Genomic DNA, 129,920 nt, shown 5'->3' with positions numbered 1-129,920 from the left:
GTTATTTTGTGAAAAGAATTGATCAATTTTGCTCGTTGTTATTGTTGTTTAAGTGAAGCTTAAATGGATATTATACTCGTTTTTTTTGAAAAGCATTACTCAATTTGCTCGTTGCCAACATGATGTGTTGTTGTTGAGGAGATCTTGCTCACATAGGATACAATCTAATGTATTCATAATAGTTTGAGGTGATCTTCATCTTAGTTATATATAAAGCGAGATAATCTCAAATATACAACCCAAGATGATACTAATATATATAAATATTTAAATTCCATAAAAATCCATTTATTTAGTAAAAAGTTAATTATTTTCCTATTAAATATCTGAATTTAAGTTTTACTAATTCAAAAAAATTCATACATGAACCAAAACTTAAAAAAAAAATCTATTTCTAATATTTACATCCCTTTTCTTTGTTAATTTTTTAATACTTGTTACTTATTATAACAACAGTTAATGATAACAGCTATTTTATTTTCTGTAATTTTTAAAATTACTTAGATATGTTTTCTTAGTATTATAGCTTTAATTGGCACAAAACTGGTAATAATAGTTTTCTTATAGTGATAGTTTTTATTTTTTTTAATAAATCTATCATTTAATTTTCAACAATATGAATTGCATACATTAGCTTTTTTATTTTAATTTCTTCCTTTTATGAACTATGTAACAACTACATTATCCCAATTTAAGTAGAGTTTGCCAACAACAAAATAAATTTATTATATAAGGCTAGATATTGATGTTTAATTTATTATCAGAAAAACATGACACTAACGTTTTTTTAGTGAAAAAGAGATTCAATAATATTTCACTCGAATAATGATACCATGACACACTTTATATTCATTTAGTAAAATTATTATAAAAATATAAAGTTTTATATTTTTTTAAGAAAGAAGAGAGTAGAAAATAAGGAGTAATGCCAAATGAATGTAAAACATTTAAGTGTGTCAAAGAATATTTTTCATTCCAAATTTATTAGAATCAATTACACAATAAATATTAAACAAAAAACAACCACATGTATGTATTTAGAGTATTACACGAAAAAAAAATATTTTTGATAAAAACTCTTTCATAAAATTAAGAAATATATACAAAATACAATAAATATATATATATATATATATATATATATATATATATATATATATATGACATTTAATAGTTTTAAACTTCTAAATAAAAATTACATACATGATAAATCACAAGCAATTGAGACAAACATACAAAAGATAAAAGACTTTGTATAATAGAAACTAATTCTAACTATGTTGTTGCATCTTTCTCATCATGCATTAGATTAACAGAAACATCTTTATTTGCTTACATCATTAAGGTGATCATTGTGAAATAAGAAAGACAAATAGACAAATAAACAGAAAGGAAAGAATAAGCTATGGTAACAAAAGAACTTTCATAAATAAACATAAAAATAAACATCATATAACACTCATTCATAAAACAATTCTATCACATGTAATGACTCATTCTAGACTCAAATATATGATAAAACATTGATGTGAAATCTCTGGAGTTGTACACTTGTGGTGGCTTCTATTGCTTTGTAGTCATTACCAATGAGTTTACCCTACCACACACAAAGTTAGTCTGTTAATGTCTTTGGCCAAGGTAAATCTTTTAGACCAGAACTTCCTACGCCTCTCACCACACATCTCATTCTACTCTACCTAAGTTTCAATAATTATTAGAGCGACACGGTAACCTTCAATGTCTCGACTACTACATCAATGCTTACAACACTGAATTGACACCATAAAATATTTCCATAAGATCCATGAAATTACGTTAAACACATATACCATGTACATAAACAAATAATAAACTCATCATCATCCCAATATCATGCATGAATATACATCATACATACTCACAATCATGTTATCCATCCATGAAACATCACAATCTATAATATCCATTCACAGAAACCATGGTAAATCACTTTAAAGGAATCAAAGAATCATAAAATCACAAAAACCATGGTAAATCACATAAAATCACACACAAGATTAATCTATTGTCGTCTTTGGCCAAGGTAAAACTCTTATATTAAGACCTTATGCACCTCTCACAACATATCTCATTCTACTCTAATTAAGTTTGAATGGTTATTAGAGCGACATAATAACCTCCAATGTCTTTACTACTACATCAATGCTATCATGACTAAAACACCACTATAAAATCTCTCATGAGATTCATGAAATTATGCCAAATATATATACGATGCACATAACAAATAACAAACTCATTATCATCATCACAATATCATGAATGAATAAACATCATACATACTCATAATCATGTTATCAATCCATGAAACGTCATAATCCATAATATCCATACATAGAAACCATGGTAAATCACTTTAAAGGAATCAAAGAATCATAAAATCAAATAAACATAGCATAATACCTCTCGCTAAAGAGAGCTCTTAGTGCCAGTTCTGGTGCTCAGCACAAAAGCTTGTGCAAAATGTCTCTCTCAACGAGACTAACCTGCCGCTCAGCGAGACCAACTTACTCTTACACAAAAACTTATCGGATGAAGTATAATTAAGATTTCGTCTCAATGATCACTTAAACACATGTTTTAAAATAATGAAGCTTGTTCATAACAAAACTATTTATATTAAAATCTCTTAATATTAAAATAATCGAGTCTCGTTAATTTTAAATCATTATCACTTCTAAATTTTCTAGGTGCTTACAATACACACACAAACATCATGCACAAAACGAATAACAAACTCATCATCATCACAATATCATGAATGAGTAAACACCATACATAATCATAATCATGTTATCAATCCACGAAACATCACAATCCATAATATCCATACAGAGAAACCATGAAAAATCACTTTAAAGGAATCAAAGAATCATAAAATCACATAAACATAACATAATACCTCACGCAAAAGAGAGCTTTTAGTGCCAGTTTTGGCCCTCGTAGAAAAGCTTGTGCAAAATGTCTCTCTCAACAAGACCAACCTACTCTTACGCAAAAACTTATCAGATGGAGTATAATTAAGATCTCGCCTCAATGATCACTCTCATACATATGTTTTAAAATAATGAAACTTGTTAATAACAAAACTATTTATATTAAAATATTTTAATATTAAAATAATCGAGTCTCACTAATTTTAAATAATTATCACTTCTAAACATTTTAAGTATTTACAAAATATATATATATATATATATATATATATATATATATATATATATATATATATATATATATATATATATATATATATATATATTTATAACCTTGCAATTAAAATAGTGACAAAGAGTCAATTTAATTTCATTTATTTCACTGTTAATTAAGTTAAAAAAATAAAGTTTTGAATAAGACTTAATTGAAGTTGAAAAGAAAAAAACTTATCGTAACTTCTAAATAAATAGAATTTAAGGTGTATTTTATTTTTATCAATCATGTTAAGCATTCAATTGAAACTCGAAGTTAATTTAAATGATCTAATTCGAATTCAAAATATAAAATTTCACTTATAGATCCTACTTACTAAAATTGTTGATTTGTTTTTATCATACTTAGAATATAATTTAATTATTTTATATCCAGTAAAAAAGTAGCTTTATTTAATTTCTTACAAAATTATCATGGTTCAATACTTACTATAGTACAATGTTAGAATTACATTCTATCAACCTTTCAAACCCATTTTTCTTTAGTACAGCTACTTTATGGCAAAGTTAAAACACCTCTTCAGTTGCTTCCCAAACGATGATGAAGTAAAATGCAAGCTTTCAACGTCATTTTTTTATACACTTTAATTTAATTTAAAGTAAAATAACATTACTTGATGAAAGAACCAACTTGAAATACTTTTTTTTTTTTAAATTACGAAGTCTTTATTCAACCATTCTTTTAGTTAAATAAAACTACAATTTCAAACTACAAAAGTTCACATTCAATGCCTAGTTATTAATTATAACTCTCTTTTATATAGTATTTTCTTAAAAGAATATAATATAATGATTTTTGTTTAGTATATTCATGTGTTTAGGACAGTTTAAATATGTTTTCCAACACTTTTTAAGTATAAAACTGTTAAAATTGACAATTTTTCAGATACAATTACTGATTTTTATAATGTTATCTTTATAAACTTTAAGTCAAAATATTAACACAGTTGAAAATGAAAGTGAGATTTTGAAGATGAACTATCATTTCTTTAGTCTTTCTTATTTTTCTTAGGTCTTGGCTTATGAATTAAAATAAAAAACAATTTAAATATACATTTTTTTTTTTCAATTTAACAATATCAAGTGTTTTTACTATATTACAAATGTATTATTATTGACCACGTTACCATAATATTATGCAAAAATATATATAGAGTAATAAAATTCGAAACTTTAATGAGTAATTTTTCTTAATAAAATTAAAATTCTATACTTCATTTGAAATTTTTTACATCAATTTCACTTAAGCTCAGATAAAATTTTGTTCTCATCCATTATTTAATATATTTTATAATATTAATGAATATTTAATCATCACCCACATAACCATTATTTAATTAATTTAGATTGGATTGTTTTTTTTATCAAAATTTTCCTTAAACTCATGAGAGTTTGTTTGGTAAGAATAAAACATATATCTCTTGAATAAACTTTATGGGACATGATTCTTACATGTTCATAGTCTTACTCCTATTTTCACTGAGCATGCAAAGAGATTAGCTTTACTTAATCATAAATCTTCATTAATAATGCTATAGGAATAATTTAATTTTTTGCAAATAATTAATTTAAACTTTAATGATTTTTTACATACTTGTCTTATATATGAATGTTATTTAATACTAAAACATTCATATTATATTCCTTTCATATTCCATTATTCTGAACTAGAGTTTTAAGTGTGAAATAAGAATTATAAAAGAAGGAAAGTTTCAAATCTAATTAAGACTTTGAGACAGACTATAAACCATCATTCCTGCAATAATTTGGAGTTTATTTATCTTGAAATATTGAATGGAGAAGATAAAGTAGACTTGGAGTATTAGGTGCAGTATATTGAAATTGATTACTCTCTTAATGTTTTTATTTATGTAAATATGATACATATTATAAATTTGTTTTCTTAAAATCTGAAAAAAAAATGATGATGATCATCTACTTAGAATAATTTATTTTATTATATATACACGTGTGTTCTTCTGTGCATCATGTTTAATTTAAGGATAATGATATTTTAACAACTCTTTTTTAATAATTTTTTTACAACAGGACACGTGTCACTATTTTATTGATTTGTTTGAATTTATTCTAAAAAAATATTTGAAACGAATGAATCATAAATTATCACGTATGTGTTGTCAAAAAAGAGTTGTTAAAAAAACTTTTTCCTTAATTTTAAGTTGTGAACTTACATAGTGATATAAAGTTTTTTTTTTATTATTATATATTTGTACGTTTTGTTTAAAATTTAGAATTTAAAGTTAAAGGTTTAATTACATTTTTTATGTACATGTTTAGACTATGTTTTTGTAATTCACATAATTAAACCTAAGGTTATGTTTGTGATAAATGTGAAAATTAGAATATTTTAACAATTAATATATATATATATATATATATATATATATATAATCAATTAATGTAATAATTTATTATAATATTAATCAAATTTTATTTAAAAAAGTTTACTAAAAATGTTTAAGATAATTATTTTGGATGCAGCAATTTTTATTTACCTAAGACTGTATAAATGAATAGTTAAAAGAAAAAAGTTAATGAACAAAACTATAAGCTACAATAAAGTTTTATACTAATGAAAATAAATTATTTTTTAATTTATTTTACTAAATATAAGCTAAAGTCCAAACATCTAGTTTGTTTTATGAATAATTTTTAATATAATCAGAATCAAAATTTACAATTTTTTTTTTCCAAAAAACAAAGTTTTGGTATTTTCTTTTTTATATGCATTGACTTTAAACTCCATTTTTTTTTCTTTTTTCATTTAACCTTGCACATGATGTAACAGCTTATTTATGTATTTAGTCTAAGTACTTTCCTTTCATGATCACAGCTTGTGGTAGCTATACACAGTTTCAATTAGTAAGATGTGTTTTATTTCCTTAATTTGCATCTAAATTGTCCATATATTGGTTGCATAAGTTGTGTAAAAACACAGCAAAAACTTCAATGGTTTAATTTAAGATCCATTGTCGTATTAGCTAGCCAAATCCTAGTTTTCGATTTTCACAAAATGTCCTCTTTCGTGGAAAACAATAGCCACCAACTCCATCACACCAACCAAATCTTTCATGGTTTATCTTCCAAACCCAATCAACAGAAAAGGGTTTTCGATTTCGATTTAAATGAACCTCAAATCGATGCAATGGCTTCTCCTCCTCTTATGGACAACAATTTCGTTCCAATCTCTCAGGTATTATATATATAAAATGTGTTTTGATTCAAAAAAGTATCTTTTTTTTTTCTCATTTCATGATAAAAATGTTTTCTTTATGCTGTATGCTACTAGTAATTTAACTGGATAATTGTATCTACCTTTCAATAATTAGTATTTTAACAAAATTTTATATTTTTTATGAAGATCTTAACTGGATAGATAAGATCGAATTATAGAAATATAGTACATATATAAGAGCAAACTTCTTATTGAACTAGTTTTATATTTGAGTTACATCATAAATTAAAAGTTTATCGAATGAATGTACGTAATCTAATAGTGAGTATTACGATAAATTCAAATCTCGACTAATCTTACTCAACCAATTTAGTGAGATCAAATTAAACTTAAATTTCACTATTTTAATAATTTATTAAAGTCATTTAAAGTTTATTATAGTCAATATTTGATTGGATCTCTCTCCATTATCAAATTTAAACGAGAGGGTGTGTTAGAGATTAATTATATATAAATTAAAAATAAAATTAAATCATGCTATATAAGTAGTGAAATTGAATCGACCATTTTGCTAAGTGATTAGATCAAAATTTTTGAAAAAAAAAGAAGTGATCTTTGTCTTGTAGGCTTATAAATTTAATCATTTATACATAATTATGACATTAATTTACTTGAAGATACCATCAACGTGCAAACTCGTTTGTGTGGGTTGTTTTAATTTAACATTATCTTAAATTAATTCCTAGATGTATAGTTGCACTAAATATTCATATGCATTTGTTATTCACATCAAAGGTTGTCTTTCGTATAAAATATTTGTAATTTTAAACCCAACAAAGAATATTAGTTTATGAAAATATTACAATTATAATTTTATTTCTTATAAAAATACTAATAATTTTTGTCTTTATATTTAATTTTTTTTCTAATTAATTTTGCTGAATAAATTTTATTATAATTATAAAAATAAGGAATAAATCTTAAATATCGTTTTATATTTTTAATATTAGATACATGAATTAGATTTATTTTTGTAATACATTTAACTTATTATATTTAACCAAACTTGTTTATAGGTAATTTTGAATATATAAATTTTAATTGTTAATTTAAATAATATCATAATGTTCTAATATGCAAAATTATGTTTCTGAAACTTATGCCTTGTTTACTTAAGTGGATTTGGGAGAGAATAATTGATAGGATTTGAAGGTAATTTTTGTTGTTGTTTATTTGAATAGATTTGGAGGTAAGTGAGAGTAGATTTTGAAGTAAAATTTGTGAGAATCGGTGTAAGATTTAATTTATGTGATAGATTAAAAAAATTTACTTTCAAATTCACTATGGCTTACCTCTAAATTTATTCAAATAAACAAAAAAAAAAATTATCATCAAATCTTCTCAAATTCTCTCCATTACTCTCCTCCAAATCCACTCAAGTAAAGAAGGTCTTAAAGTAGATATTGTATCGAATGTCCTTATGAGTAACCATGATAGATTAGGAGTAATTATAGTAACTAATCTATTTTGTAATTCATCGAAAATATACACGAATTTGTCATATATGAAATGTTCAGGTTTCTGCTGATAATGTCCATGTGGCAACGGAAGGGTGCCAAACTCTTGCTACAACATCGGATTTGTTACCTCCTATGCAAGTTATCGAACAAGTGCATTCATCCAATTCCAATCATGACATAACAGTGAAGTTTCCATTTGATCTTAATGCTGAATTTGATGAGGAGGATTCAATTTCTCGCACTGAGGAAGCACGTCACAAAGTTGTTGAAACCATTCCAACTTTACCTTGTACTCATTCGGAGCTCACACCACAAGATGTTCCTCCGACAGACATGGACAATGAAGATAGAGCAAGTGTTGTCGAGGGAGGAACAGCTACCTCTGAAACAAGGTTTTTCTCTATCAAAAGTATCATTGGCATCACACTGATATATATCAACTATTTATGTATTGGTATTGTATGATATGCAGGAAAAGAAAGAAATCTACAGAGGAAGAATATGTGAAAGTGCAAGCGAGGTCATTTCGTGGGAAAACATTGACTGTAAATGTCGAAAGCCGAAGAAGGACCATAGTGGATGATGGTTACCGTTGGCGAAAATATGGCCAAAAAACTATAAAGGGAAATTTGTTCCCTCGGTATGTGTTCCTTCTTTACATTATGGAAAACTCTTTTGCCCTAGCTAGTATACATATTCATTCATTCATGCAATTGAAGATAAACTTTTCCTGGGAAATTTCTAGGGCCTACTACAAATGCACAAGTTCTGGGTGTTCTGTAAGGAAGCACGTGGAACGAGATTCGCGCAACAGAAAGAACGTAATCACTACTTACGAGGGAAAACACAATCATGAACAACCATCTCCTAAGAACCCTAATGAGAAACATTATGCAGAAGAAGAAGAAGAAGAAGAAGACGATGAAGATGAAGAAGATGACACAGAAGAACTTGCTACTGCTGCATCCAATGCTCTATGGAATTTTAGATTATCAGAGAGTATGAATTTTCTCAACACTCCACACCCTGCACAACATCGACTTCACACTCTTCAACTCTTTCGTAATGATACAAACCCTGGATTTGCCTACGCTGGGTCTGTTTGGCCTTTTGGAAGTTTCAACATGAATATTACGTCTTCTTCTTACACCACTCAAATGCATTATGCTTCTTTCTTGAACAGTACCAACACCATGCCTTACCGTTTCTATGGACTTGATCTTAACCGTTTTGCTGCCCCCCAAACTGAGTTTCCAATGCCACCACCCTTTAACATTCCTTCTTCTTCTCAAGTCTTTTCTATTGGCTCCAGTTCAGTCTTTCCTTTAAGGGGTGCAATATATCGCAGACTGTAACTCCTAATGCTTGAACAAGAGCAGAAGAACGATATTCTGTGTGGGGGAATATGCACATGCTTCTCTGCATCTTCAAATCATCGTGATCCGTTTATCCACATTTTATATGCATGCAGAACAGATATTATCTTTCCTAGTTAATTATGTTTGTTTTCACAAAATTTGTTGTTAGCTATTGAATTGTTTTTCTGTCGGTTTTCTTTTCGTGTTTTAAGATATTGGTTTTATGATTTGAATCAAACTATGGTATGAAGAAGAAAGCTTGTACAAAAGCGCCAGCTAGACTTCGCGTTGAAATGCAAATTTCGTTTATATATTGGTGGCATCGTTTTTATATATTTTGGTTTTTGCATGAAGAATCTTATATATATATATATATATATATATATATATATAGGTTTCCTAATTTACCGTAAGGAAATTTTTTATACATTTCAGTTAAGTGTACCAAATTTTTTAGGTTACAATGTCTCTCTTAAAAAAGAAAATCAACTTTAAATTCAACCGTATTTTAATAATTTTAAAATTTAATTTAAAATAAAAAAAAAATTAAAGGTAGTTATTAAAAATTCGGATTGGTCTATGGAGTTATTAGCTTTTATTTTATTTTTAATTTTAAAAAACAACTACCTTTTATTTTATTTTTTATTTTAAAAAACAACTACCTTTTAAAAAATATAATGGTTTAGGGTTTATAGAACTCTGGGTTTATAGAATCCTTCTGGGGTTTATAGATCCTGTCTCGGTTTATAGAACCCGTCTGGGTTTATAAAACCCGTCTTGGTTTATAAAACCCGTCTGGGTTAAAAAACAACTACCTTTTATTTTATTTTTTATTTTAAAAAACAACTACATTTAAAAAAATATATAATAAAAGCTAATAACTTCTCTCGTACATGTGGACCAATCAGGATTTTTAATAACTACCTTTTATTTTTTTAATTTTAAATTAAATTTTAAAATTATTAAAATACTCTTGGATTTAAGGTTGGTTTTTTTTTTGACATGGATATTTTTGTAACCTAAAAATTGGTACACTTTGTTAAAATGTACCAATTGAAAAACCCCTACGTAAATTAGCAAACCCATATATATATATATATATATATATATATATATATATATATATATATATATATATATATATATATATATATATATTACATTTTTTTTATGGGAGTTGCATGCATATACTCTCTTTTATTTACATTCTTTCAATCATTTTCTTGGAACTTTATGCAAGGCGATTCTCTATTCTAATATTAGTACGCTTTTAAAAAGTTATAAAATCAATTAAATTTAAATTCTACTTCTTTCGAATGAGTTCCAGTTATGGTGATGACAATTGTACCATTCAATTTCAATGATAACATTTATTTTTTGCATGTAGTTTCATGATCGATTTTTGTTTAGATTACTGGAAATTTATATAGCAGGGTTATTTTTCTCAACTGAGATTCTTTCAAACATCAAATTCAATTTAGAATAAGAGGAAACAAATATAACTCGATAATAAAGAACCAATTGGGAGTGGACATATACAAGGCCTAATAATTAATGATTGTTTAATATATATTATTAATTAATTACCTTTTATCTCACAATAGTATAATAAACTGATTTCATAAATTAAAATTTTATCTTTTATTTTCATCACCATGCATGTTATCAATTTTAAAAATTCACCGAATTCCTTAACTATCATATATAAAAAATTATTAATCACTTTTAATAAAATCGTCATTTCCAACTAATTTATTTCATTTTGAATTTGAGACTTTACTTAGATTATATTAACTCGATCTGAATTATAATACAATTAATGAATCAAAATCAAACATGAGATTTTGTTTGATAAGATTAACTTAATTACACTTTTTTTCCTCTAATATAATAAGTCGATTATTTGTTTCTCATAATTTTGATTGTTCATTTTTATTCGTGCATTTAAAAAATGAACACTTTTTTTTATAGTTTTAATTTTGGTGAACGTATTTAAAGAAATTACATTTATATTTATGACATTTACTTAGCATTCAATTGTTAACCTATACGATCACATATTAAATTTGCATGGGTATATACAATATATTTATTATTTAGCTTTTACAAGTTAAATAATTTAATACAAAATATTTAATCATTTAATAAATAACATTAAACAATTTAATATTAAATAAGTTATTAAATACATCAAAAATAAAGTATAATAATATAAATTCACTATCCAACTAGAAATAAATTAGCTAATTGGATCGTGGCATCACCGGAAATGTTAAAAATGGATGGTATGTTAATGGTGAGACTAAAATCATCAAATAAACAAATATCTATTGTTTATATGATAATTTTATAGATGATTTTAGTAGTTTATTGTTTATATGATAGACTTATTATAAACATACTGTACACAAATAAACTCTATAAGTGTGTATAGGAATGGGATATAGACTTTGTTTTTATTTTCTTCATTCATATCAACCATCTATAAAATGTTTGCAAAACTTCAATCTTGAGCTGCATAGACTCTCTTGAATCTGACTTCATAATTTTATTTTTTTTGGTTACAAATTAAATAAATAAGACAGCTCCTTATCAAAATAATAGCTTTAGAAAAAAAAAAGAGAAGAATTTAAAAATAGAAAATAAATTTAATATACATTTTTTTAAATATTTAAAAATAAATAACTAAAAAAATAATTATAAAAAAGTTGGATGTACACTAATTTTGAACTGTTAAGTATTATTAAAACATATCATTCAATTTTGAGAAATAATAAATGAATTATTAACTATTCATAAAATTTAATAAATAAACTCGATTCATTTTTTTTTTTTTTAATTTTATAATAGTTATATTAAACAAAACTATTGTAAATGAATCAAATTGCGCCACCTTCCGATTAAGCTACTTGATTATCATACAGTCCACTTTGCCCTGTACAATAAAATTGTGTTGCTGTAATACTAATCACATAGTCCATTGGTGATAAAATTTTGTAACAATAATTAATTTTTTGCATGAAAATAAAATTTTATACATCAGTTAGTTTCATAATTAAATTAAATTAAAATATACAATGAAAAATCCTTTCATTTTCTAAATTGATTTTGTAAAATTAAATAATTTTTTAATTGTGTCCTTCTTACACATTGGGACAGCTTAAACACATGTGTAAACTAAACATTTTCCTTTCATGATGGTATGTGTAAAATGTGTAAAATATTAGCTAATTATTAGTTTTGTATTTCCTTAATTCATGTTTCAAATTGTTCATATATTCATTATAGCATTTTTATTTGTATAGAATATATTCAAATCAAAATCTGCTTCATTGGTATCTACCTAGGTTTCAATTTTCACCATGTCCTCTTCCATTGAAAACAAGCACCAGCACATCAATGAAACCACAGCAACCAATTCTGCAGAAAGGAGCTTTCATGGTTTCTCTGCTAAGGAGAAAATGAATTTGGATTTTGATTTGAATGAACCTATGATTAATATCAATTTGGTTCCAATTTCTCAGGTATATATCATCATCTCTCAATCTATTTTTGTTCATTAGAAAAACTATGCCCTTTTCAATACTTCCATCTTTTGTTTATTGATTTTTGTTAAAATGATTTTGGAGTAAAATAATTAGTTTGGAATATTCTAAAAAGTAAATTAGTATAATTTGTTTATTTGACACAAAAATTAGTATTATTTGTTTATTTGACACAAAATCAAATCTAAATCTACAATTCATTTTTCACTATGCCATCCAACATGTAATCTTTGTCTAAATTATGTTTGTTTTTTTGTTAGTTAAAAGAGAAGTAAAATAAATACAAAAGACACTTGAAATAATCTAACTCTAGAATATCCATTAATTCATTAAAAAATCTTAAATCTATAGTTTTTATAATTAATTTTACGTGCATAGATCTACAACATGGTAGTTATTACATGTTTCATGATAACTTGTAAATAATTCTTCCATTTCTATAATGTTGTAGCACACAATCATATTGATAACATATATTTAAAACTAGAAAGCATATCTCAATAGTTTTCTTTAGATTCCTTAGCGTGTGTCTTATAATTTGATTTGTCTATTTTGTTATCTAAATTACATTTAAATCACAAGTTCTGATTAGGAGAGTGAAGGTCAAATTATTTCAATTTAATTAGTATTATCAGATTCAATTTTTAAATCAGTAGTTAAAAAAGTAATTTTGTTCATAATGATTCTACTGATTCTACACTAAAAAAATAAGATTATCTCATTGGAGGAATATCATTAGTTTATTGTTTGTAAATATATTGTCCACCTCATCTTTATTTACAAAATTCTCTTTAAAAAAATAGCTTGTTCTTTTTTTTTTTATTATAAGGAAATTTTTCAATTATACGTTGCTTCAATTAATTTTTCTTAAAATATTCTTAATTAAATTGATAATTTTTAACCAAGAACAATAAATATTTAAAATTAATTATATAGAATATTCTTTTTCTATTTTCTTTAAGATGGGAAAGGATGAATTAAAACCAATATTTTTTTTACTGGAATTGTATATTAAAATTTGGGATATTTTCAATAGATATCAAATACATTTTTATTTTTACTTTTATCTTTTTTAAACTTGTATTTTTCAGAATAACATACGATATTGAACTTTTAGCTTTAGTACCGACTTGTGCTACCTATTGTTTCACTATGTTATGTGAATACGTGTCATTTATATTTTTTTTATCACGTTTTGTATTACTTTTTATTTTAGTTTTATATATATATATATATATATATATATATATATATATATATATATATATATATATAATAGAACATTAAAGGTTTTTTAACCCGTTTTTATATTAGTTTAAAAAATATTTTATTTTAATCTAACTTTTTATCCACGTCAAATACATTTAGTGATTATTATATAGTGGTAAATACTACTCCATAATATTTAGTGTAACAGCAAATAAGTATGATAAGAAAAATGAAAAATAAATTAAAGTTTAATAATTTGTTAAATGAAATTAAAAAATATGAAGGGGATATAGAGATATGAACTTGAGGTATTTATGTGGTGATTAGGTAGGATTTCTAGAATTCGTTATCCAATTAAATATCTTGGGTTGAATTTCTTCAATTTTTTATGTTAAATCTATTTAATTCAAATTTAATGGGTTGGATTAATCGAGATTAATTGGATTAAAGACTTTAAAGGATTTTTTTATTGTTAAAATTTATATTTTTTAAATATCAACTTAATTCAAAAATAACACGATTTTTACAAAAATTCCTCTTTCCACTTTCTCCCCCTTACTTACAAGTTACAGTTACTTTTAAAAGATTAATTAAATAAAAAAATGTTTTAGTGAGTAAAAAAAAAAAACAGATAATATTTATCTAACCTGTATTTATTATTTTTCTCATAATTCATATGAAATGAATCCAAATTGTCAATTCACCGTATGATAGATAAATATTTTCCCACTCTAAAAATTTAATTAAATTCAACTATTTATTTATTTATTTATTTCGTTTTGTCATATGACTTATAAAATTTATATTTACTTTTTTTTATTAAAATGGCTGTGGAACTTATCATATATAACATGAGTTTATCAGGTTTGTAATGATAATTGTCATGTGGTTGGTCCTCCTAAGAAAGCTGTTGAAGAAGTGCATTCGTCGAATTCGAATGATGTGAAAATGGTGGAGTTTCCCTTTGATCTTAATGCAAAATTTGATGAAGATGATCAAATTTCTTGCTCCAAGGAAGTTGGTGGCTGGAGTGAAACAATTCAACCTTTACCTTCCTCTTATTTGGAGGTCACTCCACAGCATCTTCTTCCAACAGACAACGATAACGAGGACAGATCCAGTGTTGTCGGGGGAGCATCAAACACTTCTCAGAACAGGTTTTGCTCTTCCAAACATAGGTTTTGTTAATCTCCATGTCACAGTTTTATTTTAATTTACTCAAAAAAGAAATATTTATATTATTTTTTATCATGTTAAAGGAAGAGAAAGAGATCAATTGAGGAATGTGAGAAAGGGAGAGGGAAGGGTTTTCGTAGAGAAGATGTGGAAGTGAAGATTAAGAGACAAATCCAGAATACAGTAGATGATGGCTATCACTGGAGAAAGTATGGTCAGAAGCCTATTAAGGGAAATTTATTCCCTAGGTATATTGTGCTCTATCTCTCTCTTCATCGTGTTTTTAGTTTTGCCACACCATGCATTAACTCAACAAGTTTCAATGGATGTTTTCTAGGGCTTACTACAAATGCACAACTGTTGGATGTTCAGTAAAGAAGCACGTGGAACGTGATTCGCGTAACCAAAAGAACTTGATTAGTACTTATGAGGGAAGACACAATCACGAACAACCAAACCCTAGCAAACAATATATACATGATGAAGAAGGTGAACAACTTGCTGCTGTTTCTGCAGCCAATGCCCTATTGACTTTTGGATCACCTGGAACTAGGAACTTTTTCAATACCCCAATTGCAGAACCTCCAGTTCACACTCTCCAACTACTTCCTAATCACACAAATCCTGAATTTTTCAATATGTTCATCAGATCCAACCCTTTTGGAAGTTTCAACTATAACATGAATTTTGGGTCTTCCTACACTCCCCCAATGCATTACTCTTCTTTCTTCAATAATGTCATTACCATGCCTTATGGACTTAACCTTGCTCGTTATGTTCCACCTCCATTTAACATACCTTTTTCTTTTCAAGCTTTTTCTCAGGATTGGATGAGTGCTAATGGGTCCAGTTCAGTGTTTCGTTACTGAGAAACAAGTTGAAGAGATCGTAGCTGCCACTAGCTACGTTTCTGAAACGGGAACAGGAGAACATGCTTCTCTTCAGCTTCATCGTGATCCGTTTACCGACCTTGCAAATGCATGCAAAAGTTATTATTATGTTCGTAGCTGTCTTGTTTTTACATTACAGCTCTCAATCCATGAACTTCATTTTGTGTTTCTGGTACTCTTTTTTTCATGTTGTTTTTGGTTATTCGGATTTGAGTTAAACTTGTGTTTCATGAAGTATGGACAAAAGTGCATGCTATAAGACTACATTAAACGAAAATTTGGTTTAAACATACAACGTCATTTTATTTTATGTTTTGGTCTGTATATGAAAACTTAATGATTTAGTTTTTCTATGGTCATTCTTCTCTGTTATCACGAAATTACAATGATTTTATATTGGAGCTCCGTTAATATTTTATGATGTTACCGATGAATTCAGACACTCTTTTATGTTGGATGTCTCCCATAATAAAGAAAGATGGATCATTGAATGGATCGATATATATAATCAGAACATTAGATTTTTTGAATTAATATTTCTTGAAAATTCTAGATTCATGACTAAATATAGAACTAAAGTTGAATTACACATGAAAAAAAATAAAATCAAAGTATGAATGGAATTGATGTCATGTTCAAAATTAGTGATCAATTAACAGAGCTGTACTAGAAAGCTAAACTGATGTCAAGTGGAACTTGAGTGAATTATCATCTCTGTACAGCAACTTGCGTTTCTTTGAAGAATATCCTAGGTATTGGTATATGATGCTGTTAAGACACTTTCTCAGGTTTAAGAGATCAACCGTTTCTATGAAACTTAAATCAGTTGTTCTGGATTTAGCACCAGCAAATTTCTTGTACTCCTCAAACACAGAAGATAAACACCAACTCTGCAGTTTTCTGAAGCATCCAACAACACAGCCAGTTCGATGCTGCAAATATATAAAACAAGGAATATTGATCACATTTTCAAATAGATATATGAAGTTCAAATTTATCAGTTTTTATCCAACATTGAATCTCACTCGTAAATCAATAAATAAAGCAAACAAAACCACAAAGCAAAATTATATATACACACCTTTCCTTGATTACAGTGGACTAGAACTGGGTGATTTCTCACGTCTGAAACCACAGAACAAGAAGCAAGTTAAAATGTATGATAATCACGATTCAAGAGATAATAAATAGTTCAATAAGATTGAGTTATATAAACATACCAATCAAAACTTTGACGGCCTCCAAGATCAAATCCTTAACGGCAGGCACAGAAAGATCCTGCAAAACAAGCATTAGCACAGAAAATAAAATAACTTTGAGGTTGAGTTTGAGTTTATAATGCAATCACGTATCAGATCATATTAATGTTTATGGAATTCAATCAAAATTCTTGCAAAAAAGAAAGTTAATTACCGTTTTGCCTTCAATACCAAAGTGGAAGAACTTGATATTTTGTGATTGAAGAAACTGTAGATTTTGCTGTGGATAGGGTTCAGGGCACAAATATCTGCAGCACATACCAGAATGAAACCCAGTGCATGGGAAAATTAACGAAGGAGGAAAGAAAAGAAACTGCGTTAAACTTACACGACGGAACGAAGATTCAGAGTTTCAAGAAAAGAGAAATTCGAAGATCGAGGGAAACTGCTGCGAAAAATACCCTCTTCCACCATTGAAAAGTTAGTTGGAGCAACCACAACTTCGTCTTCTTCCTCTGTTATCTCCACTTCCTCCATGGTTTTCTTAAACCTAATCACTGATATTATTCTTTCGAGTAATATTTAGTACTAGAAATAGATATAAATACTTATGATCTTGTGATTGTCTTTTTGGACCAAATCAACTTGGAAAGTTTGAATACGATATGCATGGCGGCTTACAAAAAAAATTACCCGAATATTTTTATTTTTTTTATGGGATTCATGGTTCGTTGATATTTACATATTTGTTTACGTACTGATTTATCTATAAATAAAAACTTAACAAATTTTTAGTCTTGGGAGATTCAAGTGGATTCGTTAAAGAAAAAAAAAAATAGGACTAAATTTGACTCGTCTTCACACTCAAAAGATAATTTTATTGTTTTTATCTTTGAAGATAATCCGTTGTTTGTGATGTATATGTAGAAAACAATTATATTAAAATCATGATAAAATTGAATTATCTTATTTGACAGCTTTTTATGATTAAACTAAATAAAAAGAAGAAAAAACAAAAAAAAATATAAAAATTAAAACTAATTAAAAACAGAATTATATTTGTGTGATATAATATTTTAAAGATTATTCAACGAAGAAGATTCCGAAAGATGTGTATGGAACTTCCAAAACATAGTCTTTCTGTTTTCAAGGAAGAGCTATGCAGTCAAATCCATTGCATGGTAAGACCACGTGGGTAAAAACAAACACACGTGCAAAACTGCAAATGGTTTCAAATTTCAAAAGGCGTGAAAACTGAAAGGAAAAAATTCTCATTAACAACTATAACTTTTTTTCACAACGAATATGTGACAGTTTGTGATTGGTCCGTTTCAAATATTTTTTTAGAATAAATTCAAACAGATCAATAAAATGATGACACATATTCTATTGTTAAAAAATTGTTAGAAAAAAATTGTTAAAATATCATTATCCAAAAAACCAAAAATTTACTCAAATAAAACCAAGGTGATGGAAAGAAAAAATAAATTATCTTTTAACAACTTTTTTTTCATAATTTTTTATCATTGATGATTAGTACATTTTAAATATACGAATTAATAAAATAATGATACGTAATTTATTATAAAAAAATTATATATTAATTCAATATCTTAAGCATTTTAGATCATAATTTAGTTAGTTATTATATTGTTTTTAATTTTATCAATGTTTATTATGCTTCTCCATATTTGTGTCATCTTTTTTACTATATTATTCCCTAGGATGCAAAACTTCACTCTTATATAATCGAGTTGCATTAAATTAATGCTGGGTGATAAGCATCGTTGAGTGCATCTATGCTTTAAATTTTAAATTTTAAATTTTAAAACAAGCATCTTTCAAACTAGATATTATGGTAGATTCTTATCACTATATTTTATTTTATTACTTATTATGCTTTATAAGTTGCGCAGCTTATCAATCATATTGACTCGTTGTGGATAATGCTAAACATGGATTACATATTGTTACGAGTTATTCTAAAAGGGAATACTTCGATGAGAAAGGCAGACATTTTCTATGCCAAATTGTTTTGTCTCTATGATTTTCATTACATATAACATCATAATAATGATAAGTTTACTATATCAAATAATGATTAAGGTTGAAATATTTTTTCATTAATGGTTTCGTCACATAAAACATTACGAAGAAATTGTTGTCTCTCACAGACATTTTATCACAAAAATAAAAACCAAATATCAAATAGGATAATGATATTTAGACAACATTTTTTTGACAGTGATTGGTCAAATATTATTCCACAATCAATAATAATAATCATAAACATTATTGTGGAGTAATTTTTGACTAATCACAAATTGACACGTAATCAATGTTCAAATATTATCAAAAAAATGTTGTCTAAATATCATTATCTTATCAAATAATACTTTATATCTTAATAATTTTTACTTAATTATAATTTTCACATCAACTAATAATAAGATCAATTTAAATTATATAAATGAATGTAAAATTCAATTTTATAACAAATCAGAAATCTCATTTCAAAAAATTATAAGTACGGATAAAAAAACAAATTTCATTTAACCGACCAAAATAGATCAAAATTAGATGAGATTGGGCACACTTGATTTTTCGCCCACCCTTACAAGTTGATTGGGAAGTTAAACAGAATATGGCTTACGTTTTAAGTGTTATAAAGAGTACACTTTCCAGACGAAGAGATGTAAGTGTGTTCAATCTCAGATCATCGTACTACAAATATAATATTAATAATCAACATCTTCAAATTAAGGAAGAAACGCTCCGAACAGTTTTATTAAAATATAAAAAAAAAATATGTATTATAGATTATACATATTAACTTCTCTATCTAAAATTAAAATTAATTTTCTTAATACGATTTAAATATAAAAATACATTTTTCTCTTATTATTTTTTTATAGCATACCAAAATAACTTGTTTATTAGACTTAAGGCCTAGTCAAACTTAAAAGTTTAAACAATTTAAAATTTAAGTCAAACGCAAATTTAATAAGTTTTCATATGAGGTGCAATTTTTAAATACAAAACATTATAAAAATATTAAATTTTACAAAGTTTATTAAAAAAAAAGTATATTTTTAGTCATCCTCTTTCTCTTGTAAACAAAAAATTACAAACTAATGATTTTGTCCGTAATGTCACCTAAATGAAATTCATTATTATTGGTTTAGGGAAAAAATAATATTTTTCGAATTAAATTATTTTATTATAGGTTTAAAACAAATATTAAAAAGACATTTTTGTATAAATTTTTCCTTAACTTGTGCTTAAATTAATTTTAATCTATATAAAAAGTTAAATTTATTTTCTTTACGTTTTTTTTATAAGAAAGAATTAAAGATGACGTTACCATTCCGTGTCCCCAACCAAAATGTTATGACTTTTTTCTCATAACGTTGTCAAAATTGTCACATTAACCATAATGACATCATTGCAATCACATATCATCATTATAAATCTACTTAAAGTAGAAATAAAACACATTTTAATATTCTACTTTTATTTTATTATATATGTTCTTGAAAAATATTAATGTTTGTCTTTATTATTAACAATACCACATTTTCTTTTTCATCTTTAATTTATTTTAAAATAATTTGTCGTTTTGTAAATCAGTATTTTAAGTATGAATCATGAAAATATTAATTAATTTTTAATAAATTTATAATTAAAGGACTGAAAGTATTATTATAATAGTGGATGAACTTTTCATTTATAGAAAGAAAGGAGAGGAATAAAAAAGAGTAAAAGCAGGTGATGTCGTTTTGCACAAAAGTTGAAAAGCATGGAAAGGCGGAAAGAAAGAGAGAGTTTGTGGTTTGAGTTGGCGGCACCAATTAATGCGATAGCGAGAAAAAGAAATGCGTGCGAGGGAGTGAGGAGTGAGTGAGGCGTCTTATTTTCTGTGTATAATCACATTTTCTTTTTTTTTTAAATAATAAAAAATAAATAAAGAAAAATTGTTGATTGGTTTAAGTAAAAAAAAAAAAGAAATAAAAAGGAAGGGGAAAAGAGATGGCACGTGTGGGAGAAGAGAGAGAAAGAAGAGATGAGAGTTGTGGTGAGGTTTGTGGAGAGGAGAAGTTTCTCTTTTGAGGAATGGGGTGGAGAAGGTGGGAAATGAGAATTGAAAGGCTTATGAATGGAGAAGAAGAAGCTCAACGTCATCATCCCTAATCCTCAACCTCATGGAATCATTCCACGCCGCAATTCCCCTATCTCTCAAGGACAAGGTTTTTTTTTTTTTTTTTTTTTTTAATTTCTTATCTCTTTTGTCGTTTCGTTTTTTTCAAATTGAATTCGTTGGTTTAAGAAAGTAACATTTCGTGTTCCAATGCTTTGCGTTAGAGTTAGGAGATGTCACGTGTTCAATTCAGATCAATATTTTTTTGTGCTGGATTTAGACTGCTGCGAGAATCAAATTCGATTTCTATTGAAGAGGTGTTTGATTTGTTTTTTTTTATTTTTTTGTGTGAACATTTTAAAAATGATTATTGTAGTTATTTATCGTGATGTAAGCTTTTTCTAACGGTAGTTGCACCGACACTTTTTATTATTTTTGTGATTGTAGGTTTGGTATTTGTAGCCATTGTGTGCATTGATGATGTGGCTTCAGTTTCGCTTACATCATGCTGTTCACGCGTGTATGATGTTGTTTCAGATTCACTGTGGATGATGAATTTGAGGAGTGGCGAAACAATGGATTCTGGAGCTTATCCGGAGCGTCCAGGGGAGCCAGACTGTTCATATTACATCAGAACTGGACTCTGTAGATTTGGTGCAACGTGTCGATTTAATCATCCTCCTAACAGGAAGCTGGTACAAGTTTGAATGCATTTATATCTACAAATTATGTTGTAATTTTATGATATATGTGTTTAAATTAGATGATGATACATGTTTCTAGACGGATTCATTCTCAATCTTTCCTATTGTCAAAATAAAATATTAAAATCTCTCTAGTTGGTCCAAGCTATGCACACTTGAAACTATTTGCTGTTGTCCTCTAACATCTTGTGTCCATCCCATGTTTTTGGTTAGCTTTTTTACTATGCAAAACACGTGCATTTCTATTCGTTGTACTGGATTATGACAGCATTTTAGCAGAGAAAGATGCACATAAACACTGGGGAGATGTTACTCTGTTGTATCTTCCTTTCTTGACGCAGCACTCCTAACTAACTTGGGGTGTGGAAAGGACATTTTTTTTTCTCTCTTTTTTGCTTTTCGCATACATGCTCTTTTTTCACATTAATGGTTTTACTTTACTGAAGCTACATAATGTTGAATCATACTGTGTTGTTGATTATTTTTACTTTTATATCATTTTACTACATGGTGAATATAATTGCTAATACTGATGATCTCCTATCAGGCTATTGCTACTGCAAGGATGATAGGCGAGTTCCCAGAAAGAATAGGACAACCAGAATGTCAGGCACGTATTAGTTTCTCAATGCAAGCATAAGGTGTACGTTGCTTCTTTGTTTGCGTGGTCTGGGAATCGTCTCCTTTTGGGTGGAGTTTAGCAATTTCTCCAAATCATATCAATCTTTGTGGGGTTAATGGTTGGATTTGGATTGACACTTTCATGAGGTTCTTGTGACCGTGGAAGGCTAGCCTAAAACTGTCAGTGAATTTGAAAGTTGTGGAGAAGGGAAGAATCATAAACTTGTGTGTTCATGACTTTGCCTAAATCATGTGGCTATTGTTGTTATCAGATTCAGTTTACTTTGGCTTTTATTTAATTAAAACCAACTTTTATTTAATTAAAAACCAACATATATTTATATTTATATGTGTGTATGTATATTTGTATATCAAAAAACCAATTGAACAATTGAAAAGCTAAGGTGCATTAAATAGAAAATCTTGTTCTTGTCATTCCATATATGTCTGTATGTATATTTCTATATCAAAAAACCAATTGAACAATTGAAAAGCTAAGGTGGATTAAATAGAAAATCTTGTTCTTGTCATTCCGAAGAACTGATTGTTATATATGTATGGCTTGCACGTATGTGTGCCATTCAGCTCTTAATAGCATGTGCTAATTCTTTATTTAAGCACTGATATCGACAGGAGCTCTAGTTACTATATTACTTCATGCTAGACTATGCACGCTTATTTTGATCTGATTTTCTTATTGATTTTGTATTTTTGTTCTTTATGAGTAATAGAGATGTTAAGTGTTAACATCAACCTTGATCTTTGGAGCACTAATGTCTATCTTTATTTAATCATTCACGATCACCATAATGAAGATGTCTTTTTTTTTTTTTTTTTTCTTTTTTCCAGTACTATCTGAAGACAGGAACTTGCAAATTTGGCGCCACATGCAAATTTCATCATCCTAAAGATCAGGCTGGGATTGCTGGAAGAGTTGCCTTAAATACTTTAGGCTATCCGCTCCGACCTGTTAGTTTTTAATATTTATTCATTTATAATCATGATTACAATAGTAGTTGCTCATGAATTTGTAGCTTATTATTGTATCTTCACTCATTTGGTAACCTTGAATTGTCAGACCTGCTTAAATTCAGATATTATGGTTATACTTTCCAAAAATTTGTGTACTTGATGCAGATATTTAATATATGACCTCTGAGCTTTATAGAAATTATACTTTCTGTCTGATTGATATTAGTGTTCATATAACTTACAAAATGTTTTCTTTGTCTCCTGATTCTGCAGAATGATCCTGAATGCACTTATTATTTGAGAACAGGACAATGCAAATTTGGAAACACTTGCAAATTCCACCATCCTCAACCGAGTAATATGATGCTTTCATTACAGGATTCTTCTGTTTACCCTACTGTCCATTCTCCAACTACACCAGGTCAGCAGTCGTATGCAGGAGGAATTACAAATTGGTCAAGGGCACCATACATCCCTAGTCCTCGCTGGCAGGTTCCTTCTAGTTATGCACCCTTAATTCTTCCTCAGGGAGTGGTTTCGGTGCCTGGGTGGAGTGCATATGGTGTAAGCTCACCCATTCTTTCCATAGGAAACAAACAATAACAACATAGTCTTATTGTGTTTTGACTGGTTCTAAGGCATGTCATATGGGTTTATGTTAAATGTACGTAGAAGTCATTTATTTCCATCAATATGATTATTGTTCCCCTGTAAAAATGATGCAGAAACTCTGTTGGTGTGAAATTTCACGGTATTTGTCTCTCAACAGAATTGGCGATATTCCTTTCACTTCTGTAATAATGCAACATGGTGCATATGTGCATAAACGTTTTGTTAGAACCTGCCCTGGCTGATTCAATGTCTTGATAGAATATTTATTTTTCAGGGTCAAGTGGGATCAATCTCTACTTCAGACAGTCATCAGCAAGCAATGAGAAATGGTCAAACATATGGAACTTCTCGCCAAGGTGAGCTAGCAAACGCAGGATCACATGGAGCATATTCTCAATTCCGTTCTGGCACTGTTCCAGTAGGGTTTTATGCATTGCAGAGGGAAAACATATTTCCTGAGAGACCTGGCCAGCCTGAATGCCAATTCTACATGAAGACAGGAGATTGTAAGTTTGGCGCAGTCTGTCGGTTCCACCACCCAAGCGAAAGGCTAATTCCTGCTCCTGACTGTGTCTTGAGTCCCATGGGCCTTCCTTTACGTCCGGTGAGTTGGGTTCTTGCTATGGAATTCTATCTGCCTAGTTGTTTTTCCTAGGTGTAAATTTTGTTATTTCAGATTTTATTCTTCATTATAGTTTTCAGGATTTTGAGTTTGACAACAATTTGATTCAGATTTAGTCTCCAAAAATTTCCTTGGTTATTTGATTATTTTTGCATTACCTCTTGTATTCGGATCCCCTCCTTTTTTTTTTTCCTTATATGACATGACCTTGTTGTTAGGAAGTGGCACTCATAATTCTACTACAGATAGCTTTCTATGCATGGATTTAATCATATTATATAGCAAAATGCTTATCGAATTGCATGTGGCAATACAATAATGTGAACATTGAAAATTGTTGTTTTAAGTTTGAAAATAATTTGAAGCCAGCCTAAGTTGGAATGGTTTGAAGCAGTTACATAGACACCACAGAGGATGTTGAGAAGGGTAATTAGTTTGAGTAGTTCGAAGTATGTATTTGTTATATTATCTTAATCAAACTATGATGACTGACAGCGTTAGGGTTTCTCCCTTTGGCTCTTGATTTATCATATCATTCACAAAATATGGACATGGTGTATATTAACTATTTTTAAGTTGGTGTAAAGTCTGTATAGTATTTTTGTGTATTCTCACATTTTCCTTCATTGAACTGGATAAATGCGTGGAAAGGTTATTTGTTTGTGGTAATTGGAGAAAAAGGGATGACCTGCAAATATTTGTGTCATCATTCTCTTCATTAGTTTGGTCTTGCAGTTTCAATTGTATTAGAGCGAGCTGATACGAGGCAGTGTCCCATTTGTTACAGGGAGAACCTTTGTGTGTCTTCTATTCACGTTATGGCATATGCAAATTTGGCCCAAGTTGCAAGTTTGACCACCCAATGGGAATTTTCACCTATAATATCTCTTCATCGCCTTCAGCTGATGCCCCGAGCAGGCATCTGCTACGATCTTCATCAGGAACTGCTGCGTTAAATTTATCTTCGGAAGGACTTGGTGAATCGAGCTCAGCAACACCCAGACGGCTTTCGTTATCAGAGACAAGACAGATACCATCTGGTGATGATGACATTGATGATGATGGATGATGATGTCTCTTGAAAATGGGTCATTTAGCTTTTACAATTTTTTTAAGGGGAGAGATGACTAATCTGTAAATTAATTTTCCATTGCTGGAGATGTACAGAGGTCATATATGTTTTTGATTCTGTCAATAAAATTAAATGCAGTTGGCAGAGTCATTTATTCTGGTTTCATGTTACCGGGCTCATTGGATAAATTTAAGCAAATGTTGTCACCTTAGGTCCAACCCAATGTGAACAATCCTTCTGTCCTGAATCCATCTTTCTTTCTAATTAACTTTTCACACTATGTAAAAACCTCCTTCTGGAAATCTGTAATGACTAAAGTTTACCTCCTCTGGATATTTATTGGTTGCAGGATTGAAATTGGTTGCAAAAACCTTACTCCCACTGCAGTTGGGTTTATGCTGTCTACTGTGCATGTATGGAATTCTTTTCAATGGCAAGCAAACAGTATCGCCAGAACCTTTCCATTTTTCATATTTTTGTACATTCTTCCCAGAATTTTACTGATCGAATTAAACTATGATTTTGTACATCCAATCCGAGTAAATATCAACTGGAGGAATGTAATTTAAATCTGTAGCTCTGTATTCTCCTTATTATGCATGCTATCTGTGGTGTTTGTCCTTGACAGATTTTGTTTTGCAGAAATTGGAAGGTAGAAAGTCTTGATTATGAATGTTGAGGCAGTGAAAGCTGAACCTTACTGATGTACTTTTGTTCCTCTAGAGAATGCTGGTTTCAGGCCATAAATTTCATGGTCCCATTACAGGTGGGTGGATTTCTGGAGTTGGGTTTGCAGTTCACATGCATCAAATCATAATCTGGAATTTATATCTTTAACGGAAGCTTTAGAGAGTCGCATTTTCGTTAGCTGAAGATAACACGAGTATGGTATTCCTGATCAAATTATTTGCTTGTTCTATAACTAAACTCATGCAGGTGCTGCTGATCCTATTCTTTCTTGTATAGGTTTACATTGTCATGAGAGATGCTAGTTTACTGCGTACCCGCAAAAATAATTATTGGATCGACTTTTGGCAGTTTTCTTATCCCTTAAATAATATAATTTCTACCATTACTGCAGAGTAATCGTGTAGAGTGAGTAGATGAAGGATTTTCTTCATTAATCGGTGAAGCAAACCAAATTTGTTGGGGTTTTGGTTTGCTTAGATTCACACTATATTCCGCTTCATCATTGTTGATATCAGACCTAGCGTGGGGTTGTACACATGCGATGTACGATGTACGATGCAACTGCAGTTAAACGACCAAGCAGGTGCTGACGAAAATATATAATGGAAGTCGAGGTGAAAAGAAAGCATGCTAGGACGAAAATAATTTTTATGACCGACAATCTTCACAGCTCAGTCAAATCAAGTTGAAAAGGGAAAGCACGTCTAAGATTATAGCCACTTCCAAAAAAGAGAGTAATGCAAGACATGATCTTTACTTAAAGTGAAAAAATGTTAATAATAAGAATAACAGTAACACCAAAAGCAATATTTATTTAGTCAATAACAACTCACGATCTTGTAATAATTTATTTTCCAACGTAAGCCCGACGTGATGTGGTTTGTGTCATCAAACATTTTTTAATAAAGATAATGATATTTTGATAATATTTTTTTTAATATTTTAATATTATTTATGTGTTATTTTTTTATGAATTTATTATGTTTTTTATGATTATTATTATTAATTGTGAAATAATTTTAAATAATTCAGATAATAACATATAAATAATGTTAAAATGTAATAAAAAAAATGTTGTGATATATCATTATTCTTTTAATAATGACCTAAACTTTCACAAATTCTAGGTATCATATGGTTCACATCTCGTCAACCTGTAAGAAATCTTAGTATATTTTGAATAAAATATATAAAATTTTTGCCGATATAGAATTTTTTGAAACAAAATAGCTTTGTTATATGTAAATTCGTATAATTGTTCTATGTGAAATGATTGCTAACATTAATGATATGTTAGCAATTGCTTACATTCATTGCGCAAAAAGAAAAATTTACGCCTACATAAAACCAATTGATGGAAGTGTTTCCATAAAATAGAAAGTGCAATGAGAACAACGTTATTTCGAAAGCATTATGCGGATAATTACTTTTATGTATGGATTTTTTGGAGTATTATACAGTGGTGCAAGGTTTGAAGTTGTCCACTGAAAAATTATTTTTTTGACATCAGTTGACAACTTATTTATGAGAATATTTTGATTATTAAAAGAAGTTAACTTTTATATTTATAAAAGAAAATAAAAGATAAAATAATGAATGTAAAAAATTATTTGGCGATATTCTTAATAGAAAAGTGGTAACATTGTGAATAAATCCCATGGGATTATGAACTAGAGAGAGTTGGGGGACAACAGGGGTCAGACAGACACTGTGGTCTCTGCTTTCAAATTAAACACTTGTTGTTGTGTTTACTCTGCAGTGTTTTCCCTGGTCCAACTCGAGTGTGCAAAGCTAGCTCTGTAGTTCATTAAACTCTTGGCTCTCCATCACCACCAACCTAGGAAGCACTTGTCAAGATGACCTCTTCTGTTCACGCTCATGGCCTCATCATCTCTCTCATTTTTCTGTCTATTTTCTTACCCAATGTGAATGTGAGTTTCTCTCCTCTTCCTCTCCCCTAAATCCAAACGAATGTGTCAAAATTTGTAGCTCAATTTTCTTAATCTTCATTATAAGCAGGCAAATGGTGGTGCAGCATCCATGCAGATGATGATGATGAATGAGAGCCGGAGAAAATTGGGAAGTTTCCAGATATGCGCACTATGCACCTGCTGTGGTGGAGCCAAAGGGATCTGCTTGCCCTCTCCATGTTGCTATGCCATCAATTGTAACATTCCCAATAGACCTTTTGGCTTCTGCTCTTTCACCCCTAAAACATGCAATTGCTTTCAATGCCATCTTTAGTTCTTTCTCTTGCAACTTCCCTAAAGTTAATCACAGTTTTTCACCTTCCAATCATGATACTAATTCGGGTATTATATTGGGGTGCCGCATTTGTAATATCTTTTGCTATTTTTTTATTCATAATGGTTCCTGCATCAATGCAATTAGCCTTGGTATGTGTATTATTCTCCCTTTTCTATGTGTTTTATGATACTAATACCAACGCTTCTATAATGTCAATTATTAATAAAGCAAGAATATTGCACTTCTGTATTGGTAAATTTGTGCCTGCGGGCTTTTGTTTGGAGTGTTGCAACTAAATTCTGCAGTGTTTTGGAATCTTTCTGACCTCATTTCGCAACAACCCATGCACTCTTGTAAGGATAATTTAAGGATCCAACTGGAATTGCTTGTGGCTGTTCTAGTATTTTCTGAAGTGTTCTCCGAATAAGTTCTCTTGAAGGTGCTATTGCATTCTATTAATTATTTTTATATTTTTAAACAAGTATTCTCGTTCTCATTAAATATTTTTTTGCTTTTATTTCTTCAATTATAACCTAAGAACACCCGTTGAGATTTGCCTGAACTATATTGATGTTGCTATCTTGCTGCAGAAATCATTTTATACTACTGAAAACTTAGAAAATAGCAAACTTTTTGGTCGTTTTGAGGGGGAGTAAAAGTTCACTGGCCAGTGACCACTACTAATTTGTCTGTTTTTGAAATCTTAAACTGCATCAAGTCTTGTTATTGTTCAGATCCAAAATCTGTGACTGTCTTGTAATATGTTCTGTGAAGGAAAATGTTGAATAAAGCGATGATCCAAGTAGAAACAAAATGAAGATAAAAAGAACGATCATATGGTATAAACTCAACCTCCATCAACTCTTTTCAAATGAACTTGACATGACATCTTACTTTTATCAAATCAAAATTAGCAAAATGTTTACTCAAGAGAAAAACAGGGTGGAGAATCTAAATTACATGTTTCTAACTACCCTCTTATCATTATTTTATTTCCCTTCAAAGCTTATCCAATAAAAGGAGGAAAATTTTCACTAAAGGCACCCAGCTTATTTAAGAAAAAAAAAATATTCCAGGAGTCATGTCCATGTGATCTTATAAGCTTTCTCTGTATGTCTTACTCATGATCCACCCTTGTTGAAGCTACAAGTAGCATTTCTCTTCACATATAATGTTTTTTTCTGTACAAAATTTACATAAAATTTGTTTGCCAATCCAATTCTTACTCTGACTGTGGAAATGGATCCACCCAACATTCATCCTCCTTAACTGCCTTTTCCCAACGTTTCCTAAAAATATCTAATTCCCGGTAAGAAAGCCTCCTCACCTGCAGAATGTTAATGTTAGTGACGACAGAAAAAAGTATGTATCACTCAGATATACTAAATGTTTGGCATAAAATTTTCTCATGCAAGAATCTCAAACATGTAAAGCCAAATGGCAAAGCAATTAGTTTTTGTTATTTAAGGTAACAAGTGACTATATTATGAAAGTTAAGTTTAAAGGTAAGTATTGCCTATTTCATTGGCTTCCATCAAACATCAAAGGGGACCCCCCAAAAAGTTGTTTTTCTTTACCACATCCAGAGGCACAAGTTTTGCAAAAAAAAATCTGATAGGTATCAGTGTATGAATCAAAATCAGACAAAAGCGTGATTTTTGAGGTACATTCAGACAGTACTTGAATTGACAAATCATGACAACATGGTAACTTACGTCTACTCTATGATCCTTTTCCTGTGGTTTAAGCTGCAAAACACAGATAAGCTTCAGTTTCTAAGAAGATAGAATGCGAGACACACATACAAGGTAAGAATTGAGCTAAGAAATTATAGTGATTTAGAAAATTAAAACAAGTATTTCTTCATAATTAAACTCCAATAAAAATGCCATTTTTCTGACCACAGTCTGATCTACTCCTCCGAGGGTGGGACGATTGTAGTGGATAATGTATTCAGCATCCACAACACCAACGCTTTTTGTTCGATCTCCCTACACCCATCAGAGATAAGATCAGATTGAACAAGGCAAAAGTAGAAGGAGAATGAAAAAAGGAAAAAGTTTTAATACAGTTTGTTGAGTTATTCTCTAATTAAAATTTGTGTTTCATCATGCTAATCGCCTTTGATTCTAGTTGCCACTATGAAAACAAAGGTTACCCAAATAAAAAGTTCATTTTTTTTTATTTGAAAATAGTACCAGCCATGTCTATGGTATTCTATATAGAAAAAGGAAATCAAATTTAACCAAACATGGCTTAACTTGCCTGAGCACAGTAGCCAAGTTGCATGTCTAGACCCCATGCATGGATCAAATCATTCTGTAAATCAAACCACAGATTGTGAATAAATTGAAACCAGTATAGAGCAATGCTTATGGTAATGCTCCACAGCATCATTAATAGCACTGAGTGGAGCACCTGAATCATATACCAAACACAACGCCATGCAGCTCTTGAGAAAACAGGAGCCATCATTTCTATCCACCTGGAGAAAATTGCTTCACCTTTTATTTCTTCCACCGTTTAAATAAAGGCAAATCCACCTTAAATTTTGTCTTTACAACATTAAAATCTTACCCTGTACAAGGTGGAGCTGTACTGTTTTTATCGCACCCTTTACCATCATTACCAGCTCTGAAGGTCCTTCTGCAAACACAACGACCAAAAGCATCCATAAAAAAAGCATTTTCTTCAAAGCACACTTATCTAGTAACAACATCACTTCAAGGAAAACACAAGACAGGCTTGTCTTCCCTGAGTTTTTCAACAAAGGTTCATAACCACTGATTGTATGGTTAGTATTTGGTAACTACCTTAACCCAAAAAAACCATAAGCAAAACTAGAAATAGGGGAGATGAGATGAACTTTATAGAAAGTGTATAGAAGTGAACCTGTGCACATTTGACCTCCTCAAACGTGCAGTAATCTGATGATGCACTTCTGAGTTCTTAGGATCCAGTGCTGGCTGTGATATCTCTAACCCTTCAAGTTTGATAATAGAAACATACCTGAAAATAGTTTAAGAAATATGGTATAAATCATGAAACAGAGTAGTTATATTTGGATGAAAGGCCATGATCATCAAACTATATAATTGCAATGAACAAATGCTAAAAGGGAACTCTACATACTTATCTGGGTGGAAGTATTCCACTCCCAGGTCCTCATCCCAAAGGAATATGTAATCATAGTCTTCAACTATGTCAGGGTGTAAGAAACGTTTTGCAAACCACCTAGTGATTGAAAACATGCCCATGATAAAAACACAATCAGAATAACAAATAGTATTCAAAATATGGATCTGGTGGAATGTGAAATCACCCTAGAAACCTACCATTTGCCTTGACCGTTTACTGACACATGAATGACACGACTATTCCACTCAAGATCATTCCATCCATCAACAGTACCATCATAGTGGAAGAGCATCACAGTGAAATTACTTTCTAGAAACTGCAATGTAGTGTAGAAAGAGAGTCACAAACCCATAAACAACAAGAGTACTTGTTATGAACAATATGTACAAAACTCATTAAGGTACCTTTTTGACCATTTTGTCCACAAGGTCTTTCTGCTTTATCCCAACTGCCATCGCAAACAAACTGCTGGATGCATTTATCTTACCCTTAACATACCAGAAGAAAAGAAAAAGGGTTTAGTACCTTTATCTTTTTTGTCTCAACTTTTTCAGATTTTGGCATTTAGCCTTTAATTTAAATTTTGACCAACCAAAGTCACTAAAACTTTAGTTACCACTTTTAGCCTCTGCTATTAGATAAAATGTTAATTGATACACATAATTGGCAGTCTAATAACTTGTCACGTAACAAGACAATCATGGATAGTATTTTTGGTAAGCTGTATTATCTATTCAGATCAGTTGATGACAAGAGAAATTGCACTTAATCCAAAATTACAGATTGATAAAAATTCAAATAAAGTTTCAGAACCCAAAAGCCAAGAAACCCAAAAGAACATAACCAATGAACACAGTGTTGGTGGTGATGATATGAGTTCTCTTTGCCAAACGAGTGTAAACTAAAGAGACTGCATATTCTTCATCAATAAATTATAAGAGAGATATATAGAAACTCACTTCAGCAGGTTCTACAGTGTGATGACCTCTCTTTCTAGGCATGGGAGGATCCCAGAGAGGTCGCAAATCGAAACTGGAAGTGGAGGACACTATGCCTGCAGGTAATGCCTCACTACCCTTAGGCCTGCACTGGTTCTACTAAACAATATAAACAAATATTAAGCACCAAAATTCAGTACCTGAAAAAATTGCACACGATCAAGAAAAGTAAATGCCTGGTGAGAAATCAAACCTTGCATTTATCAACTGTTGCGGTTTGTTGAACGTCTATTTTCCAGCTTGATAGCCTCAGCTGCATGGAGTTTGGAAGAATGTGATGAATCCTACTTAATCAAAGGCAAAGTCGTTAAGAGACAAGGATGATTCATATATACCTGTGTTGAGAAGAGCAAACTCGTGAAAATTATAACAGCACAGATTAAAGAAACTGCTGGGAACATGGCATAAAGACATGATCTTTTACTCTTTGAATCACCACCAGACAAAGCCTGGTCCAACATAAGACAAGGTTAGATAAAAGCAACACAAAATGTTTTTTTCATAAAAATTAAAGACCTTTATGGTACCCTTTTTCACAACTTTTACAAATCATGATTATTTTTTCATCATCAATTTCTTATGTAAGACAAATGAGGCATAACCCTTATAGCCATAGGCCGTGCAAAAAAAAAAAAGAGGAAAGCATCAAAGAAAATAAAACAGAAGAAAAAACATGATTATGGGTGGCCCCATTTTTAGAGAAAGAAAAGGGAAACATGAATCGAAGCAAAAAGTACGATGATAATAGAAGGGAAGAAAGAAATGATACTCGAGAAGGTGACTTCATATTTGGTTTTGAAAAGCAGAGAAGGGTGGTATGGTGTGATGAAAATCAAAAGCAAAGGTCATGGAAAAGTGTTGATTAGACAGAAGCAACATTCAAGATAGAGAGAATGCAAATTAGTGGCGAAGATGGTGATCGTGGTCGTAATCCCAATCACAAATCTCAATTCTAAGACATAGAAAAATTAAATAAAATGGATAAGTTTCTTTCCCTTAATTTTGAGTATATAGTTAGTTTACGTAAGGAGCGGGAACGGAACAACCAATGCCACAAACAAACAAACTGACAAATATCATTGTTAGAACATCAAATTCATCTAATTTCTTATCTTTTCTTTCTTTCTTCTTTATTAGGAAAAATTAAGGTGGTTACAAATAATGCACACTTATTTGTCTTCTTCTTCTTGTTCATTCCGATCCCATTTTAATCTCAATACCATTTTTTTTACAATTCTAATGTACCTTGTAACTATGATCAAATAATACTATTAATTAATTTCATACTGTAACTTTCTTCTTATTTTTTAGGATTGAATATCTTTTTTTCTAAAACTATTTTAAAAAAAATATGTTGGTTCTTAATATAAATTTTATATGTATATTGTGATTATACTTTATGAAGTTCATGTAATTACTCTTTAGAAAACTATATGTAAAAGATTTTGCATGCAATGAAGAGTTTTAGAGTCAACTATTTTCTTAAAGTGAAGGGAAGAAAAGTACGTAATGAAATATAATTTTTAAAAGTAATATGTAGAGGAAAAATATATTTAAATTTTAAAAAAAAAGTTAGTTTATATATGTCTAAGAATGATTTAATAGAAATTGTGTAATTTGATTAGAATATATTTTAAAATTATTCTTACCTGTGTTAAAAAGTGGATTTATATCTAACCGAATACAAAATGAATTTAGAAGATGACTTTTACACTCATTTGAGTATATTACAATTTAGTCTAATTAATTAGAGTTGTGGTGTAATTGAATAACAAAATTTATTATTATTATTATTATTATTATTATTATTATTATTATTAAAGTTAAATATGTTTTTTTTCTTCAAATTATTATAAAAAATATTGTCTTTAAATTGAATTATAAAATATTGAATATTTGTATTTTATGAAAGTTAGTATAAAACATTCTTTTAGAAACTAAATATATTTTTCATAATAATTTAGGAGCGAAAAACATATATAATTATTATTGTTATTTTGTATAAGTTTATTAAACTAATAATATTATTCTCCTGCAATATAAAACTCTTCCTATTGAGATATCATGTGATTGGATTTGAAGCCAATGAAAAAGGTAACAGAGACAACCATGTTGATCATATTGGTGTTTTGTTTGTATTTGGTTATTGAATATTCCTTTTTAGTGAAGTTATCAGCCAAATAAGTCAAATAGAAAAGATTCTAAATTTTTTTTTTCTAACATTTGATAAACATAAAAATTGATTTAAATAATTTGAAAAGAAAGATAAAAATATTGTAAATTCAAATATTCTCACCAACGACTACCAATAAATAAATATATATATATATATATATATATATATATATATATATATAATCTACTCACAAATATAAAGAAACTTCTTTCACTTATATATAAATATAATTTCTTTTGTTGATTTGTGTGATATTCCAAAATATCATATACTCATATAATATAATAGGATTCAGCTATTATAATATGCAAAAACAGTTGAGAGATAGAGATAACAGTATTAAAATATATATACAGTCATCCAAAATATAGAAGAAAATTAAAACGAAATAAAACTTGAGTACAAGTTTCCAAAGTTCTCCAAAATCAAAGCTAACTAAACTTTAAAGAGACCTAAAGAGTGTTTTCCAAAATAACGAACTATTTAAACTAAGAACTAGTAAAAGTTCTAAGTACTAGGAGTTGGGTCTTCTTCAATCTCCAATGCTTGCTCCAAAGGCACCTACTGCTTACATCCAAAGAATTGGATGATCATCGTAAGGGAGAAGGCAAACACATGCAACACATACAATGCAAGGGTGAGCTAGGTCTCAAACAAAGATCATTTCAATTCAATCTAGCATTTCCAAGAACGTCCATACACACATAAACATGTAAGTCATCATAAACTTAAACATTTAGTTCACAAAACTCATTAAAGCAAGCATCATATCATGTTAAGACTCCTAGACACGTCCGCACATTGAATGTATGTAAAGCTGGGACGGGTTGTGCACTTGTGGTGACCTCTACTGCTTTGCAAAGCCATTGCCGAGGGGTTTCATCCGACCACATACAAAGCTAGTTCGTTACCGCGGAATAGACATCCGGTGATAGCGCCTACCCTAGGACCTTCCACTACTCTCACCACACGCATCAATCCTCTCTAAGTAAGAATGAAAGACCGTTAGAGTGTTAGGGATAACCCCCCATATGGAAGCCTCTTACATTCATTCAATACACTAATTGATCTCACCTAGAGATCTTAATTTCATATTCAATCCGACCACTTTAAATCACATGATATTTCTCTTGAATCAATAATGTACCTCATAAACCACTTTGATTCATCAAACATAAAATTTCATAGTCATTCAAGTGCATTCTTACTATATTGTCTCATACCAAACTCATACACCATCATACAACATCAACCATGTCATAAAAACAACTCATACATTACATACTTTCACAAAACTGTCACTTATTAACACAAATTTCTTTATGACTTTTAATTATCAATACTTAAGTAATTCAAACAGCTTGGAGACCCTCACCAATGGCTTCGAAAGGGTCAAAAACTCTCAAAACGACCTAAAGAACATCCAAAACAGACATCTGGAACCCCACAAACTATTAAAAACAAACACAATAGCAGAAAAGGGCGCCCGGGCACCACAATTAAGCTGAAACAACGCGTTGAAGGGCGCCCAGCCCCCTTTTGGGGCGCCTAGGCGTGACATCTGCAGATTTTTCTGCATAATTAAGCAACTCTAACCCCCTTTTACCAACTATAATCATTTTGGTAAGCTTCTACCACCCATAAATCAACTTTCATGCTAAATTAAACTTACCTAAACAATTCTAATCCTTTCTAACATTATTATAAAGTGTATATGCATTGATTTAGGTTCTACAACTTCAATTTTATCAACCTAGAGGTCTAAATTCAATTCTACAACTTGGAGTTTGTTTTTAACCATTTAAACATGCCTACTAAGTCACACATGACCTACCTAAGTTACCTAAACTAACTAGGATCACCAAGAATTCCTAACTCTAAATTTGACCACCACACTTCCTTTCTAACTCTAAAACACTAATTTTTCCCAAATTAGAGACCCAAAACCCGATCTTACCTTTTTGCACCAATTTTGACCAATTTAGTGACTCAAACAAGTCACAATACAGTGGATAAAACTGTCCCAACAGTCCAATAACGTTGCAAACCTCATTTGCTCAAAATCACTACCTCACTTCCTCTAAAATGGCCTAAAATTGACCCTAAAGACACTTGATTTCCTTTCTAACAGCACTACCACAGAATTTTCATGCCAAAACAGTTCCAACATACACAATTCCACCATTCTAAGTCATTCCAAACAGTTTATAGCCATCAATCACCAAATTCACATAACACACACTTCCATACATGCATTTCAAGTTTAACTAGAACCAAGTTCATGCTTCCACAACATACCACTACAAATTTTATCATGCATTCACCCCACACAGTAAAATCAAGAGTGGAACTAGCTCCCCTTACCTCTAGTGTAGACAACCAAGCTCAAGTAGGAACCCTAGACCACTTGCTTGCACTCCCAAAATGTTAGAATCACCTATAAATCATCAATTGATGATGGAAAGCGAATCTTAAAACCAAATAGAAGCTAGATTATGGAAGAAAACGAAATGGGCTGCATGCAACAAGTTCAATCACATGCTTACAACCCTAGGGCAACGAGAAAAGGGGTTTTCTTACCGGTTGGAGAAAACGGAAAATCAATCGGTAGAAACGTAGCTCTTGGAGTCCTGAAGGTCTAGGTAGCTTCAATTCGAGAAACAAATGGTTAGATTTTGAAGTTGGAATAGGGAGAGAGGCAAGGCAAGGAAGAAAAGAGAGAGTGCTTGAAAGAAAAGGGAGAACATTCTTCTGAAGCACAATTTAGATGTAGATTTTTAAGATATTAAGTCTTTTTACTTTACTAATTTTGCCCAACCTATCTTATGCTGCCACATGTACACACTTTTTGGTTATATTTTATAAGGCCTTACGATTTGCAAACTAAATTCCAACTATTTTTAAATTTTCAATAATTTCAATATTTTAAAGTATTTTTGAATTACTGGCAATGCTTTAAATTATTCAAATCTAGAATATAATTTATAATAATCAGATACACTAATTTTATTATTTAACTTATATATCAAAATATTTTTTTTTAATTTATTATTTAAAAAAAATAGCTAATAGGTTGGACTAAACTATATCTCTTTGACTTAAGATATAATTTTTCTCAACCGCTCTATGGTTATGAATTATTCATATTAATATATAACTCAAACTTATTTGACATCTTTAATTTTTATTCATTACCTTGTAAAAAAAAGGGTAAGTTTGGTATTTTGGAAGGTTTGATGTAATATAGAAAATGATATTTTAGAATTGGTAATTTTTTTTTAAATAATAACATTAGGTTAGGTTAGATATTGTGTGTTTATGTTAATTAGGAAACATAGTCTCTATATGTTTATTAGGAAAATATAGTTTCTATTATTTTATTTTTACATATTCATTTGTATTTGAACTTAACCTACATTTTTATTATTATAAATACATTATCGTATGTGTATGAAAAATACATAAGAGAGATTTTTTCTAATCTTCTTCCTATTTCATATGTTATTTTAATATTGAAATACTTTATAATCAATTTTCATTATTTAAAAATATACTATTTTTTAAGGTATATTTTCACTCTTTATTCATCTTTTTCAAGATTTGAAACATTCATTCTTTTGAAGATTTGAAATTGATGGAGTGATGCTCATTAAGAGTTTTTCAAGTTTCAATAAATCAATTTCTTAATTTAAGTAAGTTAATTTTCTATTTTTTTTTTAGTTTATCTTTATGTATATAAGCTTTACATGTATTCTTAGAATCTTTTATGTGAATCTTTACCGATAATGATAAAAAATTATAATAATATAATTTGATCGTTTACAATGTTTCTACAGATAAATATAACATCTTTATGAGTTTAGAGTTGTTGAATTGTCTTAAATTTTTACGTAAGACTATTTATATGTAAAGTGAGAAAAACTAACTTTATTACTTTTACGTAATGCTATAAAAGCAATCTAAACCTCTTACTCTTAGTATCATATTGTAATATCAAAATTTAAGTTAACTTAATTCTGCCAACTAACTTAATATCTTTACTCCTTTCAATCTAATTATATTTTTAGTCGACCTTAATTTAAATTTAAATAGTAGAATTATGGAGATAATAATTGCGTAACATAAAACAATGGCTGCGGGAGAGTCTCCTATTGTCCCCTATCGTCAGACTTGAGTGGTTCAGAAATCAACTTCAACATTCACTTTACTTCTTAATTTATCTGTGGATAAGGTAAAACGAGATTAAGTTATCTTTTATTTTTGTATTATTCACTAATCTCTTTATTTAATTATATCTACCAACTATTATATATGGTCGTCATCGTTAATACATAATTTTCAATATATAAAACGACTTACGTCTGATAGTTTTTCTCCTTTTTTTCTATTTTTAATATATTTAATGCGTTTGTTTTACTTGTTAAAAAAATCACATAATAAGACATCATATACATAAAATATATCTACTCACATTTTCAATATCTCTAATAATATTCATTAATGAGACAATTTTATGAATTGTTTTAATATATATTCCATAATAATTCAACCTAACAATTTTTTTCAATATTATATTTATTTTTATAAATTTAACCATGAAAGACTTGTCAATATTTGAACCTCGTGAATTTCTAATATTGTTCTTAAAATCAAAATTTGCAGGATAAATATTGATTTCATTCAATTTTTAATATTCTTGTCATGTAAATTCAAATGGGGTTTAGGAATTGAAAAATATGTATAACATAAATAAAAAAATGTAAACAGATTAAAAAACAAAAATCAATAAAATGAAATATCAATTTATAGATCCAAACATCTTCTTATTCAGATCCAATTTTAAACAATAATTAAGTTATACAAATCAATTCAAAATATCATTCGCACTAATTTGTATCTAATTATAAAATCAAGATTCAATTAATTCTTAATTTTATTTCTAAAATGATAAAAATCCAAATCAAATGTAAATATAAAATTGGTTTAATAATTGTTAGTCCCTAAGTTTTGTAAATTTGTTCAAAGTAGTTATATTTTTTTTTTTCAGATGTTGTCTCGTATTATATAAAAACAGTCAAGTTTGTCCTTCTCGTGACGTTAAAAATGCTAATCGTGTAATTGTTCCATGATCAAAACTAAATGACCTGTCCAATTATTGCATGACACACTGAGGTGAATTGAGGTGTAAATTTTAAAAATAAAAGCTATACCTTATTCACTTGAGTGGATTTGAGAGAGAGTAATATGGATTTGAGAGGATTTGAATGTAATTTTTTTTTTGTTTATTTGAGTGAATTTAGAGGTAAACGAGATTGGATTTGGAAGTAAAGTTTGAAGTATAGGATTTAATTGATGTGACAGATTAAAAAAATTTACTTTCAAATTCACCCTCACTTATCTCCATATCTATTCAAATAAACAACAACAAAAAATTATTTTCAAATCCTTTCAAATCCTCTCAATTACTCTCCCCAAATCCACTCAAGTGAACAAGGCCTTAACAATGTGGAAAAGTTAAAGTTAAGAGAAATTACAATTAAGTTAGAAATAATCCACCATCAAAGCTTTATTTCAGAAGCAAAACCTAAAGAACCCTAAAATGCAAGATGACATATTCCAAAAACTCCAAAAGTGCAAGATCAGAATACAATTGCAATCCAAAAACATGAAATCAGGAAACAAAACCCCAATTCGAAACATGAAATCAGGAAACAAAACCTCAATTCGAAAACTCTAACCCTCAAATCGCATTAACAATCTGCATAGAATAAATAAGAAACAAGAAATTATCAAATCAGAACCCTCAACCCCAAAAGAAAACCCAAAAATCTCCAAATCATAAGATCACGAAGAACTTTAACCATTCTGCCACCAACCTACAGAGAAAACAAAACAGAAACACAATCCAAGAAAGGAAACCTAACGTCGCGAGATCAGAATCCCAAAAATAGAACCCCAATTCGGAGTCCTAATATGAACAGAACTAGAACAATAAGAAGAAAAGAAGAAAGATTCCTTGCAATGTCAACCCAAAAACAAAGGAGAGGAAGGAAGAGGGTGTCTCCTTGTACGATGAGGAACCCACAAGTTTGTTCGAGAAAAAGGAAGTCAAGAGTTTCAAAAACTCTGATTAAGGTTAAGGGTAATTGACCTTAGCATGTCACATAATTAATAACTAAATAAGTTATTCCGTTTTAGTTAGGGAACAATTAGGCGTTTGACCAATTTGAAAAACTTTTACAAAATATGAAACAGCTGTTAACATTGGAAAAAATCACCTTGAACAAGCCTACCATACCTAGAGACTAAAATATATATTAAACCTATAAAACTATATAAGAGAAAAACAAACTTTGAGTGACAAATGACTAATGCAAACTTAATTAAGATTTTTTGATATTAATTTGATGAATTAGTCTTTAAGAATTAATTTTCGATGAAGTACATAAAACAAAATTAAGTGAAAAAGAAAAAGAGTCCAAACGAAATTTGAAATAAAAGAAAGAAAATACGAAGAAGAACAACAATTTTTAGAACTAAAAAACCACACAAATGTTTTTGTTTGCTTCTACAATGCATTTAAACTATAAATAAAGTCTTAAATTTCAAGTAAATATTTGTTTAAATGTGAGTTCTGACTAGGTCCATGAACTTAATTATGAAAAATATAAACTAAAACTAGAAAAATTGGATTTTTTTGAGTTTTTTTTTCCAAAACTTTGATAAATATATCACTTAAAAAATCATATAGAAATAACATTAAACTCCAAATCTAATAAATCATGTGTCCATTTGAAGTCTTGATAATATAGAATTTAATGCACCCATAATTAGACAAAAATAATATTTACATAATTTTTTTTATAGAAAGTTAGTTCATCAAAGCAATGAATAAAATACAAAATTAAATCAAATTGACACATTAAACTCAATGTATTACTATTAAAAAAAAAATGAGTGAATGAGTTAAAAACTAAAAATACAATATATAAAAAATATTTTCTATATATAGTAAAACGATAAATGTATGCATAAAATATGCCATTATCCTTTTAATAGTTCATCTAAAATTACATCAACTTGTAGTAAAAATATTGGTCTACCATGAAATTTTGATAAAATATTTCTCAATCACATACATAAGAAGTATCCGTTCTCTTCTAAAGTATTTATCAAGGTAAAATTTTAATTTTTATCAACTAAAAGAACATATTGTATATGAGCGGTCCACTGATATTATTTTTATTTTGTTTATTTCTATTTTTAATGGTATATTTATAATTATTTTTTAGATAATTAAAAATTTTATTAATAAACTAAGAAATATAAATTATTTGTGAAAATATTATGTAAATAAGTGAAAATCACTGTTTTAGCCATATAATAAATCTTTTATTTCAGGACACAACTTAATATGTTTTGGAAACAGACTGCAACGATCCTCAATAGGTGGTAACTCAGATAAAAGTAGTTGATTAAATTTTTTGGAGTTTTTATTTTATTTTTTTAAGGAGAGTAATAATTGTGTAACAGTTAATAAATTGAAAATTACACAATAGTTAGGATGATATAGTATCTTGGAAGTGTGTAGATAAAAAAATTTGCTAATGTAAAATTTTGAGACAATTTGTTGAATATCCCTTATTTTGTAGCAGTTGATGATAAATAATGTATCATTACGATACCTATAGATACATTTTTATCTATTAAATTTTACAGGTAATTTAAATTGTATATCCATCTCAATTAAATGAAATTTTATCTTTTTGGGAGACTTGTAAGTTTTTCTAGTTAAGTTACTTATTTGTATTTATAGGAGTTATAAAAATATTTAACAGTTATGTTAGAATGGAGAATAAAGGAAGTGGTCCATTCAACTTCTTTTATTAACAATCTAGAATTATAAAATTAGTTTGAAAAAAAAAATATATGTCAGAAGCTGTGGATTTAATTTTTTCATTAATAAATACTAATAATTAAAATTATCATTAAAAAATAAAAACTTATCTGTATTTATAATTGAACAAAATTTTTCTCTTAAAATCTATAATAAAAAAAATTATTGTTTACATATATTAATCTATTTTAGATGGTAGGGATTATCAAAGATTAAAAATAATGTAGGGACTAAAAATATTAAAATAATATGCTTTGAAATAAAATGGTATACGTAGATATTAATATGGATAGTCTTTTTTTTTAAGTATAACAACTAAAACATAATACCAAGTGGTCAAACTCAATTTCATTATACAAAGGACTCAATTTCATTATATAAGGACGAATAATAGGTTCTTTTAATTAAGCTAGTGTTTTTTTTTTCAAATTTACTAAAATGGATAATTTTTCAAAAACTTATAGATGTGTATAAAACCTACATTTGCGTGATTTTATTGTGAAAAAGTTCACAATAATAAAACTTTATTGTAAAACATTTTTAAATTTAAGTTATGTTAATGAAACACGATTTTAGTATAATGTATTTTAAAATTAAATCGTATATTTTTATGAATTTAAAAGAAAAATTACACTACTTTAATAAAAAACTAAAATTATAATTAGGTTAAATATATCTCTTAGTCCTCATATTTGTTTCTCATTTTCAATTAGGTCCTCATGTTTTTTTTGTCCCAATTGCATCCTAATATTTGTAATTTGAGACAATTAAGTCCTCTCCATTTTTTTTGTCCCAATTGCATCCTAATATTTGTAATTTGAGACAATTAAGCCCTCTCCGTTTTTTTTGTCCCAATTGCATTGTAAATTTGAGACAATTAAGCCCTCTCAATTGGCCTACAAGGTTAGTTCCGGTTAACGAAGATGACTTAATTGTCTCAAATTTAAATATTAGGATGCAATTGGAACAAAAAAAACATGAGGACCTAATTGAGGATAGAAAACAAATATGAGGACTAAAACATATATTTAACCTTATAATTAAATCAAAGATTTGTGTAATTTAATATTATGTTATGCACATAACTTTATATATATATATATATATATATATATATATATATATATATATATATATATATATATATATATATATGTATGTATGTATGTTTTCTCCAATTTGTATGATCGAAGAAGAATAGTTGTTCTTACGATCCACTTAGATGTAAAAACGTTGATTTTTTTTTTTTTGAGATATCAATTATCAATTCTAAAGATTATTCAATCTTAAAAATGGGGCAGTTAAAAAGATAATAGAAATTATAAAATTCAAGTACGATTATATGATAAATGTACTTATACATTCTACTCTAGAATAGCATGAAGAAATTTAAAAGAAAATTGTATAATTTTTAATAGCAACACACATTTATAATTCTACTATAAAATGATATGTTCGTCAATGTTTTGAAAGAAAATCTTATAGAGTTTCTTCTTTCTAAATACTAAAAGACTTTTTGTAAATTATTTTAAACTACATTTTTTTTTCATCATTATGCATTCATTCATATATTTCGATATCATTTCAATTTTTAGTGTAAATTTAAATACACTTAATATATTAAAAACATTTATTTATAATTATTTTGTTATATTTAAAAAAGTGTAATTGAATAATGTGATGGCGTGGGTGTTGTATAAACCCTTGGCAGTGTGGAGAATGGAAGAAAAGAAAGGAAAGGACTGAAATTACAGTGTGGAAGCAAAGCCCTTAACCCAGAAGGGGCATCAAAGGGAGAGAGAGTAAGCAACCCAGGAACCTTTCTCTCTTTTCTGTCGTTTTATTGCGAAAACCATTCATTCATAGGGTCGTTTCGTTTATCTATGTGGAATATTTGTGGTTCACTGAGAGAACATTAGGAATGAGATTTGTTTATCTCTGTGGCGATAAGCGAAACTGAAATTAACCTTATTCTTTTCAAGATTCTTACACCTGAATTTCAGTTATTGTTCCGTTTATATTTCGCAGGTTGCTTCTAACAACTCCAGAATCATGTCTTGGTGCACCATTGAGTCCGATCCCGGTATGCAAAATTCATGGCTTTTTGACTAGGGTTCACCGTTCATGCAGTATTTTGTTTGATATAGATGTTGATTAGTACATTGTTTTAGAGTTGATTCTGCTTCTTTTTTTCCCCAGGCGTGTTTACAGAGCTTATTCAGCAAATGCAAGTGAAAGGTGTACAGGTATTTTTGTTGAACTTGTTGACTTTTTCGTTATATTTAGCTTGGTCTTGGTGTGGGATGTTGGTTTTTGTATCTTGTTTGGGAGATTTTGCTTCCTAGGGAAGTGGTTGGGAATTGGGTTTTGAAGGGGACAACAATTGTTTTTATTTTTGATAAATTAATAAATATTCTCAAGTTTACTTATTAGTTTTTTAAAATAACATGATAGATTAATTTGTTTATTTTTATGAACTTTGCATAACTGTTACTTTGGAATTAATAAATTACCCTCCCCTGCTTATTTCAAGGCGCAATGTTGCATTCCTGGGAATGTTATTCCCTCGAACATGTTTGGTTGGCATTTAGTATCGACATTACAGAGATATTTAATTGGCAATTTTTTCTATTTGTTAGTACTGTTATTCAGTTTTTTGTTTTTATTTTTTTATTTTTTCTTTTGCGAAGTCTTTGTGTTGCATTCTACTGTATACTAGCATCTATAATAATGTGAATAACCTGTTGAAGAGAAGAGAGGGAGAATACAAACAGGGCAAGCTAAAAGTACCCTCCAAACCTTGTAAAATGATACAGCAGGAAGATGAACAAAATAAAGAAAGCATCAAAGGAAAAGGTTGCTAAGTTATTTGTGGATTGTGGCTAACTCCCTTGAAGCAATCATGAATCTATAAGCACAACGGCAGTTAGAATTGATAAACACAACCTATCCTGTAATAATTTTAGCAGTAAAGAGACTTTCTTAAAGATGCAAGCATTTGATCCAACCAAACTCACCTGTAGACTTCACATACTGTCTGGAAAATGTCAGCCTCCTTGTTTTCTCAAAATTTGTAATGAAGTAATGAACCATCAGAAGCACCTCCAAACCCCTCCAAAGTAAAAGGACAGTCTGCATAAACAGAAATCTTAAAAGTTCATCTCATGGTAGATGAGCATAGATAATGAAAAGGGCTGCAGGTCAATCTAATAGGAATAAAATGTGAGAGTTAAAGAATTTATAGGTGAGGAGGTGAAATGCATCTATCTAAAATTAGATTTCTCTTGGGTTTTCTTTTCGAACAAGTATGACCTATAGGAAAAATGAAAAATTATGCTGTGGAAGTGGGCGGGGAAAACGGACTTTCTTTCTACGTCTACATGTCCTTCGAGAAAGCTTTTACCTTGTCAAAAAGGATTTATATTCCTGGGCATTAGTTAAAATCACATTGTTGATTGCCATTTCTTGCCAAATTCAGGGCATGGCTGTTTGGAATTATTCCGAGTCTGTTAATATCAGACTGAAAACTACTAGAAAATTATCAATTTGAATTTTTCAATTCGATGACCATGGAGTTTGTTAAATTTTGTGATCCAAAATAAATCTGATTAAAGTTGGAATATTTTTTGTGCATGCTATCCTCAATCACATATGTCTTGGCAGGTTGAGGAACTGTATTCTTTGGACATCGACTCTCTCAACAGTCTAAGGTTGGTGTGGTATTTCAGCTAGTCTTGAACTTCCATATGTTGTGATGATTAATTTGTGAATGTTTGAATTCTATCTGTCTGGGGATTTTATCCTCGATTTCAGGCCTGTTTATGGGTTGATTTTTCTTTTCAAATGGCGTCCAGGAGAAAAGGATGACCGAGTTGTAATCAAAGATCCCAACCCTAACTTGTTTTTTGCTAGCCAGGTTATTGTTACTATTTTAATAATTGAAATATAAAATCATAATTGTTCTCTGCGTGATTTTACTGATCTCGTGGTTGATTTGTAGGTAATAAATAATGCTTGTGCAACCCAAGCGATCTTGTCCATTCTTATGAATTCACCAGATATTGACATTGGTCCGGAGCTGACAAAATTGAAAGAATTTACCAAGAACTTTCCTCCTGAACTAAAAGGTTTGGCTATCAATAACAGTGAAGCCATACGAACAGCCCATAATAGCTTTGCTAGGCCAGAACCATTTGTTCCTGACGAGCAAAAGGTTGCAACTAAAGATGATGATGTTTACCATTTCATAAGCTATCTACCTGTTGATGGGGTGTTATACGAGCTGGATGGATTGAAGGAGGGCCCTATCAGCCTAGGTCAGTGCTCTGGTGGGCAAGGTGACTTGGAATGGCTGAAGATGGTGCAGCCTATGATACAGGAGCGCATAGAAAGGTATTCCCAAAATGAGATAAGATTTAATCTCCTGGCAGTCATCAAGAACAGGAAAGAGATGTACACTGCTGAGCTGAAGGAGCTTCAGAAAAGGAGGGAGCGCATTTTGCAGCAGCTGGCAGCATCAAAGTCGGATAGACTGGTAGACAATAGCAATTTTGAGGCACTGAACAATTCCCTCTCTGAAGTAAATGCTGGGATTGAAGCTGCTACTGAGAAGATCTTGATGGAGGAAGAGAAATTCAAAAAATGGAAAACAGAAAATATTCGTAGGAAACACAACTACATACCCTTTTTGTTTAACTTTCTAAAGATTCTTGCTGAGAAGAAGCAGCTGAAGCCCCTCATTGAGAAGGCCAAACAGAAAACAAGCAGCCCGTGAAGAATGTTTAATACAAACCTTTTATGTGGATTTCCCCGATATGAGTATGCCCATATGTATCACGTTGCACTTAATTTTTTTAACATTTTCTTAAGTACTGATGCACAAACTTCTTCTGATCCATGGATATAACTCTCCCTCTTTGGTAAAGATTCATTAGTTCTATTTACTAGAGGTTCTGGGTTAAATAATATACTGTTAGGGGATGAATTTAATCTTCAAAGCTAGTCTTTACCACCCTCCTCATATACTCGCTCGTATTTTCTCTCCGCAGTTGAAGTGCCATGAATGTTCCGAAATGTTTAAAGAAACCATCTCACTGATCTCATTTGATATAGTAATAATAGTGCACATTTTGTTTGACATTCAGAGGAATGTACAACATGAATGTTCACCGTGAAAAATTGATCCGTAAAATACTAGTTTTTCAATTTCCAGACTACTGATTCTCTTTGCATAATAATGGACCAAACATGTTAAGTTTTTGGTTTACTTTTGTCCAATTGGGCAAACCCGATTATAAATTTGATATTGTGGTAATATTACGATCATTGGGTGGCATTTGGAATGATCGTTATGTCTTTCTATTTACCATATGATTTAAATTAAACTTCTTTCATGATCACAAATAAAATATCCTAAAATTACGAAACATATTTATCTAGCGCACTCCGTAAATAGTGCGAGCCAAATTATTTTTATTTTCATAAAATAAATTACACAAGGTAAAATTAAAAATTAGACATGCTCAATCAAATGATTACATGGAAAAGAAGAAAAAGGTTATGGAGAGAGAAATAACCCGATTAAATAATTTATCTAGTAAAAAAAAAGAAAAAAATATAAACAACGAAAGTTGACATATGTTTGTTTATGGGAAGATAAGAAATTAGAAAGCACGTTAAAGCGAAGGTGGCATGGGCATTTGCATTTCCCTCCTCGACGATGCTAGTTGCTTCAATTTCTCCTCCTCGTTTTGCATTACGTTGAAGAAGAGTGCTATATGTTTCTGATCCTGAAACGGTACGGTAGCAATAGTTATAGCTATTATAGGTAGTAGCATGCGTGGTTGATCAGTGATCAGATCAGAATTGTGATCGTGGATCGAAGCAATGTTCAAATTCTTGAAAGAGGTGGTGGCTGGATCTGGCACCGGCCTCAAAGATCTTCCATACAATATCGGTGAACCTTACGCTTCTGCTTGGGGCTCGTGGCTTCACTTTCGCGGCACCTCCAAGGTAACTCAATGTCACCTATTTTTCTTATTCCTGAACGAGTAACTTCTAAGTCCATTTATACGTGCATAATGTTTATGCCAATGTTAGCTTCAATTTGGAGCTATACCTAACTAATTTGGCGTGAATTTGGTTTTGGTTTTGGTTTCAGGATGATGGTTCTCCAGTGTCAATATTTTCTCTGTCTGGGAGCAATGCTCAGGATGGACATTTAGCTGCGGGTCGTAATGGTGTTAAGCGTCTACGCACTGTAAGCTTTGTTGTATTGTGTTGCTTCGGGGTTTCGAATTTTGGATGATTTTCTCTTTTTGATGGTGCACCGTTTCAGGTTAGGCATCCGAATATTTTATCTTTTCTTCACAGCACTGAGGTTGAAACTGTTGATGCTGGTTCTCCCAAGGTTACAATTTATATGGTGACCGAGCCTGTGATGCCGCTGTCAGACAAGATTAAGGAGCTAGGTCTTGAAGGTACCCAAAGGTATCAATGCAGTTTCTGCTTCATGATGTGCTTCAGTTGCTAAGCATTGATTGGCAACTTTCATTGCACATGATTTCGAGTGTAACATTAAATTGAAATAGTGCAGGATGAAAGCTTTGAATTTGAATTTGATTCTGATTTTGTTATTTTGTATCAATTGGTTTTTGAATTGAGTAAATAGTATCCATTTATTATATTTTACTCCTTATCGTGGTTGTAGGGATGAATATTATGCTTGGGGCCTGCATCAAATAGCAAAGGCTGTGAGCTTCTTAAATAACGATTGTAAACTCGTGAGTGTTCATGAGCTAATGTAAATATGGTTTTTATGCTCTCTGGTTACTGTTTTGTTTTTTTCTTGACAAGCTTTGCGTGTTGCAGGTTCATGCTTATGTTTGCTTGGCAAGTGTTGTTGTCACACAAACTTTGGACTGGAAACTCCATGCTTTTGATGTTCTGTCCGAGTTTGATGGGAATAACGAAGCTTCCTCTGGGCAAATGCTGGTAATTTAGTGTTTGGAAGTAATAATACCTTCTTTTCTTGTCAACTTTAGAATAGGTTTCTTGGTATGTGGTTGAAAAAGGTCACAATGGCCTTACACTTTAGCAAACCCTAGTGTGACATCAAAACAAGCTATAGCCATTTGTTCTCTCTTGAAAGGAGTTTTTTTTCTTTCCAAGGGGGGATGGGAAGGACCTTGCTATAATTTGTGAAACCTTTTATCATCTAAAAAACCACTCAAGCAGCGAAGAAACTGTTATGAAGAGAACGATAACAGAGGTAGAAGAGGGAATTCATAATGGCACGGAAAGAAACCTGGATGGCCTTGGACAGAGGGCAACAAATTTAGAGCAGAGAGGAAAGAGAATTAGTGCACGTCCCAAGAAAACCAACGTGCACCTCAAAGAATACGTTTGCAATATATAACCTTTCGATGATGGTGAGTAAAGGGTTGTTGGTGGACAAATCTTCTTCCCTTAGAATTCCTTCTGTTTTCTTCTCAGAGGTTCTCTTGTTTATCTTTTGTCTTTGTATTAATGTTGCGTGACAATCAAGCCATTCTTCATATAAGTTCTAATCCTCTCTTTCATGAGAGGACTAAACACATTAAGATTGACTCTCATTTTATTTGAAAGAAGATTATATCTGGAAATATTAAAACTGAATTTGTTAACTCAAATAATTAGTTAACAAATATTTTTACTAAGTCTTTATAGGAATTGAAAATTGAATATATTTGTAAAAGCTTGGTACATACAATTTATATGTACAAGCTTGAGTGGAGTGTTAGATATATTGCATTTTATGTTAATTAGGGAAACATAGTTCCAATGTTACTTATGTTATTTTTACATTTTCATTTGTATTAGGGCTTAGCCCACATTCTCATTATTATAAATATATTATCTTATGTATATTTTCTATATAAGAGAGATTAATCCTATACTTAGTTTTACCATATTCAACAATTACCAATATCTGGAGCAGATTTAGTAGGGGCAGCTAGGCTTGCTACACTAGGACCACACATATATTTGATTACGGTGCTCTCACTATCAAGTTTTATATGGATGGTCAATTCATTACCTTGCACTGTGAAACGCGTACCTTGTCCTGCACAATTTCATCAATTAAGAAGAATGCAGCAAAGCTGAGCTATGGAGTCGTTTACATTACAGCTGCAACAACCGGTTTGTCCTGCAGATCAGTGGTTGGATACTCCTACTACTGTTGAACTTGAAATAGCTTTATTGCTGCAAACTTACAAGGATGTTTTTGCTACACCTTCAGGTTTAACACCCCCGTAAAACTCCACACCAACCCCCCCCCCCAAACCCACACACCATATAGGTACCCTCACAGCCAGAAACAACAAATTAAAATTATGGCATCTAACATGTTGAAAGAAGGGATCATAGCACCTAGTACAAGTCCTTTTTCCTCTCCCATCATCCTAGTCAAAAAGAAGTTGCACTTGGAGATTTTGTACTGATTACATCCTAGTAAAAAAGAAGACTGCACTTGGAATTTTGGACTGATTACAGGGCTCTAAAGGCCATTACCATCAAAGACAACTTTCCTATTCCAATTGTTGATGAGCTTATCGATGAATTGTTTGGAACTAAATTCTTTTCAAAGTTGGATTTAAAGGTCAGGATATCACCAAATCCTTCTTAAAACAAAAGATCGGTACAAAACTGCTTTCAAAACACATCAAAATCATTATGAGTGGCTTGTGATGCCTTTTGGCCCAATGTATCTACCACTCTCCAAAGCTTGATGAACCAGGTGTTTCAAGGTCTTTTTAGGAAGTTTGTCCTGGTGTTTTTTGATTATATTTTGGTCTATAGTTCTTCATGGACAGCTCACATGCATCATCTTGACGTAATTATGCAAATTCTTAAGAAAAACCAATTATTTGCCAAGCTATCCAAATGCTCTTTCAGGTTACAACAAGTGGATTATTTGGGCTACATGGTATCAGGTAGTGGAGTTTCTATGGATCAAGCGAAAGTGCAAGTAGTATTATAATGGTCAATTCCAATTAATCTGAAACAATTATGGGGTTTTCTTGGTCTCACAGGTTACTATAGAAGATCCATCAAGAGGTATGTTTCCATAGCTTCACCCTTGACAAATGTTTTAAAGCAGGATAATTTTAATTGGGATCAAACTGCTGCAGAGGCTTTCTTAATATTGAAGGAATCTGTTACTCAAGCACTTGTATTGGCCTTACGTGATTTTTCTAGGCCTTTCATTCTTGAGACAGATGCTTTGGGTACGGGTACAGGGGCTGTGTTAAGCCAAAATCATCATCCCATTGCTTTTTTTTTTTTTTTTTCAAAAGATAACACCAAGACTACAAAGACAATCTACATATGGTAGAATATTTTGTGCTAATGTTGAGTCTATTGCCAAATTTAGACATTATTTATTGGATTATAACTTCATTATTAAAACCGACCTGAAAAGCTTGAACAACTTAACTGATCACACAATACTAACTCCTAAGCGACAAGCTTGGCTCCACAAGATTTTGGGGTATGATTTTACAATTGAATACAAATCTGGAAAGGAAAATGTTGCTGCTGATTCCTTATCCTGATCCTTTTTAATGGCTTGGTCTCAACCCAAATTGGAGATCTTATCTACCCTTAAGGATGTTATTCACCAAAATCAGAATCTTAAGAATACAATTGAGTTGTGCCTGAACAACCAAAGTCCTCATCCTAATTATACAGTGCAGGATGGGTTGCTATATTGGAAACGAAGACTTGTTATTCCACATAAACATGAATTGGTGAATCAAATTTTGCATTAATTCCATAGTTCTTTATTGGGAGGGCATGCTGGATTTACAAGAACTCTAGCCAGGATTACTGCTCAATTTTACTGGCAGGGAATGCACAATGATATCAGGGAGTTTGTGAAAAAATGTTTAAATTGTCAACAGGCTAAAGCTATGACTTCTTCACCTGCTGGGTTACTGTAACCTCTGCCTATTTCAAATCAAATATGGGAAGATTTGTCCATGGACTTCATTAGAGGTCTTCCTCCTTCACAAGGAAACATAGTCATTTTGGTGGTAGTAGATCGTTTGTCAAAATCTGCTCATTTTTCTCCTTTAAAGGCTACTATACCAGTAAGATGGTTGCTGAACTTTTCATGAAATCAGTGATTAAATTACCTGAGTTCCCAAAAACTATTGTATGAGATTGTGACAAAGCCTTTACTAGCGATTTTTGGCAACAATTGTTCAAGTTAAGTGGTACAAAACTTAACATGAGCACCACCTACTATCCCTAAACAGATGGCCAATCAAAAAGCTCTGAATAAATGTCTTGAAATGTATCTAATATGTTTCACCTGTGATGCTCCCAGGGACTGGGTTAAACTACTTCCTTGGGTGGAGTATTGGTACAATACTGCTTTTCATACAAGCATTGGCATAATGCCTTTTAAGGCAGTCTGTGGTCGATATCCTCCCTATTTAACTATGGACATTCCTGATGCAAAAGACCCTACTGTCCAAGAACTGTTGGTTGAGAGAGATCAGATTCTTCTTAAACTGAAAGCTAATCTCCATAAGGCTCAGGAACATATGAAGAAGTACGTGGATAAAAAGAGATCAAATCTTGAATTCAAGGTTGGTGACATCGTTTCGGTTAAATTACAGCCATTAAGACAAAATTCAGTTGCTTTGAGAAAGAATCAAAAGTTGGGATTAAGATACTTTGGCCCTTTCCCAGTCATTGATCACATAGGTCAAGTGGCTTATAAATTATTATTAACCACTACTATTACCATCGATCTAGTATTTCATGTTTCACAACTCAAACAATGTAAAGCCGACCATAATCAACCTCACACACCACTACCTATCACTCTTTCAGATTCTTCAGGGACAAAAGCAAGTTCAGCAACATCTAGTTCAGTGGGAAGGAATGGATGGATCACAAGCAACGTGAGAAGATAACGAAGCACTACATAAAGCTTTTCCAGATTTCAACCTTGAGAACAAGGTTGATTTCAAAAAAGAAGGAATTGTTATGAAGAGATAGTTAATAAGGGTAGAAGAGGGAATTCATTGTTGCACGGAAAGAAACATGGATGGCCTTGGACAGAGGGCAACGAATTTAGAACAGAGAGGAAAGAGAATTAGTGCACGTCCCAAGAAAACCAATGTGTGCCTCAAAGAATACATTTGCAATATATAACCTTGGATGATAGTGAGTAAAAGGTCGTTGGTGGAAGAATCTTCTTCCCCTGGAATTCCTTCTGTTTTCTTCTGAGAGGTTCTCTTGTTTATCTTTTGTCTCTGTATTACTGTTGCGTGGCAGCTCCTCTCATTGTAAGAGTGTCTTTTCTAGCCAATAATACAAATACAGAGCTTATTCACTGTTGATTGAGTTTTTTTTTTTAGTTCTTTACATTACAGAAACCTAATATCTATTCTTCGCATGTTTTCCATTCAGCAATATGCCTGGCTTGTTGGAGCACAGTACAAACCAATGGAACTGGCAAAATCTGACTGGGCTGGAATTAAGAAGTCTCCTCCGTGGGCAATTGATTCTTGGGGCATGGGTATGTTATTCTCAGTTACAATGCATTATGATATGGCAATTTGAAATATTAAGTGGAATGGAGCCGATTAACATTCTGGCATTGTTATATTTTTCTTGGTTGCTGATGGTTGCATTTCATGTCCTCTTACTAGCCTAATCAATATGGTTGTACCATGGGGCCCACAACTTATATTTTGGAACTCGTTTTATCTATAAGTGGCCATAAAAAGAAACAAATGAATTTTACTTGTGAAACTACTTTAACTTTCTTACTAAAGATATAAAAACCGATATTGAACCTCACCAAACATCTTAAGCTTTTGCAAGAGTTGGCCCTTGACATGGTATCAAAGTTTCTATGATTAAATGGTAATGAATTTGATCCTCCACACCTGCTTCTTGTTATTCTAAAAGCTAAATTTCAGCAAGAGAAAGATACAGCCTGTAAACTATTTATGCTTCTGACCCAATGGACTCATTTGCAAGAAGGTAAACTAGTGATATAAAGCCAATCTTGAACCATCACCTAACTGCTTAAGTTTTTGGACAGTTGGTCCTTTATACATTCTTACAAAAAGAAGTTGTGCTATAAGTTAAATTCCATGCCCATTTACTGTTGGGGCTTGGTTCTGTTTGTAATTTACTGTTTTCCTAAGAATGGATCATAATATCAATTTTTGTTCTTTGTGAAGAAGGAAGAACTAGAAATAATATATCTTATGCTTTGCATGTTACCGATAGTTACCGATCCACTTCTTTCCAGTCCTAGTAAGTAGGAAATCGTATTTATTTTGGAATTTATTGTTTATGTATTTTGTTTAACCTTTTCTCTCTTAAATATTCCTTTAGAGTATAGTTATATTTCAGAAAAAAAATGTTACCCTTTGTCCATGCATTAGTAATATTGGTTCAAATTATAAATTATGTAAACTGCACAGATATTGTTGGTTTACGGAATAGACCTTTCAAAACCAACAAATTCTTATTTTATAGGTTGTCTTATCTATGAGCTGTTCTCTGGTTTAAAGTTGGGCAAAACAGAGGAGTTACGCAACACTGTCTTCATTCCTAAGGTCAGCCTGCTTAGGAATTTACTGTTGGTTTGTGTTTGTACGTGTTACTACATATAATGTTTAAGTGAGGCTTTACTCGGTTGGTTTCTTTTTTATATCTCATTCTAATGAAATATTCATTCTTCATCTCTGATTGTCTTTTTGTTTTTGGCTTACAGTCTCTGCTTCCAGATTACCAGCGGTTGCTGAGTTCTACACCCTCTCGTAGATTAAATACATCAAAGCTTATAGAAAACAGCGGTGAGTGCTTGTTAATATATTTATAATTAGTTTTACAGAAACTTGATTAGCTTAGCATTGTTACAGTTTTACTTCTTTGTTTGAACTTTGTAGGATTGTTTTGCTGTTTGTCTTATATGCTATTGGATACAGTCTAGTCCTCTGTCAGGCTACTTAAAACTGTGCTAGTTATATCTAGGTATTTTCCTTTTTGGCTGGCTTTAGTGCGCTAGGATATTCATAGGCTGTAGTTTAAAACTGCACGGGAAACATTGGTAATGATTGGAATTTTGACAACACAGACAGTCTTAGCTATAGCTAAAGGGTTTTTGATACGGTTGCTTAGCATTTTTGGAAAGAGCTTCCATGTTTGATTTAGTACATTCAAGTGTAGTTTTTAGCTTACCAGAATGCAGTTAAAAGTGATGTTGTATAACGCTAACTTCCTGAGTTGATTGTATACAAGAGAAGAGAGAAATTTTATGGCTTTTCTTGAAAAGAGGATTAATCAAGGAGAGGGGGCGTAGAGTATTACATGCATGCAGAGGTTATGGTTTATATGATAGAGTGTTGTTGGGAGCACATTCTGATGTAAATTGATCTTAGCTTTTTCAGATTTAGGACTTAGGAGGGAATTCTTCTGCCTCATGATCAGGTGAAAACAAGCTAAAATAAAATCCAGTTCAATAATCTATACCACATTCTAAATGCTTGTTTTTCTTGTTTTGAACTTCTGATAGTTATTGTTTTCTGCCCTGATATAAGTCTCCGCAACTTTAAGTTTGTTGGTAATGGATGTGCAGAGTATTTTCAAAATAAATTAGTAGACACGATTCATTTCATGGAAATTCTTAGTTTGAAAGATAGTGTTGAGAAAGACACTTTCTTCCGCAAGCTTCCAAATTTGTCAGAGCAACTTCCTCAGCAGATTGTGTTGAAAAAGGTCTCTTTACAAGTTCAAATTTTAAACTTTTAACGTGTTCAAAATTTTATCCCAATTGATTAATGGGATAATTTTGGTTTTCGCAGTTGCTTCCTTTATTAGCTTCTGCTCTTGAATATGGTTCAGCATCTGCCCCTGCTTTGACTGCATTGTTGAAAATGGGTTCTGCACTGTCATCTGAGGAGTTCTGTGTGAAGGTGTATAACAACTTCAATACCTTTATGATAGCCCTTTTCCTCGTTCTTTCTTAGTGTTTGATTCTCTCACTAACTAGTACTCATCTCATTACTTAATTGGATTTCACTATATAATACATAGGTGCTTCCAACCCTTGTTAAGCTTTTTTCATCAAATGATCGAGCTATTCGAGTTGGACTTCTACAACATATTAATCAGTATGGGGAGTCATTATCAGCACAAGTTGTTGATGAGCAGGTATGTTATCAGAATATCATTGTTTAATTTTTTATTCTGTGGTATAATACATGAAGATTTTGATTCTATTGTTGACATTTTATGATTAGGTTTACCCTCATGTTGCTACTGGGTTCTCTGATACATCCGCTTTTCTGAGGGAACTTACTCTCAAGTCAATGCTAATTCTGGCTCCAAAGGTATGTCTTTTAGTATTCATATTGGCTAAATTTCTGTCTTTTTGTTTTACTTTAAAAACGAGAGGTGTTATTGGTGTAATTAGAATTTTAGGCACTCAAAATTTGTTATTACAGTTATATTGCCAGTACCAAATTTTTGGTCTTTGTATGGTATGTTTGGCCTGATTACAGTTTAACACATGGCTTAAATTAGTTTCAGCGCATGTATATATCATTAGGATTCGATTAAAGTTTATAGTGTGATATTACTATAATATCTTGCCTTGTTCAGGAGAGGCGTGGGTTGTGTCAGAGCTTGGGAATTAGCATCACGGAGAAGCTGCTATTGCTATTAGAACTACCAATAAATCTTAATTACACTAATCAGTATTTGAATAAGTACATGTTTGGGAATGACTAAATTTTGGGAAATTATTTGATTGCTTATTTCTTAAGATACATTAAATGTTTTCAAAGATGTTAAATGATGTTGGGTTTGCATAATTAATTTTGAATGCACATCAATGAGAGAAAGGGGTTTCTTGTGACTCGCATTTATAATACTGAATTGTCTTTGAATTCTGATTGGCACTTAAAATTGATTTTTGATATTATATAAAAGAAGAAACTAATTGAGACAGAAAATATTACGCAGAACATAGGATAAAGAACTCTCCTAAACAAAGGAACAGAAATAAAAAGTACCAAGAAAAAGAAATTCAATGAAACGAAGTGTATCCAATCCCTCAATATATATGTTGGTGAACCTGTAAGGATCTAAAGGAAGGAAAAGTTAAGATAGTTAGTATATTATTGAGTTAGTTCATTGAGGATATAAATAGGGGAAAAAGGATACGAGATAGAGTGAGATGTTCAATTATAAGTTGAGCATTAGAGATCCTTTGTAAAGGAGAACCCTTGGAGAAGAGAGTGTTGTTCTATTCAATGAAAGATTTCTTTCTCTTTTCAATTTTTGGTTCTTGACAGAACCTCAATAGAATGCAATGTTTCTGAAAGCTTTGTTCCTTTATCATTACTGGTCCTTTTCTTCTTTTCCATCCCAAATCTTCTTTTCTATTTGATGAATCTTTAGTAGCTAATTTTATTTGTTAAAATGTTATTTGTCTCATAATTGCAGCTGTCTCAAAGGACCTTTTCTGGGTCATTATTAAAGCATTTGTCAAAGTTACAGGTACTGCTTCAACCATTAACGTGTGGGGAACGAAAGCTGACTGGGAAAGTGAACAATTTTCCTAGTTTTCCTTTTCTAAAATTTATAAAATATACGATTCGTTCTGTAGGTCGATGAAGAACCAGCTATACGAACAAATACTACCATCTTGTTGGGAAACATTGCAAACTATTTAAACGAAGGGGTATGATCACATGATGTTTTCTAGTTCTGAAAGTTGCCAAACTTTTATTTATTGTTAGAAAATATTCATTGGTTAATAACTCTTCCGATTTTTTCTCAGACAAGAAAAAGAGTGTTGATTAATGCATTTACAGTCCGTGCTTTACGTGATACCTTTCCACCTGCTAGAGGAGCAGGTATTAGAGTTACCCCGATCGACCTAATACATTTTTTCTTCAGTTTTGCAACAAAATGTATTTTTTCACCATTTTAAATTTTAATTTACAGGCATTATGGCTTTATGTGCTACCAGTTCCTACTATGACATCACTGAAATTGCAACTCGGATTCTTCCTAATGTTGTTGTGCTCACAATTGATCCTGACAAGTTATATCCTGCTGATGCTTTATTTTCTTACATTCACTTGCAATCAGTTTGCTAGTAAATTGATTTCTCAATAACTAATATTTTTTAGTGGGTTAAGTCCTTTTTTAAAGAAAATATTATTGTGTTCCAAGGTTGCTTCTTAATTCCGTTTTTTGATGTTTTATTTTTTTTTTCGTTAGGCTCTTAAATAATGGATGTTCTTTATTTTTTTCTTGTGTGCTAATTTGTATGTTTTTCCAATCTTCATAATCTTTCTTGTCCTTGGAATATTTCACCTTTTTCAAGGCAGTGATTATATGTTTTTCTTGTCATGATTCAAACAGTGATGTGCGATCTAAGGCATTTCAGGCTGTTGATCAATTTTTGCAGATGGCGAAGCAATATTACGAAAAGGTATACAATAAAATTCTTTGACTGTTACCCAGATGCATAATATGGTTCTAAATTTTGGCCTGCATCTTTGAGAAGAAAATAAATTTAAGTTCAGAGTTGATTTTTAAACCCTAATTCTAATTTAATGTAAATCCACTCTAATATTTTAAATCAGAATACGCTAAATTGGGGGAAAGGAATGAAGTAATACCAGCTTCCATTAATTGGATCGTATAAAATAAGATGGCATGGGTGTTCCATTTCATTTTATCAGATATGGGATGGGATGGAACCAATCCCTTTTTTCATGCCATTATAAAATTTATCCAAACAATGGAATGGTAATTCTCTTCCGTTCCAACTTATTTTATTCTATTCTTCTCACCATTATATATCCAAAAAAATATTCTCCCTTGAGGAATAACAATCATTCTTAACTTCTTATAAATTCAAATTGAAGTTGATTTAAATTAATAACTTAAGAATTTAAAGGGGAAAGCCTTGGTGCAAAGGTAATATTGTTTCCTTGTGATCTTAAAGGTCACGAGTTTAAATCTTGAAAATGGCCTCTCTGTTTAGCTGTGTACATCCACCCTTACTGTATCCAACAAGGTGGGAGCCTTGTGCACTAAATCACTCATTCTTTACTATTTTAATAAATCATTTTTAGATTCTACCTGAATTATTCATACATATCTCCCTCATAATTATTATTATTTTTTTTTAATTTAGATTTTTTTGGATTTTACCTAAATCTAGAAATAGTTGTGCAATGTACAAGATGATACTTTCTAGTTCCTGCTTTACCTAATAATGCTCTTTGTCACACATTTCTTAGAAGGAAATTTCACTGTTTAAAGAAAGTGTAACTATTCTGTATACTGTACTGGTTATCCCCTTAGGCCTGCTTCTCATCATTTAAACTAACAATATCTAGGATGATTTGCATGGGCCTACAGCTGAACGTTCATACTTATGTATGTACAGTCGGTATTCTTTTGCTTATGCACTGCCATCGTACTGATCGTGGTAATAAGAATATTTGCGACAAAATCAATGCAAGTTAAGGAAATTATGGGGTGTTTGACAATTATGACCTGTACCAAATAATTTCGAGAATAACCTAATATAAAAATTACCGCTTAAGTATTTTAGTGTTGGACCAAATTAAAAAGGCTCATGGCAGGTCAGCATTTGGAGTTTTGTAGATGATCTGTTAGTTTCAATAACTGTCTTAGTAGTGGCAGTTTGTTGCCACCTTCAATGGTGAATTTTGATACTGATGTTCATGCTCTTGTCTTAGACAAATACAGCAGAGGCTACTGAGGGAACTAGCATGGGGATCTCTTCAATTCCTGAAAATGCTGGTTTACTTGGGTAAGTCAGTTCAAACTTTGTGGCCTGGCTGTTCACATATTAAACAACAGAGAATAAGTAGTGCCAGCTTGAGTTTTACGATATTGAGTAATTTAGTTTACCCTATTTAATGTAAAGTTTCCCTTCTTTTTGTTCTAAATTAGTCAATTAAAAATGCATGGACTCTTTCTTGTCTATGTATGTAGAATATTAGTAGTAACAATAATGGCTAGAACACACACGCCTCTCTCTCTCATTGAGTGAAATTCATGTGGGTTTTGCTAATTATGTAGGTTTTTTTCCTTATTTGGTGTGTTCCATTCCAAAAATAGTGGGACCTACAGGAATTTCAACTTGTGGATAGTGTGTGTTGCTATCACGCTTCTTAATATGATGTTATATAGTTTACCACATAAAAAATTGTCTTTGTTTGGGTTGGGACTTTGGGAGGGTTTGTCTCTAGATTTTGCAAGTTTCAGTATATAAACTAGTTAAATGATGCTATCTTTTGTCATGCCACTGTAGGAAAGTTTCTTAATCAGTTGAAAAAATAAAAATCTGGCAGTAGTTGTCTTGTCTAAACAGTCCTGAGGAGCTCAGCATCCCATTAGGGCTACCTGCTTTTCTAGCTGAGATTCAGTCTTCTTTAATTGCACCTAAGCTGCTGAGCTGTTTCTTTGCATTATGGTTTCTGACTTATTCTCATCATTGTGTAGATGGGCTATGAGTTCCTTGACTCTGAAGGGTAAACCTTCTGATCATGCTCCCGTGTCTTCTGTGAGTTCTACGGCACTTACTCCAGCACCTGCTAATGCCAGCTCGGGTATGACAGATGATCGGTCTCTTGGCTATTTTAAATATGATTTACTATTGTGTATTCCTCTGAGTATGTGATGAAATCTTCTTCCCCATCCATTTTTGCCTGCTAACCTTCGTAAGTCAATATACAAGGGTGGTTTTGAAGAAAAAATATAAATTTAGGACAGATTTATCATCATAAACTAAAACTACTTTTATTAATTCTGATGAACAAAGTAATCGAGGCTCATGAATAAGAATGAAGAGAGTAACTTTAAATCTGGTAATGCTTTTGTAACCAACTTGAGTCACTAAGTTCGCTAGTACTTCACTGGAATAATGTCATCATCTTTGATGCGCATTTTGGTACGTAGGCAATTTAGATATTACAAGTTCGTCATTGCATTTGTTAATGTGTTGAGATGAAATCCTTTTGAATAGTGAAATTTTGCCAGGAGGAAACTGTTTGAAGAACTTGCTCTCTCTCTCTCTCTCTCTCTCTCTCTCTCTCNCTCTCTCTCTCTCTCTCTCTCTCTCTCTCTCTCTCTCTCTCACTCTCACTCACAGCAGGTCCTATCATGGGACAAAGTAGGTTAAAATTGTTTTTTCATGTTCATATTTTTTTATCTTCGTTTCTGCTGAACCTCTGACGTTGAAAGACAAAGGCCTTTTCTTGTGGATGGTGGGTTTAAGTTCATAAAAGATATCTTAACCCGGCACTTTCTTTTTGAAATGGCCTGTCTTAACTTAATGTGCCCAAAAAAATCAAACTCATTAGATGTGGGCATAATTTTATGTTGTTATTAAATGAAAGAAATAATGAGAAGACTGAGAAACCGTCAGGCGAAGGCATAACTGAAGATCTCATGCATGATGTCCGCTATCCATTATCCACCTTTGAGGAAAATTTGTGCAATCTGCCCCCTTACCTGATCTTTTGACGCTGCAATTTGTTCTGCTTCATTCCGAGTAAATATTTACAATTTAACTCTTGCTTATTTAACTTCTTGTTTGGGTATTCTTGTTATAGATACTCCTCCAACAGCCCCTCTTCGTGTAAGGTCTGCGCCAGATTTTGCTGAGCAACCTGTCCCCACTTCCCCAACATCAACAGACGGCTGGGGGGAAATGGAAAATGGACTTGACGAGGAGTGTGAAAATGACAAGGATGGGTGGGATGATCTGGAACCACTTGAAGAAACCAAACCAACTCCAGCTCTTGCAAACATTCAAGCAGCTCAAAGGCGGCCGGTTTCGCAACCTGTTTCGCAGACAAAGCTAGGTATTAATTATCCAACTATTAGCAGCTTTATGAGGATTCCTCATTTACCTGTTTGCTAGTTACTATTTATCCGTTCACTTGAATTGAAAAAATGCTTCTATGTCAATGCCAATGATTAATGATAATCCTCATAAAGGGATTGATGCGACTGTATGATTTCTAGTTCAGGTCTGCAACTTTTGATTGAATTTAGCGTTTAGTCACCTTTTGACAAGGCATGAACTCTGGTCCTTTGTTGCATGATAGGATTATTAATTTGATAATTGCTACTGAAAAAAATTAGAGGTTTGTTTTGAAGATTATTCTGCCATTTTATTGATCTTTTCATCTGTGCTTTAAACTTGAAAGTTTGACGGTGTCCCTACTCCGTAGATACAAAGGAACATTCCCGACCTAATTACTGAAATTCAGCTATTTACTTGGTGAATTTTATGTATTTGTAGTAATTGGAATTTTTGTGTGTAAATTAGCGACGAGTTTGCAATCGAAAAGTACATCAAAGTTGAGAAAGGATGAAGATGATGATTTGTGGGGTTCCATAGCAGCTCCTGCTCCAAAAACATCAAAATCTTTAAATTTGAAATCAAGTGTAACTGATGATGATGATCCTTGGGCTGCCATCGCTGCTCCTGCTCCCACTACTAAGGCCAAGCCCTTGTCAGCTGGCAGAGGGCGGAGTGCTAAACCTGCTGCTCCAAAGTTAGGTGCTCAGCGGCTAAACCGGACATCGTCCGGCACCTAAACAGAACTCCCTCTTGCCGGTGATCGGCATGTTCAAATTCAGTACGCCATCCAGTACATCAATTATTTGTCATTTTATTTCAAGGGGGTTGAATTATTATTCCACGTCAACTAGGCTATGGTATTTACTGCAATATTTTGAGGGCATGCTTACTTCTTTTACATTTTACATGCAATGTAATTAGTTTCATAATATTATAGGAAAGTTTTCGGTGGAATTATTTAGTTAAACCTGTTCTAATATTTCTGATTTATTTGGTTCTTGTATTGTGGATGATAAATGTCCGGTCATATTTATGACGAATTACAATCGTTTATAAAAGTAAGATTATTCATATCATATCATTAAAATCGACATGTATAAAATAATCTGGATTAAATTTAATAAAACCATAACATTAATTTTGTTTGAATATAATATTTAATTATATCTATACCAAAGAAATTCTCATTTTCTGTATCTATTGGTTTTCAAATTTACGCTTTAAATAATTTTTTAAATTAAAATAGTTATTTTATTAATTTTTCCGATTTTTATATTTAATCATTTTAATTGTAAAATTATCCATAAAATAAAAAAAGGTATTTTTAATAAAATTATTAAAAAAATATATTTATATTTAATTTCATAATTATAATAATAATAACTTTCTTATTTTTTATTATCATAGAAAACCGTCAACACATACATGTGTTTTTACTATTAATAACTTAAACTAATTAACTTCATTAATGATTTTTGTAATTTAATATATTATAATACATGATTAATCTGGTTCAGTTAAATTAAGTAATAAGAGCTAAAAGAATTATAACCTACTAATAGATAAAATAATATTGTTATATTCACAGTGTTCTATAAGAGACTGAGATAATTGATACTCATAAAATCAGAATGAGAAATTAGTTGAAATCTTGATAAAGGTAAAAAAAAATCAAATAAAAGATTAAATGACTTAATTCAAAAGATAAAGAAGAAGAAAATTCTTGAAAAGATGTTTTAGAAGGTTAAATTATTTCCCAGAATTTATTTGACAATTTTTAATTAAGTGTTGAACTATATTTTTTATTGGGTTTTTTAATTTTGAATTCGGACATTTGATTTAAAGTTTATTTGAAAAATTATATGTTCCAGAGAGATTTGTGTAAAAACAGATTTGGATGGAACAAATGTGAGATTAAAAATTTGGTGAATATGCAAATATGAAGAAGTGAAAAATACTGTATCGAAAAGGTAAAAACAAAAACACTTACATAATCACAATACTTAATAATTAATTAAGTTTACATGATTAATTTATTGTAATTAAATAGAAGAATTCAATTAAAAACAAAAACGAATGTTAGATGGACACTCCTCGATCTTCCTAAACCTATTAAAAGTAAATAACTTTTTTTAAAAGTATATTTTCTAAATTATTTTATATTTTAAAATAAAAATATTATATATTAATAGTATTGAGTACTGTATACTACAAACTAAAATGTTTGTTTTTCGTCAATTTTCATGAAATAAATGTGATCTTTTTATAATGAAAAATATACACAGGAAAATATAGTAAAAAGACAATTTAAATGCAACAGTCACAAGTTAAATTACTAATTAGTTGTATATTAGAAAAATTATCATGCTAAAAACAATATTTTATCTTTTCTCAAAACATAATTTTTCCGGTTTTAAATTATAGCAGGGGAATGTAAAACTAAGAGTATAATAACATTTAAGATAAAAAAAAAAAAAAGAAGAAGAAAGTGCTGATAAAAGAAAAAAAGGAAGACAGCAACTTCCATCGATTGAACAAATCTGAAGCTGAAGTGAAGAGTAGGATATTTCAAATTTTTGTAATTGGGAACCCTAAACCCTAAAGCCTTTTGACTTTCTCAATTCCTTCAACATGAGTATGACTCAATTCGCCATGGTATGTTTCTAGGTTTCTCTTTCTTGTTCTCTCTGCACTGATATAATGGATGGTACTCAATGAAATTTTGTGCTGTCTTGCGCTACCCTTTTCATGGTTATTATGTTTTTAAGGGCGTAGCAATTTGCATTGAAGTTAGAAATTTCTGAACCCTAGGATATGTTTTATGACAAAGGTTGTTCCTCTTTCTTTCCCAATGTTAATTGAGGGGTTTTTAAGGACAATTTCTGCTTTGTTTGGTTTCAGTATAATATCATGCGTATCTGATGATTTTGCTTGGCCTTTGTGTTATTTGAACTGGCATGGCGCTAAGTATCGACTCTTAAGAAGGACTTACCTTGCTGTGTTTAAAGGTTTAAATGATTCTTAGTACTGATTGATGCTTTTGTATATCAGGTTGAGGAGTTGGCTTTTCTTGTCAAGGACAATCTTTCTTGCAAACATCTAGTTCTCACAATGGAAGAAGTCTTGGTTAACTTTCTTCAGGATGACCACACTAGGTAACATTTATTCGATAATTTGAGTGGTGTTTAACTTGAGTATTAGCCCCAGGTATAGTTAAATTCATGTTTTACCTGTCTTAAAAGATGGTTCAAAGACAAATTTGAAGACTCGTTGGATCCCTTCAAATTGTTTCAATGGAAGGGTCAGGGAATGATTCTAAACAATTTTTTGTTTTTCTTCATGTTTCTCGTGTGTATGTACTTATGGCCCCTAAAAGAAGAACGCAATGTGTGTTAGAAATGAGAGAATACATTGTTTCAATTAGTGTTATTAAAATTGGAGAAGCACTGTTGCATCACAGATTTCAGGGAAAACACAATCACAACACTGTTATATTGTGGAGCTTGCAGAAAACATCATCAAGGTCGTGTTTTATGGCTGCATGTTGTGTCATAGATATTGTGTTATGGGTTGGTGTAATCTGTGGAGTTGGCCAGGTTTTCAGCTTTTTCTGAAAGCTGGAGTCCATGGAGGCAGAGGTGGATCTTGTTCTGCAAGCGATTTTGAGAGCTCTATGTGCTTGAGTTTGGATAAATGAAATCAAAGGGGGCTGGGTTTGGTTTGCGTTAATCATAGGAGAAGGCTATATAGGTTTGAACCTGATTCTTAAATTGACTCACAATACTTTAGCAATCTTACATGCAACGTATCACGGGACCATTTAAAACACTTCCATATTTCCTCACATGGTCTCTTCTTTATTCTATTTAATGTTTATTCACTTGGCCTTTTTGAGTTTTAGATTAGACAAGACTGTTTCAGTCTCTCAAGATTTATTTGCATGTAGGATAATACTTTATAATATGCCACTGTTATATTTGTGTGTGTGTGTGTTATATTTCAACCACTGCGCCTTTTGCTGTTTGTATGCTTTGCTATCTGCTATTTGATACAGTGCATTTCAAGTTTTCTTGCAATATTAATAGTCTTAAGGTCTTAATGTGTGTTGATTAATGTGTAAATGGGATTTTGTAGAATAGCTTTTAAAGCTTTGTCAGTCATTTATGGCATCTAACCATGGCTAGTTTTTGTGGCATTTAAGAATATGCATGGTGTGCTAAATAGTTGTTTTACAATGAAGTTTATCTTTCGCTGGTAAACTGGTTTATCTAATATGCTTCTTAATATCTGTTTTTATTGACTATAGTTCAGACGGGATCTTGGAATTGGAGCCAATGAACTCCTACAACCGACTTCTCTTGCATCGCCTTGCTGAGATATTTGGGTATTTTTCTCCTGAACTTTAGTTTAGTGGATTTCAAAATTCCTTTCTGGTTTCATTTTGATTCTGGGTCTATTTTTCTTTTCATTTGATAGCTTTATAATTGGTGCCAGGTTTGCACATGGATCTGTTGGTGAAGGAGATGACCGTCATTTGATTCTGGAGAGATGTCCAGATACGTCCATGTAAATGAACTTGCTTTTGTTTTTCTATTGCTATTCTTATATCAAGCAAAATTTGGATTACTTTGTTTTATGTCTTCTTTTTTGTGAAATAAACTCTGTTGGGTGGATTGCAGACCTCCAATCCTTGTTAGTGATATCCTATGGAAGTATGATGACGAACCTCAATCTTTGGTTACTTCCCACCAAATACTAAGGAGAAGCGAAGCCTCTTCAGGTAATGAATGCTGCTGATTCTTAGATCAGCAGCTACCGTAGCACATCATATACACTATTAACCTACCTGTAGAATCTACCATCATCAGTAAGTTGGATTTTTTCTATGATGTGGGTTCCTGTTCGGGTTAGGTAGCCTTAATCTGTGTGATGCATATTTCAGTCTCGCAGACAAACAAAGCATCCTTTTCAAAGTCATTGGAGGAGAGGAAAGCAGCTTATTTAGTTGCTCGTGAGCGAATTTTCTCTATGAAGTTGGAAGAGGTAAAAGAGCCTGGTGAACAAAAACCTCGGAGTGTGCCTGTGGTTGCCCGCAGAATGATTGCTCATGCACTGGGTCAAAGAATTCATACAAAGAATCAGAATGGCTTGGTTAGCGACAGTATAAATGATGGAAGCCTCAAAGATGAATTGAATGTTCAAGATAAGAACTGTGAAGTGTCCAATCTCACGAAAGATTCTGAAGAGATTTTATGCCTAAGAAGGAATCCAAACAGAATAAGAAACAGTAGCAGTTCTAATGCATCCTCACATAATAAAAGGAATGATCAAACACCAGTTCACGAAGAGTTGCCTCTGTTCTCTCAAGATACAACACAAGGGCAAACTGTAAATAAAGACTACATGAAAAAGGAGCACTTGGGAGCTGCAAAGAGAATGTTTGCACATGCTTTAGGAGTGCAATCTGGGAAGGATGGTTCAGTTCCTAGAAATAGAAGTGGAGAAATAAAAAAGAATTAAGCTGAGAAGGTTGTGGTATATTTAGAACAGAATGATATTCTGTTGCCCCAAATGGGCCTCTTAATAGGTGCTCCCCCGGTTTCAAATTTCAATCACAGTCACGAAGATGAGTAATGAGCTTTCTTTACTCAGGAGATACATGCAAATGACTATCGTAGTATTATGTTGGTTGCATAGCTCTTCTGTGACTGCTGCTGGAGTAACAACTTCCCTAGCAGCCAAGTCAAAGGGCACTATCCAGAATCAAGTGTAACCTCTTTTGGTTATGTTCGAAGATGAATGAACAGGCTATGGTGTTTTGGTTCGTCAGCTATATGTTGTTAGACATGCAGTTCTAGTTTCATACTGTGTTTAGTTTGTTCTGTCAATGTGATGGTTTTCATTATGGCTGTTCCCAGGGCCAGGGTGCAATGCTTAATTTCCCCTATCATGGAGGGTCTTATGTATATAATATTGAAAATTAAAATCCTAAATTTAATCTGTCATGCTTAGAAATTCCAAATTTCTTCATCGTTACCCTTATATACGGTGACAACTGTCATTCACTGGTGGCTTTTTGATTTTAGAAAATATTTTCAATTTTTTCCAGAAGTTTTTATAAAATACAAAAAAAAAAAGTTTATAGCAGTAGAGCAGCTTTCAGGGAAGTTCACGGGACTACTTCTTTCAAACGCTAAGTTAGTAGTTTTCTTCAAAAAATATAATTTATACATGTTTGCAAAACAGGATTTAAAAAAAAAATTATTAGCCAACTATTAATTATTAATTTTAAAAAATATTAATGACCAACTATTAAATATTAATTTTAAAAAATACACAAAAAGGATTTAAAAGAAAATTATAAACATTCATTTCCAATAAACAATATATTAGCCAACTATTAGTTTAGACAGTTGCACGGTTGCCACAATCTCCAGAAAAACTCGGTTCTCCTAAACCAATTTGCTAACTCCATAGCTTTTAGCATTTGAACATCAACAATTAACCCCTTTAGCTAGGGATTACAGGACTGTTTACAATCATAATTACTCAACAGATTCATATACATGATGAGAAATTGGAAAGTATCAATTTTCAATACAAAGACCAATGACAAAGGAATTCACCCAAAAATATGGACCACTGGGTGATACATGACTTGCAACTATTAATTGGCATTGTCGTTTATAGTACAAATTCCTCGATCAATTATCCAGAAATCCGCAGGGAGTACTCAGGGACTGTTGCAACACTAGTCCAGTATAATAAAACAGAGAGGAGCCATGGCCAACACTAACATGCTTGACCAACATTGTCCTTCACATCTCAATGTCTTCAAGATCTGGGAGAGGAAACCGAAGAATTGCAGCAATGCCACTTATCTGGGCTAGTTCTGTCCAGTAATATAGAGTTGACATATTCAATTTCAAACAGACAGGAAATTAGAACATAAAATATTTTGTGCAGAAATTTCATTTATTTCCTGAAGCAGCTCTAAATAACAAAAGGGGGAAGAAAGAAAGGCATAACGTTTTAGTTTATATATTTTGATCTTATTACTTTTACCTTCTTTTTCAATAGTTGTTCACCATTCTCAGTCAATGAATTTCTAGGATCAATAATATTGTAAAACAGTTAAAGAATGAAATTAGTAAAACTTACGCTCTCCAGAGACATGCATGGATGAAAATACATGGACTGATCCTCCTGAATCTTTAACAGAGTTGACCAAGTTAACAAACTTTTGTCTTGTTGTTATATCTGAATTCCTATAACCAAAAGCAGATAGTGAAGACACAACTCCATCGCAACATCAAACGGAGAATTTTCAGGGTTAAATTCCAAATCCCAAGTTAACAAATAGGATGCTAAAGAAAATGCAAAGATAAAGTTAAGTGACGATGCTATACGGGCTCAAAAGTAAAAACCAAAATATCTTTCTATAAAACAAAACCTGATGTAAAAGGCAGTTAGCAAAGAAGTTTGATCTAAACCAGTTTCAAGGATGAACAAAGAGATACATAAGATACACGGTTAAAATAAAACAAACAAGAAGAAAAAGGACGCAGGAAGCCAAAGTATGAATCTGATAGAACAATCCCGCATGTTGTCTTTCATTTAAGAATATTTTACGATTATATCATGCAAACCTGAAAAGATCATCTGTGATGAGAAGAGTTTGTACAGCTAGGCGTTCATTGGCAACCTCAACATGTTTCATTCCATAACATGCGCGCGATGGATCCTGTTCCACATCAAACACACTCAATCAGGATTTCCTATATTTCTGAAAATGCCAAATTTAGGTAAGCTGTTTCTACAGCTTTGAAGAGACAATAATTCAAGGGAGAAACATGAGTACTCCTTTTATGCTAAGGTGATACTTCCTTTAGATTTTTTTATTCTCACTCTAAACCAGATTTTTAATGCTTGATTGTGCACAAGAAAAAGAAAAAAAAAATGTACTTTTGTAGAACAGACAGAAAAATAATGGTTTCCCATGATAAATCCTCTGGAACATGATTTTTTTAGCTTACCCAGCATCCACCCAGTTACATTGGTAACTCTCGATTGGGTTCAACAAATACTAATCATTATGTAAGAAGTATAATAAGGCGAAAGTATTAGTACAATATAATTGAGATAACTTTTACTTTCGATAAAAGTATGATGTTATTTGAATTTTAAACAACTAATAAAAAATCTTAAAATGAAAAACAGAAAGCTAATTTGATGGAAGATGTGCTTCTCATGCAATTCAATAAAGTAAGCATCTAACTAAAAGTCATTATTAGATCAATTTGTCATGCAACCGTATAAAAGATCAATACTTCTCTTTTGGGTATATGATTATGAGCAAATAGAAGTCAACCAAAGACCTTATTGATCCACCTAAACTTAGTGTCTTTAACTCTATCATAATTTTTAAGTTGAACTAATTCTAAAAGAAATTAAAAAATAAGAAATGGCATTCTAATCATAAAAATAGGCAAGGTCAACAAATGCATCTCAAAATAAAACCTGACATTTGAAAGCATGTTGAAGAAATCCTTCATAACTCGAACCTGAAAGAAAACAAAGAAATAAAAGCTTAACCCACACTCAATATAAAATAAGTAAACATAATACGGAATTTTTTCAGTAGTGCCAAAGAGAAAGGTAAAAGATATCGGTTTTGATGGTACCTCTTGTGCTGCTTTAGTATCTTTTATCAAATTCATGACATTTGGAGCATCCAAAACCTCCCTTAAACTATGCCTACAGATAATAAATAATTAGGCTAAAGAGATAAGAGAAAGAAAATACAACAGTTCCCACAAGCAATGGAACTTAAAAGTTAATCCTTAAAATAAAAGTCAGTTACTCTAGGTTTGCAGCCATATTTTTTAGTCAATACACATAAGAATATTACACAGGAGAAAGATTAAGCAAGTTAAGCCACTGTTAATTGATCAGCAAGCACAACAATCTTCACGTGTTCATGTTAATTCTAGTTACCATATGAAGCTTTTGTAGCATACTGAAAAAGTAAGAAAATATGCAAATAAAGAAAGCAACCATACTTGTATCCTGAAGTTGTATGCACAAGAATGATGCGTGATTTGTTTTCAATAATAGGTCGCAACTGTCTTCGTTCTGCCTCCAAAAATAAGTGACGATGAAACTGATCCTGAAACAGAAACAGAATTTCAAAATCCTGTCTTCACTTAAGCAAGCAAAAACCACTAAAGATGATTTTATACTATTAATGATAGTACATGCAAACACACAATCAAATTTGTAAATATTCACCACGAATGAAGCCCAAATAAAGCAAACAGGAAATAATTGCTCACCTTTGTAAATCCCGGACTTGCAATTACAGCACAACGAACCACGTTGAAATCAATATGTTTCAAGAAAGCCTAAACAGATTCGTAGAATTCCAGTAGATTTGTCAATGCCCCTTTTACACTTTTTGTTGAATGTAAAATATATATGATTAAAGATAAGAAAGAAAGACTAGGGCAAAAGATCATGATAATATGTCCTCTTAAGCAAGAGTAAAGAAACATATAAAATACATTTATTCATACAATAAGGAGATATTTGATAACTGGCATTCTCATCCAGGCATCTAATATTATCCAACAAGATGCCCATATTTGGTACACGGGTATGATATTATTACCGTGAGCATCTCATATTGCTCAGGGAAAGGAAGTGGCTACAAGTCAATTAATGAAGAACACCGATTCAAAACTAGCTACACATATATAACATAACAAAAATCAGGTGATAGAGCTTTGATGGGCCTTTGAATTCGCATTATATCATTAGCTTTAATTTCAAAAACACCCTTAATTGATTTTTTTTTTTTGTATAAATCATAGTAAATCCATTTCAATTTTTTAATATGGAATATGTATCACTAATGAGAATAAATGCTAAAGATAAGAAATTTAAGTCCTTATTTACCTGCATAACATTCTCGAAGAACTTATCCAAAGCCTACAAAAAGGAGGGATGCTTTAGAATTGTATCACTCAAGTTATATAATTCATTCGCTGACATCTTCCAATAGGGTGATAGATCTTACTTTCTCATAACCAGCAATTGCAGGCCCATGCTTGCGAGGAATAGATGTTTCTATCCGCGATCGAGTAACAGTCATACTGTTTTATTGGATTAATAAGATAAATCATTTCATTGCAATGACACAATTACATGGAAAACATAAACTAGAGTATCAACAAGCAGAACGTGCATTTAAATTCCAGTGTTTGTGGTTACCCACAGAAATCAAAACAAAATTAACAGTGACCAAGTTTAATGAGTGTGAGCAAATTATCTTATGGATAAAATGCTATTATAAGTAATACATATAAATGAAACCTAGTAAACTTATAGCCAACCTTCTACCAACAAGGAGGATATGAGCTAATCCTTCTTGCATCAACACCACAGCTAGATCAGCACTTGCACCAGGATCTGCAAAATATGCATGGGATTTTCATTCACAGTTTCGATTACTAAGTTTTACACCAACAGTCAGACAACAAATGACCAAATGAGGATTGTTAACCCTTTGTTTGCTTGAAAAACATGTCTGGTTCTATATGAATAATTTATTTCATTCTTTCCACCATTTTTCTGAAACAACTACTTCAAGGAGTGCAGGAGATTTAAGACATCCCATAAATAGCAATTCAACAATTTTATAAAGTGAATATAGGTAAAGTAATATCTTCATTCTTCAAATTAGAATATTTTGTAATTTCCACGCAAACAGACTACGCTGCTAAAATTTCCATAATATAAATATCTATAAAAGAATTGAGACATTCATATAATTTGTTACGTACCAGAGGCCTGCTGTAGTACCTCCAAAGCCAAAGAATCCCAAACATCCTACAAGAGGCAGAATATAATATTCAGTAATTATGATTCAAAAAGGTACCAGTGGGGTGCGAACTATCACAATGTGATTTTCATAAAGATTCCTCACCTCTCATTTCTTAGGTTACATTTTCTATTCTAACCATAATGACACAGTGATAGATACAAGCAAAAGGCCTGGCTTATAGGCATATGAAGCACAAGTTTAACAATGCGAAATGATTTGTAACAAGAAGCACAATGATTCAAGAGAAAATACCTTTCTGACCACAAACGGTCGCTGCAGTTCGAGTTCTAGAGTATGGAAAGCTCCTATCTGCAACGAGTTACAAAGATGAAAACTTAAGTTCGAAAGTAACAATTTGGAGAAGAAATCTGGATGACAGTCGCGGTTCACTACCTTGACATATTCATTCTCTAAAATGTTCTTTCCACGAACACGCAGAATAGAACCTTCTTTATCATAATCAGCAACCTAGTATAAAACAAAATCAATAACACAACCTGAAAAACCGAACAGAAATCCTCATGATAGCACAAATACCTCTTCGACTTTAATTTCCAGTTTGAGCTTAACGCGCTCTGCATCTCGACCGCCATGAGCGGCTTCTCTAACAACTTTCCTATTACAGTTACAACAAGCAAGAAAACGAAAGAAATATGAAAATTGAAAAACAGTTTATGCGATCAAAGAAATCAAGAATTGAGAGAAAATAGCACCTAACAGTAACGGCCATGACAGAGTCTCCGGGAGCAATCAAGTTATACGCAAACCACAGATCATCGGAATCCACCGCCACCATCTGCATAGTGCATAGAATAAACGTGAAGAAGAAATTTCACGGAACTAACGAAACTGAAGTGTGGAGAATAGGAATTGAACCTTAACGCTACCAGGTCCATTAGGAACGATGTCTCTGCGAACGATCCTCATGGCTGTGAATACCACCGGCGCTAAACACCACACTTTCTTCCCTTTTCCACGTCCCCCACTCACTGTCACCAAACCATGGCTCGGGCTGTTGCTTCTAGCCCCCCTCTAATTATTGCCTGCACCTCCCTATTCCATTAAAATTTTTTGATTTTATAAAATCCTTAGTTTTCACACTAAATTTTTCAATTTTTTTGAAACAAAAGTTAAATATAGTATATTTCAATTGCTGTTATTTTAAATTATTTATTCTTTGAAATATTTCATTTGGATAGAACAATTCAAATTTATTAAATTTTTAATTTTCTTATATAAAATTTTTCAAATATTGCCAAATATAAAAATACAAAATACGAAAATTATTATTGTAACCTTGCAAACATGATTAGAGATTTTCGCAAAAACAAATATGGTTCACCTTTACCTAAAACTTATCTTATTACCATTTATAAAATTTGACAAACATTAACTTAAAAAATACTCATAGATTAGTTACTCTTTTACTAAATAAGTTAGTACTTTGTTAATATTCATTATAATAAAAAACTTATTTCTTATTTGTTTTCGTCTCTTTCGTTAATTCAAATAATTTTATATATTTTTACTTTCCATTTTTATTTAACTTTCCAATTTTTCTTTTATTGTAACTCAAACCAAAAATAAAAATAAATGAAATATATAGAAGATTGAACCATAAATGCGACTGAATAAAATAAATAAAGTGTAAAACTTTTCATAAAAAGAAGAAAAACGTTTTGACATTAGTGTGGAAAATAGTTTTATATTATTATATAATTATTATATAAATTATTATATAATAAATTTGTTTAATTTGCAATAACTTTTTAAAAATTATATATATCAGACATTTATAACTGAGTAATGATATAAAACTTGTTTTACACGGTTGGCGCATGGCTAAACTCATAAACTATCAAATACCATGTGAAAAATAGTTCCATATTATAATACTTTGATGAATAATTTATTGTATTTTAACATTTATTTAGATGAATAATTACATCTTTAATGCATAAATATGATATTTGAGTAATGATAAAGTGAAATATTTACATTTTTTATATATATTATAAAAATAAAATAGCCATAAAATCATAATTTTTTGTATTTAAAAAAAGTAAAAAAAAATGTGAAATGAATCTAAAAATTAAGTAAATAACAAATGTGAAAAAAATATATTTTAACTTACACAAATTTTTATAATATCATTTTTTTACGTTTTTTAAAAATTACAAAAATTAACACATTTGTAATTTTCAATATTAAAAATGTGTCGTATTATATTATTTTGCTTAAAAAATGTGTCATTCCTATCTAATTTCTTGACATCGGTTAAATATAGTGAAAATTAGATATTGGAATTAATCCCTTGTGTTAAATACACATATAGGGTTCTCTATTTATAATAAAAGAAATATGGGTTAAGTTTAAATACAAATTAATATGTAAGAATAAAATAAAATAAAATAAGAACAATGTTTCCCTAATAAACATATAGGGACTATATTTTCCTAATTAACATAAACACAATATAAACTAAATATAATATCTCTAACACTTCCCCTCAAGCTGGAGCATACAGATTGTGTGGACCAAACTTGGAATAAATAAACTCAATTTGAAATATATGATTTGTCTTCAAGAGTGTGCGGCAAACAGATGCGCAATCACTTGTCGACGAACAACTAACAGCAATTTATGGGCAGTAGTGGACAACTGCGAAATTTCAAATAACACCATGAAACTTCAAGTAGGATGACTTTGAAAAAGGAGAACAATGACAAACTCCAGGGACTAGATTGCCATCAAGTAAAGATGGGACTTGCATCAAAACTATAGGGACTGTCATCACTGACTGATGGGGCCTGTAGTGGCTAAAAGCGACAAAACTACAGGGACTGTCATCACTGATTGATGGGGCCTGTATATAGGGATTGTCATCACTGACTGATGGGGCCTGTATACAGGGACTGCCATCATGATGGGGCCTGTAGTGGCTAGAAGCGGTAAAAATGCAAGGACTGCCATCATTGACCAGTGGAGTCTGAAAGCCTAAAACCTGGTTGGAAACATACTCCCCCTCACGACGGAAATGACGGCGCGCCGATGACAGATTGTGAAAGTGGAAGATCATGATGAGTTCTTATCAAAGCACCCAAAAAACAAATCTGACAGATTTGACAAAGGGTTGGTGAAATTGTTTCAACCCATAATTTTAGTGTTGAAATTTCTTGGTGTTAACCACTGACTGTCCTTGAAGACCATTCAGAATAGAGAAGAAGATAGCGGAAGCAGTAGAGGTAGGACTAGGTGTTAGTGCATCGGTGGCACAAGTGGCGGAGACGATGACCGGAGACGATGGTCGAGACGGTGTCGGCGGTGGTGGCAGGAGACGGTGGCCGGAGATGGTGGTTAGAGACGACGGTTAGATGGTGGTGAGCGGCAACGGGCAGTGGCGGACAGCAACACCGGACATATGCGAGACAGAAACCAGAGATTGCCCATTGAAGTATAAAGGCACAGGTTGAAAAAGAAACTTTTTTGGGGTGGGGGGCGTCGGTGGCCGCCGCCACCGGCGGCAACAAAGACAAAGTAGAAAAGGATCAGAAAACCTGCTCTGATACTGTTGAAAAGATTTTCGTCGCCTAAAATCTCAACAAACCTAAATTCCCCACTAATGTAGTATAGGGGCAACCTATGGTCTAATCCAAGGACTTGGTTCTTGTTAAGATAGAATTGTAGAATTAAGCCTATTTGTTTAATAAAACTAAAACTTAGGTGGGGAAAATGAAAATTAAATGGAATCTGAAAAAGAAAAGAACTAAATGCTAATGCAAATGAATGATTTTATCTAAAATGAATGCAAAAGGGGAAAATAAAGGAAAAGAAATAAGACTGTAATCTATGATGGAGAAAGATAATTGGAATACCTAAACTAAAATGACTTATCAAAAGAAACTAAAAGAAAAACATAAGAATCTAAAGGTAGAATGCATGAAAGGTTACGCTTGATTGGAAATGCAATGATTAACGAGAAGAAAATCAAACTCTAATTGGTATATAAAACTATAGAGATCAAAACAGAATTGAAACAAAATAAAAATGAAAGAAAAGTGAATATAGAACAATGGGCCAAAGCTGAAATCAAAATTATATGCACACATCTTAACACCGTAATATCAAATTCAGAATCAACAATTAAAAGTATTGGAAAAATAAAGGGAATGAAACAGGTTCCTAAAGCAATCATCTAAATGTAATAAAATGCTGAAAACTTAAAAACAAAGTTTAAAAATCCTAACAGGAAACAAGAATCAAACTGACAATTTAGAATTAACAAAATGAAATTGCTAAAACAGTAAACGCAACTGCAGGGAATGTAAATGAAATTGAAAGACAATGTAAACTAGATCAAAGGAAAACATAAAATTTGAATTAAAATCTGAATCAACAGTACAAAATACCAGAGTCCAAGATTCCATCGTCTGTCACCCAATGGAGAGATCAAAGACACCAGCAAAGCAAAGTTCTACTCTCTACGAAAGCTGTAAAACCTAAAACTAAAGCGAGAGAATTGGAACTGAGAGTCTAGAGCACACTGCCTGTCACCCAGTGCACTTACTCACAAAATTACAAAACTCCCTTTTTATAGGGAAAATCCAAAAGTAGAAAAAGAAAAGAAAATGGGAAAGGGGGAAGAATCTGAAAACGAACCAAGCCTCTAGAATCATCTTCAACTAACTCTTGACCGCGACAGCTTCACTTCGTTCTCCAACCGACACTGGTCCGATCAACATCTTCTGGTCACGCATTTGGGCCGATCATCCTTTTGGCCCTTGGATTATCTTCTTTGCCTTCATCCTCCGTTCACGCTGCTTCTGGTTAGGATTGCAAGCTTCTGATCAAGATGCCTTGCTTCCGGTTTAATTTCGATCAGCTTGGGCCTACTTCCATTGGGCCTTTGAAGCTCGCGTCCAGAGTTGCTGCAACGCTTTTTCACTCTGTTGGAAGAACCCTAGCTCGAGGGTTGAAAGAATTGGGGAAGAATCCTAAATTTGCTCGAGCCTTCTCTTTTGCATGAATGAATTGCTAAGGTAAAGACCCCTAAGGCAGCTGCTCTCAAAACGCTGCGTTTCATTTTTTTCCAGCAAAATTGGCTTCAGCCCAACTCCAGCAACCAGCCCATCAACACGGTTTTCTTCTCTTTGCAGCAACATTGCAGTGTGGTTCAATCAGCAGTCCATCAGAAATCATCCAGCCCAATTTCATTCCAATCAGCCTTGGCCCAATCAATCTCAGCACATTTCAGCCAGCCATTTTATTCCAGCCCAATTGCTTTCAAAGATTTGATCCTGCAGAAAAATAAAAGCCTAAAAATTATTTATTTACTTGAATATTTTTATCTAAAAATACTTATTTATTTAAAAACCTATTTATTTAACTAAAAAGATAAAATTAACACTATTTTAACAAAATTCTAAATTTAACAAAAAAATACTAAACTAACCTAATTCTAGAAAATTAAAAGCTAAACTATCCTAAAAAAGTAATATTAACATAGAAAAATAGGGAAATTTAGACACTTAACAGATACCATGTTAAATATAGTGAAAATTAGATATTGGAATTAATCCCTTGTGTTAGAAGTGGAGTTTAAGCCTAACGCAACCCCACAAAACTGGCTTGTAGGGTGAGGTTTGCACCCACTTATATACACTTAAATGGCCTTATCTCTAGTCGATGTGGGACTTCCAACACACCCCCCTCACACGGGTGGAACAACATGCCTAACGATAACAGAAATTGCTAGGATAGGCTTCAATCATGGCTCTGATACCATGTTAGAAGTGGAGTTTAAGCCTAACTCAACCCCACAAAACCGGCTTGTAGGGTGAGGTTTGCACCCACTTATATACACTTAAATGGCCTTATCTCTAGTCGATGTGGGACTTCCAACAACATCAAAACATCAAAAATTCGTACAGTACGTTGAATGAATTTTCTTGATGAGTATGACAGCAAAAATTCGCACAGCACACTCCTTTGGTGTGCTGAGCGAATTTTCCTAACAACATGACAACAAAAATTCGCACAACGCACTCCTTTAGTGTGTTGAGCGAATTTTCCTGACAGGAGAGCCTTTCAGCTAAAACTCTCGTAGCACACAGGATGCGCTGTACGACTCTGCATAATTTGCAACACTCTAAAACCTTCATAATTTGACAACTCTCACCTCCATTACCAATTCTAACCACTTTGATGAACTTCTAGCGTTCTTAAACCGATCCATGAGCTAAATTAAACTTGTCTAATTGATTCTAACCCTTGCTAACATCATTTTAAAGTGTTTATGCATTGATTTATACTCTAACTTCTATTTAATTCATCCTAGAGACCCAAACTCTAAATTACCACTTTGAAACTGATTTTGACCATTTAAAGGATCCAATTAGGTCCCAATTGACTCACCTAAATTATCTAAACTGACCAGAACCTTTTGGGATGCCTAGATCAGAATTTGACCACCTTAGTTACTCTTAATCTAACTTCATACACCACAATTTACTCAACTTATAGACCTAATTCAAGACTTTCTACTTAGAACCAACTTCTCTTCATTTTTAGCACTTTCAGCAAGTCATATAACACTTATCCAAACTGTCCCAAAGATCTAATTAAGTACCTGACCCCTAAACCTCAAAATCACTATTCCACTTCCACTAATTTGATTTAAACACTATAATTAACTTAACTTGTTATTTAGCAACATGCACAATAATATTTCCAACATCCAAACATTCAAATTCAACATCACACGTTCTGTTTATACTAGTCCATAAACATAAATTCACAGTATCAAGATTCACACAGGTTAAATCACGTTTGCTATTGCATAGATTCATCAAGTTGTTGTTCAAACAGTAATACAATCTACTACCCCTTCTACACATGCATTATCCTACCATCACAATAAAATTCTAACTCACACCCACTGCAATTTCATCAATTCAGAAACAAACCCAGCTTCCCTTACCTGGAGGATGAACAATACAACTTACAGGAACACTTCAACAACGCTATCTCAGCCAAGACCTAGACAACACCCTACACTCACCACATTGGTGATGAAAATAACTCTTAGAGACCAGGATTCAACAAAAAGTGGAAAAAGGGGGACATTATATACATGCATCCCGTAAACAGCCTATTCTAGGTCCCAAAGCTGTGAAGGAGAATGAAAGAAAACGACTTACCGATTGGAATGAAGAAAGGAGAAAATGTTCAGTTCAAAATGGAGTCCTCTGCGTTGCGGTTGCTAGGATACCACCTAAATGGACATGCAATGATTGAACCAGTGTGAAAGGTAGAGAGAGAGAGCAGAGGAAGAAGGAGGAGAAATTTTTCTAGAGAAAGAATAACTCTGAAATTTCATTATTTTATTTCTTTTAAAAATATCTAGTTCTTACATAAACATTTATATTTATTTGATATATATTATAAAAATAAAATAGCCATAAAATCATAATTTTTTGTATTTAGAAAAAGTAAAAAAAATAATAATGTAAAATGAATCTAAAAATTAAGTAAATAATTAATGTGAAGAAAATATATTTTAACTTACATAAACTTTTTTAATATTATTTTTTTTATGTTTTTTAAAAATTACAAAAATTAACACATTTGTAATTTTCAATATTAAAAATGTGTCTGTGTTATTATTTTGCTTAAAAAATGTGTCATTCCTATTAAACATTGAAAAACTACATGCAAAAAGAAACCCAGGTGTCAGTCTCCTCAGCCTGCATTTGTCAACTGAACCCTCTTTTTATATCAGGCGTCATCAACAACCACATGGAAATGATGAATGGGATACACAATTTTCATTTTGTCCAAATTAGTCACTGAATTTGTATCCATGCTGCTGAGAATCAGAATGAAGGTGAAAACCACATTAGCATGTTAGTTTTTAGAGGTTGGGGATTTTAAGCTTGTTTATCTTACACTCTATTCAGGTAGAACTTGATCCACATTCTTCTATTATCTTCCCTCTCTTACTGGACTGCATTATTTTCTTTACTATTTTCACTCTATTCACTTGTTAATTAGTAATGTTGATGTAAGGCTCATAGACATGCATAGAGAAAACCTGTTTAATCTCTAGACATATAGCAAGTTTTTGTTTCAACTTTCAATAGCATTAGTTGGTGTATATATTATAGGATGGAATTTGAAGAAGCCGAAGATGAAGAGTGGGATACTAGAAAATACTCGTCAAGAAATAATGCTGCAAACGGTTGCATGATGAGGTGGGTGCTCAAAAGGGGAGTCTGTGTTGGAAAGAAGATCTTAGTGGCTGGTTTCATAGCTTCAGCTGCTCCTGTGGTTGTTCCACCTCTTGCGGTTGCTTCTGTTATTGGCATTGCTGTTTCTATGCCTTATGCAGTTTTCTTGGCTAGCTATGTATGCACTCAGAATTTAATGAGTAAATTGCTCCCTAGACCTACTCTTCAAGATCCCCCATTGCTTAAAAAGATATGTTTTCAGCAGGGTGGTAGTGATGATATGCAGATATGTAGAGAGGAACAAACCCTTGTAGATGAAGCAAAGAGAGACATTGAAATCGATGGTTTTGGTATGAAGAATGAGGAAAATGTGACATTGGGGAGTGAGTGTGGTCCACTAGAAGAAGATGCCACTGATAGAATTGAAGAAAACTCACCAGGAGAAAATAATGGAGTGCAAGTGCAACCATTTAGTGAGGACTATGAAGAATTTAATACTCCCTTTGAGGTTACAGCTTTGTTTTTACATGAATCCCAAGATCAGCCCATGGAAGATGATATAGAGGAAGCAGAGTTACAAAGAGAAACAAAGGGACTGTTAGAAAAAATTAGAGATGAGGGTAAAACTGATATGACTAGGGAGAGAGGAGAATATGCAGAAAGAATATGTAGAGGGACAGATGAAAGGGATAAAAACATTGGTTCTGTGGAAGATATGGAAGAAGCATTGGCAGAAGAGCCTAGTATCATTGAAGAAACTGAAGAAGACTTGAGAAAGGAAGAAGATCCAAATTTACATGAGGAGATGCTTCATTCAAGAAATGATGAAAGTATGGATACCATGTTAGAAGGAAAAGAATTTGACACTACAAATGATTCAAGTACCTCATTGGCTGAACCTTCTGAACTACTGATTCCAGTTGAACCAATTGAAGCTTCACCAATAGAAGCCTTGGTTTATAACATTCAAATGGACGAGAACTCTTCTCAGGACTCAGAAAATCAAGAATCTCAGATGCATGAGTCAAATGAAAGGATGTACTTGGAAGATGCAGAAGCTAGAGAAATTGCTAATGAAAGTGCACATGATTTGTTTGATGGAAAACAGATAGACCCTGATGAGAAGGCATACACAATTGATTTACATGAAGGTTTGGACCATAGAATATGTCTGACATTTTACAGTTACTAGAGGACTAACTTTTGTTTTGAGCCCTGATATCTGAATTAATTTGTATGGTTGCAGAATCTTCAATTATTGGCAGGTGCACAGATTCCATGGAAGTTCTTGTTTCATCTTGGCCATCTGAATGCTCCTCTGAAGAAAACATGATCTCTTCTTCTGAAGAGGTCAATGCCTAATTAATTGCATTCTATGTGAAAATAATTCAGTTAGTGTATGATTAAACTAAAAGTTTTATTGCAACATATTTGATTATTATGGGAGTGTTTACTGAAGCTTTTGCAGGTAGTATTGGGTGATAAGAAGATGTGGAAAGAGATTAATGTGATAAGGAAGATAGTAGGATATGAAGGTAAAAAGGAAGCATCATGTGCAGATGAATTGAAGGCTCTTTACATCTTCACTGGAGTTGAGCCTCCAACATCTCTCACTCAGAACTCCATCCACCCCTTAGAAATCAAGGAGAAACTCCAATTTCTTATGTCCATCCTTGGAATTAAGTCCAACATGACTTAGAATGTGTTTTGTTTTCTGCATATTTCAGTCAATTTAAACAAGTTCCTTAAAATGAGGATATTTTTTAGGATTCCTTAGGTAAACTCATTATACAATGTCTTAATATTAATTGTTTCCATGTTTAAGGTCCTACATAATTTTTAATATCATTTTATAGAATTTTTTTTTATGAAGTAAGAGTCACAATTTCTAATATGGATTCATAATTTTTTATTTGGTTAACAGTGGTAAATGATATAAAGACTCTTTCAATGACATTAAGGGTAATAATCTTTTATGATAAAAACTAATAAAAATATAATCATATTTAAAAATAATTTTAAATAATTGCAATGTTTTATTTTTTAAATAACTTTTCATTATAAACTAAAATAGTTAAATTTAAAAAGAAATGGTAATTTTTTCAAAAAAAAAAAGTCAATTAAAAGAAAAAATTCGTAAAATAATTATTTTGATTTAAAAAGAAAATTAGAAACAAAATATATACACCAACATAATGAATAGTCTTTATGTAATAATAACAGTATAAATAACATTTAACAATTTTGGATGGACTATAATCTTTATATAATAATAATAATAATAATAATAATAATAATATCAAAGTAAGAGATTATTTTAAAGTAAGAGTTTAATGAACTTTTATTTTACAGTCTTTATATTTTTATTAATGTGTTTTATTGTTTTTATATTGATACAAAGATTTATATTTTAATTAATGTTTTATTCAACTATTAAAAAAATATTTTTTAAATGAATTGAATATTTATTTATTATTAAAATTTAAAGTTTTATTTAAGATATAAAGTTTTAGATGTTTTATTATGTCAATTAATCTAATTTAGAGATTCAAATTTTAGATTTATAGTTTGTACTAAAGATGTTCAAAGTTTTTCATTTAAATAATTGTATTTTGGTTCTAAGAGATTTTTATTTTAAACCTTTATTTGTGTTATTGTTTCATTTTTTTTTATTTCATATTTTCAACCTTAACTTTTTATAACTTGTGTGAATATTTTTGTTAGAAGAAAAAAAATTATATAAATTAAATTCAATCCATCTTTAATATGGACAATTTTTTATTTAATATTTTCAAAATCAAAATTTTAGTTTATGTATAAAAAGGTTCGGTTTAAGAAAGAAATTATTTTATATTTTTTTTCTTGAGAGCTGTAAGAAAAATTTGGACAAATATGTAAATGTAATAAAATTTACTAGTTATATAAGGATGAAAATTTATTGGTTTATTAAAATAAAATTTTGAAATTAAAAAAATAATAATAAAAGACGAGATAAAAAAATGAAAGTTATATAAATATAATACTTTTGTACTAACAGTATATTTTGAATATATTAAATCAGTGTATTTATCCTTTTTCTAACATTACAATGAAATTTTGTAAATTTAATATTAGATATTTTTTCATGGTTTTTTTTGTAGTAAAAAATCTGATAGAAAATTATAAAAATTTGTTTGGTATTAATTTTTTGTTAATAGTATAATTTAAAGGTTTTTAACATTTCATAATATGAGTTTTGGATTAGCCTTTATCATCAAAAGATAAAAAAGGGTTCCTAATAATTTATAAAGTAGATTTTCTGTTTTAATAATTCAATATATTTTTTTTGTAGTTGTTGAAGATTTTATTTTTCTTCTACAGTTTAAAGTGAATTAAAATGAAAGAACGTGGTTATTATTTTTTGATTATTCATAATTTTCTTTTTCTTTTTCTATAATATAATGAGAACTATATTTGATATTTATAGAATATTATTAAATATTTTTATTAAAAAGTTTGCTGATTTGATATCACCATAAGTAAATGCAATTAATAAGAATTTTTTTTACGAGGATGGTATTTTATTTCTTTGTATTAGTCTGAATCACAAATTTTGAATTATTACAACTAATTTTTTTTCTCAAAAATGAAAATTTTGGAAAGTATTTTATAAACATTGGTTAAAAAGAACTAATATAAGAAATTTTTAATTTCTTATTATATTAATTTACAATTCTCAAATTATTGAGATTCATTATCATTCACATTTATATTTATGTATAAAAAGAACTAATATAAGACATTTTATAATTTTTTATTATATTAATTTACAAATCTCAAATTGTTGAGATTCATGATCATTTACATCTATGTTTAAGGCTAAATAATATTTCTTTTTTCCTTAAAAGTAAAAATATTGAAGTTTTTATGTTAAGTTTAATTCTTAGTTGAATTATTTGTAATGTTTTTTTTATATCTATTTATTTAGTTTAATCCTAATGGACAAAGATAAAATTTAGACTTTTCTGAATACTTAATTATTTAAGTGTAATTATCAAGCAAACAATATTAGAATCACATTTTATAGGGTTTGAACCTATGATATCGGATTTTGGAGTCTCATGTTCTATTGAACTACACTAAAAATATTTTTTTCCATAAATTATTTTATGTTATTTAAATCCATTTGACATAGATATTTAGTATGATTGTTCAATTGGAATTCGTCTTCAAAGGTTCCTGTTTTATTGCTCATCTTATAGGATATGAAAAATCATAGAATAAGTAATTATTAGAGATAGGGATGAGATGATTTGAACTCGTGTCATTTTATACATTTAATACAATTAAATTTAGAAAAATATATTTTACTTTTATGTTTTAAAATTCTAGTAATACACAATAAACAAGTTTATCCATACATTAGTTAGATAATAGCACAAGACATTAGATTAGTCATTTCTTACATTGGTTAGACGAATCTAAGAATACAATTATTATACAAGTATAAAAAAATATTAAACGAGTTTGTCGATGCACTCATTAGACAAGTTTAACAATACACATTAAATGAACATGTCCATACAATCACTAAATAAGTATAGCAAAAAACATTAGATGGACCATTTTACACATTTATTAGATAAATCTAGGAATACCCATTAGATGAGTCTATTCACACACTAATTAGACAAGTCTAACAATATACATCGCACAAGTCTGTCCATACGTAAATTATGAGTCTATTAATACACATTAGATGAGTTTGTCTATTCACTAAATAAACGACTCTTGCAATACACATTAAATGAGTATACACGTACATTGATCAGACGACTATGTCTATACACTAATTAAACGAGTACGGTAACATACACTAGAATAATATGTCTATACAATTATTAGACAAGTATAACAGTATACATTAGACAAATTTGTCTATTATTATACATTAGATGAGTTTGCACTCAATGATTATACGAGTCTTTCAATACACATTGCATGAGTCTAAATATACATTGATTAGATGAGTCTAACAATATATGTTATATGAGTGTGTGCATATACTAATTAGATCATTATAGCAATACACATATATGAGTATAGCAATATACATCAGACAAGTCTTTTCATATATTGATTAAAATAACATAACAAAATGTTGAAATTGGTATAGCGTAGCGAAAAGTTTAAGACGCGTGTTCGGACAAAAACCAAGAAGGGAGGGGTGAATTGGTTCTATTAAAATTTTGTTTTCCTTTAAAAATTTCTTCAAAGAGAATAAGTAAAGTAGAGAAGGGATGAAAAGATTCACACAAACAATTTTTATATTGGTTCGAGTCAAAAGATTATACGTCCAGTTGTCATCTAACTTTCCCTAAAAATAGTTCAACATACAATACAAGTGAAAATAAGATGAACTAGAAAACACCTCTCTTAACTGATAAAAGATGATAACAACACCTTCCTCCGGCACATGATGGAATGAAACGGTTAGAATCAGCTTGGTAGAGAACTACTTACCTTAGACACACTACGTAAGTTTCTCCTTCTTCAAGCACCAAATCAAACTTGCTTAAACGATTAGAGTTTCCTCAGACAATATTCTGTACTCTAAAACGGTTTAAGTCACCTTTTAAGAATGGTGAAGAACACTATTTATAGCCCAAGGTTTGAGCTAGATCAAAACTAAAAAGGCAGCTCTCAACTGTCAATGATAATCGATTATTTTTTGTTGTTATAAAGTTTTCAAAAAAGTGATAATCGATTATCCTTAGTGATAATCAATTATTGTTGAACCTTGGTCAATCTTAAATTTCGGTGATAATTGATTATCCTTATAGAGATAATTGATTATTGCCGAATTGAAGTGTTTTCTCACTTTACACATGATAATCGATTATCTCCCATGATAATCGATTATTTCCGCAAGTAAGCTATACTAAAAAGCAAGTTACAACTCTTAATGGTTTACAAGTGAAAGTAAAAACCTAATACAAAGTTTTATACAAAAATGCTTTAACAATGTATACATAATTTTTCAAGGCTTCAAGTGCATCATCATCAAAATCTCTTCAAAGCATCAATGTTTCTCATTGGTAACACAACAATTATACGAGTCTAACAATACACATTAGAAAACATTGTCAATATAGTAATTTGACAAGTACAATAAAATATTAGACAAATTATTCCATACAGTTGATAAGATAAATATAACAAAAAATATTAGATAAGTCTAGGAATACATTAATTAAATAAGTAAAGCAAAAAAATTATATGAGTCTCTTGTTGTATTGATTAGACGAGTCTAGCAATAATACATTATATAAGTCATTCATATATTGATTATACGACTCTAGAAATATACATTAGACAAATTTATCCATACAAAGATTAAGCGAGTCTATTAATACATATTAGATGATTGTGTTCATTACTAATAAGATGAATTTGATAATACACATCAGAAGAATCTCCTCATACACTGATTAGATAAGTATAACAAAAAAAATTAAACCGATCAAGTAATACACATTAGACGAGTTTGTCCACTCACTAATTAAAAAGGTATAACAAAAAGCATCGCACAAGTCTAGCAATACATATTAGACAAGATTGTTCATACATTAATTAGACGAGTAAAACAAAAATTATTAAATGACTTAGTTAGGGATGGCAAAAAAATCCGCGGACACGAGTATCCGCGGGTAAAATCCGCGACGGGTAGTTTCTATCGACGGATATTTACTACTCGCGGGTAACGGGTAGTGGGTATTTTAATATCTGCTTCTAAACGGATCGGGTACGGGTAGTATACTACCCGACCTGCGGATACCCGTTACCCGCAAAAAATAATAAAATAATAATAATTTATATATTTTTAAATAAATTTAATTAAAAATAAAATAAAATTATATTTTATTAGGTTAAATTTAATTAAAATTAAATTTTAATTTATATTTAATTTAATTTATATTATATTATGTATATATTTTTTGTAATTTTATTTAAATTTTATTTTAAAATGTATAAAATATATTTTTTTATTTTTTGTGGGTATCCGCGGGTACCCGCAAGTATTTTTTAAACGGATACTCGACGGATAATGGGTAAGATTTTATCCAGGGGGTCGAGTTGCGGGTAGACACTATTCATGCCCGGCCCGACATGTTGTTATCCCTAAACTCAGTCTATATGTCTATTAAACCAATATAACAAAAGATATTAAATGAGTTTAATAATTCATTGATTAAATCAGTACAACAAAAAAAGTTAAATTAATTTGTTGATTCATTAACCAGATGAATCTAACACTATACATTATATGAGTATATAAGGTGAAAGATGAGTACATAAAAATAAATAAAAAGATATCTAATTTAATATATAATACATATTTAATTTAACAAATTTAAAAAAAGTTGGGAGCAAATGACCACCCTACTTTTTCAATGATTCATTATTAATATGATAAGTGTGTTAGAAATCTTAGAATAAAGATAAGACAGATTTATAATATATAATTTAATACAAATTTCATGTTTTATAAGTTTTTAGTTAGATTTAAAGTTTATTTATTTATTTTTTAAAAAAAAATCATTCATGTTTTGATTTCAAAATTATAAAGAGATGTTTCTACTCATATCTATGTTCGAGGATGAGACTAATGTTTTACATAGGTGGTAATCATGTTTCAACATATGTTTGAAAGGTAAAAAATAAGATCAAAACATGATTCAAGGAGGGAGAAGATTCGGTCAACCCTTTTCATTTTATCTATGAAAAATGAACAAGTCCAACTTTCAGCTTTTGACTTTTCAGGTTAGAAGAAAATTTGTTGAAAATGTTCAACCCTAATCCACAATATGCTTTATATGATTATGTTTGCAAATTAGGAATGTTGGTTCTAAATGGAAAATAACTAAAGATAAAAAAAAAAAAGAAAAATGTACATTTATATTTTACAATTTATGTGCTAACATTAATTATTTGTACAAAAAATTAATAATTAGGATAAAACTGATCGGATTTCTCTCTTGGATGAGGCACAGTTTAAAAGGTAAGGTGTGCTTTAAAAAAAGTTAACAATTAAAAATCCATGATAAAATTAAATATATAAAAAAATTACATAATTAATTATAATTTTGATCATTAACTTTATAACTAATGATTATAAGTGCATTTTATCAGGAAAATCAAATATCAATATTGACACGCACCTTACGTTACTTAGTAGCAAATACACAGAAAAAAAAATTATAGAACAAATACATTATAAACCTTGAAGTTAATTTTTCTATTATAACTTATTGAATGAATATGAAAAATAAAAACATTTGACATTTTTTTTAAATATCCATAAAATGAACCTTGGTTTTCAATTTTATGGTAAATATTAATTCTTTTATTGTCTCATACTCTATCCCCTAAATATTCCTAGTATGTACTCACTCAGGAAATACTGATGTGTCTGTCAAATAATTTTATGTTTTTGGCTTTGGAATCAAACTCCAATTAATTTAAGAACCTGAAAATGGTAATAAATGATGATTATATTAAATATTTGAACTAAAATTAAATTAATAACCTGAAGATGGTAATAAATGACTGTTTTACTACTTTTCTTTTTCATTTCCTTTTTATCTGTATACCTGCATTTAACAAAAGAATGTGACTGCATTAATTTATTTATCTATTTTTATTTTCATCACTTTCCTTAACAGTTTAACATGTTCATGTTGTTTCTTATATAAGATTGACATCAAAGAATAGTGAGTAAAAGAACTATCATTTTTCCTACACAAGGTCATCATCTTGTTTTTTGCTAGATTGATGAATAATGTAGATAGTGTTCTAATAACCTGAGTTAATTTTTCCTTAGTTGTAGTTTCTCCAGCAGTAACAAGCTAGCTAGTAACTATAGCAGCTATTTCATATATATATATATATATATATATATATATATATATATATATATTCTTCCAAACTGATTTCTATTTTTCTTAATTGATGCAGGTAAAGAAACTTTCTCCCTCAGTTCAAAGATTTCTCTAAGCTCATCCAAATTGTTGTCTATCTTCGTGTATATTCGTATCAAATACTGCTAAATACTGTTAATTTTTTTGTTATTGAATAATATAATAATCTTCATGCATTTGAAAATTTGATAATGAATTATTACAATTTTTATATATAATCATTCCTGCATGTATATGTTTTAGGAATTTTCAGCCGTTTCAGCTCATCATGTCAAATGAAGAAACTTATGTGCGCGAGGTATATTATCTTTATGTTCTTGATTAACAACACTACTACACACACACACACACACACACATATATATATATATATATATATATATATATATATATATATATATATATATATATATATATATATATATATATATATAATACAGATAGATTTTGAATTTATGAAGAAACTTAATGTATATGTAATAAAAAAGTGAATGATTAAACTGCTAGATTGATTAATTTTACATTTTATTCAGTAATTTGACGTAAAATTCGGTTAGTTACAATTCAGTGATATGCATATGAAATAAAATCTTAAACGTTTTACTTTGGCAGGAGCTGCGGATGGATGAAGGACAAACAACTGGAATGACAACCTCCAATGGTGGAACCAGTGGTCTTGACTTTGATGAAATTGTCTCAAACTCTACTCACCTCAGTGCATCTTCCACTAAAAGGTTTAAGACATTTAAGAATACTGATGTAGTGAAATTTATTGTTTTCTGGATATATTATACTCTGAGGTTTAAAATCTACTATTTCTTTGAAGTATGTTATAGTTTTGATGCTAAGCATAGTTGATAAAAATGAATAGCAGGTCACGAACTATGCTTGAATTTGATCTTGGGGACGCTTTTGTTAATAATAATGCTGTACACCAACAAGAAAGATCTTTGTCAGCAGCAATACCCCAGAGTTTCCCTTCTTTTGTTGTGAGTATTTCCAACACATGCATGCTCTTATGATGATGCAAATGCAAGTTTAGTTTAATAATTTACATGCTTATTCGATCAAAACAAGCAGGGAGAATTAGAGAGGGATTTACAGGCCCAAGAGAGTGTGTTTCCTGTCTCTCAAAACACTCTTCACTCTGAACTCTTTCATCCGTAAGTTAGCTTCTTTAACTAATATTTACATGGTTTAATTGCTTCTTTTGTCCTCAGCTTGGTTGAAGTGTGTCAAATTCGTCTTCCTTTTAGAAAAATGTCAATTCCGTCCCCATATAGAAAAAAATTGTGTCAATCAAGTCATCTCCGTTAAATACAAACTAATGGTGTTAAAAACTTAAAGTGAGTTTTGAATAATAACCACTTCATGGGTCCGATCCCTGATATTGTAGTGGATAAAGTGAGTTTTGAAAGCAATGATTTTTAACGGAGATGACTTGATTGACACAAATTTTTTCTATATGGGGACAAAATTGACATTTTTCTAAAAAGAGAACGAATTTGACACACTTCAACCAAACTGGAGACAAAAGAAGCAATTAAACCTATTTACATAAAGTTTCAAGGCTTACCAGATCAATGAGTAAATTTAATGAGTTTAGTATTGAAATTAAATCCAGGCTTGGGAATATGGAAAATGGAACAAACTATGGAAGTTTCTTTTCAATTGCTTCACCAACAGCTGAAGCCACTGTAACTAGTTTGGTCAATGGCAATTACCATCCAACATCAAACCTTTCACCACAGCTACATGGAGCCTCTTCTTCAACTCTTAAACTCTCCTCAACTCAAGTATGAATCATATTCTATAAGCTACCATCCTACAACCTTTCTAAACACAAAAATATGCATTTAACTTTCTTCTTCTCCTACTTCTCAAAATATCATAAATTTTTGTACTCTGATAGGAATTAATTCACTTAAAAAAGTCAGTAAAACGTTTGATAATGTTATTAAAGTCTCTGCATATGAATCAATTTTTTAATTAACTATCTTTCTCATTTTAATTAACTGTTGTTTTCATTCAGAACCAAAATCTTGTTGCAAATGGTGCAGCAGCAGCATCTTACTTTCCGAGGACTCAGTGGACCAGTTATCCCAATTTCCAGAAACCGCATTCTCAACTTTCCACTGGCCTAGAGTAATTGAAATTATAATTCTTCGTTTTCAACTTTAATATCAATGTTTATATATACTTGAAGCTAATTCAGTAGTAATTAAATGTTCACTGTATACCTAAAATTAAAGGGCAATCCCGGAGATGGTGCAGTTAGGAGGATTAAGCAGCTTCTCTTATGGCAGAAGTGGAAGATCCTCCAATGAATCTCTATTCTTAAACACTAGAAAGGTACGGAGCTTTTTGCTACAGTTTCATGCAATATTTTAACCACGTATTTGTGCATCAACATGATAGCCTGCAAGAGAATAGATAAAGTGTAGAATCAAATAGGTTACGTATATATGTGATTCAAAAAGATATAAAACAAAATCTGAAATAAAAATACATGGTAGTAAATGAAGTATATTATATATTCTTTGATGAAAGCTTATACCAGTATTTGATATCTTTGTATATATGCAGCTGTATATACTACTCAAAACATGTACACTGTGATTTTATTTTTCACTTTTCTCTCTCTTTTGTCAGCAGCATGGACACAGGGGCAATGTTTATCCAATTCCCAGCCTACGTGAAATGGGAGAGCCATCATCAAGGAATGTAAAGGTATTCATCATACGAAAATCACTTCTACTGATCGATCCCTCGTGCTTCATGTTAATAACTTTTCTTCATTGGTGTTTTTGAACATATATAGATGAAAATGACTGTGTCAGATAACATTCAAACATCAACTGAGCTTCATGTGGGTAGCTTGCTTAATCCAATAACTCAAAGCAATGGAAACTGTCATCCTCCAAGGTAGAGTGATCTTAATTAACGAATGAATGCAAAACATGGTCATTTTTTTAGTATTATGAATGTAGTAAAGGAAGTATGTTTTGACTACCCTATAGGCTTATGAGCAACTCCCTTTATGATCCAATCTATGAAAAAAGGGGCCTTCCAGTTGATCCCATTCTGAGGACGTTTTTACTGGGGCGGGAAGCGTACATGATGTAAGTTTTGATTCTAATATAACTCTTAGAGAAATGTTTCTTTTGGCTTTATACTCATGTACTGTCTTATGTATTCGCAGGTAACATGAAAGCTGCCATAAGCTATATATATGTTTGAGCCGCGAAGAAAAGATAGTAGCTTCAAGAACTTACTCAGATTTTAATATATGCTTTAGTTTTTTGTTTTGATAAGGCCATCGAACTTTATTAGACGTGGTAAAAGTTGGATTTATGTTTATTTGTTATTACTTAAGACTCGTAGAGTTTCGTGTTATGTAGTTTGCTTTTTCTTCATGATTAAATACTTATTTGCTCGTTTTGTGAAATCCTAAAATTGAGACCAAGTTAATGAAGAAGATTTGCAAATCTATAACCTTAAAGTTTTCAATTTGAGACAATAATCTCGTACCTTGCAAGAACCTAACTATATATATTAACTTAAGAAAACATAGGTAGAAGTGGCTAAACAGTGTTTAATGGGTTTAGGTTTGTGAGCAGAAAAGAAGGAAAAGGTCTTGGAATTGCCGTAACTGTATGAACAAACAAACACTTAAGGTTTTGAACTTGTCTTGGATTGCTGATCCATTAAAAGTGAAAGTGAAATATTGGAGACATGGTATGTTTGGGAATGATTTTGTAAAGATAATGCATGCCTATCTTTTTTTTTAAAATAAGAACACATTATTCTTTATCCAAAACTTTAATCAAAACATTAAGATGATAAATTAATGAATTTTTTATTATTATTATATAATTTTTTTTTATCGGACTTAATTAAACTCAGATTTCCAATACAATGTTATTTACTATCAAAATTATTTATGATTATGAAAAAAAAAATCATTTTTTTAAGTACAGATGTTCGAGTTTCGCCTTTGGGTCGCTAGGTGTAGGGAAAATACATAAAAAGAGAGTAAAACATCTAAAGCGAAAAAAAATAGTAGTTAGTTATCGGATGAGTATGAATAGTATTTATCATCACCCGATAAAAAAAATAATTTGATTAAAAAAAAGTTTTCTGAATTTTTAAAATAAAATTAAAAAATATATAATATAAATTAAATTAAAACTTAATTTCAATTAAATTCAACCTAATAAAATATAAATTAATTTTAATATTAATTAAATTTAACTTAATAAAATATAAATTAAATTTTAATTTTAGTTTTTTTTTAAAATATAAGTAATATGATATCAACATTCAATCGTTTTATAAATAAATAATAAATATTTATGAATACCAATTATTGACTATAAAATTTATTCATAAATATCTACAATATGGATATTTATGTCATTCCTAGTTCTACATTATACAATCGAGATTAACCTTCATGTTATTATATAAATTAGAAACTTATGCATTGTTTTTGGTGTAAGATCAAATTTTCACAAAATAATTTTTCTATTACTTACTTTTCATTTGTCTATGTATTTTGTTTATCATTTCCATTACATCCATTCGGTTGTTAATGATTTCCTCTAGTGTTTGATTGCTTACCATATTCTTTATGGTTATCATGTAAGCTTTAAAAGATTTAATTCGATCTTATAATGAGTGTCAAAATCTTTTAGATGAAAAGTAAACCTTTTAATGAAAACAATTTTCTTATCACTTATTCTTCAATTATCATCTTCCAGTTTGAATAGTTTGTTGTTCAAAAATTTATCCATTAAATATACTCTAAGACTTAAATCAATTTCAATCGATTAAAAAGGAAATATATTATAATAAATATATCGTAAAACATTGAATAACCTTGACCTTTTATATTTTTCTCATATATTTCTCCTAAGAACGATTTAATCACAATTCAATTTCTTTTGAACCTGATTTTACATTAATTAGATTATTAACTTATAGTGATGAATCAATCTCTTCCCGTGAGAAAATTCAATTAGTATATACAAAAGTTGTTCCTTATACCGTACACAATATAGCAACTTGAAGTGGTAATGTTACTCGTTTTTCTAACAATTTCTTTGTGATGAGTAATATTACAGAACGAATATTAAGAAAAAATGGGGCAAAATCAACGTAGTATAGTAACTTTCAAACCATAATATTTTTATTTTTTTTTTGGGAATGTCTGTCATTCGTCCTAACCATTTTATTTAGTACGGATATTCAAAATTGAGATAAGGTGATGAACAGGAACACTTTTCCATATTTTACAGGTTGAAAGTTCTATATTTTAAAATAGAAAATTTCAATTATTTAATTAAAAAATAAAATGTAAAATATTTTGATTATTCTATTAAAAAATAAGAAAAATTCAATTACAAACCATTCAAGTATTTCTGGAAAATATCTTATCCAAACACAGTAAAAGATTTGATAAAAGTACGTGTTGATTTCCACACTTCCATTTTAAAATAAAGATCACAAGAACAAGTTAAAAAGATTTTTTTTGTTTGTTACAATGTGTAGTATAGAATATATCATATATGCACAGACATATATAATTATGCTGATACAAGATGCGACAGCTACTTGAATAATTGCTTTTAAATATGCAAAGACAACAAGACTCATCGGCAAAACACATGGTTTTTGTCCTTATTCCAAGTATTTCTCCAAATCCTTTTCAAACAACTAAACACCAGCTATACATTATATTATATATATCATGCTCTACATGTCCTTTGTGATTATCCTAGCCAGACAAAACTCCAGTATCAGGTAGCAAATTACAAACTGCATGGTACTTTTATTATTGTTATTATGGCCACTAAGGAGTAATCAAACTTCAACTTAAGCAATTTCACTAGGTGCCACAACAATGGGGCTTCTCACCTTGCGTGCACCACCATCTTCAACCCAAACAATGTCCCCAAATGGGATATTTTCCGTCTTATTTCTCCTGTACTTTATGGTAACTGAGTAGTTTTGCTTTTCATTCTTATAGCCAAACGACAATGTCTCTGGAGAAACCTTAACAACAGTGCCCTTAGGTTGTTTCACCTTCACTCTATACGTAGCAGCACCATCTCCAACATTGGTCACGGTCCTCCTGAACTTTTGGACTGTTGATCTTGTTTTGTTACTGTACAATACTATAAAAGAAGGGTAGTTAAGATCAGATGATGGGTTATCAGCACATATGTAAAAATTTGATCTTGTGATAGTTAGGATCTGGTTCTGTGTGTAGCCCAAAGCGCAAAGGAGGTTAACGTAGTCCTGAGGGGTGGCATCATATATGAAACCTGGATCAAGTGCTTTGTTAGGATCAATCTCACCAGCTCCCATGGCAAGAGGAGAAGCATATTGCAATGGGTTACCATTATCCCTAATTGGACTTTGGGTGTTGTCAAAAGGGTTGGCAGTGGTGACCAGTGCAGATCTTATAGCAGCTGCACTCCAATCAGGGTGTGCTGCTTTTAGAAGAGCAGCAACACCAGATGCATGAGGACATGCCATGGATGTTCCAGACAAAAAATTGTAGTCGCTAGAGAGAAACACATTTGTGCCAATTCTAGCTGAAGGTTTATTTGGAACAAAAGCAGCCAGAACATTTGAGCCAGGTGCCATTACATCAGGCTTTAAGATCCCCGGGTAGCTTGGTGAAGGACCTCTTGAAGTGTAATATGCAGCAGCTGGTGCTGGCTTTATTCCAACAAACGTTTGTTGAAAGTTGATGCTGGCAAAGGGATTCTCAACACTTTTTGCGTACTTGATCACGGATGGTGCATCACTTGGGCTGATCACAATGCTTGGAGAATACAAACGTCCTGTTTCAAGTAGCCGTGGATCCTCGGAGATAAACACAGCTCCTACCACACTGGCTGTAGTAACAAGATCTATTTGGTCAAGGACAGAAATTGAGTCAAAGGCATCACATATAATGATCCCTCTCGTGGCTGCTTCGGATAACAGTTTAACCGAGTTGCACGCCGATAGATTCTTTTTGTAAATAAGTGGAAAATTATCCACTATGGAGTTTGCTGCAAACAAGGTCCAACCCACAATGGTTTGGCCATTGCCAAGAGCCAAACTGCCAAAAGTGCGGTCTATGGTGCCTGCTGCAACTGTTAGGACCCAAGGGATTCCATTATGCAAAGTACCAACATCAGGACCTTCATTGCCAGCTGAAGATGAAACCAGCACCCCTTTTTCCATTGCTGCAAAAGCAGCTATTGCCACAGGATCCTCATAAAGCGGAACACTGTCAAAACCCAAAGAAATGGAAATGACATCAACCCCATCAGCAATGGCTTGGTCCATTCCTGCAAGAACATCAGAGGCTTGACGCCCTTCATCCCAAAGGACCTTATACATGGCAAGCCTAGCTCGAGGTGCAACGCCTCTGGCTACCCCTTTGGCGTAGCCAAAGAAAGAGGCACCACTCACATAATTGCCAGCAACAGTAGATGATGTGTGGCTTCCATGGCCCTGAGTGTCTCTCGCTGAGTTCATGCTGATTGTGACATTAGGATTCGCTGCTTTCACACCCTTGTTGAAGTACCTGGCTCCAATCAATTTGAAGTTACAGATGGAGGCATCAAAGTCTTGTCCTGGCTCGCATGTTCCTTTCCATTTGGATGGGATATTTCTGCTCATGCCATCATCTTTGAAACTGTCACTTTCAGGCCATATTCCAGTGTCTATGAGACCCACAATGACACCCTCCCCAAAATTTGAAGCATTCCATATTCCTCCGGGGGTGTCCAATGACAGAAACTCAAAGGTGTGTGTGGTGTCTATGGTGGCAGACCTGTCAGGATAAGCTGTCACAAAGCCATCAACTTTCTTTAGGCTTTCCAACTCCTCTGATGATAACACTGCACTGAATCCATGCATGGCATCATCATAAGTGTACACTAATTTCAGCTCCTGTTGCTTTGATGGATCATCAGCTATTGCCAAGTCTATGGAATGGATGATCGATTCATACCAATCATGATGGCTTGCAAAAAGTTGAGGCATGAGCGACTTGTCCATGTGAACTACATATGTGGAAGTTTCAGCTTTGGCATGATGAGGCAGTAAAAGCCAAAGAGTGATCAGAAACATCAATGGAAAGGGAGTCTCCATTAATTATTTCTAAGGTTTAAGCAGATAGAGAAGAATGAGATGTTTGGCTTCAAACAAGCAACTCATATAGGCTTCTCATGTGAATGTAAGGCTAGATTGATAATGACTTCAAATTATAAAAATCAGAAAGTATTATTTATTTATGCAATAGGTATCATCAATTTGTTGACATATGCCAGGGAAACTATGAGAGTAAAAAGAAATTACAGGGTAATTTTATTAATTGAATCAATTTCATTACAATAATTTTTTTTTTCTATACAGATGAATCAGAGACAGCCGTTTATGCTATCCATTTAAAATGGCTACATCAACTGGCATTTGTGCCGGATTAAGAGCTTCGAAAATGTCAACTTCCAAATTTTAAAAGAAATAATAATATTTTTACAACCATCATATTCCCATTCTTTCGAGGAGGTTATAATCTAATTCATACATATTATCAGGCAAACTCTCTTTTAGGAATCGATTTTAAATCTTAATATACTATCGTAATTATGAATTAAAATATATTTTAGTGAAGTTTAGAATTTGTTAAACGTATTATTTTATGGAGATCATCTATTAATACTTAATTAGATATATATCTTAAAATTCAAGAAATTAAGTGTAGAATGATACTTGTTCTTATCCTACTGAACAGTTTTACAAAGTCAAGCCGTAAGACAATTTTAATATTTTTGTTTTCATTTTCGTCTTTTAAAATAAAAATCATAATAGAGTTTAAGATGTATGATAAATGATGAATACGATATCCGTTGACACACTTGTAATCAGAACAATAACATCCCAAAATTTTCATGTTAAACTATTGAAGAGAATGGGTTTTGAAGAGTAAATGAAGAAGGTGCCAATTTACACTTTATTTTCTCCGTAGAATTCATGTGCATGCAGTGTATATCGTTGACCTCTAATTTGAATCTTGTCTTTTTGCATTCTCAATAGCATCTACGTATAATCTCCTAAGTTTAATCTATGTTGTAAATTATTAGGGAACAGAAAGTTGAAGATCACATGTTGCCACATGCTACTACAGTTATGTGTTATTGTTTCATGGAAAATGTTTTATTTTTGATAATTTTATTTTTGATAACTTTTTGGCTTAATAGCTATTTTGGTCCCTATTTTTGTTTGGTTTGTTCATTTTGGTCCTCATTTTTTATTTTTGTTCAATGTGGTCCTAAAAATTGTAAAATCTGTTCAATTTAGTCCTTTTCTGAAACGGCGTCTAAATAGTTAACGACAAACAGTACAGTTGTGCAATGCAGTAACGATTTGGCACAGGACTGCCTACGTGGATGCCCTTGATGCACAGTTACGTGGACTTAATTAAATTTTAAGTGAAATTAGGGTTTTTATATTAGGGTTTTATGTTTGAAAATGAAATTAAGGGTTTTTCGAATGAAATTACCTCCAATTTGAAGCAATGTCTCATTCGCAATGAAACCCAATCTTTGACAAAGTGCAGATTCTGAAATTAGAGTTTTGTTTACTTTGTTTCAGTGAAAGCCACCATGGTGACCAACCTCACACTTATTTCATTAACTTCCAGCCATGGATTGTTTCTAAATATTAGCCTTCTGTTGTTGGGATTTTGAGTGAGAAGAGCTTCAAAGTTCAGAACAAGAGGTACCATGTGACCCAAAGTAAGAATTGACATCATAATCAGTAAGATGAAGTGGAGCAATTCACGGCAACCCTGTGACCCAAAGTAAGTTCTCCAAATTTTTCTTCTTGTTGCTTCCCTAGGTTCAATTCACGACAACCTACCATACACAAGGTTACTGCCCCAGCATCATAAACTCCTTCTGCAATGATAGAATCTGCACTTGTCAAAGATTGGGTTCCACACTACGCTTCAAATTGGGGGTAATTTCATTCGAAAACCCTTAATTTAATTTTCCAACATAAAACCCTAATATAAAAACCCTAATTTCACTTAAAATTTAATTAAGTCCACGTAACTGTGCATCAAGGGCATCCACGTAGGTAGTCCTGTGTCAAATCGTTACTGCATTGCACAGTTGTACTGTTTATTGTTAACTATTTAAACGCCGTTTCAGAAAAGGACTAAATTGAACAGATTTTACAATCTTTAGAACCACATTGAACAAAAATAAAAAATGAAGACTAAAATGAACAAACCAAACAAAAATAGGGACCAAAATAACTATTAAGCCTAACTTTTTTATAATAATTTATGTAATAATTTGTGATCATCCAAATATACAAACTAATATAGTAACATATCGTGTAGTTAAAAAACAATGTATCTTCGTCCTTAAGCTGCAATTAATTACATACGCAGCAGACACGACAGAAAGATCTCAGAGAACATTTCTGCACCTTTGACATAGAATCTTATGATTCATGTTATTTCTTAAGAATTAAGATATCGATCCCGTGATTCTCATGCGCTGATGGATTTCTTTTTTAAATGTATCAAAATTAAGCTTAATGTTGTAACTAATTGTAACATTAGCTAGTGTGTTTGAATTAGCTCATTCTAAAAAATTATTTTTTAAGAAAACCAATTATTTCTAAGGAATGAAAAATATATAACTATACTAGTTTAATTCCAAAAGCTTGGTTAATTAGGCCAATCCAAATAAAATTTTATTTCTGCGAGGCGCTAATTTAATTTTATCAGTAGAAATATAAATAAGGAGCAAAACCTGATATTATGGGTTGTTTTCTGATTTTTATTTTCATATATAAGTTTGAATATTTTACATAGAATTCTCTTTTCTTATTAAAACTGATGGTAATTATTTATCACCAATTCCATATAGTTTTTATATCATTTTTTTCTAAACTACATTTTATTATTTTTAAATGGCAATATATATTTATAATATTCAATTAAATTAGGCTTCTTTTACTAAAGTAGCTAATTTTTTTAAAATTTATTAAAATACATAATTTTAAGAATATTTTTAAAACTCTTCACACCTAAAATTAAATTAAAGATTGTGTTATTTTGATACAGCTTCTATATTAAACTAAATTTTAGCTTAAAAATACTAAGCTATCGTTTTGACACGAATTATTCATACGTATTAAGTACTTAAAAAACTACAGTAATTTGGAAAGAAAAAGCAAAACTTCATCCACCAAAAAAGTGGCCATTTACGAAGATTCACTGTGACACGGAAGCGTAGCAGAATCATCCAAGCATTTAAGAAAACAGTTAGATGTCAAAATTAAACTAAATGTATATTGAACTCTTTAAAACGATTTTTATAAAAAAAAAAAAAAAAAAGATTAATAATGTTTTCAACTTGCATAAAACAAATTAAAAATAACATAAAGCTCTGTCATGTATCTTAGCAAATAAACAACGAATTTAAGTTTAATATATTTTCCACCTTAGAAAACGTATACTTTAAAAACTTACCATAATAACTAATAATTTGGATAAATATGCAAAAAAAATTACTTACCAAAATATTTTAATTAAATTTTAAAATAAACTAACAAAATTGAAAACAAATCAATACACTAATTGGAGCAAAATTTCAATAGAAAGTAAAATAGTACACTTTCTTGTTTAACAATCAGACTACACGTCAACACTTTCTTCAGACCTCTTTAATAAGAAAGGGCCCAAAAAGGAGAATAGAACTAAATGATATTTTTTGGAGACCTTTCTAGATCAAGGAGAATAGAACTAAAGATATATTTTTTGGAGAAATAAATCTTCTTGTCAAATTTTTATTTGGCACCGTTATCTCATCTGCAATTTGATGCTTATCATCATCTCTTATTCATATGAATTTATAAAATTCTGACAAAATCTTACCTATTTGATATTAATATTGACAACTGAAGTATAAAATGTTTTACAAGATAAACATAAATCAGTGTAGCAGGACATAAGGAACAAAGAAATCCCCAAATCGAGTTCAAACAATTCATTAGCATGGCAACAATTTGGTTTACCTATGGAAGCTTCAAAATTGAACACAATCGAAGAGAACATTTGTACGAGAAGCAAAACATGAACAGAGACTTAACTAATGGAGTACTGTTTTAGGCCTTATTTCGATTCCTTGAACAATAAGGCCACCCTTCCAATCACCACTCTTGATCTCACAGACACCCATTTCCACTTCCTTGTCATCTTCCCCATCGTTAAAGAAATCTCCCAATTCCACCTCCATCCACCCATCTCCTCTTTCCTTTGGATACTGAAGATCAAAACTGTTGTTGTTCCTGTTGTTATTGTTGATGTTTGGATACTGAAAATCAAAACTGTTGTTGTTTCTGTTGTTGTTACTATTGTTATTGCTGTTATGTTCTGCTGGGGGTGCCTCAAATCCGGTAAGAAAACGTGCACGATTGAATATGCGACGAGGAACAATCTGGTACCTTAGCCTGCGTCCTCTTTCAGCATCCAAGTAAACGATTCGCTTGGAAACTTCACCTCCAGCAACTCTAATAGACACTTCAACTGACTGGTAATCGAACCCGTAGATTCCTGCAGGGCTTGGCCTGAACACAAGGTATGCCCCATATAGTGTCTTGGGGGACAGCATGCCAGTGTTTATCCAGCCCCGAATTTCCAACCAACACACGCTCACAAGCTCAGCCACCTCAGAAAACCTGCAATTCCAATCTTATTAAACTACAATCCATAATGCACAACTGTGAGACCCTATTCTAAGTTAAAAAGAGAAGCAATAATGAAAAGAGTCTACAAGATGTTGGTACATGATATAACAAAGAAGTTCATTCATTGTTTCTTTATCATGTTCTTGTCTTGAAGGTGTTTGTAGGAAAGTTTATTCACATATATGTCTATTCCAAAATCATATCTACAATCATACAGGATACAAATAGGTAAAACAATTCAGAGCGCATGAGTCATATACTTTAATCAAATAATTTAAGGATGGTGTGATTTTGATGTTGTTCTCGTGGGAGAATTGAAACTTCATCTCATTGATTACCTTTATAGACAGTGATAGATGCTTAATGAGAACATTAAGAACTACATGGGAAATTGCAAAAGTTAAAACCGTAATGGTTGAATTGGTTACCTGGCATCTGGTAGAGAAGTCCAAGCCCAATACCTGGGAGTATCTCCCCATACAATGAAGAGAGTTCTGGCTGATAACATGTAGCATTTTTTTCCGTACATTTTATCTAGTTGAAAGCTCTGCATAATTCGATTTCCCACATTAATACAACATCGCGCACACACACACACACAAAATCAGAACAGATTGAGACTGTGAGATGAGAAAGTAAAAGAAGCAAGAGAAAGAAAAAAAGTAAGAAAGCGATGAAACGTTTGATGCGTGGAATTCAGAATATGAAATGAAAGATAAAAAAAAAAAAAAAAGTACCTTTTTGCCATTATCAATGAGGAGGGGATTCTGGCAGAGGTGGAGATAGAGGTGTTTCTTGGAAGGGAAAGATGAGGAGGGAAATTGGGAAAGGAGGGTGTGGAAATCGGAAGGCAGAAACTTGTGCCAGACAGCGTCGGATTCAGCGGCGGATTGGAAAGTGGATGAAACGAGAGAAAGCCTGCAAGCATCCCTCGGAGATGTTAAGGAGAGAATAGTGGCAATGCAACCTTCGGGAAGGTTGTTGAATTCTTCGGCCATTGTAACAAGATGAGGATGGATGTGTTGTGTCCATATATATACAAGGGCTGTCAGAAGAGGGAAGCTTAGCGGTTAAGGGAATGACGTCAGCCACACGATTGTTGAAGAAAAGGAAGATAGTGAAACGAAAAAAAAAAAAGGATCTTTTAACTTTATTGGATTTCACATCCCTTTCGTTTTCCTTATCCTTTTTAATATTTTATTATATATACATAGTCTGTTAAAAAACAATTACTTATTGTTAAATGAGACGGAATTATACAGAGTAATAACTTTTACACTCCCATTTGATACAGAATAAAAAAATAAAATAGTTTAAAAAATATAAAATTTTATAGTTTTTAAAGAAAGAAAAAAATAAAAATAAATAAAAATAATGTGAAATGAATATAAAAAATTTAGATATATAAATATTTTTTAATTATATAGAAAGGTCCGTTGCAGAAATATAGCCATAATAATTGTTCGAATCAGTTATATTATTTCATTATTTTTATTTTTAAAGTTATAATTTACTTTTATTTTATATTTATATTTAATAGATATAGAATTTTCATATTATTTTAATTTTTATCCGTATAATTATATTTATTTTTTATTATTTTTGTAGTGTTATAACTTAGATACAATATCTTATCAGACTCTACTCGATTGGTCTTCACCTAATTTACATTCTGTGACAGTAATATATATTTAATGAATAAATTAAGATATTATTATTAAAGTATTTAAATTAATTTATATTAGGTTGCAAAATAGGTTGCAAAAATAGGTGTATGAAATTAACAAAAAAGTCATCTTAATCATTTGATCATAGTACAAGTTCATGAATGAATTATTGGTGATGTTAATTGTCCGATCACAAAATAACTTAATATCAAATCTGCGATGCAATCTTAATCGTTTGATCACAACATAGTTGATGATTAAATTACTAACGATCTTAATTGTTCAATCACAACATAACTTGATAAACAAATCTTCAACAATCTTAATCGTATGGTCCCAATGCAAGTTGATGATCAAATTACTAAAAATCTTAATCATCGAACTTAATCATTCGATCATAATGCAGGTTGATGACCGAATTACCAATTATCTTAATTGTCTAATCATAATGTAAGTTGACGATCAAACTATCGACGATCTTAATAATATAATTAAAACGTAAGTTGATGATTGATTTTTTTTTTTTACTATCTTAAGTTTGTCTAATCACAATGCGAGTTGATGATCAAATTACCAGTGATATTGTCCTCTGTTCACAATACAACTTGTAAATCAAATTTACTTAGAGGTAAAAAGTTTTTTATAACTTAAATTTGATTCTATCACTCAATCTATCTGCACCTTATCTAGTTAATATTTACTCAATTGGTTTCCATCTTATCAACACTTTATTTATATGACAATAATATATATTTAATAAATATTATCATTAAAACATTTGAATTACCCATCTTAATGATATTAAAAAAATATTTACTAATGAATATAATGAATACAGATAATAAAGAGAAAAGGTTCTTATAAGAATAATCCCTCAAACAACGTGACAATGAGAAAAAAATACAATAATCTAGCTTAAGGTTTTCATATTTCTTAACAAGGCTGACAATGAGAATTCTTCTGAAACTATGAATAGTGATGTTCAATCATTACGTCTTATATTGGTATTATATATTTGGATAATTTTTTTTTTATCAGATATAAAGTTTGATGTTGAATCATTACACTTTGTATTTTGTATATTATTATTATTATTGAATGATTTAAGATAAAGTTAGATAAAAATGGACATATGTTAGTATTATATACATATTCTTGTATTTGAATAATTTTTTTTATCATATATAAAGTTTGATATTCAATAACTATACTTTATATATTTCTATTGTTGATTTAAGATAAAGTATATCAGTTGAAAATTAACATAAACAATGTGATTTTCATGTTTCACATCTCAAGATAAGACTATATCTTTTAGTTATGTCAATATTAATAATCATTTATGGGTTTAATTATAATTAACGAAAACTGTTTTCATTTTATGGATTGATGTAACTAAACAACGAGAATATAGATTGTGCACAAGAAAAATAATGATAAATTTTGAGTTCATAAAATTTTACCATTTGTAAGGATACATGTGGGAAAAATAATGATAAATTTTGAACTCTAAAATTTGACCATTTGTAAGGATACATATGATGTGAAGAGTGATACCCCTACATGTGTTGAATAACCAGTTGAGTTGGTTGTATGGGTTAAAAATTATTTAGTGTAGATATTACAAATAAAATATGAAATGTATGAGCTTGATTTGATATCCACTTTATTATTTTGTATTAAGAAAGTTTTTGAATTGCTGATTAGTTGTGACATGACCCTAAAATTGTGTTTTTAGACGAACTCTACAAATGGCATGACAGATGAGGAAACTGTATTCAATATAGCAACATGTTTGATATTAGTTTTTTTTTTTTTTTTTTTTGTTCCTGCAAAGAGGAACTGAATTGTTTAAGTTGGAAGTACATGTCTGGTATGAAAACACATCATAGTTGAAGCTATGCTTAAAATATGTATGCAGCATTGTGCCAGTGCTATCTAAAAAACAAGACCAACGCATATGCAGTTCTGTGAATTAAATTATACAGTAAGCACCGGTTGGTTAATTCTCATACTTTGGCCTAACCTCTATTCCTTCAACAAAGAGGCCAGACTTCCAATTACCAGCCTTTACCTCCATCACACTCATCTGCACTTCATCTTCTAAGCCAACATTGAAGAATTCTCCCATCTCAATCTCCAACCATCCATCACTTCGTAAACTGGGACGCTGCAACCCTGCAACTCTTTCACCGTTTGATGATCCATCCAAACACACATTTTTGGTACCGTCACCATTGAAATCAACTGATACCTCCACTCGGCGGTTTCTAAATCCACGGGCATCGGTCATCTTGAAAACAAAATAAGCAGCATACTGGGTATCCGGGGACAAGGTAAGGGTATTAAACACCCCACGAATTTCAAGCCAACACACGTCTCTGAGTTCAGCAACTTCCGGGAACCTGTTCAAAAGTTTACGAAGAAATTACGAAGGACAGGAATAATTAGTGACGATGAAGTCTCATAAGAAAATATAGCATCCATAATCAGGACAGTAGCCATTGAAACAAGAAACTGAAAAATGCTGAGTAATTCATAGATTCATAATTATACAGGAGTAGATATCATACATTACTGTGACCTTAAAAAACACTAAATCTTCCTTCTTCATTTTGGATAGGAATTCAGGAACGAGTACTAGAATTCCCAAAAGCACTTTCCGAACTTTTATCCATACATATACTATGCTAGCATGTTGATGGTGACTACAAACATGAACCAACATGAGACCATACATTTCCCTAAAAATATGTCAGGTAATGTCTATTCTTCATCATCTTATCAGAGGATTTGGAAGCAATTGGATAGCTGTTGTTATTACAATAACCAAATAAGGGATAGAGTTGAAGAAATGAATAAATTATGCTGGAAAAACAATGACAAAGTTAATTTACTTTCCACAGCTGCTAAGGACCTATAATTAGCCTGCAGATGAATTGGTGACCGCTGACATTAGATTGATTCTTTGTTTTATAAGAGACAAGTCAATTCCTCGGAAAATGAAGAGAAACTAACTTAGTAGCTTGCCTAATATTAGGATCCCTATTTACCCATGAGACTTAAAGGTTTGAAAGTCAAGCAAAAAACAGTAAACTTCTTAGAGTCTGCAGGTGCCCATATGTGTCCACTATTCTGGAACTGCTTAGACCTGCAAGTGTAAGCAGGAAGTGGCAGAAAATAGGAGATCCTGGCTAGAAGTGCCTTCCAAATATTTGAGCACACATTGATGGACTGCATCTGCACCTGCATCTAATTGATATTGACAACATAACTGATTTGGGGTCTAGAAATTGTCAAGCATGATAATAGTAAACCATATTTGAAAAGAATTATTATACAGTAGGACACCTTCACTGTTATTGAATATCAGATTTGAGTCCATTAAGGTTATAGGAACAACAGTTATCTGATGACGGAAACACTAACACAAAAAAAATCTCATGTTTTTGTTTTACTCAGATCCACCTACCAACAATGAGTTAAACCGCTCCAATTGCTGCTGTTGGTAGTGAAATCTTTCTCATGCTTTAGAATGTGGAGCTGAAAGGGACGAGGTAATGCCCCCAATTCTAATCATGAAGAAACCCAGTTTAGCTTAATTAAGCTGTACTGTATGTTATTTCAACTTTAACAATTGATCAGGCAGAAAGCCCTCTTATTTTTTAAATGCACAACAGCCACCACCAAGCACTAAGAATGTCAATTCACTGATCCCTCCGTCTTCAATTCTCTCAATAAAAGCATCAATTGATAGGAATAATTCTTATCCAACAAGGGAGATAGCATTATTTTCATAAACTCTAAATGTTTACAAAAGGAAAACCATATACAGATGTCCAAGGCATGAAGAAAATATCCTATCCTGAGTCCAACCACTCAAAAGTTGAAGATCGGCACAGATACGGTATTATAAAAATGCAGATACACTAACAGCGATCAAACAACAATTAGTATCAATAAACAAAAAAAATTGACCTGGAATCGGGGTCAATTGTCCAGTTCCAATATCGCTCAGTGTCGCCCCAAACAATGAAGAGAGCCCTGCCAGAAAGCATGTAACACTTTTTCCCACTCTTTTTCTCCAATTGAAAACTCTGCATTCCACAGGTTGCACAGTTAATTGCTATACCAAAGCAACAGAGAAGGTTTGAAGAGATGTGAAACAAGCACCGGTTTTACCTTCTTGCCCTCATCAATGATGACAGGGTGATCTGCCAGAGCGAGGTAAAGGGCTTTCTTAGAGGGATAATTGGGAAGAGAGCATTCAGAAATTATGGAACGGTAATCGGAAGGAAGAAAACGTTCCCAAACAGCGTCGGAATCTGCGGCGGAATGGAAAAGCTTTGAAACGAGAGAGAAGCGGCACGCATCGACAGGCGTGGTGCGAGAGAGAATGAGGGCGATGCAGCCTTCTGGTAAAGCCTCAAACTCCATTTCTGTTTCAGTTTCTCACGCCACAATCGATTTTTTTTTTCTTATATAACAGTTTTACTTTTAATTTACAGATACAGAATACTTAATATGGATAACGCGGTTTTGTAAATGTTGAGAATTTGGTTTAAGTGGAAACCGAATTCTCACTCCTAATTTAAAAAACTTTTACAAAAAAATTTGTTAGAAATTAGTTTTCTAGAAACCGAATCCTAATTTTCTTTTTTGATGATTTTTGCGAAAACATATTCAACTGCTTCGAAAAATCATTTAAAGTTTTTAACGATTTTTAAAAACTGGTCAAAGGTTAAGGGTGTGTTTACTTGGAGTAATTGAGGGATAGTAATTGGAGAGAATAATTGAGTGGATTTGAAAGTGAGTTTTGTTGTATTTATTTGAGTGGATTTAAAGATAATTGAGAGTAGATTTGGAGTGTGAAAACTAGTGTAAGATTTGATTGATGCGACAGTTTTAAAATATTTATTTAATTGGTAGAAATTAAATATTACCAAAATGCTCCTAAGTATTAATGTAATATAAAATGATAATTGTTAATATTATATTTAATTGTAAAATGTTTATAAGGAGAAAAGAATTAATTTTTAAAATATAAAAAATGGTAATTTAGTAAATTGAAAAATAATAATAGTAATAACTATTATTATTATTATTATTAATATTATTAATATTATTATTATTATTATTATTATTATTATTATAAAGAGAAAAGAATCATTATTATGATTATTATTAATTATTATTACTATTATTAACTATTATCATTATTATTAATTATTATTATCATTATTATTATTATTAATTATTATTATTAGTTATTATTATTAATATTATTAATTATTATCATTAATATTATTAATGATTATAAGCATGTTTTTTTTTATTTTATTGTCGTTTAATTACATGGACGTAAATTATTAAAAATAATTTAATGTTATTAAATGTTAATAAATAAAATTGTTAAAATAAATAAAATTATATATTTTAATTATAAAAAAATCCTTTCTAGTAAACCAAACAAAACACAAACTCCTTCACAACTCCTTCACCTTTAACACAAACAAAACACAGGGTTAAGTTAGGCTGCTGCATGGTGGTGTATCGTTAGGTTCGTCACCATCGACACACTCTGCATCCCACCTAATCTCCATCCTCCCCCTCCACCATCGTCCACCTTCGTCACTTTTATGCAAGTCCAACAGCAGACGTTCAACCTAGCAGGAGAAAGCAGAACACGTCCAGCTTAAGAGGAAAAAAAAAGGAGTGGCCTTCATGCTGCAACATCTTTAACGCACACCTACGTGCAACAGTAGCTCCAACATTCTTCACGGCCCACGGTGGAAGCAACGCATGATTCTTCAAGCAGGAGTTGCAAACAGCAACGTCCATCACGTGAAGCAGCTTATGCAGCACATGCTTCATGCGAGGGTCGAAGAAGACGTGAAGCAGCTCATGCAGCCCATGCTTCATGCGAGGGTCGAAGAAGATGTGAAGCAGCTCATGCAGCCCATGCTTCATGCGAGGGTCGAAGAAGACGTGAAGCAGCTCATGCGAAGAAAAAGAAGAAGTAACCGGATACAACTCGCAGTTAACCAGATACTGCATCCAGTTTCACACAAGAAGAAGAAGTAACTGGATACGTGCTTCTGGGAACCGGATACACCACCTAGTTTCACACAAGAAGAAGAAGTAACCGGATACATGCTTCTGCGTAACCGGATACATCACCTAGTTTCACACAAGAAGAAGTAACCGGATACATGCTTTTGCGTAACCGGAAACATGAACTTTGTGTAACCGAATACAGCACCCGAGCTTCCTTCTTCGTCTTCAGCCACATGCCAGCCATTTCCTTCCCTTCAAAACAGACCACCCTTCATCTTCCTCACCCAATACGCTTGCAATCACTCTTTTCTGTGTGTGCAACGTGAACATGGTTGAATCAAGGAATCTTCATTGTTCTTCAGTGGCTGTAGCTCTCACTCGTGAATGCACAGTGAAAGTCTGTAGTGCAAGGAGGTGGGTTCTTATATTTTATGGTTAATGGCATGTGGGAATTATTTCAAATGAAAATGGGCATTTTAGAGAATACATCCTTCATCCCTCCAGATCTTCGCAAATATGCGAGTGACGCTACAGTACAGGAATCCCGCCGTTACTTTCAATTCGTCGCTCGCAATGCATCCAAGTGAACACACCTTTTTTTAATCAATTGCTCGCTAGCGTTCGTGAACAGTAAATCACCTGGAAGTGAACACGGCCTAAAAGATTTTCGAAAACTATTTAAACGATTTTCGGAAAAAGTTAAAAATATATTAACTCTTAACATTGTTTTTAAAATTTTACTTTTAATTTAAAATTAATAAATAATTAATTTATTTTAATATTACTTAATATGTTATACTATATTAAATCAAATTTCATATTATTATTATTATTAATATTATTATATTTAATTTTATTTTTAGTTTTATTATTACTATTATAATTTTCATAATAATTATTAAAACAATAACATATATTAAATTATATTAAAATAAATTAAATATTTTCTAAATTTTATAATAAAATTAGTTTATGAAATTTGTTAAATTAAAAAATATTATATTAAAAATATTAAAATAAGTAATTATACTAAAATAATAATTATAACAATAATAAAATGTATTAAATTTGTTAAGTAATAAAAGTAATTTCAAAAGTTTGTTAAATTAAAGAAAAATTATAATAAACTAATTATTTATTAAATTTTAAGTTAAAAAACAGAATTCAAAAAATATGTTAAACTGTTAATTTTTTAAAAAATATAATAAAATAAATTAAGGGTTAAATATGTTTTTAGTCCCTATACTTTGGGACGATTTTGGTTTTAGTCCCTCTTTCAAACTATAGTACAATTTAGTCCTTCAACTTTAGAAAACTCTGGTTTTAGTCCTTTTTACCAAATTTTTTTAAACTTTATTTGTTGTTTCAAACGCGTTTCTCAGTTAACATTGAAGCAAAAATGTGTCANGTAAACAATCCAAATGCTATAATGTAACGTGCTTGAAACAGCAAATAAAGTTTAAAAAATTTGGTAAAAAAGACTAAAATCAGAGTTTTCTAAAGTTGAAGGACTAAATTGTACTATAGTTTGAAAGAGGGACTAAATCCGAAATCGCCCCAAAGTATAGGGACTAAAAACATATTTAACCAATAAATTAATTATTTATTAATTTTAAATTAAAAGCAAAATTTTAAAAATGTTAAAAATTAATATATAAAACCGTTTAAATAGTTTTCAAATAGTTTTTATCCTTTAACCATTTTTGAAAATCGTTTAAATAGTTTTCAAAACCTGTAATCAGTTGAGTGTCCATTCCTACATCTCCATGATCTCGTCCTGTACCTCTCAATTTTACTTTAATTCCTACTGTATCCCTAACCCCTATAAGCCTCAGCCTATTCATTGTGGTTCTTCTTTTGTTTCAAGTTTTTCTAGCGTCCAAGTTAGTAATTTTCCTCTCGTAGATTTGGTTGATGTTGTGGGTGTAAGAATCATGTTTTGTTATTTGACCTGCGGTTGCATTTTTTTACCTGTATATGAATTGTTTTAATGTCTATATGAACTGTGCAAATGAGATCGACGAGGAGGGTTTTAGGGGTGTCGCATATCGAACCGCAAATGGCACGCTGCCGCAGTACGAACGACGGATGAGTTTTAGGGGTGCACATCTTCATTGTCTGCATATCGCAATGCAGGTTGGGAGAAACGCATATGAGATGGAAACGCAGATCACACTACGGTTTCTATTTTCTTAGTTAAGTTTTTTTTCAAATTGTTGTTTTTTTAATTTTAGGTTGTTTGTTAATTTTAGTTAATTTTTTTAAGTTTATAAAATTTTATATATTATTTATTATTAATGTAATTTAGATTAAGTATTAATTAATTTATTGAATTAAATAATTTTTATTATCAATAAACTATATTTTCGTAAATTGGTTTATTTGTTTCTTAAATATTTTTTTATATTATTTCTTAATGTATATAATTTTAGTTAACTTTTTTATTTTTGTTTATGAATTTTAGTTGACGCACTTTCTACATCGGCAAACAAAAAATGCACTTTGAAGTGCGTCTCTTCAGAACCGTAACTCAAAGGGCAATGAACTAACCTGGGGGAGTTCTCCTTCTTCCTCTCGTTCTTCCTCCCAAAGCCGAAAGCAGCAATAATCACAGTCACCAACACAGATAAAAAACACAAAGTATTGTTTTGTTCACAATAAAACGCTTAAGTGAAATGCGAGCAGTTCTCCCTACACCTCACCAAAACAATAAATCGGTGAAAATTCCTGAAATGCTCGTGGGACTAGGAAGGGGGTGAGGAGTGTAGGATTTATACTATCAGATAAAGGTTAGAGTTATTGGCTCTTACGGGTTAGGATCTCATTTATTATGGTTTAACTTTATTAAATGAATAAAGGGTAAAAAAGTAAATTTGAAGGTACGTGACACTCTTATCAATTTTAAAAACAATTAAAATCTTAAATGGTTTTTAAAAACCATTAAAATCTTAAATGGTTTTTAAAAATCCCATATTTTCGTAAAAATTATTAAAAGAGAAAATCAAGATTCGATTCCTAAAAAATTGAATTTTAACGTATTTTTTGTGAAATTTTTTTAAATAAGAAATCAGAATAAACTGAACTCTGAACTTTTAGAATACCGTGCTATCCATGTAACTTTTATATCTGTAAATTAAAAATAGAACTATCTTATATAAGAAAAGAAAATCCGCCACACTCACGTACGTTTATAGCAGGCACCATTTCACGTGTTACACGTGCAGCCCATCACAACCGTTGGATGTTTTCTTTTTCCTCTTTTGAGGAGTTTGATCCATTCCTTCTCGTGCAAGGAACCATTTTCTTATCCTAACTCTTTCAATCTTTCATAATATGTAATAAATTAAAAACAATACATGTCTACTTTTTAGGCATATGAAGAATTAGTGAAGAAATTTACCCAAAATAATTTTCTTTTTAAAATGCAAAATTTTCTTTGTTTATCCAATCTGACTCTTTTCTTCTTTTTTCAATCAATAATCTCGCTCTCATTGATTACATTGTTCTGGTTAAATATTATAATTAAATTAATATTTATATAATTTTAAGAATGTAAATTCGTATTAACAATTTTAATGTTACACTAAAATTAATAAATTAGTACACTTTAATGCTGATTAAATGACAATTTTATGATATTTTTATCTTCGACTCAAAATTCTATTACTAATAAGATTAATATTTTATTATAAATAACAACATTTTATTGAAATTTATTGAATATTAATTTAAATATTTTATTAATATTAGTTGTTTGTATACTGAATAATTGTATTTCCTTAAGACCAGTCACTAATTTGATCATAATATTATCCATCCAAACCAAATATGAATATGATTGATTGATTATATCATAATCCACTCATTACAACATGAATAATCTATCTTAACATAGTTAAATTATCAATAATAATTCATTAAATTTTTATTTTTAATATAAATTAAAGTATGATTAAGTCGTCATTAAATTAACAAAATATAAAAATTTATTCAAACTATTATAAGTTTTTCTAGATGACATGAACATAATATGTATTTTTTACTTATCCAATAATCATCTTATTTTACATTTCATATCTTTTAATATATGTTTTAATAATTACGACAAAAAAATTAATTTTTTATTGTCATGATTAGAAAAAAAATACAGTATATGTTTCCACTAATTATATATTAATATTCTTCTCTATTAAAAGAAATAACTTCGATTTATATAGTAAACATTCAAGGTAAAAAGAGAAAGGTAGCAAAAATCTGTAAATAATCTAAATAAGACAAATTTATCTACTATCTATAAGTAATATATTAACATGTAATTATTTAGGGATATATATATATATATATATATATATATATATATATATATATATTAATGATCTCATATAATTACATACATATTTATTAGTAAGTAATTTTAATTTACTTATAAATAATTATACGTAAATTTATTTGTATTTGTTGATAATTAAATATAGATTTATTTGTAGGTAGTATTATATATCCTTTCCAGCTTTGATCATATTGTTTTTTTCCTGTCTTATACAATTCTAAACATAATAAAACTTCTCATAAAATTCAAAATAACACCAACAATGTAGAGAATTTACAATACATAATTAAGAATGAATGTCTAAATAATTAAAGAATGCCTGTTGAGAAGCATAAATCTTGCAATTGCAATAACAATTCGAATATGATCCAAATCGGCTTATTTTAAATTGCTTAGAAAACGATGATCAAGAATCCCACACAATAATGACATAAATAACAAAAGAGTTAAAGTCAATACATGAATTAATATTGCTATGTTAGTAAAATCTTAATTGTAATTCTTTATTTCAATATGATTTCTATTTTATTTATTTTTAGAGTTCAAAACTATATTAATTATCGTTTCATCAATCACATCTTTTGGAAAGTATAAAAAGAACTAAAATGTTTTTTATATTACTCTAAATGAATTAGACTCATATCTAACTGCATCAATACAATAATGTAAATAAATTATAATTTGTATAAATTACCTATTTAGTGGATTTTTTTTTCAATTTTTAATTTAACTTTTCCCATATCAATGAAATTCATTTTATATGAATTTAATTAAAAATGGATATGCTAAAACGTAGTTACTAATAAAAATGAAAAAGATTAAAAACAACTATGTAAAAATTCAACTAACAAACCGTGATAATATCTCGTGAAAAAAAGATGTTATAATTAAAGAAGGTTAATGCTTGAATTAATTGAATAAAAAATGTTCAATATTCTATATTATACACAATACTCTATGGAGAAGAGAAAAAAAATTACACTTTATTGAATACAAAAGTATATCATTTTAAGTGATTTTAAGTTTAAAGACAAAACCAAAATAATTAATAAAGTTATTAAAAAACGATTAAAAGATTCATTATAAATTATGGGAATTAATATTTTTATTACTTCGTGTAACTAAACCTTAAATCCACACACTATAAATTATAATAGTATCTTTTATAAATCTCGCTTTATCAGGATCAATTTCATTAAGAAAGTGAATGTTCTTAGTATTGTGTTAGAAGATAATTATTTATATTATATTGAAAATGCAATGTAAAGTTGAAGTGTGTAATAATGTTCCTCGATGCAATTACAGAATTATTTAATTAAATTTTTATTTACTTGTGCAAGTTAAATTATTAATAAATTATATTAAAATATACAAATATATCCACAGTATATTAATTTCGAGTGTTTAAATATACTACTTCAATGTTATTTTTATTTTTTTTATCTGTTCTTCAATGAAAAAAAAATCCAAAATTTGAAAATATTTAAAAAACTATATATATTTCATATGATTCACATTATTTATACCTTAACGCGTTTTAAAAATCAATTAATACATTTTTCTAAAACATTCTCAACTTTATAATTATCATATAATAAATCATTGAACATGTATAAAATTTTAATTTCAATAAATCACACATATTATTTTGTGTAATTTCATTGAATATTGTATTAACACAGCAACAGCAATCACACGCATGTTCAACTATTTACTGTAATGTGAATTGAATTGAATGTTTTTTATCTTCATAATTGACTTTTTTATATCACAGGCACAAACACCACTGTTTAATAATTTCTTGTAACGTGAACTGAATTTTAACAATTTTTTTATTATGAATATCCGACAAATTTGTGATTTGTCTGTTTTAAATATTTTTTTAAATATAAATTCAAATAAATCAATAAAGTGATGACACGTATTATGTTGTTAAAAAGTTGTTAAAAATAGTTGTCAAAATAACATCCTTGTTATAGATATCTATTTTGGATGATGATATTTTGAGAACACTTTTTGACAACTTTTTTGACCACGGGACACGTATCATCATTTTTATTGGTCTATTTGAATTTACGTTTAAAAAAATATTTAAAACGGATGTTGTAAAAAAATTATCAAAAAAGTGTTGTTAAAAGGATTTTTTCCATCTATTTTATTACAACTTGCACTTCTTCTGCAATATTATAAGTTCAGACTGACAATAAGCACACATAACATAGTTATGAAAGCCAATTTAGAAAAACAATTAGTGGATCAACTAAGAATTGGATAACAATCTTGAAAATAAAATATATATCAATATTTGATAGCTGTAATTACCTCTATTGAATTAAAAATAGTGTTGTAATAAATCAACTTATGTTGTAGATTGAAATAATTTCATAGTACATAAATTCTATAAAAACCAGTAACTCATGCAGTTTAAACAGTTTAAAAATCATCAGGTGGTACAAGTTCTTAGAGATAAACGATGCAAACATCATAATAGTTAAATCATCATATCTTTACAAGGAAAAATTCAATATGATAATGAACAAAAGTTTTGCCAATGACAGATCATAAAAGCAATTTCACATTCAAACAGACGAAAACATGATTATTTATTTTAAAATCTCTCAAAATACATAAACGAACTAATCAAATCACACATTTAAAATAAAGACACAATTCAGGAACAATACAGGAACAACAAAAACTGTGAATGTTTCAGTCCACTCTAGCAAACAAGCACCTTCCATCTTTCATCTCTGCTGATAGGCCTAACTAAAATTATCGAACATGTTTAGGTCTAACTTCAATTCCTTCAAGAATGAAACCGTGTTTCCACATATTGCTGGTTGTTTCCTTGATTTTCATATGCAGTTCATCTTCTTCCATGCCTGAATTGAAGAACTCTCCCATCTCAATCTCCAGCCACCCATCTTCTCTCTCACTGGGACGTTGCAGTCCCAGGAAAGTGTCATCCAGTTCGTCATCTTCTAAGCTGGGATCCAAACAAACATTTTTGAAACTGCTATTGCCTCCGAGAATACCTACTGATAACTCCACAGGATGATGGTGGAATCCGCTGGCATCGATCATCTTGAACACTAGAAAAGCTGCGTAGAGAGTGTTTGGGGACAAGACACGGATGTTTATCTTCCCACTGATCTCTAACCAGCACACAGCATAAAGCCTCGCAACTTCTTCGAACCTGCATGCTTGGAAGGCAACAACACAAGAACCGCACCAAATTAAAGACATGTAGAACACTTAGAAAGAATCAAATTCATGATGGAAATAAGAAATTGTTCCGGTTAGATCTTCATTTATAATGAAGAGTTCATTGTCATAAACCAAAAGAAATAATGATGGCAAGAATAAAATATGTAAAATGGCTACCCTCAAACATAATAGCTAGCAAGAAACAACGAATACTTCCATAGTGTGCATGATACCTAAATATACTTTATTTTTTCTTTTTTCAAAAGATGCGTATATCAAATCGCATATACACATCATCAGATGTACTCTTACTCATTATCAGCTATTAGACAACAATCTAAAACTAGCAGATGATAATACAGTAATTACCATCCAGAGACATAATCTAGTAATTAGTTTTCACGCTTTTCTCTTTCTGATGCAATGTAAAGTGAAATCTCACTATACTGCTACAACTTTGAGGTACAAAGACTCCTAGTGATGTGGAGACTAAACAAAAAGCAGAGTATTCCACAGTAATTGAAGCTTCTGTAATCGATACATGCTCTACATAGCTCCAATCAGATACGGAAACAGTAAAAGAAAAGGAAAAGTAAACAGAAGCTAACCTGGACTGTGGCAGGTTTGTCCACTTCCAATATTGAGAAGTGCCACCCCATATAATGTTGAGATCTCTAGCGGAAAGCATGAAACACTTCTTTCCATTCCTCTTCTCCAATTGAAAACTCTGCATGAAGAAATTCAGTGACACGACACAACACTGTAACACTGTCTCGTTTCCCAGACATTGGATCAAAATTAAGCAGGACGATGAGAGGATCGTTTTAGCGTATACCTTTTTACCCTGATCGATGATTGTGGGGTTGTCGGAAAGAGCATAATAGAGAGCTTTCTTAGAGGTAGAGGAAGGGATGGAGGAAGAGGGAAGGAAAGAGGAGAGATCGGAAGGGATAAAACGACCCCACACAGTGTCGTATTCAGAAGCAGAAGCAAAGGCCTTGGAAACGAGGGAGAGGTTAAGTAAATCTGCAGGAGTAGCAGCGTAGGATAATATCTCTGCGATGCATCCTTCAGGCAACTCTTGCTCCTTCATCCTCTTTCTTTTGGTTGGAGAAATCAACTATGGAAACTCCAACTTCAATATATCATCCTTCATTTCCTTCTATCTAAGTCTTCTTCGTCAACTACTGACTCAGCCTCTCAAAATATAAGCGTGTCCTTTTACATTTTCTTACGATGTTTCCCACAACATTCTTTGACGTGTTCCTATCCTCGCTCTCATTTAAATTTCACACCAATTTTTTTTAAAACAATTTAACACCAATTTTTTTTAAAACAATTTACATACATAATACAATTTTTTAAAACATCCTTTGAATATTATGCATTACATTTACATACATAATACGATTTTGATTTTAGATTATAATTCAGTTTTTTTACGAGCCAAAATTTTGTTTTTGTGAATGATGGTCAGAATACCAGTTATAATTTGATTTCTGTAAAACCAATTTCTGACCTGGTTATTTTTATTTTTATTAAATTTTATTAAAATAAAAGAAGAAAAAGAATAAAGAAGTTATATGTTTGTGTAGTGGGAAAATTTTTATTTATACGTTTGAATTTTGTTATATTATATTTTTAAAACAATTTATATTCATTTTTATTTATTAAACAATAGGAGATGGGAATACAAATTAAGAAATGAAAAATGTATAGATATATGAAATATCATGAAAATTGTTTTCATTTTGTATATGAAAATAATAAAGTAGTCAAATTATTCTCTGTAATGAAATATGATGAAAATTAGGTTGTATTTGTAATTGTTATTATTAAAGTTATTTTTATCAAATATTCGTTCTATTGAATTGTTTTTTTAATATACTTATTATATCAAGTTAGACACAATGGTTAAGGTGGACGAGTTAACGGAATGGTCTGGATGGATCGATTGGCTAACCTGGATTATGTAAATAGTGTAACGTCCCGGCAACTTACAGGGACTGCTGACTGCCCCTACACATCAACACGAGGTTTTCCAGTGTGCTTTGTCCTCACTCACACACTTTTTGAGAAAACTTCCCGGAAGGTCACCCATCCCATAATTACTCTAGGCTAAGCACACTTAACCATGGAGTTCTTATGAGTTAGACTACCAGAAAACAAATGCATTTTCTTTTCGGTAATCTAACTCATAAGAACTCCATGGTTAAGCGTGCTTAGCCTAGAGTAATTATGGGATGGGTGACATTCCGAGAAGTTTTCTCGAAAAGTGTGCGAGTGAGGACAAAGCACACTGGAAAGCCTCGTGTTGATGTGTGGGGACAGTCAGCAGTCCCTGTAAGTTGTCGGGGCGTTACAAATAGGATGAACTGGCTGACTGAAATTATTTGATAATTGTGCAAATGTGTTGACCAATCTTGCTTGGGTGTTCAGAATGGACTAGATGGCTAGAACGACTGTGTTGATCGGCTAACAGGTGGGCGAACTGGAGTGATGGTCAGGATGGCTGAGTTGGGCAGACTCTAAGAGCTCAGCCTCAAGGAAGTTGATTTGGAGACCTCAACCTAAAGGAGGTCTAATACGACCCTGTCTAGGAAAGAGTACAATCTTTTCTAAATTTCAATCCTGAAGAAGCACAACAAAAATAAATTATAGAAGAATGTGAAATAAGACAAAGATGAGGACACCACAATCTAACAGATATATAAGTAAACTAAAGATTCGTCACAAAGATGTTAATCTTTGATAAGAATCAGAATTCAAATTCAAGAGCCAAAACAATAATCTCTTAAAGATTGCAAATACATATAATATGACTCAAAAATCTACATATGTATTTGGCGTTCCTGTATATAGGCACAAAAGTTTAAGGCACATAAAAAACCCCAAAAGAAAGCCCAAATATATCGGATTCAAAAATAACTTCAAAATTAAAAAGAAACAAATTGTTTGAAATTAAAAAAATTGCAAATATTTTAATTATCTAAATTATTGTATAACTATACTCCAAGCTATGATCTTCATATCCATTGAATTTCAATCTTCATGGAGCACCATGAATCTCGAAAGATTTATTCTTTCAACTATTTACTCCTTAATCTTGTCATAGGTCCTTTGAATTATAATGACTCTTTCTTAATTTATTCTTCTATAGGATTAAGGGATAGTCTTCTATCAAGTTTGGCTTATAGGAGTTCGACTCGAAGGAGGTTGGCTTGATGGAGATCGACATGTAGGAGTTCAATTTGAAAGAGATAAACTTGGAAGAGCTCGAACAAGAGAAAGTTAGCTTGGACGTGGTCAATTTAGACGAGCTCGACTTGTAACTCAACTTGTAGGAGCTTGGCCTGAAGATCAATCAAGATGTATAATACAATTACTTTAATAATAATAATTACAACAATACAACTTAATTTTCATCATATCTCACCACTACATAATAATTTGACTACTTTATTATTTTTATATACAAAATGAAAACAATTTTCATCATATTTCATATACTTATACATTTTTCATTTCTTAATTTTTATTTCCATCTCCTATTATTTAATAAATAAATAAAATATTTTCAAAGTATAATTTAACAATAAATATATATATATATATATATATATATATATATATATATATATATATATATATATATATATATATATATATATATATATATATATATATATATATATATATTCTTATTAAACTTATACCTAAACTCTAATTTAACAAAGTTCCGTGAACACTAAATTTTGATTGGTATTTTAGTCCGTATTTACAACTTCTCAAATGTTGGAATTTAAGAGTATTAGATACAATTTTCAAATTCATGAAGAGTTACAATTATTCATGAAAAGTTTCAACCATTCACGAAGAGTTACAATTATTCATGAAGAATTACCATTGAGGAAAAGTTACAATCATTGGTAAAGAAATGTAGCTAGTCAGAATCTGGTATCTCTTGGATTTGAAAGATGCCTGATCAACATCTATATAAAGGGATTTTGTGCTCTATTGAAACATGAGACTTGAGACACTTTTTCTCTATATTCAGTCATTCTCTTAACACACAAATCAATTCTTGAGAATCATATTTTTGTTTAACTTTAATACTTAGAGTAAGTATTATCATTGTATTTCTTCTTTGTATCTCAAAAGCAGATTTCATAATTCCCTTCACTCTTATAAGAGACGAAATATTACTTAGGAAAACATGTATTTACACCTAGAAGAATATATCAAGACCATATTATTATTCATCTTGTTTCCTTGAGTTCTTGAAAAATTGTTCCAACATCAAATTCTAACCTAAGTACTATAACTGTAAATATGACGTAGAGTGTGAATACATATGATGTACACTGTGCAATACAGGAAACTTTAAAAGAAATCTGTGCTACTCATCTGGAAAAGAAATCTACTTTTTTTTTAATCTTATTCAAATAATAAAGAAATGCGATATATAATATTAGATCAAAACCATTTTCTTAGGACAACGCAAATTAGTTTAACACGATGAGTTTCATTTCATAACAAAATTATGAAATCGAATTCTGAAAGAGACAAAACTACATTTTTAAGAAATTGTGTTCTTCTTTTACTAAACAGACTCTTACGAAAGAGAAGAGAAAAAGAAAAGTATTTTTAGGCTCTTGTATGGTTGAAATCAACCACGGAAAAAAAAAAGATATGTAGCTGTTGATATTGACCAGATTGACAAAAAAACGATAGCCATAGGTATGTATGTAGGTAAAATAGTGAAAAGTCAAAAAATGACTATAAATAACCAAATGAAAACAAAGGAAACGGTTCTCATTAACTGATTTTATCCTAAAAACTGAAACTTGATTTCCACATTTGTTGGAATCCATCTAAAACGACACCTCTCCCACTTTTTTCTCATTGCAGGAGATTAACCTTGTAGTTTATTCATGATTTCACCATCCTTTCTTCCTCCTCTGGTCATCTCTCACCCTTCTTGTAGTCTCTACTCCTTTCAGAGGACAAGGGTCCTTCAATGTTCTTTGGGGGGCCCTACTCCTTTAGTTTTGCTACTTTTTATTCATTAATTTAACCTATAGTTCATACCTGTATTTATATGTAATTGAGAGAGATATTTTTGTCATTGTTTCTGGGTCAAAGTAAATTTGTTGAGAAGGCTTTTGTCAAATTTCCACCATAGTTTCTTCCAGGTTGTTTATTTGCTATACACATTGTAAAAGGTTATAAGCATGAATTGCTTCCCTTGTTGTGCAACTAAGAAAAGCCTAAGCAAGAGAGAACACGATGCTCCACCATCAGCACCCGAACCTGCACCAGCAGCACCAGCACCAGCACCAGCACCCGCACCAGTAGCAGCAGCAGCACCAGGTAAGATGGTTCGATTTGATAATTAACGAAAGATGACGGTTAATTTATAAATCATAAGAATGGCTAAGGTTGATAGAATATAATAGAGGCTTGGCATGAATGAAAAATTGAATACGATAGAGGTTTTATTCGCGACTTAAAACATTGTGGTACGTGGTTCCATTGGCATGCAGAAATGAAGAAACAAATTTCCGATGATCACATCTCAGTTGATCCTGAAAATATTAAGGTAAAGGCTTTCACGTTCCGTGAGCTAGCAACAGCAACAAAGAATTTCCGACAGGATTGCCTGTTGGATGAAGGATGTTTCGGGAGAGTATACAAAGGAATAATTCCTGCCACCGGCCAGGTCATATAAAGTCTTTGAATTCTTTCTTTTTCTTTGAAGTGCAAAAATAAGTTCTGAATAATTTCTGATTTCCTTTTGTTTTCTTTGGATCCATCTCTCCAGGTCGTGGCCGTGAAGCAACTCGATCGAAATGGGATCGGTAAGGAAATTCTGACTGCTGTTTCTGATCTATGTATGTTGCAGCATGAGAATCTGGTAAATCTCATTGGTTATTGTACCGATGGTGATCAACGTCTTTTGGTTTACGAGTTGTTTTCTGGGCGCACTCTTGAAAGCCGTCTTTTTGGTAAATTACCCTTTTCATGCTTTACTCGATATCTTTTCATCAGATTTTTTATGCATGTTCTATGTTGGTTTTCTGAGTTAGAAGCTTCAATCTAAAACATAGAGAGCACTTTGTGTTGTGTGGCAGAGAATAAAGAGGATGAAGCACCATTAAACTGGTATGACAGAATGAAAATACTAGCGGGTGCTTCAAAAGGGCTAGAGTACTTACATGAGAGTTCGGACCCTCCAGTTATATTCAAGGATTTGAAAGCGTCGAGCATCTTGGTGGACAATGATTTCAACGTTAAACTACGTGATGTTGGAATGACCAAGCTTTCTGGTGGAGAAAAGATGAACAACGGACCTCCAAGACTTATGGGGAACAATGGTTACTGCGCTCCGGAGTATGTAAGAACAGGTCAAGTCACCAAGAAATCAGACGTCTACAGTTTCGGAGTTATCTTGCTGGAGCTCGTTACTGGACGAAGAGCCATTGACACCACCAGACCAAATGAAGAGCAAAATCTAGTTGCATGGGTAAATTGTTTTATAACACTCTTTTGGATGCTGTTCATAAGAACGAGGAAGTATCGTGTAATTTAAGGACAAGGATGTCTGTTATATGTGATTGTGCAGGCAACCCCCTTGTTCAGGGACCCGAAGAGATATCCAGACATGGCGGATCCGGTTCTTAAAAAGAATTTCCCAGATAAAGATCTGAATCAAGTTGTTGCAATAGCATCCATGTGCTTACAGGAGGAAGCAGAAGCTCGACCTTTGATCAGTGACGTTGTAACTGCTCTCAGTTTTCTTTCTGCTCCTCCTCCTGTTGCAGCACCCCGAAAGAGTAGTGCTGGTGAAAGCGAGAGTGGATCAGTATCAAGAAAGGGGAGCCGTAGATCATCAGTAGATACTGATGGCCGCCTTCCGCCGGTTTCCTCTAAAAATAGTCGCAAAGGCAGCAAAAAATCTTCACTGAAACTGTTAAGCCAGAAGATAAGCCAAAAATCTTCTGAGGAAGATTTAGGACAGAAGAGCAGCAAAAAGTCCTCCAAGAGCAGCAGAAAATCTTCCCTGAGAGGTTTAACCCAAAAGAGCAGTAAAAAATCTTCTAGCAGAAAGAGTAGCAAAGAATCGGAGGATGGAAGCGTTTCCTCAAGCTGCCGTAGCAGCAGTTTGGCATCAGATGATGAAAGGTCTGTGTCAGCTCGTAGCAGCATGAGGCTATCACAAGCGAGTGATCAATCTGACTCCAACTACAGCAGCAGAAGGACAGAAGATGCGGACCATAACCTACTAGACCGTGCAAGCACCATGGAATCTGATGTGGGAAGTGGTCACCCTTTTGACCAAACTAGCAGCAGTGGATCAAGCGTTTACTCTCGATAAAAAAAAAAAAAAAACATTATCAACCTTGGTTCCTTTTGTGATCATCATCATGGACAGCCATATGCTTGTTCTTTATTACGTTGATTTCTATTTTTGTGCCGCAGTCTGGTTGCTAACACAACCCTTCGTTTGAGCTATATATACAAGATAACAAGTGCTCTTTAACTTTTAAAACTGATTCTTCAAAATCAACCATCCTTAATATGTCTTTGTTCAGTAGGCCTATATATCTATTGTTTCAACAACTAGATAGTAGAGATATCATGAATTTCCCTTGGGCAGCTGTTGCTTGCTGCTATTCCAAGTGAGATTCCACCCTGTTTTATATATAAATAAATAAACTGAACTTATACATCAATGTTGTTATAATGGGTGCGTTACAATTAATCCTGTCTAAACCAACGTTCTGTGTTACTACCAAAGGAAACATGTTCATTGTGTTACAGAACACAGTAAAAATTATGTAAAAATGGTTTTTTCTTTCTTTGGGTTTGGTCCCTCGTTGTTTCCAAAATACGAATAAAGGAACCATGTTTCCTACCAAAAACAGACACTAGTCGTGCAGTTTTCGGATTCTATGAAGGAATTAATTTGGCTGTTGGTGCTCTACTGCAACGACACTAATGGCTTCTCGTATATGAATTTGTTTGCTTCCATAGATTGTAGGAGTGAATTTGGTGACAGAGATACTACTACAATTAGAAGTGAAACCAATATTATACACTAACAAACTCTTTACAAACATAATTCATAACATCTTATTATGTTGTTAGTCTTTGGTTTTGTATTATCATATCAGATCTTGAAATGATACAACATGATTTTTTTTTTGTTATTTTGATGTATTTAAACATAATTGTAGAATTAATAAAATATATGATTAGAGCTTTCTTAAATGAAAATATCCTAATGTAATTTTTGTTCATTTTTTTCTTCTATCATTTCTTATCCAATTTAAAACCAATATAGGTCTTACGCATTATAAGAAATTATTAGGAACCCTGGAATTATATAATGACAGCAATTTTTCTACAGTGAATTCTAAATTCTATATTGAGTAAAAATAATAAGGTAAACAGTATATAAATAAAAACAACATTCTCGACCGTGAATCGATAAGGTGGTACAGGCGGCTTGCCTTTTCCTTTTATCACAATTATAAATAGTATTATTATAGATGTAAAAGTAATATTTATAATTATATCAAAAAAGTATTTTTACTGATAACTTCGAATTAGTTTTGAAAATTTAAATTTCAAGCATAAACTATTTTTTAAGATATATTTTATTTAAATATCAAATTTATAAAATAATTTTACGAAAGTTTAAGTGAACGAATCCTGTTTTGCAGTCTTCACTTAAAACAATGAAGGAATCAATTAATATAATAGACTATAGCTTTTACTTCATTAAGTAAAGTAATTTTATTAAGCATTAGAGGTGTAAATGTTTTTACAACTCTTTCTCTTAATAACGCATACATAGCAGCAAACCAATAAAATAATAATAAATATCCTGTAATTAAAGAATTATTAAAAAAATTATTAAAATATCATTATTGAAATTAAAATTGAAAAGGAAAAGCTTGGTTTGTTCCAAGAATCGAAAGGTACAATAGAAGGGGTAATTGACATGACGAAGCGGTGTGAAAGGATGAGATCGGGCATTTCCTGAATGAAATCATATCAATGGTGTCTTGGGTCCCATTGAAAAAGTTTGCCAACTTTTATTATTATTTGGCAGATAAACTGATAAACACATAGATGGCAAAGGCAAATTTAAGTGAACAGTGACAGTTTGGCAGCAACAATAAACATTGAAATTCCAAGCTTTTTCAGATTGGTCATACTTATGCACAGTGACACACCCACTTTTCTGCAGCACTTGCTCTTTCACTAAATGCCTGGTTTTTCTAGCCATTAGGTAGGAATGGGAAAAGGAATAAGAAGGCTATGGAGGGTCCCTTTCCCATACCTGTACTTTCCTGCTTCTCATTCAATTGCCCCCTTCACTCAACATCAACCACCCCACTTTGCAGAACCACCATACCATAACAACAACGACAACAACCATCTTCTTACTTTTATTAATATATATAAATAAAGTGACATCTGTCTGTGTTCAAACTGATTCGTGGTAAAAGAAAAATGGTCTGTGACGGCAGTGCCCTGAGCAGGCCCTTTATTACATAGACATGGTTATGGTCATTCTCTGTCATAATCATAATTCAACCGTGTAAAAAGGCTTTTACCATTATTCCACTCCTTCACTTCTCACCTCTCGCTTTTCAGACACCAAACTGTCTGAGGTTTATTAGGAAACCCTCCTTCCCCACTTTATCTAACCTTTTTCCTCTCAACTTTCTTTCTGCCTTTCGTTTAACAAAATGGATGTAAGCTTCTTTGCTTTCATTCCTTTTTAGTCACTACTACTCATGGTTATAACTAATCATTACCTGTTCATGCTCATAGGAATGGAAGAAAGACGCACACATTCCGGAGTTTGGGAACTGGGATTTAACCAATGACTTTCCTATCACTCGCTATTTCGAGTGTGCAACACAGCCCCGTCCGCTTCGTTACACCTCCTCCTCCGCCGGAACTCCTCTCCACAACAAACCTCCTCGCCCCCTTCGAAATCATTCCAAACAGGTTTCCTTAATTACTTCCTCGACTTCATGCATGATCATAATTCTGACTGTTCATGACATTTTTTGCTTGAAACCGTTTTCCGAGGATGTTTGAGTTTACTTAATTTCTGACTCTGGTACAGGAAACGAGGAACAAGGGAAGGAGGTGCCCGCATGGTAAAGGAAAAGCGTACGTAGTCAAGGAACAGTCAAGGAAGCCAAATAGAAGAAGGAAGCATATGCAGGTGCAACAAGACGACACCGTTCGGCGAACTCCCAAACCTGTTGACGAAGATCTCTACAAGATCCCTCCCGAACTCCTTCACACTTCCAACAAACGGGTGTCTCATCAAACTCTCTTTTTTCTTATTAATGTTAATGCCATGTTTGTGTAGTACTTATTCTGTATACTGAATTTTTCTTGACTTATTTTACTATGGTTTTGTAGAAGAAAATTATGGGGTTCATTTCCAAGTGTTTTGTACAGCTTTCTTGTCACGAGAACTGCTAAGCTGGAATTCCTACGAATGAATCTCTATCGCTGTGATTGGAAGGAGAATTTTTGGAGAGAGAAGGGAGAATGTGTATCGATAATGGTGACAGGGATGCGTGTTGGTTTTTAATATGGGATTAAGGTGTGA

General features: G+C 31.1%; 15 protein-coding genes across 20 annotated transcripts in view; 8 read left to right on the top strand and 7 right to left on the bottom strand.

Moving 5' to 3' along the window:
- Positions 1–16,816: 16,816 nt before the first annotated feature.
- On the bottom strand, positions 16,817–17,885 carry LOC106770566 (probable tyrosine-protein phosphatase At1g05000). Its single transcript, XM_014656367.2, has 5 exons — positions 17,730–17,885; positions 17,556–17,649; positions 17,363–17,420; positions 17,224–17,267; positions 16,817–17,074 (listed from the first exon to the last, which is right to left on the bottom strand). The coding sequence occupies exons 1-5, from the start codon at positions 17,876–17,878 to the stop codon at positions 16,817–16,819; spliced, it is 603 nt and encodes a 200-aa protein (XP_014511853.1). The 5' UTR covers positions 17,879–17,885.
- Positions 17,886–21,187: 3,302 nt separating this feature from the next.
- LOC106772428 (zinc finger CCCH domain-containing protein ZFN-like) lies at positions 21,188–26,609 on the top strand. 3 transcript variants are annotated; one of them, XM_022785257.1, is made up of 7 exons: positions 21,188–21,588; positions 21,927–22,174; positions 22,731–22,793; positions 23,654–23,773; positions 24,050–24,340; positions 24,663–24,992; positions 25,798–26,609. In XM_022785257.1, exons 1-7 carry the CDS (start codon positions 21,498–21,500, stop codon positions 26,077–26,079), a joined length of 1,425 nt encoding a protein of 474 aa, XP_022640978.1. In that variant the 5' UTR covers positions 21,188–21,497; the 3' UTR covers positions 26,080–26,609. The 3 variants fall into 3 exon arrangements, with proteins under 3 accessions (XP_022640978.1, XP_014514309.1, XP_014514310.1); XM_014658823.2 differs by having other exon boundaries at positions 21,195–21,588; positions 22,017–22,174; XM_014658824.2 differs by lacking the exon at positions 21,188–21,588 and adding an exon at positions 21,694–21,796 and having other exon boundaries at positions 22,017–22,174.
- A 1,710-nt stretch (positions 26,610–28,319) lies between these two features.
- LOC106771685 lies at positions 28,320–29,268 on the top strand. The gene is made up of 2 exons (XM_014657690.2): positions 28,320–28,703; positions 28,792–29,268. The coding sequence occupies exons 1-2, from the start codon at positions 28,629–28,631 to the stop codon at positions 29,014–29,016; spliced, it is 300 nt and encodes a 99-aa protein (XP_014513176.1). The 5' UTR covers positions 28,320–28,628; the 3' UTR covers positions 29,017–29,268.
- Positions 29,269–29,975: 707 nt separating this feature from the next.
- On the bottom strand, positions 29,976–34,211 carry LOC106771292. Its single transcript, XM_014657246.2, has 14 exons — positions 33,925–34,211; positions 33,491–33,604; positions 33,349–33,408; positions 33,117–33,251; positions 32,562–32,645; positions 32,355–32,473; positions 32,152–32,253; positions 31,912–32,028; positions 31,597–31,665; positions 31,438–31,504; positions 31,285–31,338; positions 30,921–31,010; positions 30,735–30,767; positions 29,976–30,346 (listed from the first exon to the last, which is right to left on the bottom strand). The coding sequence occupies exons 1-14, from the start codon at positions 33,940–33,942 to the stop codon at positions 30,242–30,244; spliced, it is 1,167 nt and encodes a 388-aa protein (XP_014512732.1). The 5' UTR covers positions 33,943–34,211; the 3' UTR covers positions 29,976–30,241.
- Positions 34,212–44,916: 10,705 nt separating this feature from the next.
- LOC106769800 (ubiquitin carboxyl-terminal hydrolase 2) lies at positions 44,917–48,225 on the top strand. Of its 2 annotated transcripts, none has more exons than XM_014655564.2 (6): positions 44,917–45,030; positions 45,257–45,311; positions 45,428–45,474; positions 46,892–46,938; positions 47,042–47,144; positions 47,229–48,225. In XM_014655564.2, exons 2-6 carry the CDS (start codon positions 45,281–45,283, stop codon positions 48,000–48,002), a joined length of 1,002 nt encoding a protein of 333 aa, XP_014511050.1. In that variant the 5' UTR covers positions 44,917–45,030; positions 45,257–45,280; the 3' UTR covers positions 48,003–48,225. The 2 variants fall into 2 exon arrangements, with proteins under 2 accessions (XP_014511050.1, XP_022640977.1); XM_022785256.1 differs by having other exon boundaries at positions 44,936–45,030; positions 45,232–45,311.
- A 643-nt stretch (positions 48,226–48,868) lies between these two features.
- Positions 48,869–64,184, top strand: LOC106772581 (N-terminal kinase-like protein). The gene is made up of 21 exons (XM_014659080.2): positions 48,869–49,240; positions 49,389–49,487; positions 49,566–49,717; positions 49,938–50,010; positions 50,099–50,221; positions 54,695–54,803; positions 55,778–55,857; positions 56,016–56,097; positions 56,880–57,019; positions 57,106–57,216; positions 57,338–57,454; positions 57,544–57,633; positions 58,751–58,804; positions 58,914–58,988; positions 59,088–59,163; positions 59,255–59,354; positions 59,678–59,747; positions 61,030–61,103; positions 61,799–61,905; positions 62,911–63,162; positions 63,633–64,184. The coding sequence occupies exons 1-21, from the start codon at positions 49,115–49,117 to the stop codon at positions 63,902–63,904; spliced, it is 2,382 nt and encodes a 793-aa protein (XP_014514566.1). The 5' UTR covers positions 48,869–49,114; the 3' UTR covers positions 63,905–64,184.
- A 1,451-nt stretch (positions 64,185–65,635) lies between these two features.
- LOC106769980 lies at positions 65,636–69,178 on the top strand. 2 transcript variants are annotated; one of them, XM_014655802.2, is made up of 6 exons: positions 65,636–65,822; positions 66,219–66,322; positions 67,474–67,551; positions 67,662–67,733; positions 67,847–67,947; positions 68,110–69,178. In XM_014655802.2, the coding sequence occupies exons 1-6, from the start codon at positions 65,799–65,801 to the stop codon at positions 68,685–68,687; spliced, it is 957 nt and encodes a 318-aa protein (XP_014511288.1). In that variant the 5' UTR covers positions 65,636–65,798; the 3' UTR covers positions 68,688–69,178. The 2 variants fall into 2 exon arrangements, with proteins under 2 accessions (XP_014511288.1, XP_014511289.1); XM_014655803.2 differs by having other exon boundaries at positions 65,637–65,822; positions 67,479–67,551.
- A 376-nt stretch (positions 69,179–69,554) lies between these two features.
- LOC106772711 (protein PELOTA 1) lies at positions 69,555–75,088 on the bottom strand. Of its 2 annotated transcripts, none has more exons than XM_014659266.2 (16): positions 74,929–75,088; positions 74,766–74,848; positions 74,590–74,668; positions 74,446–74,520; positions 74,305–74,361; positions 74,012–74,057; positions 73,562–73,637; positions 73,246–73,321; positions 73,125–73,157; positions 72,503–72,571; positions 72,230–72,336; positions 71,852–71,924; positions 71,693–71,731; positions 70,817–70,911; positions 70,329–70,435; positions 69,555–70,059 (listed from the first exon to the last, which is right to left on the bottom strand). In XM_014659266.2, the coding sequence occupies exons 1-16, from the start codon at positions 74,977–74,979 to the stop codon at positions 69,986–69,988; spliced, it is 1,140 nt and encodes a 379-aa protein (XP_014514752.1). In that variant the 5' UTR covers positions 74,980–75,088; the 3' UTR covers positions 69,555–69,985. The 2 variants fall into 2 exon arrangements, with proteins under 2 accessions (XP_014514752.1, XP_022640976.1); XM_022785255.1 differs by having other exon boundaries at positions 74,940–75,082.
- A 6,769-nt stretch (positions 75,089–81,857) lies between these two features.
- Positions 81,858–84,106, top strand: LOC106770565. Its single transcript, XM_014656366.2, has 4 exons — positions 81,858–82,010; positions 82,218–83,431; positions 83,527–83,630; positions 83,749–84,106. The coding sequence occupies exons 2-4, from the start codon at positions 82,219–82,221 to the stop codon at positions 83,977–83,979; spliced, it is 1,548 nt and encodes a 515-aa protein (XP_014511852.1). The 5' UTR covers positions 81,858–82,010; position 82,218; the 3' UTR covers positions 83,980–84,106.
- Positions 84,107–96,793: 12,687 nt separating this feature from the next.
- Positions 96,794–99,508, bottom strand: LOC106770564 (subtilisin-like protease SBT1.9). The gene has a single exon (XM_014656365.2). The coding sequence runs from the start codon at positions 99,395–99,397 to the stop codon at positions 97,118–97,120; it is 2,280 nt and encodes a 759-aa protein (XP_014511851.1). The 5' UTR covers positions 99,398–99,508; the 3' UTR covers positions 96,794–97,117.
- Positions 99,509–103,182: 3,674 nt separating this feature from the next.
- On the bottom strand, positions 103,183–105,032 carry LOC106770563 (putative F-box protein PP2-B12). Its single transcript, XM_014656364.2, has 3 exons — positions 104,749–105,032; positions 104,440–104,558; positions 103,183–104,002 (listed from the first exon to the last, which is right to left on the bottom strand). Exons 1-3 carry the CDS (start codon positions 105,007–105,009, stop codon positions 103,414–103,416), a joined length of 969 nt encoding a protein of 322 aa, XP_014511850.1. The 5' UTR covers positions 105,010–105,032; the 3' UTR covers positions 103,183–103,413.
- Positions 105,033–107,483: 2,451 nt separating this feature from the next.
- LOC106771929 (putative F-box protein PP2-B12) lies at positions 107,484–110,153 on the bottom strand. The gene is made up of 3 exons (XM_014657983.2): positions 109,861–110,153; positions 109,657–109,775; positions 107,484–108,083 (listed from the first exon to the last, which is right to left on the bottom strand). The coding sequence occupies exons 1-3, from the start codon at positions 110,113–110,115 to the stop codon at positions 107,681–107,683; spliced, it is 777 nt and encodes a 258-aa protein (XP_014513469.1). The 5' UTR covers positions 110,116–110,153; the 3' UTR covers positions 107,484–107,680.
- An 8,498-nt stretch (positions 110,154–118,651) lies between these two features.
- LOC106771928 (F-box protein PP2-B10) lies at positions 118,652–120,504 on the bottom strand. The gene is made up of 3 exons (XM_014657982.2): positions 120,108–120,504; positions 119,881–119,999; positions 118,652–119,261 (listed from the first exon to the last, which is right to left on the bottom strand). The coding sequence occupies exons 1-3, from the start codon at positions 120,363–120,365 to the stop codon at positions 118,838–118,840; spliced, it is 801 nt and encodes a 266-aa protein (XP_014513468.1). The 5' UTR covers positions 120,366–120,504; the 3' UTR covers positions 118,652–118,837.
- Positions 120,505–124,071: 3,567 nt separating this feature from the next.
- LOC106770562 (probable serine/threonine-protein kinase PBL24) lies at positions 124,072–126,824 on the top strand. Its single transcript, XM_022784886.1, has 5 exons — positions 124,072–124,645; positions 124,819–124,994; positions 125,097–125,280; positions 125,407–125,798; positions 125,898–126,824. The coding sequence occupies exons 1-5, from the start codon at positions 124,507–124,509 to the stop codon at positions 126,648–126,650; spliced, it is 1,644 nt and encodes a 547-aa protein (XP_022640607.1). The 5' UTR covers positions 124,072–124,506; the 3' UTR covers positions 126,651–126,824.
- A 1,687-nt stretch (positions 126,825–128,511) lies between these two features.
- Positions 128,512–129,920, top strand: part of LOC106771779 — a 1,599-nt gene continuing 190 nt past the window's right edge. Inside the window, exons 1-4 of the mRNA XM_014657771.2 lie at positions 128,512–129,042; positions 129,122–129,301; positions 129,423–129,620; positions 129,728–129,920. The exon at positions 129,728–129,920 is cut by the window's right edge and continues 190 nt beyond it. Coding sequence (XP_014513257.1) covers positions 129,037–129,042; positions 129,122–129,301; positions 129,423–129,620; positions 129,728–129,790 — 447 coding nt within the window. The 5' untranslated portion in view covers positions 128,512–129,036 and the 3' untranslated portion in view covers positions 129,791–129,920. The remainder of the gene's footprint in view (positions 129,043–129,121; positions 129,302–129,422; positions 129,621–129,727) is intronic.

This window comes from Vigna radiata, chromosome 8, assembly GCF_000741045.1.
Source record: "Vigna radiata var. radiata cultivar VC1973A chromosome 8, Vradiata_ver6, whole genome shotgun sequence".
NCBI lineage: Eukaryota > Viridiplantae > Streptophyta > Magnoliopsida > Fabales > Fabaceae > Vigna > Vigna radiata.
Note: the sequence above shows the minus strand (reverse complement) of the source record. Positions and strands in the feature narration are given on the sequence as shown.

Bases quoted from the DNA above. Each gene is read 5' to 3' on its own strand.
- LOC106770566 (XM_014656367.2), bottom strand. From the start codon at position 17,878: ATGGAGGAAGTGGAGATAACAGAGGAAGAAGACGAAGTTGTGGTTGCT. The intron at 17,268-17,362 runs GTATGTTTATAT...CTGTGGTTTCAG, and splicing joins GGCCGTCAAAGTTTTGATTG to ACGTGAGAAATCACCCAGTT. The intron at 17,075-17,223 runs GTGTGTATATAT...ATATATTTGCAG, and splicing joins TCCACTGTAATCAAGGAAAG to CATCGAACTGGCTGTGTTGT.
- LOC106772428 (XM_022785257.1), top strand. From the start codon at position 21,498: ATGGAGAAGAAGAAGCTCAACGTCATCATCCCTAATCCTCAACCTCAT. The intron at 23,774-24,049 runs GTTAGTTTTTAA...CTGATTCTGCAG, and splicing joins TAGGCTATCCGCTCCGACCT to AATGATCCTGAATGCACTTA. The intron at 24,341-24,662 runs GTAAGCTCACCC...TTTATTTTTCAG, and splicing joins CTGGGTGGAGTGCATATGGT to GGTCAAGTGGGATCAATCTC.
- LOC106771685 (XM_014657690.2), top strand. From the start codon at position 28,629: ATGACCTCTTCTGTTCACGCTCATGGCCTCATCATCTCTCTCATTTTT. The intron at 28,704-28,791 runs GTGAGTTTCTCT...CATTATAAGCAG, and splicing joins TTTTCTTACCCAATGTGAAT to GCAAATGGTGGTGCAGCATC.
- LOC106771292 (XM_014657246.2), bottom strand. The intron at 32,474-32,561 runs GTACCTTAATGA...ACTACATTGCAG, and splicing joins TGGACAAAATGGTCAAAAAG to TTTCTAGAAAGTAATTTCAC. The intron at 32,029-32,151 runs GTATGTAGAGTT...AACTATTTTCAG, and splicing joins GAATACTTCCACCCAGATAA to GTATGTTTCTATTATCAAAC.
- LOC106769800 (XM_014655564.2), top strand. From the start codon at position 45,281: ATGTCTTGGTGCACCATTGAGTCCGATCCCG. The intron at 45,475-46,891 runs GTATTTTTGTTG...ATGTCTTGGCAG, and splicing joins TGCAAGTGAAAGGTGTACAG to GTTGAGGAACTGTATTCTTT. The intron at 47,145-47,228 runs GTTATTGTTACT...GTTGATTTGTAG, and splicing joins ACTTGTTTTTTGCTAGCCAG to GTAATAAATAATGCTTGTGC.
- LOC106772581 (XM_014659080.2), top strand. From the start codon at position 49,115: ATGTTCAAATTCTTGAAAGAGGTGGTGGCTGGATCTGGCACCGGCCTC. The intron at 56,098-56,879 runs GTGAGTGCTTGT...ATGGATGTGCAG, and splicing joins AAAGCTTATAGAAAACAGCG to AGTATTTTCAAAATAAATTA. The intron at 57,217-57,337 runs GTGTATAACAAC...TATAATACATAG, and splicing joins CTGAGGAGTTCTGTGTGAAG to GTGCTTCCAACCCTTGTTAA.
- LOC106769980 (XM_014655802.2), top strand. From the start codon at position 65,799: ATGAGTATGACTCAATTCGCCATG. The intron at 65,823-66,218 runs GTATGTTTCTAG...TTTGTATATCAG, and splicing joins GTATGACTCAATTCGCCATG to GTTGAGGAGTTGGCTTTTCT. The intron at 66,323-67,473 runs GTAACATTTATT...TATTGACTATAG, and splicing joins CTTCAGGATGACCACACTAG to TTCAGACGGGATCTTGGAAT.
- LOC106772711 (XM_014659266.2), bottom strand. From the start codon at position 74,979: ATGAGGATCGTTCGCAGAGACATCGTTCCTAATGGACCTGGTAGCGTT. The intron at 74,849-74,928 runs GTTCAATTCCTA...TGCACTATGCAG, and splicing joins ATGGACCTGGTAGCGTTAAG to ATGGTGGCGGTGGATTCCGA. The intron at 72,572-73,124 runs GTAAATAAGGAC...GAATCTGTTTAG, and splicing joins TCTTCGAGAATGTTATGCAG to GCTTTCTTGAAACATATTGA.
- LOC106770565 (XM_014656366.2), top strand. From the start codon at position 82,219: ATGGAATTTGAAGAAGCCGAAGATGAAGAGTGGGATACTAGAAAATAC. The intron at 83,432-83,526 runs GTTTGGACCATA...GTATGGTTGCAG, and splicing joins CACAATTGATTTACATGAAG to AATCTTCAATTATTGGCAGG. The intron at 83,631-83,748 runs GTCAATGCCTAA...AAGCTTTTGCAG, and splicing joins TGATCTCTTCTTCTGAAGAG to GTAGTATTGGGTGATAAGAA.
- LOC106770564 (XM_014656365.2), bottom strand. From the start codon at position 99,397: ATGGAGACTCCCTTTCCATTGATGTTTCTGATCACTCTTTGGCTTTTA.
- LOC106770563 (XM_014656364.2), bottom strand. From the start codon at position 105,009: ATGGCCGAAGAATTCAACAACCTTCCCGAAGGTTGCATTGCCACTATT. The intron at 104,559-104,748 runs GTACTTTTTTTT...CGAATTATGCAG, and splicing joins TCATTGATAATGGCAAAAAG to AGCTTTCAACTAGATAAAAT. The intron at 104,003-104,439 runs GTAACCAATTCA...TTGGAATTGCAG, and splicing joins ACTTCTCTACCAGATGCCAG to GTTTTCTGAGGTGGCTGAGC.
- LOC106771929 (XM_014657983.2), bottom strand. From the start codon at position 110,115: ATGGAGTTTGAGGCTTTACCAGAAGGCTGCATCGCCCTCATTCTCTCT. The intron at 109,776-109,860 runs GTAAAACCGGTG...TGTGGAATGCAG, and splicing joins TCATTGATGAGGGCAAGAAG to AGTTTTCAATTGGAGAAAAA. The intron at 108,084-109,656 runs GTCAATTTTTTT...ACTTTTGAACAG, and splicing joins ACAATTGACCCCGATTCCAG to GTTCCCGGAAGTTGCTGAAC.
- LOC106771928 (XM_014657982.2), bottom strand. From the start codon at position 120,365: ATGAAGGAGCAAGAGTTGCCTGAAGGATGCATCGCAGAGATATTATCC. The intron at 120,000-120,107 runs GTATACGCTAAA...TTCTTCATGCAG, and splicing joins TCATCGATCAGGGTAAAAAG to AGTTTTCAATTGGAGAAGAG. The intron at 119,262-119,880 runs GTTAGCTTCTGT...CCAAGCATGCAG, and splicing joins ACAAACCTGCCACAGTCCAG to GTTCGAAGAAGTTGCGAGGC.
- LOC106770562 (XM_022784886.1), top strand. From the start codon at position 124,507: ATGAATTGCTTCCCTTGTTGTGCAACTAAGAAAAGCCTAAGCAAGAGA. The intron at 124,646-124,818 runs GTAAGATGGTTC...ATTGGCATGCAG, and splicing joins AGTAGCAGCAGCAGCACCAG to AAATGAAGAAACAAATTTCC. The intron at 124,995-125,096 runs GTCATATAAAGT...CCATCTCTCCAG, and splicing joins TAATTCCTGCCACCGGCCAG to GTCGTGGCCGTGAAGCAACT.